This window comes from Acartia tonsa, chromosome 8 (assembly GCF_053477335.1).
Source record: "Acartia tonsa isolate MP-2025a chromosome 8, ASM5347733v1, whole genome shotgun sequence".
NCBI classification, from domain to species: Eukaryota; Metazoa; Arthropoda; class Copepoda; order Calanoida; family Acartiidae; genus Acartia; species Acartia tonsa.
In genome coordinates this window covers 12,365,181-12,488,016 of record NC_137267.1, presented here as the reverse complement: position 1 = coordinate 12,488,016, position 122,836 = coordinate 12,365,181, and the positions used below count along the sequence as shown (strand labels likewise).

Sequence of the window (122,836 nt, the reverse complement as noted above, 5' to 3'; positions counted from 1 at the left end):
CGACATCCATAAAAAATTTGATAATTACATTACCTTTTATTGTAGGGTGAGAAAGTCACTTAAAAATCAACCATAAAAATGAGAGAGATGAATAGAGAAGTTTGTAAGAAAACCCTTAAAAAAGATGGATAATCCCTCATCTTTATGACATCATGTGGCTGATTTTTGAGTGACTTTCTCCCCCTATCTTTTATTTGCATTTTCGACTCGATCCAAAAAATGTCCTTTAGTTACTTTCAATATTTATCATAAAATATTGACAAAATTCGTTCGAGTACGGTGGGTTAAAAATTTCTTTAAAATTTGGTTTAATAAACATTTTTATGCAATATAAACATGATTTTAAAAAAAATTAATGTTGTATACCATCAAAAGCCTTTTTCAAATCAAAAAAACATGCCAAGACTTATTTCAGTTTTATTACCTTTAGCTTACAGATTAACCTTTCTGAGTTTACTTGTTAACCATAAGTGCATTGCTGACAAACCAACAGACAGAAAAACTCATGATATTCATAAAGTATCTACTCTATAAACGCCATCCTTACGGATGCAGACTGGATAACTTCCTTTTGCCTGTGAATCAATGTCCAGTCCAGTCTAGTTATTATTCTATACATTAGACAATGTAGCTTTAGACTAATCTTAACAAGGATTTTATTGACCATAGGACAGTAAATTGTAATACTTACCGATACTTTTTTGTTACATTTAGGGTCCGTTATTATTTGCTTTTCTTAATAATTTAAGCATTTTAGAATTGTCCTATTGATTTCAAACTTTGCATGGTTGCTTTCATAGACACAATTAGGAAATCACAACAACTCTATAATTATTACTTAACCCTTACAGCTCGGGCCCCAATTCCCACCTTAATAGATCGGGGGGGGGGGGGGCTCCAAGAGCCCCCCCCTCTATCTCGGCTCCTGTTACAGATAAAGACGTAAAATTTTTTTCTGGTGGTTCATGTGTATTTTTAGAGAAAATTACTTTTACTAGTCATAGCGGCCAGGCCGCTCCTTAGCCGCTTTTTAGCGGCCAGCCGCTAAATTTTAAAACAGCTGTAGAGCGGCCAATTTTGCAGCTAGGTTGACCAAATTTTAGGACGAACTATTATTTTTCATAACAAAAAAATTACTTTTTCTGATCATCGCCGAAAAACGGCAAATAACGGAAACCGCCATTTTCGGCGGTTACGGCGGTAAAACGGCGGTTGGCGGCGCCAATTAATATTTTTATCAGTTTGATGTTGCTCAAGGATTTACCAAAAAAAATTATAGGTCTCTAGCTGTAATAGAAGCCACGATATTCATGATATATGTCTGTAGTAAAAGCCGGACAAAAATCGGTCATAAAGTCGGTCAGGGAGCGGTCAAACGGCCATAACACAACTTTTCTCAGAAGGTCATTGATATCTAAGTATTCACCAAAAAATTTTTAGGTTTCTCCTTATACACAAAAGTCATAATGTAGAAATTAAGATTTATTTAGAATTTTTTTTCTAATTTTGGTGCTACCCAACCGACTTTGACCGGACACCACGACCGACACAGACCAGATATCCTAATAAAATCAACTTTTGCCGACGTATAATTACTAAACTTAAAAAGTCATGAAGTCACAGCACTCCATCTTACCTACAAAAAAAATGAGATTAAAAAAACTAGAGGGGGGGGGGGGCTCTTGGAGCCCCCCCCCCCGATCTGTAAGGGTTAACAGGTCGTAAGTCAATCTAATTCCCTAATTTTTGGAATATTGCTTCCTGGGACCATAGGGCACATTATGAGCAAAGCATCTCTATAATTAAGTCATGTTCATTTGTTTAACCTTCTATTATATTGAGCTTTCTAAATTAACTCTTTGAATTCTTTGCGATGATTTTGTTTTTACTCTATTTTCTATATTTTATTGGACTATAGACAGAGATCTTCAGGGATAAGACAATGGACGATAAATTGATATACTTACCCAATTATGATAAAAATAACCTCTTCCTTTGATTTGTTTGACATTTCTACAATAAAAGTACCCAAGGTTTTTGAGCCAATGAATAAGATAACTTTTGGTACTGGTATAATTTACTGTCCAATGTCCCCTTCCCTCCTGTTTAATAGATTTTAATCTCAGGAATGAAGGTTAGGGGGAGGGGGGTATTCTTAATTTTTTTTGAGGGGTTGGAGGTGTCCCAATAGATGAAAATTAAATCCTTATATAAAAGTACCAGGATCTGTGTCTGTCTCTATGTATTGTAGGATCTCACTAACCGCTGAACCTATATAGGTCTCCTTTACAATGTAGCTTCTCATAGGCCCTGGTAAGATTTGTAACTATTTTTGGGGAGGGCATCACCACCCTCCCAAGAGAAATCGCAAAAAAATACAAAAAAATATTTACAAAAACATTGACAAATTATTTCTCAACTTAGTTATTTAAACATTTTTTAATGAATAATAGTCAAATCTTTTTATATTTGGAAGCTTTTTGTTGTTGTGCTACAAATGGACATTATTATCCATTTTTTTCTTATGACCCATCCTTGCATCCCTGGCTATATCGTCTGCCGGCGACTTGCTAGCACCAGTGAGTGACATAAGCTTTGCATTACCAGTCAACAATATTATATACTCTGGTGGAAATAAAACAAATTTTAAGCATTATTTATTCTAGATTTTCCCTTAAAACATCAAGTTTGTTCTATTTTATTGTTTCATTGGATTGTTTAATATGTGTTTTTATGTAATGTTAATCTTAGCTACTTAGCGTTCAGAGGATTTTGCTATTTGGTAGGGGGTGGTGATGCGAATATATACAGTATGTCCATACGAGAGCGTAAATTTTGTCAATTAAATCAAATCATTCCACTACAGACAAACAAGATCTGTCTAAAATTTTCAATTAATGATTTAATTCTACAGTAATTATTAATTAATTATCAGTGTTACACATCAATTTATCGTCCATTGATCTATCTCTTATGATCCTCCATAATTATGTATTTCTTAAATGATCTAATTTGAGATATTTACAAGTCAAAATTTATTTCAAAAATGTGTTTCAATCAATTTTTTAGGACCTTGGGATTGTTCTTGATGCATTTTTATTAGTTATAACTGCACAGATGGTTAATTTTTTTCAACAGATTATTTCAGAGTAATCAAAACTGTTTTTTTTCTATTTGCATAGATACTCTTCGAGCCACCTTTAAGTCGGTTTGTCTGTCTAAAAGGGATTTTGGCGCATTATTAATATAGCCACCTACCCTTTTCCCCTCTTCCCTCTGACTTACTTATTTAAAATTGCCTTTTTTATCGGACATAATTGTCCATGTTTTAATTCAAAATTTATTATATTCTTTTCATTATAACATTCAACATGTATGTTCGATGTCCATAGGTAGCGCAAACTGACAAAAAATTAAAAGAATCTTTTTTAATCACAGCTATTTCAAATAGTTATCAAGAGTATGCTCTTCTTACAATCGATGTTTTTAAATTGATTGTAATTAGACATTAATTTTTGAAAGGTATCGCAATTTAATTTTTTGGTTAATCGATGTTTTAAAATTGCTTAGAAAGATTTAATGCAACATTTGAAATTGGAGAACTAACAACGCATAGAGATTGAGTGAACCTATTTATAGATAAGTTACGCTTCCTAAAAGTGTCACCGTTTTGTGGGTAAATTACAACCACGGTACATTGGCGTTCCTAAACTTCCACAAAAAGCATTCTAAATTAAAAAAAGCAAAAATATTTCAATAAGTGTTTAATGAAGAAATTAAAGCAAAATGGAATAGTAATGCTCTTGTAATAATTTGCGGGGCTAATAACTTTCGCCAATATAATAAAACAAGACCTAATACGGAAGTTATGACACATCTGCATATTGCATTTATATAATGCATTTTCCAAAAGGTAACTGAGAATCTAATTATTTCTTTTCTTCAAAATTTGTCCTAGAGATCTAAATTTTTAACATTAAATCTCTTTAAAAAATAATTATAAAAATAAAATTTGGACGGTTTTTATCAGAAAAGTGTAAAACTAAAAAAGGTGTCTGTGTTTTTTTTGAGATTATATTGGAAAAACAGACATAACCACGTTATGTTTATAAAAAAATAAAACTACAGTAACATCAGCGAATAAAAGTATCAAACTGTATGTGCATTTTGACTTTATTTTCTATTTTATACAAGTGAAAAACTTTGATTTCACTATTTTTAAATTTTGACCGAAATAGTTGATACAAATTAATATTTTGGATGGATAGAAACCTGGATGAGAAAGTGGCTGCCAGGACTATCAGGGGTTCCGGGATCCGTCAATGGGTGTAATTATGATTTTAAGTTTCTTTATGGTCTCAATAAGTGATTGATACTGAAAGATCAAAAAATTCAATTGACACTTTCCTTACAGTAAATGGTTATCAATTGCGTAAAAAATGAACAAACTAAACTTTTTTAAATTTTTCAAGATTATCGCAACTTATAAGCCTTCAATTAAGAGAATAAGAATCATAAAAAGGTTATTTATTATTTGTAAGGATGATTTTTTTGGTTAGAATTTTCTTTTTCCTCATACTGCTCCCTAAATCCCTGGGTTGATAGTGCAACAGAAAATAAAGTGTAGTCATCAAAACTAAGCTCATGAGAATAGTGATGTTCTCTGTTACATTTTCTAATCTCACAACAGCGTTTGACACTGTACAATATTTAGTTTTCAAAACAATTGTGATTTTCTTTGTTCGTTTTTAGTGATTTTTTGGATTAAATTAAAATGTAAATGTCTAACTGTATGATATATTTATTATTATTTTACATTTATTATTATTTCTGGTAGGTAATTAGTTGCTTAATTTAAATCTTTTATATTTTTTTCTCTTTAAACTAAACTGAACATTTTCTCTATGATTCCCTTTGACTGTTTGTCCATAGATGATTTTTTTGTGCTTCGCTACTTATGGATATTGTTATCCTTGTTTTGTATCTTAATAACTTATCATCTGGTTTTCAATTCTTTTTTAAAATATTGGCTTATCAAAAGATATAATATAGATGAATATACAGATAACTAACTTCCTTCCTTTTTCAAGGAACTTATTCGTCTGCTACCAAATCATTTCCTTCTACTTGTCTGTGTTAATACGCACCACACCATTGGTTGATTTTCAATGACCCAATTGAAAGACGGCACAAGGACAGTGCGATGGGGGCATACAGTTATTTAACCCATTCCCTCTCTAGTGTTTTACTCTAATCTTAAGTCACTTCAAAAGGCGCAAGTTTTAATAAAAACTAATCTTGTTAAATCATACTTTATAAGAAAATGATTTTAGTTTTTAAAATTTTTAATTCTAATACAAATTTGGATCCGGTGCAATTCTCGGTAAAATGTTTTTGGGATCGATTAACTCCATAAACCTATGAACTTTAATGGCTCCTATCTGCCAAATGGCTAAACGATCATGTTATGCCTGGATATCTTAATGAGTGACATATAAAGGCCTGTAAATAATCTCGAATGGACAAGATCCAATGATGCACAGGGAAAGCTTGACTAAAGAAAACACGCATGAAATAAGTCTTCTTTTTCGCGCATTTGTGTGCACAGCGAGAAAACTGTTAATTATTGAGTTATTTTAGATAATTTGAATGTGAGAAAATAATAAAATAATTTTTTTTTTTTTGAACAATCGATTCCAGCAAGATTTTACTGTTGACGACACCGATCCAAAAATTAAAAAAAAACTTTGTTTCAGGTTGAAAATGAAGGTAATGAAAGGGAAAGGCTCTGGCAAGGTATTGCACATTAATTAGTTAAAAAAGTACATGCTAAGGACACATTTCTAGTCTTCTACAGGGTGATAAAATATTAGAAGTCAATACTTTCCTTTTGTGACTTTACACCTACAAATTAGAGAATCCAAAATATGAATTTAATTTACAAAGAAGTTTTATTGTCATATTACGCATTATTGTAATAAGATTTTAAACCAGCAGAAATAAAATTTCAAAATAGATTTTTGTGAAATATAAATTTCGGGAATTTTAATCTTAATTAGAGCTTTAATTCAAAACAAAATTTGTATTCTAAACGTTATATGCATAAATTTGAAGTTGGATTTTTATTTTTTTTTAAAATAGACTTTACAATTTTTCTGTCTAAAATAGAACACTAAAAGAAATTTTAAAAATTAAGTCAATTGACTAGTAACTTTTTAGCACCCTGTATTTTTATTAAAGATTTTCATATTGTATCCTTAGCATGTACCAAAAATCCAAAATACACATAAAAATCTCTATTTTTAGCTCTCTACATGAAAAAAATTGTATTTTGACTTAATATAGTTTTCAGACTGGTGCTAGCTGGCTTTCACAGCAAGGTTGCGGATTTCTGTCCATTCGTGTGTTTGTCCCATGTTTTGTGTTAAAAACTGCTTTTACCATTCAATTGTTTGTTCTTGTGCTAGTTTGTAGTAAAAGTTTGCTTAAAATGAAATATAATAAATTTGAAATAGTATTTTTACAGTATGACTTCGAAACCGATTAATATCCGCTTAGCCACACTGAAAAATCATGTATTGCCTCGTATTACTGACAATTTCTCCTTAATATTAAAATAAAAAAACGTAAAATTATTACTAGTTTTTTTTTAACCTAGGGGCTATAAAACTGGTTTAACTGCATAACGATTTTAAAACAATTTTAAGCAAACTTTTAATAGACTTAAAATGTAACTTATATGACAGGACATATAATAACTATATATCTACTATTAAAGGATGTCATTGCTGCATAAGGGACAGAATAAAATAAATGGTGCTTTCTCTGTTGGGCACTAAACCTTCCGCCTTTCTTTTGTACTAAATTAAAAAAAAGGGAGTGAGCTATTGTTTTCACTATGACTAACTTTTTCGGGGGGGGGGGGGGCTTACCTTTCGAAAACCTAACCACATAGGGCTACACATAACCCAATAGAACCTAACCTTTGTTTCAATATATTTTAAAATAGGGGTGGAGGAGTAAGGTTTGTTGCTCAACTGGGCACTTTTAGTGAAACCGCCAAATAAAATTAGGACATGAAATGTAAAATAAATAATTAATATAAAGAATGACGTCTTTGTAAAAAAAACAATGTTACAACAGTAAAACTGCGAATCTAAAATTACCAAGTAAAATTCTAAGAAAAAGGGGAATATTGTAAAAAAAAAGTGTTTTGACCAAATTAATTGTAGACTGATCTAAATGAGATTTAAATTTTAAAAATTTAATTTAAATAAAAAGCTTATTTTAGCAAAATAATCGACATTTCTTATTTAGTTGATGTTACATAACCAATAAGGAGGGATTAGACTATTTTCAATTTATTTTCAAACAAGGGAAGGCGGGGCCGTTGTTCTGTCCTAGTCACTTTAAAGAAAACCGTTAGTTTGACTGTGTATTTCTTACAGATTTAGAGCTGATAATTGCTAATACAAATGGTATTAATATATACTTTAATCATTGATATAAAGGTTTCTTAAAATCTCTAACCTTACTCAATTGTTAAAAAAGTAGAATGATATTTTGATCATGCAATGTCCAGTTCATTTCAGGGAAGGAAAGGACAATAGCATTTAAATTAATCTACACCCATTTCTTCCCCCAATATTTGTCAACCATTCAAGGCAGAATTTTACACCAAATAAAGACATTTAATCATCCATTGTCTTATCCATGCACCTAGAGTAAGTTTACTTACCTTTTACATTCATTACAATTATTTATAGACTGATCAAACCTTGACTAAAAGCAGAATTAAATAAATGATGTTACTTAAAGGTTTGGGGCAATGGACGGTAATTTATTCTTACATCCAAAGTATATTATTGAAGTATTACCTTGGTGGCTGGTAAACTTTGCAGGGAAAGAAGGTTATTGGATATTCTAATTGCCCTTCACTTTCCTGGGTTGCAAGAAGATTCAAATTATTAACACTCTAAAATTCTCTATTGCCTAGAAGTCTGTTCTATGATCAATTCAATTCCCCCCCTCCCCCTCTATCCTAGGGCAAAGGAAAAAAAATTCTAGAAATAAATAGTAAAACAGGACCTACAAAGATTTCTTACCAAATTTTTATAATTTTAAATGATAGTTTTAACATAAAGATTTTAACTTAAGTAAGAATCTTTTAATATTTTTATTCTAATTTTCCCCTAAAGACTATGATAACACTTTCTTGTCCACTTATTCCTTTAAAATTATATATAGCTCATTATTTAATTTTCATAATATGCACACCTCTCTTAACCTTCTAGAATTTTTGCAGGTAGCAGTGCAGGCAAAATAAACTTTAAATCTTTTTTATAATGCAGTTTTTATGCATTTTTAATTAAACTTATTTGAAGAAAATCTAATATGTTCAATCTAAATTGGTGTAATTTTTTGCCCTTTAATTGTTGTAAAGATACATCCCTTTTTAATTAATGGAAAATGAAAGTATTAGGGTTGAATCACAATTTTATTTTACATATATATTTTAATGGCAATTGTAAAATCAGTAAAATCTTCCATCGAAACCCGCCAAACCCTCGAATTCGGCGTAAACATAGTTGTCAATATCATGTCAAATACTTATGTTTAAACAATAACAAAAGTTTTACAGGGTATCTCCTATTTTGTAAAGTAAACCCTCCAACCACCACCCCCCCCCCCCCACTTACTTACCCAATGTAGAAACAATGCTTTTAAATAAATAATTTAAACAAAAACGAATATCCAGACTATGCCATGTTTTGATAAAGTTATCTTTGAACGGTTTGTTATTCCAAAATTAGGAACAAGTTTTTTTTTCTGCAGTATTTAGTCACAACTCAGAATTAGCATTGGAAAAATTATGCAGATATTTTCATTTTTATTATTATAAAAAAAGTGATTAATTGAATTTTTTCTTTTTATTTCATTTTTAAAAAAGTGCATTTGCCCAATACTTTAAGGACTGTCCGTGCTTCCAATGATCATTTATTTAATTGAAAATTAGTTGAATTTCGTGTATATTTAAGCTTACCGTTCGATAAGTTAAAGTAGTTTCAAAGTGACGTATAAACCTTACAGTGTCCTGGTGCCTTTTAATAAAGTTTAAACATGATAGATCAATTTTATCATCATTATCATTCACAAAATACTTTGATCTTGCGCCGTTATTAATTTTTAAAATTCTCTATTTTCAACAGAGAAAGTTACAAGTTCGAACCTTAAAAAATGTTGAAGCAGCGGATAATGCGCAACCTGTCTAACGGCAATGTACATGGCCTAATATCCAAGCGATCTAACAATGTGTATGGACGTAGAAGATCGTTCCGTGTACATATCTTTATTTGCTTTCATATAATATCAACTTATTTTTACAGTGGTTTGGTTGCGAATAACAACTTGTCCATGAAAGCAGGATAAATTCAAACTCACTTTGTTAGTACATGTTTGCAGTCAAATTACTATGAAATGAGAGGATAACTGATTTTACAATGAGACAAAGATTAGTTTTGCAAAAAAGTTTAACTGTAAATTTGGAAAAAAGTTACAAGACATATAAAACTATTAGATGCCATAAACTAATAATTCTAATGAGTTTATCATGCAATATTTAATTCCATTTTTTAATTTATTAGCTTATCAATAAATGTAATTGTATAGATGTATTATTCAGACGATAGCAAACAGTAAAATAAATCCCCCAAATAAGCATCTCATAATAATGAATTTAATTGAACTTTGATTTCTCAGTTAAGGCGTTAGAAACTTTTGTATGTAATTTTCATTATTTTGGTTAGTTTTTCACTAATGAGTTTAAGTGGAGGCAAATTATCTCTGTCCTATTGGGTTATTTTCAGTTTTATAAGATTAATGAGAATTTTTCAAACATTCTTAGTTCTCGTCTTGTCTTTTCTTTTTTTAATGGACCTGACAATATTATGATTACAGAAACTTAAAATTTTGCTTTATTTAAAGACCTAATACAAAATTGGAACAATTGCCTAGTAGGGAAAGTTACACTAAGCTCTTGCCCCTGTATCAGTTTACATTAATAGCTGAACAACTGTTCAAAATATGACTTTTGACAAAAAAAAACAGGAATAAAAAAACTCAATTTATCAAAATATGTTTACAAGTTGTATAAAATTTCTCATTTATTAATCTATATTGTATATGTAGTTGGTCAGAATCTACTGATAGAGAAAAAGTAGATTTTATATCACAATTCAAGTAAAAAACACCAACAAAAACAATTAAATTTTACTTAATTTCCTAGCTTTTAAAACAGCTACACTATCAAGAAAAATTTTACGTTACAAAAATGATGCTTAATTTAAAAAAAGTTAAATAATTAATTATCAAATTTAGATTTTTCTCTTAATCATTTCTTGCTAAATAAAAAGATATTTTTTTATTATCTATGAATTAGGTTAATGCTCTTATAAAAAATATATTTTTGAACCACCAAGAAATTGACATATTGCTACTGTTATACATTATGAGACTTAGATATCTAACAGTTTTGTAACTTAATTAGATATATGGAATACAAATAAGTTTTTTCAGTGAAATATTGTAGAAAATTTCAATTACTTAACTTTTTATTTTTATTTTTTACACAACTTTCCTAGGTTCAACACAAAATTTTGACAAAAAAATAATTTGTAATCCTCATGCTTTAGAATTGTCTGTGTTAGATAGTTTAGAGTTTAGTCCTACATTTGTTTTGTGCTTAGATAGATTAAATTATTTACTTTATTATTTTCTCAATCATCAAGACAATTATCAAATTAAAAAAAAATAGTTTATAGTCTTATAGCAGAAAAATATTCTTATAAACATTGATTTTGTTCTAACAACATTAAATTTCACTAAATATTAATTCAAATTATAGATTTCAATTAAATTATTTGATTTTTTTCAGCACATAAAATCAATTGTGTAATGAGGCTAATAATATTTTTTTTATTTAGGATCTCGTGCGCAGGAAGAGCATTCAGCAAAAGTAATGAATATTATTTGATATATAAAATATAATATTAGTATACATTTATCATAAACTGTGAAGTTGGTATGTGCTAACTCTGTTGTTTTATTTAATACTAGTGGCTGTGCCCCTAACATCTAGAGGCTTTTTTATTTGAAGGACAATGGAAGGGCAGAAAAATAGCCAAAATACATACCCAGACCTATTTGTAAAAATAAAATTGCCTAAAGCCATCTCAGGACCTAAAAGAAACTTCACTGTAAAGTTGAACAACATCGGTTCAGCAATTAGCAAGATCCTTCGCCACAGACAAAAAAAGCTTATTACTTTATATAATAAGAAGAAGATATATTAAAATCTTGGCCTCAGTTAAAAGATTTGGAACTGAAATCATTAACAAAATTAAAATAAACACCCAACAACTTTAGAACTTTAGAACAAACCAATTTTACATTACCCATATTCATAATTTGCATATAATATTTTATAAAAAAAGGCCATTGGAAAAAATTGACCGATAGATATTTTTAAGGATTAGGCTAATTATGAAATTTTAGTGATCAAATTTAGAGAATCAGAATTTTAAGTATTTAACAAAAATGATTACTAAGTAAAATATAATCATGTCTAAGACTAAAAATATTCTTTATTTAGAAAACAATGATGACTACATTTATAAGCAGCGAAGTACAAACAATCATAAATGGGAATTTGGACAAGGAGACTTAAAGAGCATTTGTTCAAATTAAAAATTATTTTTACTATTTATATTTTGTACCATGATTGACAGACCAACGAACAACGTAAATTATATACTGGATGCTCTTTTGTATAAGGAATTTTAACAAAAAAATCAGTCGTCTATCTTGAATAATAGCTGAAAAAATCACATTTCCTCCATAGCACTACCAACTGACTGACGGAAAGACAAATTGAATTATAGAGTAGCTTCGCTACTAAAAAATCCAAAGTCATGTCACAAATATGATGCTTTTGCTTAATGTGTCTTTTATTCTGCATCCTATATCCTGCTGTCTCTCATCATCTAGTATTTATGAATATTTGTTTGTTACATATTGTCTCTACATATGAATTAAATATTAATATAAAAGTGTATCAGCAACAATAACAAAAAGGTTTCTTTGTATGTCAAGATAAAGATTTTAAAGTAGGAGAAAATATTAATGGATAAAGAAAAAAAAGAATGTTATTATCGCAGCGTATTATAAACAGCTTTCCATGGATAGTTAAATAAAAAAATAATTATATTTTTTTGGGTTCTGAGGGTCCATTGGCCGGGGCCAATAAATCTGGTAAAATCTTATAATTTTATTTTATTTAGAAAAAATCAATTAGAAAAGGCAGTTTCAAAGGAAAAAAATAAAGATTGACAGACAAAGACAAAGAAAAATAAAAGACAAAAAGAAGTAAAAAAGTTTAAAACAACAAAAAAGTGGCACATTTGAATTTAAAAATAATTTTAAAAAGTAAATCTACAAAAGTTTGTACCGTATCGTCCTGGGAATTATGGTTCCAAAAAACACATGAATTACAATAGAATATTTATATCATACAAAAACTAAAAAAAAAGATTTAAATTCAGCATCTTCAAATGGGCGTGTAGACTGTCTGGTCACAATTATAGAGTTGCTACGTTTTCTAAGTAGTACCTAACTGTAATTGAACATCAATCAAAGTTTGAAATCTTAAGGACAATTTTAACATGCCTACAACAAGGATAAATCTATCAGTTACATACAGGTGGATGTACGGACAGACCCAAATTATAGAAAAGCTTTGCTTTTAAAAATAAACCAATAAGATATATTAAAACATTTACTGATGTTACTAAACTATATATTTGTTATATGAAAGGAAGAAGATATTGAAACTATAGATGAACAGAATGAAGAGTAAGAATAACTATGCACTTTTATTGTTCTTGTTTTTAGGTTCAAGTTTGATAAGACGTTTCTTTCAAATAATTCATAGCAAAGCTACTAAACAAGTGTACCCTGCTGGGCTTGTCATTGATTCATTGTGGTGGGCAATGTTGTCACCACCTAACAAAGAATGTTTATACAATACAAACCCCTCAAAATATAATTTATTTTGTGGATACTTCCCCTTCAGATAATTTTCAACTACAAAACATTTATAATGCAACAACAGAAAAAATTGAGGGTTTACAGGTTTCCCCCAATCCCTTTTTGATTAGAGTTTGATCTTGATATGTTTTGCATGGAGTTAAGGGGTTGTTTTTGCATTTTTAAATTGTTATTTAGCACTTTATTATTGTTATTGTCTGTTATAGTTTATTATCAAAAAGTTATTGTTAAATTTTATAATTCAAGTTATTTAACACACATTTAAATTATACTTGATATTTTAAGATAGATTGGTCAGACCTTTCAAACATTTCAAAATAAATTTCTTAAAGACACATTTGAAAATAAATAACATTAATGCTAAAGGTATAAATAACGGATAAAAAGGATTATATATATTTCCTCTTCTATTATACAAATTAGTAAGGATTTTTGTCTGAAAATAAAGATCTCAATAATTACTCAACCGATTGTTTTTTTTTCATTTAGTTAAACTTTACATTGGTCCTGTGATGTTTTAGGCTATTACATTTTTTAGATTTAAGTCTTTAGAAGGTTTTAAGCTATTTAACTATCCTCTCTCTGCCACATCGAATGATACTAGGCAAAAAGCCGCTAGTTATCCATAAAAAGAGTAACAATAACCAATTATCAACTCATGATTTCATGGACGTAAGGAATAAAAAAAGAAAATTTGAAGTATATCATTATATATTACTTTTAAACTATTTATATATAACTTCTCCATTGAATTCTTCTACGTGTTACGTATCCTCATGACGTCACTGCAATGAGCAATTGTAGAATAGCTATGTTCTAAAAATAATATTAAAGAAAAATCAAATGTATCATCTGAAGTTATAATTCATTTTAATACTAACTTTTATAAAATTTAATTTATTATAAAAACAGGTATTTCATTAGACTAAAAACAACTAAAACTTCTAGATATATGAAAATGGTAAATCATTTTTTAATACATATATGACATTTGTCCAAACTATGCATGGCTTAGTTAAAATATATTTAAGACATACATATAAAAACACACATTAAAATTTTAAAAAGACAATCAAAAAAGTTAGCCATAGTTACAAAAATGGTAGGAATAACTTTGTGAGACATTTCTAAGTGATTCTTCTTACGTGACTCCACTAATATTTCTTTTGATATCTTTGTTACTGTTAAATTTTAACAACATAATTTAAGACAAATATGAATACTTTTAAGACATATACATTCTGAAAACTACATGTCAATCTAGACAGACACACATACAAGAGACACTATTTTGACTCTGTCCTTTAGTTTTTAATTTTCATATTACAATCTAATGTTTTGCTAAGGTTAAACTTACAAACTTACACTTTTGTACATTATACATACAATCTATTCACTTCAAACTTAAAAGAAGTTTTTAGAATTATTTCTCTGAAGGTTTAAAAATATAATCTTTAGGAAATTTGAGGTATATATCATTACTTTTTATATTTTCTTACATTTTTGTGTATTTCCCATCAAAGTGCCTAGCGACCAGAGAACCCTCCCCCCACCCCCCTTATATTCAAATAAACCCTTTTAATAACAGGATGTTTGTTAGTCTGTCTGTGTGTCTGTTTGTTTGTACCGAAGGATCTCGCTAACCAATGAACCGATCGGGTTCTCCATAACAGGGTAGCTTTTCATAGGTCCCGGGAAGGTCTATAACTATTTTGAGGGAGGGTACCACAACCCTCCTCAAAGAAATCGAAAAAAATAAAAAAAAATAAAAAAAATGCCGCTCTGCGGACATTTTTGGAATTAGCTAAAAACAAAACTAACACCATCTACCGGTAAATTGGTAAATAGCTGATTTTAAAATAGATTAAAAGAAAAAAATCTACTTGTCCCTAGAGGCTTATGGGGCGTAGCCGCTAGTTCGAAATAAATGAGATTGAGGAGGGGATGTGGGGTAATTTATTGTTTGTTATTGTATTATATTATGTTAGATTATATTTCGTACAGGGTAGCCTTGCAATGATTGGACGCTACAGGTATAGCCCCCCCCCCCCCTCTTGTTAATATTTTCCCATCCAAATAAAAGGGGGTTTCTTTAGTCGCAAGGCCAATTGAGGGAAAGCACCATTTATTCTTCAAGAAGATATTAGAAAAGAATTAAATTATTTGTATATATAATCATTATTTTGTTGTAAATTTAAGATACATGAATATGAAACATACTTACATATATACTATACATGTACATAAAACATTTATAACTAGTTTATGTTATCAATTCTTTTTGAACATATAAAAACACTCATTATAGACATAAAAGGCTATTTTTTTGAACAGCCTTAAACACAAAGTTCTTTGTTGTAAACTGATACCCCTCCTCCAGCTTATTTTAAAATTAAATAGAAAATAAGTGGTTTTATGGATTATCAAGCTACAGGTATAGGCTACGCAGGGGTTGCACATAGGAGAAAAGTTTGCCTTTTTTATTAAAAATATAAAGGGGCATATCTGTGCTCAACAGACACTTTGTGTGAAAGTTTGAATGTCAAATAAAACCAAATTTTGACCATTTTTTTCAATATCGTATTTTTACTAGAATTTTATAGTTGTTTATATTAGACTAGAATTATTTTCCAATGAAACACTGTTGAATTTAATAAATAGCATAAAAATGCAAGAATATATAAAATATATGAAGGGTCAGTCACGATATTATTCTTTGGCTGTCTTTTTCTGTACTTTATACTTTATGTTACTTGAACACAGTTTTGGACAAGGAAGGCAAAACCTGAATTTAATCAGAAAAAAGTTGAAAATTGCCAATTTTTAGACATTTTGATATTCGAAATAGTGGCTTGCAAAGGTTTTTCTAGGGGTGAAAAAGGAAAGGCATGCCTTATTAATTTTAATTACAAGGGGTGTGTTGATGGACACACCCCTTCAAACCCTTTCTGATTAAAAATATCATGTTTTACCTTCTAAAACCCTAAACCTTATTAAAGTTATATTTTATACAGAATATAATATTTTACAAGACATAAAGTACTTATACATATCTATTCATATTTGCTTGAATGGAAACTTGACCGCTCGTTGCTTCTAGCCGGAAGAGCCAGGGTGGCGCAGAGGAGGGTCATGGCATCCTGGAGGGTATCTCCTCTCTGCACAGCTGGATCAAGTCCCAGACAATGATCAGACCCAACAAGATTGTTAAGAAGAAGCCAGAGGATAATTATGATGATGTAAGTAATACTCTGCAAAAATCTTTTCATAAATGGCGATGTTCCGTTCTTGGAGAGGTTTTGGGTTCGAGTACCAAACTGCATCATACAAAAAATGTTAAAAAATATGATTTCTGCAGCTATTGCATATTAATGTGATTGTAATTGTCTTGACATTCATAGTTTAAGCCAAATGTCATACAATCGAAGAACAAAAAAATTAAAAATACTTAATTTCTAGGATTTAGCCAACCGCCGAACCGATATGGTTGCATCTCATAGGTTCAGTGAAGGTTCATATAATATTGGGGGAGGGTACCACCACACTCCCCATATAAATCGCCATGGAAAATATACCTATCCCAAAATTTTTGTTTTCACTTTTTAAAAAAACTATAGTGTAAAGTGAAGAGCTTGCTATTCTCCCCCCTTCCCTTACGGACCCCAGGGGCCTCTAGGGGCATCGCTGCTAGTGTAGAATACACTATAACAGAAAATATTATTTTAGGAAGATGATGATGATGTTGTCATCTCTCTGACCGCCAAGGATCCCCAGGTAAAATAATCTGGTGTTGTCATCTCTCTGACCGCCAAGGATCCACAGGTAAAATAATCTGATGATGTCATCTCTCTGACCGCCAAGGATCGACAGGTAAAATAATCTGATGTTGTCATCTCTCTGACCGCCAAGGATCCACAGGTAAAATAATCTGATGTTGTCATCTCTCTGACCGCCAAGGATCCACAGGTAAAATAATCTGATGTTGTCATCTCTCTGACCGCCAAGGATCCAAAGGTAAAATAATCTGATGTTGTCATCTCTCTGACCGCCAAGGATCCACAGGTAAAATAATCTGATGTTGTCATCTCTCTGACCGCCAAGGATCAACAGGTAAAATAATCTGATGTTGTCATCTCTCTGACCGCCAAGGATCCACAGGTAAAATGATCTGATGTTGTCATCTCTCTGACCGCAAAGGATCCACAGGTAAAATAATCTGATGTTGTCATCTCTCTGACCGCCAAGGATCCACAGGTAAAATGATCTGATGTTGTCATCTCTCTGACCGCAAAGGATCCACAGGTAAAATAATCTGATGTTGACATCTCTTTGACCGCCAAGGATCAACAGGTAAAATAATTTCATACTTTTTTAATTCTTAATTTCTCGAACTACAGATTTGGACAGCTAAATTTATCTTACCCTTGTGTGTGTGTGTGTGTGAGTGTTTATGTTTGGGGGGGGGGGGGGGAGGTGAGTATCCGATATTAAAATCTTTGATTAAAAGACAATTCCATTTTGTTCGGTAAGGATCTCATACTCTTGATATTTGGTCCAAATTGAAAGAAAATGCTGGCTTTGTAATTCACAAGAGTAAAGGGATAGGACAATAGAAAATTAATTAATAACAACCGCCCTCAACATCAAACAAATATACTATTTTGGAAGAGTTAGATAAGTGTTTTACCCGCGACCGTGGCTCAACACGTAGCGCATCCGCTCGTCGTCGGGAAGGTGATATGTTCGAATCTCGGGCCGACACCGCGTCATAACTAAAGACGTTTAAAATGGTTCCTACTGCTGTTATGTCAGATGCGCGACATAAATAGTTAGAGTAGGGGGAATGCCTTGGCCCAAAACAGGCGCAACTCGTTACCATGCACAGTTGGGACTTCTCAGACAAAGGTCGTGCATCACAGAGAGTTGGTTGTCTGATGGATGTTACTTAACCTAATATCCTTGGGTGTTTGGACAGAGAAGGGTGCGTAACAGTCATCCTTAGTTCTCCTGGATTGCTGGACCAGGACCTGGACAGTACATCAAGTCGATAAGGTCCTGGACTGCAATCCCACCCGTACGAGGTAATCTAGGTAATCTAGATAAGTGTTTTCCCCAAATGTTAAACCAACTAATAGCAGAATAGAATTATGAATTTTGAGAGGTAGTATATTTTGTCTATTTTTTTCTTTTAATAATAGATAATTTCATTTTAACAACAAGTAATATCTGTCTATCAACTATATAATCATATATCTATCTACTTAATTATCTAACTATCTAACTAACTACTAATCTATCTATTTATCTATCTAGGCAAGCAAGGGGATAGTAAGATTTGACTTCACCCACGGAGAATATCTTCCTATAAAACTCTCGTAAGTCATTTAGATTAAACTCAAAATGTTTGAAGCAAAGCTACTCTACAGTTTTGTGTATTTACAGCCTTTATGCCAGTCGTCTAGCTTTAAAAGTTGGAGTATAATCATTGGCCCAGAATCAGGATAATTTAAGACTTTCAGACAATGGAAATTTTATTAAAAGGTCGGTTTTGCAAATATGGAATGGGTACATGAATAAAACTCAGTTCACACGCCTAGCTGAACATCACCCTTGTCTAAATTTTATTTTATTTTTATCTTTATTATGACGTTTTCCCTTAAACTGCCTTGTTAAGCACAGAAACCCTTACCCCTCCTTTATTTTAATATAAATTAAAGAAAAGCGAGGTAGTTTTGCATTTGATTATTTATTACTTAAAGTTAGGTTATGCTAGGTTTATTGGGTTCTTGGTACCCCAAAAGGTTAGGCACCACAGGGCTAGGGGTTCCATAGGAAAATACTACCCATTCCTAATTTTCAATTTAAAAAGGGGGGGTTTCTGTTCTCGAAAAGCTTTTAGAGGGAAAGCAACTTTTTTTGCTTAAAATTCAATTTCAGGGCGAAGGTTTATTGCTACAAAATGATATTCTATTAAGATAAGGGATTTTTTTAGAATTATTTTATGTTTGCAAAAATATTTAAGATGTAAAGCGTCTCTATAAGTGTCTTCTGGATTTATCTTTGATTATTTATGCTCAGATTGAAATCTAATTTTGCATCATATTTTGAAAGGTTTAAATATTGTAATACTAGAGTTGGCTCGATATAATTATCTCCCTATTGGCTAGTTTTCTATATGCATATCTATTTCTCAATAAATCTATTTTCCTCTCCCGGCATTACTATCTAAAAGAAAGTAAATATTTAATAATTTAAATGATTTTAAAAAGATTTTTTAAATTATATTTTTTTCTTTACATTACCATCACTAAAGGGTTAATGATGCTGATTACAATTTTAGTTTAATATTTGACCACACAAAATGTCGCCACAATCGAATTCTTTTAAAACAGAGTTTTCTTAAATTTATTATATTATAAATTTAAATTTTCCCTTTTATGATTAGAAATTAAATACATCAATATAAGGTAAATAGCTACATGAAATAAAAAAAAGGAATTTATTTTTAATTAAGTAAAATAATGAGTCTTATCGTTCTGGGCAATGAGAGTTTATTATGGATTATTGGAGCACTATGAGTTTTAGTCATATATTCCTTGGAAAACTTGAGCTCGTTTATAGACATTTATTACCTATATAGATCTGACATGGATCTTGAAGCAAGTAAGCAGGCCGTTTTGTACATGTTAAAAATTGGAAGATTTCATTAAATAAAAGTTATCGCAAATATACTTACTAAATAATCCAGAGAGAGAGAGAGAGAGATGGGGACAATTGGCTGTTTATTACACTAGTCCCCAAAGTTTTATTATAACGTTTTCTTATTTGTTAACTTAACAACTTTGGGGACTTTAATTAATTTAAATTGGATGATTCATTAAGTTGAGCATTTATTCATTTCAACCACTAATTTTAATCCACAGATGGGGTAATTTTGTGTATCATCATTGGTGATGTACATCAATTTATCGGCCATTGTCTTATTTTGAAGTAATTGTCCTTTATATGAATTGATTAAAAACTGTTTTTTTTAAGGGAATGGATGATAGACCATATGGAAATTGAAAGCAGAATAATACACAGGTAAGAATAGTTATTTCTAATATCGTATTATAAACAGCTTTCCGCGGATATAAAATGTACAATGCCTTCGGCATATTGGGGCTAAAAAAACTGGTTGTAATCTTATAATTGTACATTTCATATCCGCGGAAAGCTGTTTATAATACGATGCGAGAAATAACTAATATTTAGTGGATGAACTGTACCAATAGAAAAACTTTTTAAACTTCATCTAGCACTAACAAAAACTAGCAGATAAATTCAATGTAATTATATTTCTTTTTGACTTCTTTTTGCCAGTAAATCACCGAATATGACTTTTTCGATTAAAAATATTTAGTAGTTTTTTTTATTTCAAATTTGTAAAATCAAATATCCTAAATTTAGGAATGTTAGAATTGTCCTATCGATTATAAGCTTGTATTAACAGTTAATTACAATTAAGACAGCGTAACAACTTTATTATCATTACCAGAAAGTCTGTATGTCAATTTCAAATATAACGATTTTTGGCTTTTGTAAATGCAATATTTTTATCATTTTATTCATTTGATGTTTGGAATATGGATTCTTGAGACTATATGGTATAATGATTAATGCAAAGCAAAGTCTTAAAATGTAAGTGTGTTTGTGTTATAGTTCTTGTGTCTTGCCCGATTGGTTAAACTTTCATATTATTGATGTTGTCATCTTATTTTTTTTTTAAACCAGAGAAAGTGAGGAAGGAAAAGAACAACTACAGAAAGGTCATGAAGTTAAAGGTAGCAAAAATTATAAAAAAAAAATATTCAAAATAGTTTATAATTGCTTTTGTCATTTCTTTTATATTCAAGACAAATTTTATTAAAGTGAACATAAAATACAAAATTTTAAAAATATTAACGGAATTTTCAAAGTTATTCATTTATGAATTTCTTATTAATTTTTGAAGAACTTGATATCGAAAATGGTAAGTAAAGATATTTTAAATTATTAATTAAGAAATGTATTAAGTCGGGTTATACACCAAAGTAGGTTTTTTTTTGACAACTTTGAAGGCTGCTTTGGACCAAACGGCTTAATGTACAGTTTACGTTCTAACATGCTTAAAACCAGTGGCGGGTAAAGGTGTTTGTCTAAATTTTGGCATTACCCTTTAGAAAATCAAGGGGGGTATTTTTTATTGTCAGAGGTATGAATATACTCCCCCACCCCTATGTGTCCAACCCCTACATAATCAAAAAGTTTAGAGTAAATGCGTGAAAAAAAGCAGGTTGACCGTAAGCAGCCTTTAAAGTAATCAAGAAAACCTCCCTTCGAATGCCTGAACTAAATCTCTATGGTATTAAATATACATAAAATATTATATTTAAACATATTTTTATATTAAATATATATTATTAAACATTATTGAGTACATTAGTGTACATAAAATATTAGTAGCGAAACTATTCTATAAATTTCAGACGTTAGTTGGTCTATTTATTGGTTAAAAAACAATAATAAAATAATCATGAAATAATGGTGTTTTAGAAAAATAAATAATGAATTGATAGACCACCAATTAAACCCTTCTATAGATCAAAATTTTTGGTGAAGAGGGTTTGGATACTGGCCAGTTTGTACTATTTTTTAAAGATTTTATGTAAGTCCCCAAAGTTTTGAACCCAACGAATGATTGCACTTTTGGGGCCAGTATAATATATAGTCTATAATATTTCCTCCATTGGATTCTTACATACCAGTTATAATACAAGTATTTTTAAAAGCAAAGCTTTTCAATAATTAGGGTAGGTCCGTCCGTAACGTTTAGATCATGGACCATGGTTAGCTCTTTTCATTAATTTAGATCTCAAAAAACGCGCGGCTAGAGCTAACTACACAGTAAGAACACACTTCTTTGTAGAAAATATATTTCGCTTTATTCAAGCCTTCTCAATTCTAATTGTTTGAGAGTTTATGTACATATTAATTTAGATATTTTAGAATTGTCCATTCGATTTCAAACTTTGCAGGATGATTCCCACTACAGTGAAGTATGATTTATAAATCGTAGCAACTCTATGATCGTTACTAGAATGTCCGTACGTCTATTTAGTATTATTGATTTTTTACTATTTTTGACATGATTTTTTTATGTGATATAATTATCCTTTATATCTGATTTTTGGAATACTAATTTTTAGGACAACAAATAGCAATATTATAAGTGAAGCATATCTATGATCAAATCAAAAAATGTAAGTATGTCCTTTAAACAGTATCTTGTGTTTAACAGTTTTGCAACAAATTTACGTGCAGTTTTGTCAAAACCGATACACAAGTTAATGTTCGTTTGTCCTACCGTTTCAGAGCTTCGCTTTTATGGATGTTGTCATCCTTGTTATTTTAAATATTCAGCCATTTTAAGTTAAAGCTTTGCTACAGTTGAACATAAGGTTCCAGGACAAACGCAGGAGTCCCAAACGTCGGAGTGGACAAACGCAGGAGTGTTAAAACATTAATTTTATTAAGTAATTCTATACAGATTAGGTTAGGTTAAGATATGAATGAACAAATAAGCCTCCGCAGGGGTTACGCATTTAAAAAACGTATAAGATGGTCTAAAATAGGTTTGGTTAGGTTAAGTGTCCACTCCGACGTTTATCCACTCCGACGTTTGGGACTCCTGCGTTTGTCGTAGGACCGAACATAATTGTATTAGATTAAAAATATAAGGTACTTAAAAATATTTATGTACCGTTTAAAAAAAATTAAATGTACTTAATTTGAAATATGTTAAAGTACAAATTAATGATGATATACCAAGTGAGTGAGGGGACAATGGATGGTAAATCTTTATTTTCAAAACAAATTATACTGGTTAGCATAAAATAAATCATGGACAAGTCAACAATCACCAAAATTTTCCTCCAATAATCTAATCTACTGAAAAAATAGTTAATTTTGTTTGTGATATCTTGAAAGAAATTGGTTTATTGTCCATTTTCTTATCCCTGAATACCTGGGTATCACTATCTATATAGATGAATGCCTACCTACCACAAAGATCTATCTGTAAGATAGGAATACCTCAGAGAGGGAGGAACATTGGACTGTAAATTACACTGGTACCCAAAGTTTTATAACTACTTTGAATTATTCGTTGGCTAAAAATTTTGGTTATGTTTATTAACCACTAACTGGTTGGTTCAACAGTAGTAGTTCCAATGCTTTTTAACTAATAATTTAACCTTGAGGTGATTTTGATTATTGTCATAGGGGAAATATATCAATCTATCGTCCATTGTCTTATCCCTTAATAATCCTGGGTATTCCTAGATTTATTGTTTTCAACAATTAAATACATATTATTTATGCCTAATTGAACATTTTTGTGATGTCTAAATTTTAGTTGATATTCCGAAGCCGCCCAAATCCGCCAAAAAAGGATCTGCCAATAAGAAAGGCAAAGGTAAGTAATGGTAAAGCGTAGCTATTCTATAACTAGGGTCTGTGCGTTTATGCGTTTGTTTGGTCACAACGTCATTTCAAGTCAGAAAAAGTTTTTTACATTTTTTCAAAACAATTAATAAAAAACTGTCATTGAAGTTAAAACTTTAAAAGTTCTTTGAACTGAGGGCAAGGCAGGATTTAAAACCTACAAATAAGATTTCATTGATTTGGGATACCAAACACCCAACAAATCACCTTTCCTTCTACTAATTATTATGATTTTTATTGATGATTCCTGCCAATATGATAGACTTTATACTGTTCGTTTTGTCTTTTTTGTAGTTTGTTAGTCTGTGTTGTGTATTTTTATACATTATTGTCCTTGTTTTTGTCTTTAGTAATTCTTTTTATAAAAATCAAAATAAGACAAATTATTAAAAAAATATTGTTTACTTCGATGCTGAATATAAACATAAAATTTCTTATATTTTTTTTATTAGTGATGTCGATTACATAATATTTCATAAAAGAAAGATTTTTGGTACATTATATATTTCATTGTCAGTACTTATTTGCACGTTTAAAATACATTTAATTTATACCTAGTAATGTCTTGTATAAAATTGCTCAAAACTTAACATGGCCTAAAATTACTTTGTTACTTTATATTACGCGTAGCCCTAGTCTCAAGGGGCTTTTTTAAGAAAAAAATATAGTCTAAAACCAAATAAAAACTTCCCAGTAAAGTGTAATCTTTTTAAACCAACCATTTTGAAAATTTTGCTTTGCAAAATAAAACCTCATTTAAATATAGATTTTTAAACCATTTTTCTAAATGGAGGAATGAAGCAACTTGCCTCCAAATTTCTTTAAGTAAATTCTGTAAATTTATTTTCATTATGTTTTGAAATTTATTAATATCCGATGGATTATAATTGGTTCTGAGTCATACTGAAAAATAATTTTTTGTGCCCTATTATAGACAATTTTCCAGGAATAATAAAATAAAGATCCTTGATTGTTATTACTTGTTAGTTGGCCTGGTGTGGGCCCTCAGGGCCAACTAAACTTTAATCTCATAACTTTTAATTTTTCTATCAGGTAATATGTCTTTAATATAATATTACCTTATATAGTTTATTCCATATGTATCCATTATAAGGTCTTTGAAATGGTGTAAAGATGTATTGTATGTCAGCTACTCTATAGCTAATTTTGTAATGTTAAGGACGTGGCAAAAATGATGACACTGAGGGAGAGGAGGAAGAGGAAGAGAGTGAGGACTCCAAAAAGAAGGTAAATACAGACAAACAGACAGATAGATAGACATACGGACAGACAGAAAGACAGATATACAGACTAACAAAGTATGGAAAATGATAATACTGAGAGAAGTCAGTGAGGTAAATACAGACAAACAGACTACTTGACTTACAGACAGACAGACATAAAAACAGACATACATACTGACAGAGAGACAGACAGCCGTATAGACAGACTTCAAAAGCATGAAAAATGATATCACAGAGGTGTAGAATGTAAATAGCATTGTAGACGGCCATACAGACAGACTACTAGACTTGCAGACAGACAGACTGACAAAAAAGACAAACAAAGAAATAGACAGACAGACAAAAAGACAGTAAAAAAACATACAATTTCTTCAAGAGACGATAGGAATATTTAAATATCATAACCGATAGACAAACAAACAAAATAGCTTTACTATATTTAAAAACTAGCGGCGGTTTCGCCCCTAGCCTCTTGAGGCTTTGCCCCTTGAGTTGATCAAAATATTTTGGCGAAATTCATAAAAGGACTAAGGAAATCTTCAGCAAAAAAAAATGGGGGGGATTTTTTTGTTTTTCGGGGGGGGGGGGTGTCCCACCCCCCAAGAAAATAGCCTAAAACCACCACAGGACCAGTAGGCACATTCCCTAAAGAGTAGAATCCGATCGGTTCAGTGGTTACCAAGATCTTAAGGGACGGACAGACAGACGGATAGACTTTGTATTATAGATAAGGGAAGGGATATGTTAAGAGCAAATCAAATTTTTAGCCTTGTATAAAGCTTGTATCAGGGTGCCAAGCTGCAGTACTCTACAGATAATAGATTTAAAACCCTAGATAGGCATGACACTAAATAATTCGTCAAATCTAAACAAAATGTTTTCTAGCAGACAAACATTTTTTATTACATTTAGTGAAAAAGGATTTATTCTATGAAATTCATCTTTTTATCTGACTTTTGTTTTGTAACATATTCTTCAATCACATAATACGAGGAAAGAAATTTTTATACGATAAAATTTATCCAACCAAAGCTTTAATTCCAAGAAATTCATCTGTCTATAGCTAAATCTAAATCTGTACACTTTTAAACTAATGAAATAGCCGATTTGTTCCTCCACTGTTTCCTATTGGCCCTTTCTACTTAGTATATATCTATATTTTCTATATTTATTCTGTAGAGGTATGAACAAGAATGTCCTGTGGCCAAAATTCAAATTTCCAGTCATAAATCATTTCCCTTATACCAGTGGGCATTCACGCCCACATATTATAACATATACATTGCGCTAATGGATTTATAATATACGTGGATATATTGTCCTTGTCGTTATTTCTAACATGGACCTCATTTATTGGTCAGTATGTTCATACAGTAGGAGGGGAGTTGATGGGGTAATGGGTGTATCGTTAATTTGGCCATCTGCAAGAATCACTTTATTAGAGTACATGAACATCTAGGTACAACATCCAAATAATGATAAATAGATTACTACGCTCAAGACGCATCAATGAACAAGGATGACCACATTCATAAGTAGCGAAGTACAATAATTGTAAATGGACCAACTCATAAAGTAAGTTATAAAGCAGTTATTCATGGTGTCAAAAAAAATGTATACCAAGATAGTAAAAAATAACAAAAGGTTTTTAAAAGTAAGTATTAGTCTTTCGTAGCATGACCAACATACCAATTTTATACTGAATTCTAATCAGTATAAGATATCTTCACAAAAATTCAGACGAACATCTTGAATAGCAGCCTAGAAGTAACGTTTCTTCTATAAGGTTTCTCACAGACAGTCGAGTGGACTTTTCGAATTTAGAGTACTAGAGCCTGCCAATTAGCCACTAAAAAGAGTGGTTATTAAATTATAAGAGCTACGAAAAGGGGAAGGGATAGTTTGCGCCATTTTTATAATTTGTGATTCTGTTATTTTGATAATATGATACATGGGTGAAATTTAACGCACACCTTCTCTACCAAACTAGACAAATTGTCTTCATATCCAGGGCGGAAGGGAACATTTGGAAATTACACTGGTACCCAACCCAGCGAAACTTTTAAAAAATGGCAGCATGCTACGTTGTTCGATATCTCAAATGATAGCTTATGAATTACCACCTAATTTTTTGGCGATAAACGTTGGAGGAAAATCGTCCTTTCAAGCAAAAGGTAGCATGCGAGTTCGCCATAGATATCTTAGTAAGTAGCACAATAGTAGCATAAATTAAAATAGCAAAAGAGAGAGAGAGAGAGAGAGAGCGAAATATCTTGCTGGGGAAGTTTTAAAGACACCGTCAGCTTATTTGTTGGCTTTAAAACTTTGAATCACGATTTGCTTTTCAAACTTTTCAACCATTCGTTTTGGTGTACAGAAGGAGTAATTTTGTTGGAATGAACATTAGGAATATCAAAGGTAGAATTTGACGGACAAAATTATTATTTGTTGTATCATCCCTGTGTCCCTGAAGCTGGATATACGCAGGATGATGGGTATTCATTTACACATATTATCACATAGGTATTGTGTTCAGTGGCGTGCATAGTTTTGACACCCCCCTTGGACTAAAATCAAAGGGGATGTAATACAGACAACAAGAGTAGCGTAATTTTATTATCAGGGGTTTAAATACACTCTCCTAGGTGGTCACTTCTATAAATTATTAACTTAAGCAAAGTAAAAAAAGCATCAATTTGAATGGTAAATGTCGCTCAAAGCGCGCAGTTTTTTTTACAGCCTCTAAATTTTAGAGAGGGTTGACTTTTTAACATGACTTGATTTTATTTTCGCCCAAAAGTGGCAGCAAATGATGAAAGGGAAGGGTTACTTTGAGCCGTTGTAATAATTTGCAGTTTTGATGATTTGACAATGCGGAAGTAAAGATACACCATACAGGATATTTCAGGATATCTCCACCTTTTTAAACTCTTATCTAACAAAAATAACAAACCAAGGAGGGAGGGGACATTGAACTAAAATTGTTGTGGTACCTAAAGTTTTATAAACACGCTCTCACATTCGTTAGCTTAAAATTTAGGATACTTATATTAGAACTTGATTGATTGGTTCAAACCAGCAGTGCACAATCTTTCCAACCAATAAATTTGGTTTATTATCATTATCTAACCATAAGATCATCTGACAAACATTCAGAAATCTTCATGGACGTTTTAAGGAAGCTACGACCCCAGAGGCCCCATAGGAGCACATGAGGTAGGGGGTTGACCCCGAACCCCTCAATTTTTGTTTTAGTTACAAAACAAAAAAGTAAAAAATATTTTTTAGGTTTATTTTTTTGGAGAGTTATTATTTAAATAGTTATAAACCCTTTCTGGACCTATGAGAAGCTTCTTGTAAAGGAGTAAAGGATTCTTCAGTTCCTACGAGATCCTACGGTACACATAGACAGGCAAACTCAATATCATCATGTTACCCTTATATAAGGACTATACTTTATTGTTCTTTTTTCATCCAAACTTGTCATTGCTCCGCTACAACAAATGGACAAAATTGTTCATGTTCATTAAAAAAGGAAAATGTGGAAGTACGTTTGGCATGCCAATAAAAAAAAAGTTTTTAATGTCTGATCATAAATCATATCATGAGTTGCATGTTTGATGTCCATCTATCCTTTTGTAAAAATAACAGGATGTATGTCTATCTGTGTGTACTGAAGGATCTTGATAACCACTGAACCGATATTGTCCAGAGAAAGTTTTTATTTGAGGGAGAGTACCGACACCCTCCCAAGAGAAATCGCCCCTAGAAAAAAATTACACCAACTAAAAGTTTTTAACACTTTTTCTTTTAAAAAAATAGAGTTAAGGATTGCCATCCCCCCTCTCCTTTAAGTTAGATGGCTCTAGACGCGTAGCCGCTAGTCTATCTTTCTAATTTTTTCTCTATAAAACTAATATTACCTGGAGATAGATAGAAAGACAGACAGGCAGCTATTTATGGGTCTGTCTATCTATTTTCATTCCTACCTATTTATCTATCTATCTATCTATCTATCTATCTATCTATATGTATCCAATGTATATTGCATGGCAATGATCTATTAATCATATTTTGTGTCCAAACATTTAACACTAAAGATTCCAATAAAAAGATGGGATTTCAAAACAGCAAAACTTAAATTAATTTAGTAGCTAATCTAGGAGAACCATATCAATTCAGCGGTTAACGAGATACTTCGAGACACACAGACAGCCAGACATACACACAGACAGATAGACATCATGTTAGTTTTATGTAAGAATAATGATAAACTAGTAATTGCTGTATTGTATGAAAATTCTATAAAAAGGGATTTTCTGGCTAAGATTAATATCTTTCCGATTATTTTTTCTCCTCACACCCAACAATAAAGAAGATTTTGTAGATGAATTTAAAAAAAAGAATGATTTTTATAGCCAAATTAAGCGCTTTAACACAAATGTCCTAGCTGAGCACTGGTAACCCGAAACCCTTATAAATTGAAAATTAGAGAGGGGGGCGGATGTTGTTTTCTTTTGTTTCTTTATCAATTACCCCAGGGGTTAGGCAAAGGATAAAACTAACCCCACTACCTTGTTTTCAATTATTTCCAAAATTGGGAGGGGGGGGGGGGGGGTTCAGTTCTCAACAGATATTATCGAATGTAAACTGACATATAAAAAAAATATTTGATTATTTAATTCTTGTTATTAAAATGTGTGTGCGAATGGGGCGTTTGTCCATATTTAGGTATGGAGACCGCTCTTCTATGAGTACTACTAAAACCTAATTTTAATGCAATACACATAGACATTCTCATCGTCGGTTCGCTTGTTTAGAATGCTTAACCCTCTATTCCCACAAGTATAATACGAATTTGGTTGAGCTGGTGGAAGCTCAACAAAAGACCCACGCGAAGTATTATGTTGCTTTAACCTAAGAATAAATGGTTGGTTTTGATATTCGATCAGAATCATATAAGTATATTAAGTACTAAGGAAGGAAAATGTTTTTATAAAGTGTATTTATATCACAAGTGCATAAGTTAAGTATGGAAATATTTACAGGATAAGTGTTAAAATTATAAGTAGAGTAGGACAGAAATGTGCCCTAAGTCCCAAGCAGTGAATTGTGCTAAGTGTTAGATTTCTAACATAAGGCCTGAGCTCAATTCATGCTAAGTACTAAGGGGCCTAAATTTAAACTACAATGCATGCCAAACAACTAAGTCATTACCTTTTAAAGCCAGAAAGAGAAGTTGATGGTAGGAGAGTTAGTAAATAACTGAATAAATTCAAGAGGTACATGCTATAACATTAGCTCTGGACCAGGATTTTAGTGTTTGTCTGTGCAATTAAATATCTGTGTGTTAATATGTGACGTAAATCAGGCATGGTTGTAGGCATACATATATGTACTAGTTGTTTATACGATTACATTAACTATAAACATAATATCTTTAATAAACATATACTATTAGCAAATCACATACAGATTACCATGAATAGGCTGTCGTTACCCGTATTTGGTGTCATATAGGTAGAGACAGGCCTATGAATGCATAAATTGATACAAATAATGCCTTGGGCCTAGCTAAAGTAATTGTGTCTTGCCCCTGAGTGCTACTAGTTAATTGCAGGGCACGTGTCAATCAAAGGTTCATAATATGATCTATAAAGTGTTGATTCTATATCAAGCATAGATAGATAGTTGTGGATGCGAAGCATTTCTGTAAAAGTCTCATATGTACGTTCAAAGAATTTGAAAATTGAGGATCGCATCTCCAATGGGGGTAAGTTGTTAAAAAAGAAAAAAGAGAAAAAGAAAAAGTTTAGTAGTCCCAGTATATAGGCATATATAATAAACTATAAATGTATTCCAAGCTAAGTTAAATACGCTTTTCATTAAGAAAGTATGATTTGCGTATTTTCATAGCTGGGTATACAAGATGATAAACCTCCCAAATAGAATACATTCTTTTCTTGAGGGGTTTAGTTTTATCTAACATTGTCACATCAATAAATGTTTTTGCGTTGGTTGTTCTGGATAGTTCAGCTTCTTCTGATGATGAACTAGGTGGTGAAGTGCTCTCGTTCGAAGTGTAGGTTGAGGTTGGGGGTGAGGTAGATATGTAGCCAAGGGCGTCCACTTGTGCTACCTCGTTTCCATTCTCGTCCAAGGTGATTGAGTGATTTTCCAGGTCATAGTAGAGTTGGTTGAGGTCATCGGTAGAGAGGGACAGTGTGCTGCTGGAGCTGGTGTCACTATCGGTCTCCACTCTACTATCTTCTCTGGTAGTCAGGGCTGTATTTAACAAGAAATTCCTGATGGTGATGGATAGGTTCTCTGAGAATCCATCGTACTCTGGTGTGGTGATGATGTTGTTGTTCTCGTCTATAGTGTCAAGGTGTTGACAGGAACACAACCGCAATCCGTCCAAGGTAGGGTGGTGGTAGGGCTCCAATACTCCATGATCATCTAGGTTATCTCCAGGCTGGTCCATGGTAGATCCTAAAAAGAGTTAGTGCGCGTGCTCCAACCGGTTCCTTGGGGTATCCTGGCTATGGTAATCTAAACAAAAGAAGTTTTAATAATCTTTTATTAATCCTTGTATCCCTGGGATATTCTAGAAATTCTTTCATTACAGATAGACCTATAATGGATTGGTTAGTTATCTCTATTTCTGTTAAATATAACTGTTTCCTGAATATAAACAATATTTTATATAAAAATGTATAAGTACAATTAGTATTTACATATCGTATTATTTTCTTTGGTTACATTACTCGTATGTATGTAAAAATATAAGATTTTACTAACAATAGTTGGTAACCCTTTGTTTGTATATTTTGTATATGTACATATGGTTTATACCATCGTTGGTATTAGCTGTATTTATGTTATTTTTAACATGAATAAATTTTAATCATTTTAAAGACTAATATCTTACATTACGTCGCTATCAAGTGTACCTTTTAAACTTAATATCTATAAAATATATCGTTCGACGTCCGTAATTAAATTTTACGTAACAGTAAGTTGTCAACCCTTTGTTTATGTTTGGGCGGTCAAAAGTGATAGGGGTTGGATTTGAGCGAGGTTATAAAAAGCTGGCGGCCCAGTAATTATGCTCATTTATATAATAATTGTCTTTGCGAGCGGAGCTTGCGTTCGAGTGTTTAATTTTACCGCTAAATTCCAAGAGAATTTATATAAAAGTGATAAAATATAGTAACCCGTTTGTTTTATATGAATGTTTTTATGTTATAGATTGTTGATATGCCCATTATTGCATTCGTTAGCCGCTATTTAAGACTCAAGAATCTTTTTTTTTTTGTCGATAAGGCCTTTATCACTGTGTTTTTAAACGAAAGTGGGTTAGAATCAATATGGGTACATCTTCAATATATGACAATTTTATTCTATATAATATTTGTAGTTTTGATAGGACATATCTGAGTCAGCAGGTAAATTGACGTACCTTGTTTTGTTTACGTTTTCCGTCTGCAAAAGTTAAATTCGTTCATCGTAAACAAAACTTATATTGACACAGATATGTTCCATCATTCTATTCGTTTTAACTTTTGATTACAGCGTTCCCTTTTTATAATCAAAACTTATTTGAGTCCTGATTCAAATCTTCTAAAACAATTTTACTATAGGTTTTAAAATAAGATTTTTCTTTTTACTTAATTCAATTATAATGACGCTAATTGATAGATTATTTACGTTACGAGTAACTCAACCATATTATAAAAAAAATATGGTCGCTTATAGAAATTATATTTAGCTAGCTTTATCGAAAGTGTTTTTAAAACATCAGTGAAGATACTCAGATTTAGCTAGTATATAAGTTTTTAATTGCTTAATACATCATAATGAATATGTCGTTGATAGCTCAGCGATAGCTATTTTTAAGCGTTGAATCGTGTAAAATTAATTACATATTCTTTAACTTAATTGAATCTAATAAAACAAAGTTTTAATGTTTGAATAGCTTAACGATAGCTATTTTCAAGCGTGGAATCATGTAAAATTAATTACATATTCTTTAATTTAAAGAATTTTACTTTTAGATGATAAATCAAAGTTTAATGGTTAGGAGGTTCAACCATAGTTGCTTAAAATACAAAAAAAAACATTCGTGTGTACAGTCTTTTTCATAAAATCAACTTTACTATATTGCCTTTCAGAATCACTAGTCCTCTATTTTAAATTTACATTCGCTCATAATGTATGTGCCTGACAGCCTGGACGCGCATCAGAATATTAAGGAAAGATTCGAGGAATCAATGAGGGCGGCTGCGGCCACTCTTGCCAATTCCTCGTTTCTTGAAAACTCCTTAGACGACTCGAGTTCAGTGTACAGCGACCAGTCTGGGATGCCAAGCCTTGCTGATGTCGATGACTATGGGGGTACAAGTACTGTAGAGTCCGAAAGGGATCAAGGGGAGATGTTTGGCAACGAGCATCTCTCACTGATGCTTAGTAGAACGATACAAATCATCTGGTCTCTCCTCAATTCGGTGATGCAGAACTCCTGCGGTGACATTGGTGACGATGTTGCCGGAGGTGATTCTGGGTCTGCCGAGTTGGGGAGAGACCAGAAGACGAGTCTGGACACCTTCAACATGGATGGCTTAATTAACATGTTGTTGGGTTTTGGCTTGTTTTCATGTGCTCTTATAGTGGTCTTCTTCGGCGCTGTAGGGCTTGAGACTCTTACACGTATTGACAACACCTCAGACAGGTCGCTGGCTCGCTGGATAAGAGATGTATGTACGCGCCTCCGAAACATAGGCGTCAGGACCATTGAGCTTCTCCACTGTAGTAACAGGACCAACAGGACTAGAGCTGGGGCTATGTCGCCAACTGCGGAGCCGTCGGACACCATGTATGAAGCCGCGTCCTCTGAGATTGATGATATTCTGTCGGATACACAGGTGAGTTTTCTTCTGTTGTATATTTCTTTTTTTTTGTTTTGTATAAATTTTTTCTAGCCACCCGATTTGTCTAATAAAGCATCATGTTGGGGCAGGGTTGTTCTGTCCTATTCTCACTTCCTCAACGTTGACTTTCGGCTCTTCCATATATATCGCTCACCGTTTGTCGTCGTTATATGTCGCCAGAGAAATCCGCTCGGTTACCGCAATTAAGTTGAGATACCAGTTAACATTTACTAAAATCTTAAGTAGCAACCTAATATTATTTCCCTCTGGGAAAGTTAAGAGTTTGCTCGTGCCGTACGTTTCTCATTGGGGTTTAAATGTTAGATCAAGACTTCAATGTTTTCCTTTTGTTTTAGGCTCCCTCTGCTAGTCCATCGACTCCAGCAGAAGTAAGGTCCAGAATTGGCCTGTTTGCCGTACACTGTTTGTCTGCCACTGAGGATCGGATTACTGGAAGAAATGTGCCTGTGGGCTTGGAAACCTCGACGGGAAGTCCTGGCTTCCGTCCGTTGATTGTTGATCAAACAGAGCGTTTACATGTAAGTATCCATGCTTTCGTTTTCTATTAATTTTCAGAAAGAGGCTGTATATGTGTACACGTATCTAGAGGTATTTGCAACTAAAATTCTTTTATTGGTAGAATATTAATCTTAAAATGTATGGTTGCATAAGCATTTTTGAACCGATCTAAGATTTTAATTCTAGTATAAAGTGGGTTGAATTGCTACCTAATCATATAGCTTTACAGGATTTTAGGCATCCTAGACTCGTTGTTGGCGCTGCGATTAAACTAATAAGATCTATTATATTTTAGGCGACCAACTCCATCCCCCTGGCACAGTTTTACACCAATATGGGGAGGTGTAATCGAGTCAGCTCTGAGAGGACAGCTGAGGGATCCAGCGACAGCTCTTCCTTGAGCTCTATTATGTGCTTAAGTCGCATTGAGTCTCCTTCTGCAGCTGATTTGTCTGTGGTAAGTTTGATAAGCTCTTATAATATTTCTTCGTTGCAAAAATTACGTAACTTAGACTAGGCTGTTTAGCTCAGATAGCTATGCTTTTAGACAATAACTTTACTTTAACTATGGTGTAATTTCTTCCTAATAGTTAATAGCAAGATTCTAGATAAAGTATTAGTAAAAATTGACTCATAAACATATATGGATTAACGTTGATAAATTTTCTTGTGAACATTTATTAACATGGTTGTCTAATAATGTCCCTTTTCTTAATTTTAGGATGCGGCCAGTTTAGTCCCACTGGTTGACGATATCGAGGACCCCGATCTCCCGCCAATTAGATTTAATGCGGTGACTGATGAGATCGAGTACCCCACTCCACTGCGGGTCCTCAGTTTAGAACGTTTGCGCCGCTCCATGCGTACTCCGACGCCTGCTATCTTGGAAGAGATAACATCAGCGGAGAGTAGCTTCAATTCAGCTACGCATTCCTCAGATAACAACAGGACAGAGGATTCCGGCGTCGAGGGAGTCCCTCGACGTCGGGGTCCCATGTTCCCTAAACGCACGCCGTGAAGTGGCGCTGTTAGCTTGGTTGAAACTATGACATACAAATTTTAAGACAATGACCAGTTTTAGACAACATGTGACTAAATTTACAGATTTTCTATTCTTATGTAACTAGTCAAAATAGTAATCACTATGAAGTAAAGACTTTTGTTATTAGACATTATGACTTTTTTATACTGTACAAAGCCAAACATTAATTTACACTTCTGCCATTATATTATGTATATATATGTTTAGTCTGTAAGGATATTTAGTATGTAAGGAAATGATTATAAGGTTGTATTTTCTTTATGCCCATAATTTAAAACTTCATTCAATTCTTAATTACTTTCTTCGTAAGCGAACTAATCCTTTTTCTTTCTCAATAGTATATTAACAACTGTAATTACAGCCTTATGTCACAGTTTATTCATTCTTGTTAGCTTGTAAGGGTCATGTATATATATAGATATTTAATCGAACTCGCAACTCAGTACCTTTTCTCTAAATTTCATTTATATCCATCCCTGTGCATTAATCGTGAATTTTAATTGTGCTGTGATATAGAGAGGACTTGTAAATAGCATATATATTTTTTTTTGTAACCAATATCTAAGTAGACCGAAAGACTGACGTTTAGACAAAATCATTTACATACACTTATTCAAGTATTTTTAAGAAAACTCATGTAAAGACTGTTTGTAACTCAAGTAATTAAAGTAATATCATTGATTGGATGATCTCATTAAGGAAGTTTTATTTAATTAGTAAGGCTTAGAATAAAAGGCGTTTCCCTTTTAAATTTCAATACAATAGTCATAAAGTTTAAAGTCTCAAGGTAAAATGTTCTTATGTCCCTTTAGATTTAAAACTAAGTCTTAATTCCAACAAGTAGAGCTAAATTTTTGGCTCACGTTGGCTTGTTGTTAGGCTATGTGCTTTTTTTATATGCGCAAATTCAACATTTAACGTTTGATTAATCGTATTAGCAATCTCGAAGTTTTATTATGTGCCAATATACAGCTTATGACCAAATTATATTAACTAAGATGTTAAATTGTCAGAAAACTTCTTACTATCATAATGTTTTTCCAATACTGTAAAAATAAAAATTTATGTTCTGTTTTCAAAATTGATTTAAATTTAAGTTTTCACCAAAGAAAAATATTTGTCAAAATTTTTTTTTATACCTTTCTAAAGATTATTTACTTTTGTTTAAATAAATATAGCAATTTTAAGTAGCGTATACACTGTTATTTACTGATTTAGTATTTGTTGGGTACAACTCCCGTTTACGTAGCTACTCTATAAGTATTATTGTCTGTTCCTTAATTTAGTTAGATACATAATTAAAGTTTATTTTTGCAAGGTGCTTAGTTTAGCTTACATTCACTTGGTTTATGATAACTTGTATAAATAACAAACTTTCTTGTTATGTTCTTTTTGATATCTCTACTATGATTTATGCGATTAATTTCCTATCGTTTTCAATAATTACATAGAGATATATGAGAATATAAGTATTTTACATCAATACACATATGTACAAGAGGTTTTATCATATGCAAAACTTTTATATCGTTAGGATACGTCCGTACGTCTTTGTTTAGAAATCAGATTATAAGAATCAGTTGTAATCTAGTTTACTCTTCGTGGATAGTGGGGAGAGTACAATGTCCAGAAATAAGAAGGACTGTGTCTCTCAGATTCTCTATTTGGCGTGCTACTGCCCGTAATTCGTCTGTTATAGTCTGTCGGTTTCTATACTCTTGCTGTCTATACCGTATAACCAAACGGTTGTATGCGTCTCTATAAGTGTTTCTAAGTATACGACAGTGCAAGTATCGTACAATACGACTAGGTTGGCTGATTCCACAACTAATTTTAAACGCTAACATTTCTTTAATCATCGTAAGCAAGTTATAACAATATTCTACTAGGTTTGCGAAGGTCTCATGTAGAACCCGTTGTGATCTAGGCATAGGCTTTCGGAATCTAGTTTGCATTTTATAACTTTTGTAAAATATTCTGTTAAGACTTACGTGTTATGTGATAACTGTAGTACTTCACAAGGTTGGTGATTTCCTCACTTGTGGATATGTTATAGTAAACTGACTCAATTTCAGGGTAAAATTTAAGTTATCGTTATTGTTTACTACTACTAAAATTCTGAGTGGGCGTTTCCTGTCCGAAGTTATAATTAAAGTTTTTGACATATTTTTTTTGTATGTAGAGTGGTTATAGTTTCTAATAACTAATCAACTCATCATAATTCAAGGCGTATATATATAGGTTGCCTATTAGTACTGCTATGTTTGTATACTTTGTACAATTTGTATTAAATGTTTTAAATAGTTTTTGTGTATATTTTAGGGTGCGTATTTAACATTTGTAACATTCGTATTTTTGTACAACCTGTATCAATCGTTTGACTCTGTTTGCCTATACAGAATCAAAACTTCTTATATGCAATTTTTTTTATGTAAGTGTTTTTGAAGGGATCGACTCCTTAGTCGACGTATATTGCATATAGTTGGTCTCCCCTGCTGAAGTGAAAAGATGTATATTTTACCACTGGATATATAACCTTGAGTGGGAAAATTTACATGAATATGATAACTTAGTTATCAGATTAGAATAACATATTATCATATTGTTCACAAGTTTACAGGGTAAATGGAAATGTAAATTATGGTTGTGAACTTGTGCCATTCCGAAATCTGACATGTCTATCATTTATTTTCCTAAGTCGTCGACCTCCGGTAATAAATACGGAATCGAGTGTCATGTCCTCGTCGGCACTTGAGTCCTCTATGTCCGAATCAGAATCTAATGGTTTCTTATTTTGTGACGCTTCTTTTCGTGTTTCTAAGGGTGAGTGTGCGCGTATTCCTGGTTGTGGATCTTTTGAATTAACCGGAAATATAAGCGGAAGTGTGTCATTTTTAACTAATGTGGCTATCTCTTGATTTGTGAGTTTATTATAAGGCTTTGTGATAATATCCCTTATTTCCTCTGGGAGGGTGTCAAAATGTTCGTCAATTGGCTTGAACTTTTTGATTTCGTTGAAAGAGTATTTAAATATTTCAGTCTTTTTGTCAGAAATTCTTTCAAGCGTGCAACTGTTAGGGCTTACATCTAAAACTCTATAGGGTGAAATATGATAGATAGGTCTAAGATTGGGGTTAACACCAGGTGTAATAGTGTTATTTCTAACCAAGACAAGATCTCCTATATCAAATTGTTTGTGTATGCGGGTTTTGTTAATATACTTTAGTCTTGCCTCCCTTCCCTTTTCAATAGCTTTTGCTGAAATGTCCAAGTTTTCTTGTATACCGTCTGAGAGGTCTTGCACATAAGCTTCTGTGCGTGCTATTTCAGGGTGATATTCATCCGGTTTTATTGCTCCAAAGAACAATTTAGACAGGGAGCTACGTGTCCCGAATAATAATTCCATGGGTGAAAATCCAGTTTTTGGTATTTTAGTGCAATTATATTGTCGGACTATTAGCGGTAGTAGATATACCCATGAGGTTTTTGAGTCTTGCGCCAAAATTTTAATGATTGGCCATTTTATTACTTTGTTGCTAGCTTCCACCAATCCTTTAGAGGGTGAAAAGTACGCAGTAGAATACAAAACTCGGATGCCAATAGAAGCAAAGAATATTAAATTTTGCTTTTCTAAAAATGATTTTGCATTGTCGCACAATATTTGTCTGGGGGAGAAATTAGGATAGAAATAAAACATGAATTTGTTTATAAATTCACGGGATGTGAGTGATTTCATGGGATATGCAAGAATCATTCCTGTTAGTTGGCAGACTATAGTGAGGATATGATTATAACTACGATATGGGGGCAAGGATTGTATATAGTCAATACTTACACATTCAAAAGGTCTTGAAATTGTACTATAAGTTCCTACTTGTTCTAGTTTTGTAGATGAATTTTGAAGTTGACAATTTAAACAAGATCTAGTGTAATTTCTAACATATTTCTTAAGGTTAGGGTGGAAGAAATTTTGCATATTCAAAAGCATTTTAATTTCTCCACTATGTACTAACAAAAGATGAGTATAGCATACTAATACTGGTAATAGTTTGGTTGGGAGATAAACCTTTAAATCTCCTTTTATTTTTGTAAACAGAATTGTGTCTTTAAGTTCGTAATTCTGTCTTTTATAAGTGTAGGTGTTTGATTTAGAGGTTAGACAACGTGTGTAGATATCAGAGTATTCCTCTTTTTGGTTTGCAATTATATTTTCTATGCTAATCCTTTCTTTTAGGATTTCCAAAGGTCTTAGTACTTTGCCTATAACTCTATGTTCTGCGGCAAGTGAATTTATGGTGATTTTGGGTTTTTGTTGCTTTGGCTGTGGGGGTTGTTCATCATAACCCAAATAGTCGGGGTTATCCATAATGAACTGTGTCCATTCTTCAATAGTCCAAACTTTATATTGGGGTAAGTTATCTTCAAACCCAGATTTAACAAATTTAGGTAGGGCTACTTTTTTAATGCTTGGAAGAGTAGCCTTATATGCCCTAGTTAAGAAATCTGCCAAATTGTCTTCTCCTCTTAAGAAGGACATTGTTAGCTTCGGTATTAGAGTTAACAGAGTGGTATTCCACCTTTTCAACTTATTAACGGCTGTTAATGCTTTAGGATTGAAGAGATAGTAAGCACACTTTGCGTCTGTTAACAAAGTACATTCACAGCTTGGACCTATTAGAGTTCTAAACGAGTTTGCTGCATAAATAATTCCTAGGATTTCAATGTCTATGATATGTAATCTTGACTCAGCAACGGTAATTTTCTTTGAGGTATATGCGATAATTTCAAACATAGAGGCTAAAGATTTTAAATTAAAGCTATTGGTTGATGAGACCATTGCGGGTCTTACTATGTGTTGCTCTTTGTGTCCATATAGTAAAAATACAAAAGGGGGTTTTGTTTTGTCTGAACATTGTTGAGTGACAGGTTTGGCACCCTCTATATTTGTGATAACTATCACAGGACGGTACATAGCTACACTAAGAGCTTCAAATATGAGTTGTTGCGGATCTAGATATACATATCCATGCTCTAGTTTGCGAATAAATTCTAAGAATTTATCCCTATCATTATTAAATACAAATTGAATATACTTTTGTCTCAACATCGTAGAACGTATAATTTTTGATGCTCTTTGCAGGATAGTGGTCAAAGGTGTTTGAACTTTATTTAGTTCTAGAAGCAATTGTAAAGATATCCCGAGACTATTGTGTACAGTGTCTTCAGGATAGCCCAAAGTTTTACTAGCCAAATATTCGAACTCAGGTGGTCCATCTTCAGACATACGCTTCGCATAATCCTTAATGTTTTCACCTTCATTCTGCAAAGGTAGGGGTAAAATTGGTAACCTATTATCATAAATAACATGGTGTACAGGGTCATCGAAGTTTAGCCCAGGGGGTAGGGTTTTAGCCTGTAATTCTGGTGTCACTATTTGCGCTAAGACTGCCGAATATGAGCCAGTTGAGGTGCCGGCTGCGTCTGATAAGATAATCTTAGGTGCCGATAAGTTAACTAATTTGCTAAAAATTGGTCCTGAAGCTAAAGCTTTCTTAATGTCTTCGAATGCTTGTCTTTGTTCTGGAGTTGGGACAAAAGTTTTACCTATTCTAGTAGAAGTAAGTGAAGTTAGAATATGTGTAGGAGCCATAATATCGAATCTTAAATGTTTATGCATACTTTGTAGTACTCCCATAAAAGATCTCATTATAGTAATATCAGTAGGCATGGGAATATTTAGAAGTTTTTGTACTCGCCTTTGATCTACACAGCAATAATTATGTGAAATGAAGAACCCAAAGAAATTTACCCTACTTTTAAAAAGTTGTGATTTCTTTAAACTAATCTTTCCTTTATGCGTGTGTATCCTCCCCATAACTTTCTTCAAAATCTTAAAATGTATATTCAAGGATTCTGATCTAGTTTTAGCTAGTTCAGTTGAGACAATGAAATCATCGTAAATGTGTTGGACTTCTGGGATAGGTGAGTATACCATCTTGGCTAAATCACCGTCCATTACAACATTACCATTATCATCATAAACCAATTCCCAGTGTAATATCTTTTCCATAAAGCGTGATAGACTTTCAGGTGAAGTCTTAATGCCAGTTGGTAAGGATGCGTGTCTAAAAGCTCCTAATGGGGTTGCAAACAATGTTAGGTCTCTGCAAGAAGGTTCTAGCGTTATACTATGAAAGGCGTTAGCCATGTCACTACTACTATGCACAAATTTATCTCTTAGTGACTGAATCAAATTTTCTGCTGTGGGTAGCAGTGCAGGTTCAGACTGCAGACAAGGATTCAATTGTTGAAAATTTACAATTAAACGAGGACAGCTCCCCTGATCCGACTTTGGAATCAGATATGCTGGGCTTGCATAGTTGTTATAGGAATCCCCATCCAAATTAGCTCTTTCAATGGTGCCGTTCTTTAACAAAAACTCTAAGATAGATTGCATTTGCATTTTCTCTACGGGTGATAAATAATATAATTTCTTATGCTGGGGTAAAGTTTGACCAGGTTTTAGTCTAATTGTATAATTGCCTAGATATTTACTCATGTTACCTCTATCAGTAGAATGTGTAGATATGATATCAGGGTAAGATTTTAGGAATATGTCTTCTATATAATGTCTTACCTCTGGTGGATAGTCTGACAGCACCACAAGATCCTCTGGTTTAACAAACTGATCCTTAGGCACACTGTAGCCAGTAGGTTCTGTTACGTAGTCCATGAGGTTATCAGATTCAGCTATATGTTTTAAGCCAAGTTCAATAACGTCATCACTATTTTCAAAAAGCTTATTCTTTTCAGGATCTGGTGTAGTTAGAATTTCATCAATATTAGATCGGTAATCAGATAAGGCTACTCCTGGTACTGGAGTGTCATTGTTTATAGCTGTAGGATTCGGTATATATCCATCAGCTAAAGGGAAAGATCGTTCTACCAGATTGATGGCGCTGTATTTTGGTAGCTATAAGAGTTGGACTGAATTGTTTCTGGTGTCTAGTGAGATCTGATTGATGGCTGGAGCCGTAGCTTTCTCTGCGTGTTGTTCCAGGGCTTGTACAATCTCATCTAGCTCAGTTGTCACAGATACATTGTGTAGGAATGATTGTGTGAAATCAAAGTCTGTAGTGATTTCCTTGACTACAAATTGGTTGCTGGGTTCCAAGTATCCGGTGATAACAGTGTTAGTGATTGCATGTTCAGTGACATTTGTTATCATTGCTCTTCCACTAAGTTGTCCTCGGTTGTTGACAGTCAGTTGCGTTTGTCCAGGCTGAATTTTGATTCCTCCATTTCTATCATTAGCAATGTGGTCATCGCTGAGAATGACTTTTGTTCCAGGAGCTAAGTTGAAGAAATGGTTGATGTTCATTTCTATAGTCTGAGTTTCATTAGGTTCAATTTTGTCTATTGTTCCTGTGCAGAGTTGTAACTCATAATCAGAACAGAACAGGCTATCTAGTACTCTCCCAGGATGGAACATAGAGTATAGATATGGTGCTGGCGGGTGATTATCCGCAACGAAAGTCAACCCTAATTGGAGATCTCTAATGCCGTTCATTCCAATGATCATAGGTGTGACATTCTTGTGTTCCTCAGGTACAATCATAAATGGTACTGGTCTATAGATGCCTGAGAATTGTGTGAGACGAATCATGAGAGTTATCTCTCCAGCTACTGGGATTTTGTGTCCAGAATAGCTGACAAGAACCATGTCACTCTTTTCTAGATGGTTCTTAACCTCATTTATGTTGTACTCCAAATAACATACCAAAATAGCTGGTTGACATGATATTTCTGTCTGCTGCTGAGTCAAACAAAGCTGTCATGTATACATCGTAGTTTCCATTTGACATACAGCCGGAACAGTTCAGGTACATTTTCCTATTTTCATCCATGATAGCTGCAGAACTATCTACCGCTAAAATCTTGGGGTCATTAGGATCCATTCGAACGGTGATAGCATTAACCCTACTTGTTCTGCCACGCTCTTTGGATTGTCCATTGACTTTGGCGTCAACCCATTCTTCATATGCCTGTTTAAACACACCACCAGGTCTTACTTTACCACTATGGTACAGTTCCATCATTGCTGGTCGTCCAGGGCATAGGTGTTGCGCGTGGTATAGGTCTTTGCCATACTTCTTGTGACAGCTTGGGCAGTATCCGGATGTTAGTGCTGTTTGATATTGTCGTCCTTGGTCATCGCACAGTAGTCTGCATCCATCTGATATTTTGTGGGAATTTTGACCACATGCACCGCAGTAGCGCTTATTGGATGTACCATAGGAGATATGATAATCTTGTTTGGTGTTCTTTTGTGGTTGTCTATCTCTATTATCCCTGTTTTCTCTGTTGTAGGTTTTAGGATAGGCTGGTTTAGCAGTAACTTCTCTAACTGTTGGCCTTTTATAATAGCTTGACGTAGCGGCAATTTTAGCAGGCTGTTTGTCTCTGTTCATTCTTGTATCCCTGTCATGTGAGTAGTTGGTGTTGTTTGTCTTTTTATGAAGCGATAAGTCTCCATTGTAACTGGCCGATACACCATTCTGCTGTAGGTCCAGATCTAGATCTTCAGTTCTAGGATACATGGAAGCGGTCAACTCATGATATGTAGGGGATCTTCCAAGATCATGTGTGAGATTGTGATGGTTTTCAGATGCTATATTGCGGCTATTTGTTGGTAAGCTACGTTTGAGTGCCTCCACTGCAGTTATGTTGAATACATTCTGTCTTTCCTTCTTGTCTGTATAATGAACAGCGGCTCTGCTGGCAAGATTCTGAATTGTACTGACAAGCTTAGGGAATGACATGGCTTTGGTTCCCTTAAAGGCTATCAGCTTAGCTTGAGCTTCCTGTGGGCTGATGAGTATATCATACTGTAGCAGTAAGCTATTGTAGACACTTTCAATAGATAGTCCAAGATTGAAACTCTGCTGGATAGTAGTATATGCTTCGCCAGTTGTGGTTCTAAGCATAAAGGTTTCAAATTCTGATCTTGAGAGGTTACATAACTCCTGAGCAGTGTTCATCTCTGATAGGTAATCAGTAATGTAGGGTGGTTTACCATCTCCTTTGAAGCAATGCTTGAGAGGGAAGGTTCCATTGGCTAACTTAAGCTTTTGATCGTTGCTTAGGGTGCTCTTACTTGCATAGCTGCTTGGTGGTTTAATTCCAGTTTGGTTGGTGAAGTTACTGAAGTGTCGTTGAGTGCGTTTGTCATTCTCCACTTGTACAATACGCTGGGCTTCTAACTCAACTTCACGTCTTTGTTCCTCTTTGTATTCCCTCATACTCTGTGTGTAGTTGGTACAGAAGTTCCTCATCATTTCTGAGTCCACACGTAGGTTGGGGTTACAAAGTCTTATTGTATCCAGGAATTGTGGGAACAGGAAATTTCCCAGAGGATCTGCTAGTGTTGCTCTAACATATCGATCTCTGATCAGTGCGTCTGGTGAGTCCTCTCGCATGGGTATGGATCTTACAGATTCCCTGTCTGGTTCTGGCGTCTTGGTTCTCTCACCATTCTGTTCTGGTTCCTCCTGGTTGGGCATTGGTTCCTCTCTTCGTGTATCATCTCCTGCAGAAGCTGCATCAGCTGACGGAGTTCTTCTTCCAGGCGTCGTCGAGCGTCCTCGACGTGGCGTGTTCGCCTTTTCAGCGTTGTCATCTTTCTTACTTTTATTAAATAATGGCATTACAGCTAGCTTAAAGCTTTTAAACTTTCTATGAGTTCTTTAAAGAAGCTTATGAGATGTTGTACTATTTTAGGATTTAAATAGCAGAGGTACAAGAAGAAACCGACTAATGCGCTTAACGTTAAAACAATCAGGAATTGTTTACAATAACAAATTTTTCTTTTAAAATTGTTAAATATAGATGAGTATGTATTGTCTACTTCACCTACAGTTGTTTCTACGTCGTGAATGCTTGCGTGTGAGCTTGGAATCTTATTCTGGAGTGTGCGCTAATGCACTCTTATCCTTAATTAAGCTCAACTGTAGAAACACTTTTACTTAGATTTATTCTATATTTGCTTACAAAGCTAATGTGGGTTAGTTAGCTATACAAATTAGCTATAAGGTTAGATAGAATGTTAAAGTTTGCAGCGAAGTTAATTTGGGTATGCTAATATACTATCACAAATTAACTGTTATTTGCTTAGGCGTCGACTTTTCCTAGCAAATGTTATTGTTGAGAAAAACAGCAATTTATAATCCTTGTTGAATTCTTACTTCACTCTAAGGATATGTGGCTTACAATCTGCTTATTCCTGTAAGGCTTTATGAATATAACTTACTAAGGTTCACTCCCAAAGGATCGTCTATATTCTAATAGTATTGCAACTGTTTTGCCTGAATATCAAAGATCTCGCACCCAATACTTATAGTTGTATTAGGGTATGCCTACCAATCCTATTAAGTATTATTCGCGAATTATTACGGGGCTTCACTTGTGATTTCAATCCTTATAACTATATTATTGAGACTCAATTTAGATTATCCTATATATATGAATATAATCAGTTTGTTTTCAAGGTTATTATAGACCGGATGTGCTCTACTTAATTAGTGAGAACACAATATTCTATGTGTCTTACTGAAGTGTGATATCCTACGCAAGGTGATCAATCTATACGCTGGAAGTTGTCAATCAAACTCTTTAAAGTAGACTACAAGGTTGGTGTTATTGCTTGGTCAAATATTATTGAAAATCAAATTAGCTGAATTAGTGCACTTTTTTTTCTAAAAAGGTAACAATTTTAGATTATAACGATTATGAACTATATGTACACACTTTATTTTACTTGGTTATAGATTTTATACTAATAATCCTAAGTAAAATTAAATTTTCTCAATGGTATAAAAGAAAATATTCTTTCTTTGTTTTAATCCGGATGTTTTATAAAGACAGTAGAGTACTTCCAATATTACTTGCTACTTCTTTTAGAGACGTCCCAAGACTCCCAAGATAGGCTGCTGCAACCTTTTGCTGCGTTTGGTTACTAGAACTTTGTCTCTTATAAGTGTGCTTTTTAAATTACATATAGGGCTTAGGTTGTTGACTATACTTTTAAATCACTAATATTCACTATCACTAATGATTGATGGTTTATAACTCTTCTCAAGTTGTCTGTTGAATTCTGGCGGCACATGAAATAGAAATTTTAGCATTAGCAAAGCAAGTAAAAATTTAGTTTTCATGTCCTACTTATTGTTGAGTGAACTGTTTATTGTATTTATGTTTATGTTTGTAAGGAACATACAAACAAAAGAAAATTTTCTAAGTTAAGATTGAATTAAAAACTTTCTAAGTCAAAATAAAATAGAATCACTCTAAGTCCAAAGTTGGAAAATTTTGACTAAGTCCAAAAAGTTTCTAATGAAATTATTCTAAGTACAAAATCAATAAATTTTGGCTTAGGAAAAAAAATCAAAAATTATCTTAAGTACAAAAAGTTAGCAAATTTTGACTAAGTCAAAAAAAATTTTCTTATTGAAATTATACTAAGTACAAAATTAGTGAATTTTGACTAAGTCCAAAATCTTTCAATGAAATCATGCTAAGTACAAAAATAGTGGAATTTTCTTGAGACAAAAGAAATAGAATTACTCTAAGTCCAGACGTGGAATATTTTGTCCGAGATGAAATTTCCTAACAGTTCATTCACAAAGCTACTTTAGATATTGCCTATAAGTCAAAAGAAATAGAATCACTCTAAGTCCACTATTGGAATATTTTGACTAAATGCAAATCTCGCTAAGTTAAGGATTTTAAAATTATAAAGTATTAGAGTGTTAGAATTATCCTTCACCAAAAGAAGTAGAATCTCTCTAAGTCCATAATTGGAATATTTTGGCTAAGACAAAAATACTCTAAGACAAAATTTTCTTTTAAGTGTGGAAAATGAAATTTGTTAATCTAGTTGGAAGAATCGTAATTATTACAAGTCCGAATTTTGGTAAATTTCCAACCAAGTTCCCAATTTCATAAAAATTACTATAAGTCCAGAAATTCGAGATTCTCTCTGTAACAAAAGAAATAGAAACGGTGCTAAGTCCAAAAGTGGAATATTTTGCTCAGAGTCTCAGGAAATCTCTGGAGTTATTTCTCTGATTGCATACAGCAATTTGTCTATACTTATATCATTCCAACCGATCGATGTTGAGAATATCTTTGAGACTTTGAAATATTTTGTTTAACTCAAAATTTTAGAGGCGATAGTTATTTTGATACATCCGCATATAAATCAGAATTACATTAAGAATATAAGTCCTAGACATGTATAAGTAAGTGCAAATCTCAGAAAATCGGTTCTAACGGCACCAAAGTATTAGTACAGTTTAACTTGAGTAAAAATGCTACAAGTTTGTAATAATCTTTTGGCCCTTTACTACGACTCAAGAGTACTAACTGCTTTCGGCATATTGTTTCAGAAACATGGTTCCAAAGACAATATGTATCCCAACTAACAGCGTTTCCCGTGTTCTATAGGATTTGCTCCTAAGTTTTCATTTAATAAGGCAGTTCAAAATGGTCCTTTACAAATAGTATTTTGATAGCTTATAAATGAAAAGTTACTCCATGCTTGATTCTTAATAAGTTCTGGTTTAAATATCAAAGATTCAAGTATTTCAACACTTAGAGACTTTTCGAATAAGTAAAAATCATACTAAGTCCGAAGATTTATATATATACTCCGCCACCTAGCACAACTCCTAAATTTCAAAATTCTGACTAAGTCCAGAAATCAAAATTTTGCGCATAGCTCAATCATAGATTATTCCAAATCAAGTGTTTTACTAAAGAGAGGCGGACATGGAGGTGCCGGTGTGCTGGTATTCTCTAGGGCCTCTAGAGTGTCAACCAGTGCGAGTGTCCTTATAGGGCGGCGACCAATGGCCACAAATATGCTAGCATTCTCTAGGGCCTCTAGAGTGTCAGCTAGTGCAACTGCTCGTACACGAGGCTCTCAATTGCATTTGTGTCGTGCCTTTCAGTCCCTATCTCTTCAAACGCCTCATAGTCCTAACCTTGCTCTCAAATAGTATCACAGGTTTTGGTAAATCCGATTTTGCCATAGCTACAATTATTCGATTTTGGTAAAAATACCTGCCTTAGGCGGTTCGGGTACGGTAAGGAAAAAAAAAGAAAAAAATTTATGAAGTAAAATTTTTCCAAGATACAACCGGTAAGTTGCACCATTGTGTGTGCGAATGGGGCGTTTGTCCATATTTAGGTATGGAGACCGCTCTTCTATGAGTACTACTAAAACCTAATTTTAATGCAATACACATAGACATTCTCATCGTCGGTTCGCTTGTTTAGAATGCTTAACCCTCTATTCCCACAAGTATAATACGAATTTGGTTGAGCTGGTGGAAGCTCAACAAAAGACCCACGCGAAGTATTATGTTGCTTTAACCTAAGAATAAATGGTTGGTTTTGATATTCGATCAGAATCATATAAGTATATTAAGTACTAAGGAAGGAAAATGTTTTTATAAAGTGTATTTATATCACAAGTGCATAAGTTAAGTATGGAAATATTTACAGGATAAGTGTTAAAATTATAAGTAGAGTAGGACAGAAATGTGCCCTAAGTCCCAAGCAGTGAATTGTGCTAAGTGTTAGATTTCTAACATAAGGCCTGAGCTCAATTCATGCTAAGTACTAAGGGGCCTAAATTTAAACTACAATGCATGCCAAACAACTAAGTCATTACCTTTTAAAGCCAGAAAGAGAAGTTGATGGTAGGAGAGTTAGTAAATAACTGAATAAATTCAAGAGGTACATGCTATAACATTAGCTCTGGACCAGGATTTTAGTGTTTGTCTGTGCAATTAAATATCTGTGTGTTAATATGTGACGTAAATCAGGCATGGTTGTAGGCATACATATATGTACTAGTTGTTTATACGATTACATTAACTATAAACATAATATCTTTAATAAACATATACTATTAGCAAATCACATACAGATTACCATGAATAGGCTGTCGTTACCCGTATTTGGTGTCATATAGGTAGAGACAGGCCTATGAATGCATAAATTGATACAAATAATGCCTTGGGCCTAGCTAAAGTAATTGTGTCTTGCCCCTGAGTGCTACTAGTTAATTGCAGGGCACGTGTCAATCAAAGGTTCATAATATGATCTATAAAGTGTTGATTCTATATCAAGCATAGATAGATAGTTGTGGATGCGAAGCATTTCTGTAAAAGTCTCATATGTACGTTCAAAGAATTTGAAAATTGAGGATCGCATCTCCAAAAATGCATCAAAAATGATTAAATATTTTTATTTTAGAAAAAGAAAGCACAGAAGAGAAAGGATTCAGTTGGATCAGAGGTTAAATTTTAAGAAGTGCAGCTAATCTAAAATTAGGTTATGTCCGTCTGTCTGTACGTATGAGTAAGTTTCAATGTGGTAATTGTAATGATAAATCATACTGGTACATTAGGGTTTATAAACATGGTCTCTCATTTGTTAGCTTAAAAACTATGTGTACTTTTGTTAAATCTTTTAGTTTGAATAACAGTGTTGTTCAAAATTTTCCACCAATAATTATAATCTACAGAGGGGGTAATTTTGTTTATCATTATTGGGTATATACATCATTTTGTCGTCGATTGTTTCAGTCCTTGAAAATGTCTGATTATAAAAAAAATTTAGTTTATGATCAAATGTTTTGTTTTAGTCAAAGCAACATAAAATAGCAAACTCAGTTGGCGCCATCTTTTAAACCAAAGCTTTTTTTAAAAATTAGTGTAGGTCCGTAGTGTGGGTCCGTACGGGTCTGATTTTTTTTTACTTTTTTGACATCAATCTTTGTAAAATATGACTATACTATTCACCTGATTTCTGGAATAATGATTCCTAGAACAGAAACATTATAGGTAAAGCATCTCTGTAATTTAGTCCTTAATATGTAAGCATCTCCTTAAACAATATTCTGTAGCGGCAACAAATTGATATACACCTTTGTTTAGACTTTTAAATTAATATCATGCTTATAAAGTTTTGACACCATACAAGTGTTGATATTCGATTATCCTACCATCTGATTTTCGAGCGTTGCTTTTGTCACCATTGCTATGGCAATAAACGTATTAAGTATTATCCACCTGGATCCAGTGTTGGGGACCTTTTTTGTCTGCTAATAAAAGTAATAAATAAACTCTTATTGGTTCCCGCAATTTACACGTTGGTGATACAAATATTTTTTTTCTCCTAGGGTTCTGATGGCGGGGATACAAAATTGACAAACCAGTTTTCTTTTGTTGAAAGAGCCACACAAACCATGAATAATGCTTTAAAGGTAAATCTTTTAATGCTAGTTCAGCTACTCTGTATGTATATCTGATTACGTTTTATTGTTTATTGATGGATTTAAGTTTTAAGTTTTGAAATTAAACTTAAAATGCTAAAAAAACAGTGGAGACTTTTCATAGACATCTGATAATATTTAAATACCGATTGATTGACATTACATTTTTCAACGTTTAAAAAATAACAGAATATTATCAGTACATTTTGGACAATTGTAGCCTACCTATAAATATATAAGATAAATATAAGGTTAGATATATCTAGATATTAATTAAACTGACCAACTGTTATATTGACTTGTAGAGAATCTTTGCAACTAAAAATATTCTAAACCTTTTTTTGTAATGTTTTATTTTTGTATTGGCTAGCGTGTAAAGTATTTGCCAATGTTTTGGTACTGACCAAAGTATTGGGCACAGTGGAATATTAAAGAAAAAGCTGAAAAATTGGGCAAAATAAAGAAATTATCACAGTTAATATTTTTGTAAATGGAACAGTAGACTATTTAACTTATTGCTAGAGAATTCACCACAGTGAAATGTTTCTGTACTTGTTAAAGAATTTTACACAGAGGAAATTGGACTTACTAAAAATTTGCCTACAGTGAAATGCCTCGGTTTTTACTAAATTATTAGTTTTAGTGGAAATAATTTAACACAGTGGAATGATTCAGTACTTGGTTTTGGTAATATTCCAACCAATATTCAACTGTGAAGTCTTGATTTTGATAAAATTGATATGATTTGGCAATATTCAAACTATTATTCCACCGTAAAGCTTTGATCTTGATAAGATTGATATGTTTTGGCAATATTCAAACCAATATTCTACTGTGAATTCTTGATCTTGATAAAATTGTTATGTTTTTGGCAATATTCCAACCAAAATTCCACTGTGTTCTTGGTAAATTTTTTATATTTTGGCAATATTCCTCTTTGGATTATTGATCTTGATAAAATTGATTGGCCTTGGCAATATTTAAACCAATATTTCACTTTGATTTTAATAAAATTTATATATTTAGCCAATATTCCACTGTGAATTCTTGATCTTGATTAATTGATATGTTTAGGCAAAATTTCAACCAATATTCCACTGTGATATTTATACTTTATATACTTATACTTATATTTTGGTAATATTTCTCTGTGGATTCTTGATCTTGATAAAGTTGATAGGCCTTGGCAATATTCCAACCAATATTCCACTGTGAAATCTTGATCTTGATAAAATTGATATGTTTTGGCAATATTCCAACCAAACAATACAAATACGCTCACATCAAATACTTTACTATTATCAAATATATATATCAATAAAGCAAGTACATTTTATACTTTCTTACCTTATATTTAATTTACCTTTTGTAGCAAAGGAGTTACTATAAAACAAGGACAATTTCTAGAAGTAGCACAGCATTTCAAGTTAACAAAGACTAAAAAAAACAGTAAAATTAAGGGAGGGAGGAGACATTGAAAAATACTGATGTCCAAAGTTTTTAAACCCGTTATCTTATTCTTTGGCTTATAAACTTTGGATACTTTTAATGAATTATCATTTTTATTCCCAATATAGTAGTGTCCAAACTTGTTGACTAATATTTCTAATCTAAACAGATTGTATTTATTGCAGTATAAAAACTTTACACTTAATTGATAAATTATCGTTTAAAATAAATGTAAATGATCTATCCAGCATACAGAGATGCAGACGGCACCACCCCCCAGGGCCAACTTCTCGGAGACTGTGAACCAGTGGATCATCTATGACTCCTATGTATCCTATGAGGCCGCCAAGGAGGCCGCGGAAGAGAAGGAACAAAAGAAAGAGATGAAGGAGGTTAAGGTAAGGTTTACCTTAATGACGTTTAAAAAATAGACACTTTTGATAATACCATTACTACTTTTAATACTACAGGATAAAACCTCGATGCATATGGAGGTTCTGCTGGTATATCATATTAATGGCATCAAAAGTAAGGAAATTGGAATTGCTTTATTACAGAAGCAAAATTCATTATCATTCACAGACAATTAATGGAGACAAATTTTCTGCAAAATTAAGGGTCAATGAAGAAAATCATTAGAGAGGTTGTTGTCTGGTGTATACATCAATACTTATAAACTAGCGGATACGCCACTAGAGTCCTCTACGTGCACTTTGCATTAGAGGTAGAAGGGGGAGAGGTTGGATTTGATCCCTTCCATTAAAAAAATGTTCTGCAGTTTTATTTATTTAGGGTCTATTTCTCTTGGAAGGGTTGTGGTAACCTCTTCAAAATATTTTAAAAACCTTCCCAGGACCTATGAAAAGCTACATAGTAAAGGACCGAAACCCTTTGGTACACAGACGCACAGGCATCCTGTTACTTATGTGTAAGTATATATATTATTCAGCCTATAAGAAGAAGATTGCTGGAGACTACGAAGGAGAACGGGAACAATGAGATTAATAAGAAGATGGTGAGGGCAGCTAAAATATTGGAGAGAATGGTCAACCAGAATACTTTTGATGATATTGCACAAGGTACATTTTCTATTTTCATATTTTTTCCAGTATGGCCGATTATTATCCGCTGGAATAGAGCCGGTTGCAAGCATTACTGAAAAATCTTGTATAGCATCGTTTTACAGACAATTTTCACGAATTTCAAATTAGAAATTATAAATCTTCTTGTAGATTTAACAAGAACCTTCAAATTCTTTTATTATATGAATTTTGGCAATTAGGTCCAGTTGTGAAGATAACTTCGTCCATTCATGCTGTTTTATTGTTATTTATGGATTTTATGGATTTTATCATCCTTGTTTATTTCGTAAACAATGACATTAGTAATATATATGCAGAGACATCTAAGCTTTTTATTTAAAAAAGAATGAGGATTTTCAAATTTTTGAGGGGGGGGGGATGAGAGTTAAACTGATGCATTTAAATTTTTTGGAGTGGGGTAAAATGAGTAGTTCAAAAGTTTGAGGGGGGTAAATATCCCACTCCTATGACGATTATGCATACATGGTAAACATTTCAATGCTATGTTTGAAAATGAAAAATGCGAGACTTTATAAAGGTCCTAGGACAAACGCAGGAGTCCCAAACGTCGGAGTGGAATCTTGACCTAACCTAACCTATTTAAAACCATATTTTATGTATCTTAAATGCCTAATCCCTGCGGGGGGCTTATTTGTATATTCATATCTTAACCTAACCTAACCTGTATAGAAGTACTTGAATTAATATTTTAATGTGGTATTCGGCAACCGTGAGCCATGTCTATGGCACCCCTGATCTGGGGTTCGGTGTAGGGTCAATGGCCCTCCCCCGAGTCCCGGGGAAGGGGTCTAGTGACCCCCTCCCTACGCTTAGAATTAATGATTTGAATCTGTCATGTTTATTATGGTTAACTGTATTCTTAATTCTCCCCCACCCTTTCCAGGGATGGGGGAATCATTATTGCCCAAACTGACCATTGTATATGTATTATTTATGCTTTTATGTTATGATTATTTATTCCTATCCATGTAATTATTGTTTGTTGTATATAACTGCAGTATCTCTTAACCCTTCAATAAAGTGACAACTGAAAATAGATGTTGATCATTATCTAGTGAAAGCTAGAGAAGCGTAGCTTCTCTATAGTAAGGTGTCCACGTCTGTCACACTGCCGTAATCTAATTGAACTCCGGTGTCTGCCATTTATCCTCGGCGGATACCACAACTTTGGTGACAGCTGTGTGAGATTACGGCGAACCACAAGTGTAGAGCAGACGCGCATCTGAGGCTAAGGTACTCCCAGCAGTGAATCTGGCAAAACTGACGCAAGCAACCTGAATTACCCACCCTGGACAGCAAAGTTTAACTCTGCATCCGGCAGTTGTGGAAGCGAAACAGCGAAATCTGACGAATAACCGCGAGCAGCGCTGATATCTAACGGAGAATTGAGCGCCAAAAGGGCTGAAACAGGCCTGCGGACCGGCTGAAACAAGCCAAATACGTGTAGACGGCTGAAAATAGGCCAACTTTACTGCAAGAAATAGCAGGATCCGAACCAGTGGCGCTAGCAGGACGGGACATTCCCTGCCGCCGATAGGCTGAAACATGCCACATAGCTGCAAGCTGCGAGCTAACATACGGGTGTAGTGCACCAGAACAGAGAAAAACTACGTCAACCCCGAGTATCCTGAGAAGCTACAACGCAGCCACCCATCTAGAAGACAGATATTATATCACATTTGCAGGGATTACCACCCTAGTGTGATGGCCAAACAATAGATTTATGAGCAAAGCTTGGCAAACAAATTGTTGTGTTGTGATAAATCTAAGAATAGAACAGGCTTGGATTACTGTGTATTGTGATAACAGCTAAAAATAGAACAGAGTTGGTCAACAAATCTGTTATGCAATTGTGATAAGGACAAAAATAAAAGCTAGATGTAATATAATCAAAACAATCTCAAGCCCACAGCACAAAAACAATACACCCCTTATTCCAAGGGAAGGGGAGGGGCCCCTCTCCATTGAAGGCAAATACAATCAGGGTGATATAACAGATAAGCCTAAGATTAAGAAGCAAAGGCCTCATTACACCAGCACACAGTTACCCCCCTCCCTCACAGTGGGAACGGACGGAGTTACCCCCGTCCCCTCACGCGCTTCCCCCCTTCCTACCCACACTAGACTAAGTCCGTCTGTAGTGTGGAGCTAGCGATCGGATACACAGAGCGCCATTCACGGGTAGCGCAACAGAGTGCGGAAAATATCATAAATCCAACGGACGAAGCGGACCAATGAGAGAGCGAGCTGAGGGGTGAGAGCGCGTTTTCCCCGTGTGCGCGGATTTGACGGCGCGAACGCGCGTTACAAGGACAGAAGATTTCACGCACACACACACACACACTTTCATACCAGAGCGGAGCTACTCCATAGCATTTAACAGGGGTATTTTTAGCAAATAAAGAATTGCAAGTTTCTTTCCTCCTAGCTCTAGTGTGATAAGGGAAAACCCAATCAGTTCCTGACAGCAGTTCAGACCCTCAACATCTATCTACCTCAACACCTAACTATTGATAAGTACAGCTAAGTTATATCTTTGCAACTAAAACCCCCAACCTAGTGATACAAACAGTGTTGGCTGTTAGGCTAGGAAGCCTCAAGTGACAACCCATTCATTATAGTACTGTATAACTTTGTGCCCGCCGTTTCACCGTTGACCCAATGGACCAGCATCAAGTCCCAGGAGGTGACCAAGCCCCAGGATGGCTCCAGGATGACCCTCAGCCGGCCCCAGCCGAGTACCGCAAGCTGATGCTGAGCAATCTGCCGGAGTTTAGAGGGCCGCCCAAGCAGTCCTGGTCGGCACATATCCGCCGACTGGAGATGTCATGGGCGGCTTACCGCGTGCCACCTCATGATTCCCTCAACCGCCGCAACGCCCTACTACTGTCATTGGTAGGGCAAGCGGCGGAAATGGCGTCCCATCTGTTTGGCGAGGCAGGCCAAGCCTTGACCTACGAACAGGTCAAGACCGAGTGTGAATTGCTATTTCGCCCTGCTTTTGAATCCCAAACGCTTAAACAAGCGTTTAGGGATTACAAGCAACACTCGACAGAACCTATACAGGCGTACATATCAACAAAGTGCGCCTTGTATAGGGACGCCTACAACCATGAGGATCTTGAGTTGTTGGTGGACGAATTAAATCGTGGAATTCGTAACGCCAATGTAAAACGCCTCATGATGAACCATGAAATTGCGAGTGTACCTGAGTACACTCGCAAGGCCATGTTCACCGTGACCATGGTTACTAAGCAGCTGAAGGAAGGTGTGTGCTTAGTGGACTCGACCGACGGGCTGACTGGATCTGCCTGCATCCAGTTGCCCCAATATGACGAGTCGGAGCCAATGGAGATTGGCTCCTTGGCTCCGGGTCTCCACCAGATGGGGAAGGTCGCTCCAGATGACAAGGTTCCAGGCCGCTGCTACCGCTGCCAGGGGAGAGGCCACCGAGCTCGAGACTGTCCAACGCCTGTGGAAGTTAGCCTAGAGGAGAGGCGCACCCAGCCACGCCGTGACCGTTCTGCCAAGTGTGAGCGTTGCCACTATGACGGTCACACGGCGGCCGATTGTAGAGCTGACTGGGCCCAGGTAGCCAGCCGCAGGCGCACCGCCGACAAGGGTGCCCCTCCAGGGAAGCCCAGCAGAGTGGCCCATATGGAAGGGAGCGCGCCCCCAGCACCACCACCGCAAGCAGCCGCCCCCAGAGCTGCGGACCGAGCCGATGGGATGCCGCAGTTCGGGACTGTCCCAGCTAGGATCAACGTACTGGGCGGCGCGGCTGAACCCAACTGGGTTGGCCTAGGCTTCAGTCTTAACCATCTGGGGCCAGAGCTGGTACAGCCCAACAACATAGCCGAGCCAGAGGTGCTGAGGCCCCAGCCTTTCAGCCTCAACATGATGGAACCTGCCCGACTGAGCCTACCCAGCAAGAGTGGAGGGGCGCTGCCCAGCGTCCCTGAGACGGTGTATGGGGAGGCCCTGGCAGCCGCTGAACGAGAGAGGCAGGAGGTGCTAGCCAGCACCTCTGCATCGATGTATGGGACGCCACCCGGCGTCGCCACCTGGGATGATGGGGGGGTGCTATCCAGCGCCTCCCACCTTGTGCCTGGGGCGACAACCGTCGCCGCCACCGAGATACCTGGATCCTGGAACGAGCCAGCCTCCAACCTGATGTCTGGGGCGACAACCGTCGCCGCCACCGAGAGACCTGAGTCCTGGAACGAGCCAGCGGTCCCAGAGGAAGGGGTGACACCCGTCACCCCCAGCCAGCCAGCGCCACCAGTCTGCAGGGAGAGCCCAGCTACATGCCAGCCAGCGCCACCAGCCTGCAGGGAGAGTCCAGCTACATGCCATCCAGAGCCCTCTACCAGCCAAGGGAACCCAGCGGCTCACCATCAGGATAAGTTGAATTTGTTAAATGTGTTGTATCCAAAACATTGTAAACACCCAGCCTTGCCTGTGCCCCCTGCACCCGAGGCTGGGGAGATTGAAATTTGGGAAAATAAGGACTTGCCTGTGCCACATGCACCTGAGTTCCTAGGGCAGGGGAGGGCATTGAGTAAGGGCGAGCCTGTGCCACATGCACTTCAGCCCCATGCCACTGGGCATGCCTTGGACCAGGGAAGGGAGCACTTAGGGCTAGGGGAGCCGACACCCAGGCAAGTGCCAGTCGCTTGCCAGTCTGTCATTGGGGAGGGTATCGGGGTGCCTCGGCCGCATACAGATAACGCTCAATGGAAATTTGTATCTAGCCAGGAGCAGCCCAGCCGTGTCCAGCCCCAAGAAGCAGCCGTGACCAGAGCCGGAGATCCCCAGCCGCGTGTACGAGGAAGATGGTTACCTGGAAGCCTCTCCCATTGGTGGATGGTCCTGTGGGGCCTCCTGCTGGCAGCCGTGTGGCCTACAACCAGCTACGTCCTGGTGGGGTGGGACTGTGCCAACCCCACCCATGTCACGTCTTACAATAAAGAAAAGATGTGTGACACGGAGCCCCTACACCAGGAGGTGCCCCTGGGCCATGACGTCCACGTCCTGCAGCAAGTCAAGGTGAGGGAAACCACTGGGTTCAGCTGTCAGCTCACCGTGTCCCAGTGGACATTCAGGTGTGGGGTATGGGGTCACCTCAAGGTGACCTCGGTCCCCACCCTCATGAGGCCAACCAAGATAGACCCAGAAGCGTGCCGAGACCTGGCCAGGAACCGAGTATACACGTTGCCAGGCAAGACCCAGCCACTGACGTTCCAGCTGAACCACCCCCTGTTCTTCACCATTGATATGGTGGGCGCCCTCGTCAACAGCCCCGAGGGGGTGGGTTGCGAGGGGGAGGACGTCCACTTTGAGGGCCAGCTCTACCGCAATGAATTAGTGCTCCAGGAGCGGCGGCTGCTGGTCAAGGAGGAGACCTATGTGGTGGAGGATGGACGGGTGGAGTCCCAGTCTGACCACCTGACCCTCGAGTGTCCCCATTCTGAGCTGTCCTGTATCACTGGGGAAGCAACCTACGTGTGGGACCACCTGGGAAGAGATTGCCCCTTGAGGCTGATCCGCAGCCTCCAGCCCAGCCTGGTGAGGGATGCATATCTGGTTGACCATCAGGCCCAGTTTTTCATCAACATGACCAACCCCACCTCAATTGTGAACTGCGACTTCGAGGCCCATGCCACCAACCATCCAGCGTTGTTCGTGGCAGCTGACCCAGCCGCGGCTGCGCTGCCCAGAGTGTCGGCCAGGGATGTTGACGTTCCCCTTCAAGCACAGATCCATGCAGGTTATATTGGATTTACCCTGGAAACGCGCATGAGAAGCACTGCAGCAGAAGAAGTAGCGGCCAACTGCTGGAAGCTCCAGCAACTAGATCCGGCCCACCCGGTGCGTGTCCAGGGGAGCACGTTCTCGGTACTGAGGGGAGACATCCTGCTGCAGCTGACCTGCCAAAGGCACAAGTATGTTGTCCGCGAACACAAGGAGTGTTGGGACAAAGTGCCAGTGGAGCCCACAGGGTTTGTAGACGCTGTGACACGGGTATACAGTGAGCACGCCACCAAGATTCCCTGTTCCTCCACCTACCCCCTGACTGTGCACGCGGAGGAAGGCTGGATAGAGTTAACCCCTGCTCCCAAGAAGAGGCCACCCCCGCTGGATACGCCTAAGCAGTTGTTGACAGAACCCTTAGATGACTTCAGCTCAGGTGGTTTGTATTCGCAGGCTGAGTTGAATGACTGGCAACAACTGCTGGCGTTCCCAGCATACAAGAGTGCCATGCTGACCGGCCTATCCTATGGCTCCTGCGTTCAGCAAGGCAGCTGTTCGGCCACAGGAGACCATGGGATAGTGTCCTACAACATTGACCGACTGGCGGAGGAAGGAGAGACAGCCCTGGATGTCTGGGCAGGATTTAGACAAGCCATCCACGAGTGGGGAGATGGCGCCGCCATCCTGTGCTTGCTGTTGCTGATCCTCAAACTGCTGGGGGACCTAACCATCATTTCTCTGGCAGCAGCACAAGGAGGAGTCCGGGCAGCCCTGAATGCGATATCACAAGTGTTCCTGTACCATCCAGCTTTGTATAGGAAGGCGTTGGCTAGAGCCAGGCTCAACCATGCCAAGTCCCGGGACTTTTCAGTGGACTGGGATGCCATTCCCATCGGCAGGGAAGCAGCCGAGGAAATGGTGTCTATGAAATCAACTGACAGCGGGCATGACCGCCCAGGTAGGCCAGGACCGCCCTCTGGCAGACCCCGCGGCCCCTCAGGAGGACAGGCCGCTGCTCAGACAATCAACCTGGCAGCCAGTGCCCCAGCCGCTGCCAACAACAACCCGCAGGCCCCACTGCTGACCGTTCCAGCAACAACTGTGCCACCAGCAAACCTGATACCTGCCGGCGCTGACCAACGTATCCAACCCAAGTCAGCCTCTGCCTTTTATCCCACATTGGGAGCCCATCAACCCTAAGAAGATACTCACCACTAGGATTCCATTGAATCATTATCGTTTGTATATATATTTTAGCCTTAAGGAGCGGGCCGAAGGCCTCAACCACTGTCGGAAGTCTGGTAGGGAAACCACCTCCCAGCCTTCCGAGGGGAGAGTTGTGGTATTCGGCAACCGTGAGCCATGTCTATGGCACCCCTGATCTGGGGTTCGGTGTAGGGTCAATGGCCCTCCCCCGAGTCCCGGGGAAGGGGTCTAGTGACCCCCTCCCTACGCTTAGAATTAATGATTTGAATCTGTCATGTTTATTATGGTTAACTGTATTCTTAATTCTCCCCCACCCTTTCCAGGGATGGGGGAATCATTATTGCCCAAACTGACCATTGTATATGTATTATTTATGCTTTTATGTTATGATTATTTATTCCTATCCATGTAATTATTGTTTGTTGTATATAACTGCAGTATCTCTTAACCCTTCAATAAAGTGACAACTGAAAATAGATGTTGATCATTATCTAGTGAAAGCTAGAGAAGCGTAGCTTCTCTATAGTAAGGTGTCCACGTCTGTCACACTGCCGTAATCTAATTGAACTCCGGTGTCTGCCATTTATCCTCGGCGGATACCACATTAACACTACTGCGTTTGTCCACTCCGACGTTTGGGACTCCTGCGTTTGTCCTGGAACTCTTTATAAATAAAGTGACTCTCAAAGTGGTATATGTATATATATATTGAAGAAAATGTAATTTGGTGATTGAAACTATTGAATGATAAATAGTGGATACAAGAAAATACAACATTTGGAAAATATAAACAACTCCACGCCAAAAACTTTAACTTTTTGTGTATAAATCACGGATTATAAGGAAGCATAAATCTAAAAAAATATATAACTAGTAAATTTAGAGTAATTGACAACTGAAACGTGAATATAAAGCTAACAAAAGGAGAAATTAACTTAGAATTATTATACTTTTCACTAAGAGCTTAGTCTTGGTTATGTGAATGGTTTTATAATTGTTTTAAAGTAAATGATGACAACCTCCATAAAACATCTTGGTTACAAAAAATTCATTCACCAAATTTGAACGGAGCCTAGAAATTTTACGAATCTTCTTTTTACTTTTTCTAGCAGACAAACAGACTGACGGACATTTCAAAAAAAGGAAAAATAGAAAAAGAAAATAAGAAAAGTCAAAATATATACCTACCTATAAAAGTTGAATTCGATTTTTTTTAAAATGAAAGGTCAAGACTGCATAAAATTGCAAAATTTGGTAACATGATTATTTTTACTAATATCAAAAAGGAAAATATAGACCTTAAAAAATTTTCAGTATTTATTGGCGAAGTAATATTCTACTAGTGAAGAATTTAGTTTAGTATATTTGAAAATACTAAAATCGCATTGAATGATCTATTTGCCCTGACAAAATGTGGCAAGAAGAAATAAGCACTCAGACATTGTTCTATTCTTAGATAGTTATAGATCAAATGGCAGGTATCTTATTCTACAATGTTTATAGTTAATCAATATTGATTAGAAATAAAACATGAATGACAACATCCATAAGTAGCGAAGCACATAAAAATCATGGAATGGACAAACGGACAAAGTGACTTTTAGAGCAGATGTTCAGTAGAGATATCAAAGAAAGGAAAGAGATAAAAAACATTAAACTTTCGAAACCTTTAAATGATAAGGGTTATGTATATGTATATACTAGACACACAAAGGAATCTTCAGACGAAGCCCAATCTGTCCCACTTTTGAACAAGACAATTTCTATATGACGTCATATAAAGGGAAAAGAAAAAGGGAAGGGGGGGGGGGAAGAAAATCTCTTCAAAAGAGATGGGAGAAAAGAGAATCGTCTTGCTCAAAAGTGGGACAGATTGGGCTTCGTCGAATCTTCATTGAAAATTTCAGATGTCAATCTTCTATAGCAGCCGAGAAATACAATTTTCGATCTAGCACTACGGACTGACTGACAGACTGACAAAGTGAATCATAGAGTTGCTTCACTATTAAAGATATAACTTTTCTAGTATTTAAAAAACTATGATGTTGATGTTATGCTAGGTAACTCACATATACACTTAAAAAAAAAAATAAAATGGGAAGAGGGTTTGTGTGCGGTGTGCCTAAAGTAATCCGTCAAAATTATCAATTGTAATTTAAAGCATTACTTTTTATAATAAGATAAATTTCTCAACTATTAATATTATTCTCTGTTTCTGCTCTCAATACTCTGTCAAAATTTATTATTGTTTTTTTCCTTATTGATATATTATTATTATATTTATACTCTAACACTTTATATTTAGAATTTCATTCATTCTTTTTCTTCTAAAGAATGACCGTTTTGCCCTCCGCTGTCCGAAAATCTTAATTTATATTCAGGTACACGTGATCCTAAATCTACTATGAAAAACCTGGATACCTTCAACTTATAGAAATCCTTTATACCTCTAACCTATTAGAATCCTGGATATCTCCATCTTATAAAAATCTGGATACCTTCAATTTAAAATAAAACCTGGATACTTCCAACTTATAAAACCCTGGATACCTCCAACCTATAAAAATTCTGGATACGTCCAACTAATAACAATTCTGGATACCTCCAGTTTGTCAAAATTATTTATGTATTCGCTGATACCTCCAATTTAACAAAATCCTGGATATCTCCAACTTATAACAATACTGGATTCCTCCAACTTATAAGAATTCTGGATACCTCCAACTTATAAAAATTCTGGATATCTCCAACTTATGATAATCCTGGATACCTCCAACTAATAACAATTCTGGATACGTCCAACTTATAAAAATTCTGGATATCTCCAACTTATGATAATCCTGGATACCTCCAACTAATAACAATTCTGGATACCTCCAACTTATAAAAATTTTAAATATCTCCAACTTATGATAATCCTGGATACCTCCAACTAATAACAATTCTGGATACCTCCAGTTTGTTAAAATTATTTATGTATTCCCTGATACCTCCAATTTATCAAAATCCTAGATATCTCCAAATTATAACTGGAAACCTTCATTTTGTTAAAATCATTTGTGTCTCAAACTCCTTGATACCTCCAAATTGTAAAAATCCTGGATCCCTCCAATTTATAAAAAATCATGGATACCTCCAACTTATAAAAATCATGGATACCTTTAATTCATAAAAATTCTAGATACCTCCAACTTATAAAAATCGTGGATACCTCCAACTTATAAGAACTATTGATACCTCCAACTTAAAAAATTCTGGATATCTTCATTTTGTTAAAATCCTGGATACTTTCAACTTATAAAAATCCTGTTTTCCTCCAAGTTATAAAGTATCCTCGATCATGCCTTTAAATTACCCTCGTATCCAGCTACTTTTTTTCAATCTTATTTTTTCATGTTTAGATTTCAAATTCTACGAGGACAATGCAGATGAATTTAAAGACAATGAAGGAACACTTCTACCCCTTTGGAAGTTTGAATATGAGAAAGCTAAGGTATGTTCTTTGATCCATCTATAATACAAAGTAGAACGATGGCCGAAGTTTTTCTTTTAAGTCTAAAATACGAAAAATTAGGTTGATCAAACCTCTTGGGGCACAGCCCCTAAGGGCTAGGGGCGAAGCCGCTAGTCTTTTGATAAAGTAGTAAGACAATCAACAAAATTAAATATACCTTCCAATTTGATAACCAAATATCTAGCATAAAAATAAGAAGGAAAAATTGTTAGGATCTTAATTAGTGTTTTTCTGTTCTTTTTTAACCACACCCCTTTTGTTAAATGTTAAAAAAACACATTTAATTAAAAAGATAAAAAATTGGAAAATTAATAAAGAAATCTATTTCAGAATTTGGAGATAACATCATTGTGTTGGAACCCGACTTATAATGATCTTTTTGTGGCGGCCTATGGTTCATGTAAGTGTGTTCTTTAAATGGATAAATAGCATAAAACCTGCCCTTCATCTTAAAAAGCTAAACGATAATTGTAGAATTATTGATCCAGTCGTTCAGGTCTAATTTAAGTTCTAGAGTCTCTCTCTATCATTTTAAGAATTAAAAAAAAAATAAATACTATATCACATTTATTTGTTAACGTTTTATATTAACACTAGCGGCTTCGCCCCTAGCCTTTAGGGGCTTTTCCCCAAGTGGTTTGATCAAACAAATTTTTCGTAATTTAGATTTTAAAAAATAAACCTAAAAAAAAAATTTCTTGGGGGGGGGGGGGGGTAGTTGACCCCACAATTTTTTTTTGGGGGGGGGAGGGGTATTTTTAATTTTTTTGGAGGGGTTGGGGGTGTCCCACCCCCCAAGAAAATAGTTATAAACCTTCCCGGGACCTATGAGAAGCTACCCTGTAAAGGAGAACCTGATCGGTTCAGTGGTTAGCGAGATCCTTCGCTACAAACAAACAAACAGACAAACAAACAGACAAACACACAGACAAACAAACACACAGACATCGTTCTACTTTGTATTATAGATTGTTACCTTATTGATGCTTCGATACATATTAGCATAATTGATAATATTTAATTAATCTATTATCTTTTTAGATAATTTTTATTCACAAGCAGAGCCTGGGGTTGTTTGTGTTTTCTCCCTGAAGAATCCCTCCTTCCCTGAATACTTATGCCATGCGCCGTGTGGGGTCATGTCTATAGATGTCCATCCCGCGGTGAGTAAAGTTAGTTATTATGAGATCCATTCTTCCCTGGATATCTTTGCCATGCTCCGTGTGGAGTCATGTCCATTGATGTCCATCCTGCGGTGAGTAAAGTTAGTTATTATGAGATCCCTCCTTCCCTGGATATCTTTTGCTATGCTCCATGAAGGGTTATGTCCATCGATGTCCATCCCGCGGTGAGTAAAGTTAGTTATTATGAGATCCCTCCTTCCCTGGATATCTTTGCTATGCTCCATGAAGGGTTATGTCCATCAATGTCCATCCAGCGGTGAGTAAAGTTTGTTAGTAGCAAAGCTACTCTATTATTCACTTTGTATGTTCGTCCGTCCGTTCGTCAGTAAGTAACACTGTGGGGAAATTTGAATTGGACGGCTGCTTTTCAAGATAAGCAGCTTTTTTTTTGTAAACATCATGTACTATTGAGCGTCCAGTCTAGCCCGCCTGTCTTTCCAAGAATAATTTGTTGTGAGTCATTCATTTTTCATGCCTATGGATGCCCAACAGTAAGAAAAGTTGTAATTCTAAAATTTCATACTTTAGATCCAATCTTTTCCAAAGATTTGTTTTGTCACCAGCCGATTTGACGGAAACGGCCCTAACTTATTTATTTTTTTCAGCATCCCCATATGATAGTGGCTGGTTTATATGATGGAAACATTGCTGTTTATAATCTTCAGAAAAATAAAGGTAAAATATTTTCTCGTATTCATTTGAATCCGGTGGATAGGAACCGGTTCTCATGAATACGAAAAAACTATGTCTAGCATCGTATTATATCCAGTTTTCTACGAATATAGAAATGTACAATCATAAGATTAAAACTAGTTTTTTTAGCCGGTGCCTTCGGCACCACGGGGCTAAAAAAACTAGCTTTAATCTTATAATTGTACATTCTATATCCGCGGAAAGCCGTTTATAATACGATACGAGAAATAACTATTCTAGTATTCATAAATAGGAACCGGTTCTCACCCATACGGAACCTTGGGGTTAAAAAAAACTGGTTTTAATCTTATAATTGTACATTTTATATCCGCGGAAAGCTGTTTATAATACAATGCGAGAAATAACTATTCTGGTATGGCTTCGGAACCGATTAATATCTGCTGTATTAGAACCGGTTCTCAGTCGTACTGAATAATTGTGTATAGCATCGTAAAGTCAAATATTAAGATAAAAATGAATAATTAATACCACTTTGTTAGCCATGGCTTTTGGTCCCTTGGGGCTAACAAAACTGTTTTTCATCTAATAAATTTAAATTTTGATATCCGCGGAAAGTTGTTTATAATACTATAAATAACTGTTCTTTGAAATATAGGATATTACCAAACATAAATAGCGAAGGCTTTTTATTTTTGTTTACATTTACAATATCATTGCTTAGCAATTAGAGTAAAACAGTTGAGTGTATCTCCCCATCGCAACCGCCTTGTGCAACCTTTCTATTGGGTCATTAAAAATCAACCAATGATGTCGCTTTTATTAACACAGCCAAGTAGCAGAAAATAATTTAGAAGCAGATGAAAGAGGTCATAGAAAAAGGAAGGGATATAGTTGTCTGTATATACATCCATACTATAGATCTGTTGTTTAGCAAACCTTCTCTGATCAATTATAGGAAAAAATGGAAAAATTAAATAATACACTGAATTTACCAATTAAAAAATGTTCTAAAATGTTCAGGTACCCCTTGCTACATGTCAGAGGCACAGAATGGTAAACACAAAGACGTCGTTTGGCAGGTAGATTAAAGTAAAAAAACTTAAAACTTTCCAGGACAACTATTAATATGTTTTTTGTTTTGTTTTTGGATACCATACTGTGTATCAGTTGGGGGCCAATCAAAATAAATCACTTATAAATAAACGGTGACTCTGCTGGGGAATGACGACTAACTAGCTTCGAGTTCGGATTGTATTATATTTTTGCTAGACGGCTGCAGCTTGACTGAATAGAGGTTAAAACAATTAGCTTAGGAACAATTAAAATTTTTATTTTAGGTTAAATGGGCAAATGATAATCTTGATGGCTATCTAAACTTTTATTCAAGTAAGTCAATTCAATTCAATCCAAATCAAATACAAATAGTACCATATATACATGTACGTCCAAGGGAGCGGGGGAAATGGAGTATATACCCAGTTCTCTGATGGTAAGAGGTCCTTCAAACAACCAACCCTTTGATTGCTCGATTTTTATCTGGAAATCCTAACTGTGCATGGTAGTGAATTGCGCCTGTTTTGCGCTAAGGCATTTCCTATACTCTAAAAATTATAAGATTAAAACCTTAGGCAACTCTAGGCTAACAAATTGATCTATCATTTTTATTTTGATATTCGTGGAAAATTGGCTGTCACTCAGCATGGCTGAGAACCGGTTCTAATCCAGCGGATATTAATCGGTTTCAAAACCATACTAAAAATCTATTTTCCTATTCAGTATCTGGAGATGGACGAGTAACCAACTGGACCCTGGTTAAGACTGCGCTTTGGTTCAATGACATCCTTGTTATTAATTTCTCTAAAACTTTACAAAATCTGGGGGAAGAATCTGTACCAGGGATCTTAAGAGGCAAGTTAATTTAGAATTTTGATTTGTCAAAAATTTATATTTTACAGATTTGAAGAAAATTTTGTTGAAACAGAAATATAAACATATACACATTTTACACAATTCAGATGGGGCAGTAAGAATTAAAAGTTCATATTCTACTAAAAACACTTTGTATCTAATTTTAACCCTTACAGATTGGGGATTGGGGGGGGGGGGGGGGGTCATATTGACCCCCCCTTGGGTTTTTCAATGTTATTTTTTTTGTAGGTAAGATAGAGAGTTGTGACTTCATGACTTTTTAAGTTTAGTAATTATACGTCGGCAAGAGTTGATCTTTATAAGGATATCTGGTCTGTGTCGGTCATGGCGTCTGGTCAAAGTCGGTTAGGTGGCACCAAATTTTAAAAAATTCTAAATAAATCTAATTTCTTCAATAAGAATTTTGTGTATAAGATAGAGACCTAATTTTTTTTGTGAATACTGGGATATCAATGAACATCTGAGAATAGTGGTGTTATGACCCTTTGACCGTTTGACCGCTTCCTGACCAATTTTATGACCGATTTTATGTCCTACTTTTAATATGGACTTAGCTAGAGACCTAAAAAATTTGTGGTACATCCTTGAGTAATAATAAACTTCCGTGAGTTGGAAGGTCATGCCAGTTTGACCACTCCTTGACCGATTTTCTATTTCCTACCTGTAGTTTTGCCGTTAGTAAGCTGCCAGCCGCTGAATTTCAAAACAGCTATAGACCAACCATTTTTTTTATGTAGTCTTTTATTGTGATCAGAAACAGATAATAATATTAATTGGCGCCGCCAACCGCCGTTTTACTGCCATAACCGCCGAAAATGGTGGTTTCTGTTATTTGCCATTTTTCGGCGATGGCCAGAAAAAGTAATTTTTTTGTTATAAAAAATAAAAGTTCCACTTAAAATTTGGTAATCCTAGCTTTAAAATTGGCCGCTCTACAGCTGTTTTAATATTTAGCAGCTGGCCGCTAAAAAACGACTATGGAGCGGTCTGACCGCTATGACTATAACAAGTAATTTTCTCTAAATATGCACATGAACCACCAGAAATTTTTTTTATGTTTCTAACTGTAACAGAAACGAGATAGAGGGGGTGGGGGACAAATAAGCCCCCCCCCCCCCTAATCTATTAAGGTGGGAATTGGGGTCCGATCTGTAAGGGTTAAAAGAGGATGTAGAACTAAAGTGAAAAGTAATATTATATTTACAATGAAAAATATTATTTTACATTTAAAAACAAATTTAGAAATGACATTATATAGATATCTATAATACAAAGTAGAATGATGTCTGTCCGTCTGTCCCTTAAGATCTTGGTTACTACTGAACCAATCGGATTATAATCTTCAGGGTATATACCTATTGGTTCTGTGGTGGTTTTAAGCTATTTTCTTGGGGGGTGGGACACCCCCAACCCCCTCAAAAACGAACCCCCCCCCCCAATTTTTTTAAAAGGAATTTTTGCGAATTCGTTATTTATTATCAAAAATTTGCGACCCATTCATATTTTTTTTCAGCTGGGATTGACGATTTATTCGTAATTTTTTCGGTTGGGTAGGTAATAGAAGATGTAATGATCAGGGAGTAAGGGAGGGGACAATGGGCAGTTAATTTCAATTTTATAGTTGTGACCCTTTAAGGTTGAAAACCCAGATATTTCCAGATAAAACAAGTATTTGCAATAAAGCAACCTTTAGTGGAAATTTTTGACTTTTTGAATTGTTTTTAATTCGAAATGCACCATCCTTAAACTGATGCTTTACTACAAGCCTTTGATTCTAGAGATCAAAACCTTTGTTTACAATTCATTTCCATAATTGTTATTATTTATACTTCAGAAAATTAAGGAAACATACCATTTTACTTTTACAACATCTTTTACCCAAATTTTTTTATTGTATTTATTAAAAAGCTTAGTCATGAAAAAGCCTTTAAATAATTATATTACAAAACTTACTAAAACAATTACCTTCCTACAGAACTTTTAACTCAAGTTATTTTATTTAACGAAATAAAAATGAGATACCTTGCGTCAAAATTTCATACTACATAAATAAAATAGTTGAGAACATAAGTACATCTTAATTTTAAAGATCTTAAGGTATAAGTAACATATCTTAGGATAACTGGTAGCTGCGCTCCTAGCATCCAGGACAGAAAAATAAAACAACACCATCTTGAGATTTTAATGATAAACAAACCTTGAACAACTCAGGACTTCATGAATTTTCCCTAAAATTTTGAAATTAATCGGATCATTAATTACAGAAATATTAAGCTAAAGACAAAAAACTTTTGCCTTTACATTAAATCAATAAGAAACATCTAACATGTCTAAAGTAACGAAAAGAGCTAACCGTTACAGACGTACAAATGTGCGGGACCTAATTATAGGAAGGCTTTGCTCATAATAACTAATAATCTTAATATAACCCAGGTTCTACGAACTACCTGAAAATTTCACCCTTCTTACTGGAAAAGTGGTAATGCTGGTCAAATGGTAAGATCTAACCGGTTTCGTCGTAAAATTTTACCAGCAAAAATTTTAGCCAAGAAATTAGTAAAATCTTACCATTTTTTTTGTAAAATTTGACGAAACAAAAAACCCCGTTTTTTGTGTTTTAAATTAATGTAAGCTCTTCAAAATCAATTGTAGTACTTTAAAATAATGATTTCTATACAATGAAGTCTAAATTTCAAATTTTTTTTTTTTTAAATTTTACCACATTTGGAAGTTTTACCAAAAATGTGGTCAATTTTACAACTTTATTTTTCAGGTTAAGTCTGAATTTTCGGACTTAGACAAAAAAATGCAATTTGGTCAATTTTTACCAAAAAGTTGGTCAAATTTTACAAGGTAATTTTTGAGGCTAAGTCCAGATTTTTGGACTTTGACAAAAAAAATCAACTTGGTAAAATTTGACCAACTTTTTGGTAAAAATTGACAAGGTAAATTTTTAGGCTAAGTCCAGATTTTTGGACTTTGACAAAAAAATCAACTTGGTAAAATTTGACCAACTTCTTGGTAAAAATTGACAAGGTAAATTTTTAGGCTAAGTACAGATTTTTGGACTTTGACAAAAAAAATCAACTTGGTAAAATTTGACCAACTTTTTGGTAAAAATTGACAAGGTAAATTTTTTAGGCTAAGTACAGATTTTCGGACTTTGGCAAAAAAACCCAACTTGGTTAATTTTTACCAAAAATCGGGTCAATTTTTACTTTTTATTGAATTTTTTCGCATAAAAGAAGCTAATTTTTTTTTTAAAACCTTGAAAATTATTTCATCATTTCTTTTAAAACATCCTCCCGCATAGTCAAAAATATATCAAATTTAATATTTACTTATTAGAGCTAGCTTCATGACAAATTAAAATTAAAAGAAAAAAAATCCAGGTGTGTGCAGATGTGCCGTGTGCATTTGAATTTATCGATTTTTCATCTTTAATATAAATATAAGCTTTCGTATATTCCCCTGAATGTTTCTAAAAGAAAGACAGAGATTTCGAATTATAGAGTAATTTCGCTACAAAACTTATATTTTTAAGTTTTGAAATTTATGGCACCTCTGTGCGCATGCGCACTATTGATAAGCTTATGATTATTTGAATATAGAGTGCCAAAAATAATTATTAGTTTTGATTCAATTTAATCAAATATTTTGAATCAAGAAGTAAATTACTACTCAATTTTCTCTAAACATTTAAATTTATAGAATTTACAATTTGTTTGGAAGATTTTTTTAAGCAAGATGTTTAAAAATGTGGCAAAATTGTGGAACAAACAATATGTTTCATGATTTCTATATTTATGTTGTCTCTGCCAACCGGAAATACCACCGAGATGGGTTTTTAAAAGATGAATGCCACATTTTTTCGGCGTTTTTTAGACATTGATTGATTGAACGTTGACGATAGAATTTCAAACAGAGTATATAACTTAAAAATACTGAATTTTAAATTATTATTTTAGCAATTTTTCTAATGTCTAACACAGCTCTAAAAAGATGCAATAATTAATATGCAGCAAAAATGGATTGAAGATAATTTTTTTTTCTTCTATGAAGGCCGTACCATCAAAAGTGAAATAATTAAATAAATCATTGTATTCTCTTTTAGATTTTGCGAATGTCGCGCTTGTTATTCATAGCCTAAAAAATGTCGAAAAAACGCGGCATTATCTTTTACGAACCCATCTCCGGAAATACATGCATGCGCAAAGGTTAACAACTATATATATTTAAATATTTTTTTTAATATTGAATGCACTATATTTTTTTTATATTCTATCAAATATATATTTTATATGTCATTACAAAACTATATTACATTCAATATTAACATTAAAAAAAAATAACATTAATTTAAACTTTCGTAACCCTGTAATATTCTAGAGCTGCTGAGTGACTCAGTTCTGTTTAAACCACGCTTGAGCAATGAGTGGGAATATTTCTATCACCGGGCATTCTTGGGGGCGACGGATCGTATTGACGTATTGATTTTATTACAGCATGCCCAAAAGGTAAAAGTTGCTAAATGTAATAAAGAGTATGCACAAAAATTTTTATTAAGATAGGTCAATTTTTTCTACAAAAAAAAATAATTTTTCAAAAGTACGCAAAATTTGACTTTTTTTTCGAAAATTTGTTTGATAAAAAACATAAAAATACTACTAGAAAAAATAACTTTTTATGACTTTTAAGGCCTGATCCTTAAAATTCAGGCAATTTTGAATAGATTTGGCCAAAAAAAAATAGTCTTAGGATGGTTTTAGGCTATTTTATTTGTTTTATTCTCCCTATTTTAATACGGAATCTGTGAATTTTTATTTTAATAACATTGATATCAATTTCATTATAGTCCAAGTAAGGGGATACGATTTTTGATTCTAAAATCATGATTAGAAACGGACAGACAAAGTTTTAAAATCAAAATTAATTGAAGCATTAGTAAGGAAGAAAATTGCATCATATTATAGACTTCTTTCCACGGATATAAAAATGTACATTTGGAAGATTAAGGTTTTAATATTATGATTGTACATTTTTATATTCGTAGAAAACTGGACATAATACGATACATGATTTTTCAGTATGGCTTAGAACCGGTTCTAATCCAGCGGATATTAATCTGTATCGAAGCCATACTGGAAAAAAAGATATAAATAAAACTTTGTCAAAATCATAGGAAATATTTTTTTTTTAAATTCAGCCTATATCTGTTCAGGTGAAAACAAAGCCAGTAGATTCAGTGAACAAGAGTTCCATGTTTAATGGTCTAGATGATGATTTACCTGGTGAAGCTGACCTATTCGTTCCCAGGTCAAGTGTCAAGAAACTTGTCTTGAGAAATAAGGTAAGAAATTTATGAAGTCAAGTCCGTAACGCTCTGGGGAAAATGCGATTTTCTCGGCTGTTATAAAAGATAAATTTTTGTCAAAATATCACTTTCCTATATCAAGTAGGTCTATATCTTACTTTGTATGTCCGTACGTCAGTCATGCAACAAAAGATACATTAATATTTATTTCTCGTATTCATTTGAATCCGGTAGATAGGAACCGGTTCTCATCAATACGAAAAAACTATGTCTAGCATCGAATTATATCCAGCTTTCTACGAATATAAAAAAGTACAAAGATTAAAAAGTACATAAGATTAAAACTAGTTTAAATTGTTTTAACCTTATAATTGTACATTCTATATCCGCGGAAAGTTGTTTATAATACGATGCAAGAAATAACTATTAAAGTATTCTTTTTTTCTTATGTTCTTTTTCTTTCTTTTGAAAATTTATCTAGCATTATGATTCACTTTTCCGTTTGTTAAACCATGATTTTTTTTGTGGCAGTTATGAGTATTACTTATTAAAAAGTCATGTACACTGATTTATTGACAATTCTTGCGAAATTCAAATGTGTCTGTCCTTTACTTGCAGACATAATGGCCACCTAGTGTAAACTTTAATACTGATAATCTAATTTTAGAAGAATGCTGATATGAGTGCTGGGTCAGTTCTTGCCAACACTATTGGAGATAATCCAGCTGAGGAAACTAGTCTTACTGTTCCATTAGGTATAGTTTTATTGGGCGATTTTCCTGTAAGTGCGTTGTAAACTGAACCCCCTTATTTTGAAACAGTTTTTTTTATTTTAGTTTCAAAAAGATAGATTAAAAAAATATTCTCTGGGCGATTTTTATTGGAAGGGTGGAGGTACCCTCAACCAAAATGTTTATAAACATTCCTTGTATTAGAGAACCTTTTAGATCCAGCGGTTAGCGAAGTCATAAGCTTTACATAGAGGGTCTGGCACAGACGACCTGTTACTTTTATTAAATAATTCAGATATTCAACATTACAATACATCATTGCATAGTGTGTAAAACTTTAAAACAATATTATTTTTGCTAGATGAATCCCGGTTGATAGTAAAGAAGGCGGCTGTACCCCCAGCTATAAACAATGAGAGAAGATTAGACCATGATGCTGAAGAGAGGTAATTTTTATTTAACACATTTTTTTCAGTCCCCAAAGTTTTATAAGAACTCAAAAAACGCGGCGGCATAAAACTATACTCACTAAAATCTTCAACAGAAAATATATTTCGCTTTATTCAAGCCTTCTCAATTCTAATCGTTTGAGAGTTTCTGTAAAGTTTTGTTTAATAACGTTTTCTTATTCGTTGGAGTAACACCTTTGGGGGAATTTAATTTAGATTGGTCGGTGCATTAAGTTGAGTGTCCAAATGTTTCAACGTCTAATTATAATCTAAAGAAGTTGTAATTTATGAATCATCATTGGGGATGTACATCAATTTGTTTGCCATTTAGATGCCTTCATTTTTTTAATTTGTTCCACAAAAGATCAGAAGTTGTCTTCTAGTAAGGACTTTCTAATTCTTACAAATTCGTCCTAATTAGTTTAATTTAAATTGCGGCAGCATTATAATTTTATCGCAATAAATTGATTTGTTTGAATGTCTCAAGATTTGTGACAGCTTGTCAATTTTTCATATTTTTTTCTCTCAAAATCATGTGCTTTGCTTTTATGGATGCTGTTAACCTTGTTTTATTACATGAAAAGTTAGATGAAATTTTGTATGTTAAAAAAAAGCGAAGAGTTATTGTTGGTTTGTCCTTCCTTCTTATTTTTGTGTCTCGCTTTTATGGATGTTGTCATCCTTGTTTTTGTTTAGTTTCACCTCCCTGAACACCCGCAAAAAGAACGTGTCCTGCGATTATACCAAGGACGCGGGAGACACCAGCTAAGAACTCAGGGACGTGGATGAAACCAGAGAGGACCATGAACACAAGGTAAACTGATTATTGTAGTGTAGCTACTCTTATAATTTATTGTTTGTAAATTCCACGCTCAAGACTCTTTTCTTGGTATCTCAATGTTTTTTGTTCTCCTAATTTCACTAATATTTCTTTTTAATTTCAATTATTCGTTTGTAGTATTAATGATTCTCTCTTGGTCAGTCTGTGATTGGTAATTGTGATATTTTTGACTGTTGTTTAAGATAGACTGTTGGGTTTTTAAAATAAACCCTAATACCAATGAGATTGAGCATCCAGTATAAAAGCTAGGTCCGTTCGTCTATCAGTCACTGAAACCTAGTATCCCTATAATAAACTAACAGGATGTGTGTTTGTCTGTCTGTTTGTCCGTACCGATATATCTTACTAACTGCTAAGCTGATCGGGTTCTCCTTAACAGGGTAGCTTCTCATAGGTCCCGTGAATGTTTATAACTATTTTGGAGAGGGTATTACCACTCTCCCAAGAAAAATCACAAAAAGATATAATTTTTATTTTACGTAGAGACTCGAACGCAACGTAGAAATGTTATGTAGAGACTTGAAAGCAACATAAAAATGTTACGTATTACTTTAAAAAAAAACATTTAAAGTGCCACTAGAGGCCTCTAGGGGGCGTAGCCGCTAGTATTCAATATAGTAGGTACTCGTACATAGTCTCCTTTCCCTCTTGAAATTAATGTTTATTATTTAGGATGATGGAAGCAAACATCCTGGTGGCGTCGTCTTGAACAGAGCTGGCTACTATACCATTCCACCTTTACATGTAAGTGTGTTTTTAAAGGCTCGGCAGCCGCATGTAAGCCTAAGGGAGATCAACAGTGGACTATTTTTTAAATGAGCCAGAGTATAAGGTATTAAAGATTACCCAAAAAAGGCTATCCTTCTTTTAAAAATTTTTCAAAGAACCCTAATGGGTGTAATTACGAGGCTTGTTTGCAGCTGATGTGCGGCTGCTGAGCCCTGGTTTTAAGATTCCTTACTTTTAAAGACTAAAATAAAGGAAGTAAGGTTTCTTTGTTAAAACAAAAGATCTCCAAATTGGCTAGACCAATGAGTGTATGGTAGCTTTGTCTTTATTTAAGTTTTATTTTAGGCTATTTTAAGGAAAGGTTGTTTATTTTTTATTTGCTTGAGGTTTATTAATTAAGTTTAAAGAAATATGCAGATCACTTTTAAAAATATTTATTTTTGTTGCAATAATACCTACCTAAAAAAAGAACGACAGATTGTGATAACCTTAAATTTTCTCTCCCTCCTTTGTAAAAAATAATAAATATATCAGTTTTTATGTGGATATGAGGATTTTTAAAAAATTTCACTAAGTTTTTGAACCAATGTTACAATAAATGTATAAGTATAGATTTTTAACCTAGACAACTATCTGACCCAAGTGGTGGAGACCTTTTTCGTCTGCTAGCATATTGCTCTCTGATTTTTTAGAGGGTCTTGGCTGTGTTTTTATTTCCGATGCTATTGGCTGATATTCAAAGACCCAATTTGAAGTCGGCATAGGGTCCTCACCCCGTGGGTAGAGTTACATATAGCTCGTGCCTCCTTTATCCTTTTACTTTAATAATGTTGTTTTATTTTTGCAGGAAATCGAACCTGATGAGAATGGAAAGTGTATTGTGGAAGGATTTACTATTGGCAGAGAGGGATATGGAAATGTTCATTATCCTGGCTTCACTGATATTACAGGTATATTGTGCACCAATTAAGAGTTATTTTTCAGCTAGGAGCACTGCTGTTTTGGGATCTTATTGTAGCGAAGCTGCACTCGGATTAAAAATATCCAAACGTCAGCCAGTAGGATATATACCTAGTTCAAGTAAAATGTGTTGATCATGGAAAAAAAGAACTAGCGGGCTTCATCGTATTTTCACAGTAGCTTTTGATAGGTTAGGTAAATGTTAATGATTGCCACGTAGGTTTAGAGACCACCGCAGGGGCTAGAAATAAAAGAAAAGCTACTGTGAAGATATAATGAAACCCACTACTTCGTTTTCTTTCCATGGTCCAAATGTGTTTTCCTTGGCTGATGATGATAAATAGCTTTGCAGTAACTTAAAATACTTATATCTGACTACTAAGCTTATTCATCGTTCACCTAAATTTTCGGCTAGTTCAATAATGAAAATTCTATAAACGGCTGTACTTTCAAATCATCATAGCATTAAGAAATATCAATCTGAAAACCTGTTTAAGATGTTTATTTTAGGTTAGTTTAAAAATGTCCTAGGGTTACCCCTACAGGAAAACTAAACAGATATCTTAAGAGGGGGGGGGGGGGGTTCTTTCAACAAGAAATTTTTTTTCTTCTCATCCCTTGAATAATAACATATCTGATAGTCTATAGCCAACACAACTAATGTTATTAACTTACTGTAGGTTTGAATCTTGATGAAATAGTATTCTTCCGTCACAAAGAGGTGATAGTTTACCCTGAGGAGGAGGGAGAAAATAAACCTGAGTTGGATGAAGGTCTCAACAAGAAGGCTCAGATCACTCTAGACAAGGTTGGTAATAGTTATTTATCGTTTCGTATCATAAAGAGCTATTCGCGAATATAAAAATGCACAATTACAAGATTAAAACTATTTTTTTTTTAGCACCGAGATCTCAAAGACACGGGCTAAAAAAACTTGTTTTAATATTATGAATGTGATTGTTCATTTTTATATTCGTAGAAAACTGGATACAATACGACACCATACATTATTTTTTAGTATGGCTTAGAAACGGTTGTAATCCAGCGGATATTAAATGGTTTCGAAGCAATACTGGAAAAATAAGTTTAAAATTAATTAAAACTTTGTATATCCTGTTCTACTACTTGTAAATAAGAATGCAAGCTCTGTCCCTGAAAAGAAGAACAAATCAGCTTTTTGAAAGTTGAAATATAAGGGATAAGATAATGGTGGATAAATTGATGATACACAAAATACCCCTTTTGTAAATTAAAATTAGTTGTTAGTTTGTCTGGGCACAATACCTGTGTACCAATAATGTATTTTTACCATTGGTCCAATAGTTATTTCTTTCATCGTATTATAAACGGCTTTCCGCGGATATAGAATGTACAATTATAAGATTAAAACCAGTTTTTTAACCCCGAGGTTCATGCGTTTATCATCTTGCTAAAGTTTTCTTTAAAATAACTTCTATTTTAGAGAGTTGGCCCAGCAAATCCAGGAGGTTGCCCAACAGTTCGGCCAGAGCAGTAGAATCAAGAACACTTGTGTGTTTGGCGGCGCACCCAAGGGTCCTCAGCTGCGCGACATTGAGAACGGCTGCGATTTGGCGATTGCCACACCCTGCAGACCTTAGAAGGTAAATCTTATTGTTTTTTTTCTACTTCATTTCGAGGTTAATAGAATAGTTATTTCTCGCATCGTATTATAAACGGCTTTCCGCGGATATAGAATGTACAATTATAAGATTAAAACCAGTTTTTTTAACCCCGAGGTTCATGCATTTATCACCTTGCTAAAGTTTTCTTTAAAATAACTTCTATTTTAGAGAGTTGGCCCAGCAAATCCAGGAGGTTGCGCAACAGTTCGGCCAGAGCAGCAGAATCAAGAACACTTGTGTGTTTGGCAGCGCACCCAAGGGTCCTACCCTTTGGCGGCAGGGAATACTTGTCCTGCAAGCGCCGTGGGTTTGTGTCCTGGGGCTTGTCCCAGCTACACAGGTGATCTGGAAGCAGTGGCGGCAGTGAATACTCGTCCTGCAGGCGCCGTGGGTTCGTGTCCTGCTGTCCGTCGCAGGGGGTAGGCCTTACTTGTGTGCTGGAGCTTCCCAGCCACTCATTGCCTTCTCAGGGGGACCAGCTAATCAGCTGTCCGTCTCGGGGTCTGGGCTTAATAGAAGCCTAACTAATTATACCGAGTTTGCATATATGTAAATTATGTTAATTATTATTATATGTTCAAGTTAAATAAATATAAAAATACAACAAAAATTTTTATAATTTTTGCGATTTTGAAAAGCAAAGTTTCTCTATAATTAGGGTCGGTCGTTTTTTACCACTTTCTCACGATTTTTACCACCCGATTTTACCGCAATTTTCAGTAAAATTACCAGATTTCCGGTAAAATTTTACCAATTTAGGACGAAAATATTACCAGGTGTTGACCAGTTTTACCACTTTTTCGGTAAAATCTTACAGAAATTTGCGGTAAGATTTTACCCAAAAAGTGGTAAAATTGGTCGAAATCTGGTATAAATTTGCGTCCTAAAATGGTAATATTTTACTGGAAATCTGGTAAAATTTGACCGAAAATTGTGGTAAAATCGGGTGGTAAAAATCGTGAGAAAGTACCAGAAAAAATGTTTTTACCACTATTTGGTCAGATTTTACCAGGTTTTTACCACTTTTTATAACGTAAAGGCTGGTATAATTATACCGTAAAAGTGGTAAAACTAGGATTTTTTCTGGTATTATTTAGAACCTGGGAATTTCTTTCTACAACGCACTAATCGGAATGAATTAGCATTAAACAAGAATTAGATATAAAAAATGTAATGATTCAATTTACAAAATAATTTTCAAAATCAAAATATTCTGTCTGCTTGTTATTGTTTATCTTTTTGTTGACGCGCTAGTTTGCCGCGAGATTATGCATGATTTTGCGTGACGTCATTCATAATTGGTCCCCAAGATTGGTTAGAAAATGCTAAATTCTTGCATGTTCCCTTTAAGCCAGTCCCCAAAGTCTGAGACTCCTAAAAATTGAATATTCGATCCATTGTCCCCTCCCTTACTCCCTGTGTAATGATTCCCATACTCACATCATTTTTCTAAAATTTCCTCTTGGGCCAAAGCCCCCAGAGGCTAGGGGCGAAGCTCTAGTATATGATAACTTATCAAAGAAAACAAAACCATGTTATTAATTTTTATGATTATTTTTATTTAACATTAAAAAAAATTAAAGCAAAAAAATGTAGATTAAATTATACCCTTAATATTCCATTTAATTTTTGCGTGCACATTAGAGTTTGAAAGTTTTTAGCACTACAGTTAATATATATTTGAAATGTTCTTTTTTTACCCAACTACACTAATTTTTTGGTGGCTATCAAAATTTAAGAGACAATAACCTGTATATGGGACACCGTACTGTATACAAGAGGGTTTCCAATATCCGGAATCTTTTTTTTTTATTAGTGCTCTACAAACAAATATGTGATCATTTATGTATTTTTAAACCTGTATTTTTTTATCTTGTCACATTTATTATTAGAACACTACTTAATACATAATAGATCCAATGATATCAGATTTTTTTATATGGTTAACAAAATCATAAAAAATTTCTGAAAAATCATTTCAAGAGACAAAAAATTCAAATATTCAAATTATTTTAACATTTCATAAGGATTAAAAAAAAGTACATACAATTTTTTTATAATTATGCTGTAATATTGGAAGGAAAGTCGCACTTGGTTAATAAAACAGCCCATGACCTTGGAACCCTCTATAGCACATACATCATATCGGATACTATTTCTATGTATTGATAGCTTATCTCTTACTGCTAGGAATGTATCTATTTAGTAGAAAACCCACGGAATTTGTAATAGAATTGAAATACAATACTTAGATTAAAGTAAAAAAGATTCTACTCATAATTAGATATTTTGCCTCTTTAAAAATAGGTATTACACTTTGGATTATGGAATTTTAAAAGCTTTAAAAAGCAACTCTATAAAGTCCAAGAAAATAATCACTTTTTGGTTTAAAATAAGAACAAAATAAAGACACTGTACTTAATAATAATCATTAATAAATTATGAATGAATATATTTTTTTGCAGTGCAATAGCCAAGAGGTATGCCCTCACCCTTACCTAACCTAATCTAAACTGAGCAAAAAATTAAGTTGCTTCATTGCGCTCCACTTTCAGTTGAAGTAAAATTACCACTTTATATAATCCAAACTGGCAAATTGTGTGGGTGCTGATATATTTGTATACCTGGATATATATTATCTGTATATCTGTAAATCCTCTGCTATTCAATACTTAATCCTTCAATACTATTAACACTAGCACAAACAAACACAGCTAACAACATGTCCAGTTAGACAGGGAGGCTTCATGTTGACATTCACTGTTGAAGGTTTCAGTAGATACTCGATTGTTAAAATTCAATTTTATTGGTTTATGTCGACCAAATATGCCATGAAAAAAGTTGTAATGGTTTAGATGTATCGAAATGCCTTGGTTTCAAATAACAACAGTGGATATAGAATACGTGGATATTTTGACAGGTTAATTTTTGTCGTCAATTTAGGTTTCTGATATAATATTTATATATCATATATTTATTATCCTTATACTAAAGTAACAGGATGTTTGTCTGTTTGTCTGCACCGAAGAATCTCGCTAACCGCTGAACCGATCGGGTTCTCCTTAATAGGGTGGCTTCTCATAGGTCCCGGGAAGGTTTATAACTATTTTGGGGCAGGGTACCACCCTCCCAAGAGAAATCACAATAAAATCGAAAAAAATTTAAATATCTCCGCCGCATTGTTTCGCTAGCGTAGTCGCGCTGTTTAGAGACATGAATTTAACAGCTGATAACATAGACAAATTATTTCTCAAATTAGATATTTAAAATAAAAATTAACATTTAAATGTCACTAGAGGCCTCTAGGGGCGTAGCCGCTAGTTATACATATAGTCCTCAAATAGTGATCAATACGTTCCTCAATGGTTAGGAGAGGGAATGGTCACAAGGGAGGGGGGGGGGGGGAGTTTATCTTTATATTAGCCAGCTGGGTGAAACATTTTATCAGGGTATGCGATTATAACTTTCAATATTTACGTATTCTATATACATAAAAAAAAACATTATTGGCGTTGGTTTAATTGTACTAAAATGGTTGTTGCACGACCTTTGTCTGAGAAGTCCAAACTGTGCATGGTAATGAGTTGCGCCAGTTAGGGTCCAAGAAATTCCACCTACTCTAGCTATTTATGTCGCTCATCTGACATAGGAGCAGTAGGAACCATTTATAACGTCTTACGTTATGACTCGGTGTCGGACAAAGATTCGAACCTATCACCTTTCCGACGACGAGCGGATGCTTTATTACTACATACTCATGTTAATATGATACATACACGAAATTTTGTAACAATATATAATATTACTGATATGTTCCTCGATATCAATGTCTCATAAACATTTATAAACATCTTATTTAGGTTTAATTATATGTATCCAAACATGTGCAAATGTTATAACGTTATGACGATATAATAAGAGCCCCAAAGATCAACATGATACAACATAAAACAATTTACATCTAAAATACCTGCAATACATATAAAAATAACATTCATTTACATTTTTAGGTAGTAGGACAAAGTGTCTCAAAAATCAGCCATGTGACGTCCTAAAAAATGAGAGATTTTCCATCTCTTTTTAGGGGTTTTCTTACCCACTTCTCGTCTCATCTCTCTCGTTTTTATGACGTCACATAGCTAATTTTTGACACGCTTTGGTCTTTTTAAAAAATGAGAGATTATCCATCTCCTTTTTAGGGGTTTTCTTACCCACTTCTCGTCTCATCTCCCTCATTTTTATGACGTCACATAGCTGATTTTTGAGACACTTTATCCCACTGCCATTTTCTGTTTTTAGAAACCATAAGAAATGAAATTTTAGATTTTCAGTCAGTGTTTACAATGGCAATATCGAAGCTATTCTATAGAAGAATTATATGTTGTTTTTGGTCTGTCTAATAGTAAGAGATGGTTCTAACTTTTATTGCTTAGATGTGTTTATAAAACCACCAAATGTTAGAAATTAACCTTCTAGTCAGAAAAATTATATTCAGAGAAAGAGAGAAATTAAACATAAAAAAAAACAGCGAAAAGACGTAAAGCCAACGGCATTTGGCTGGTCTATACATTCGATTCAATATACTTTTGTCGTCACCCTAGCATCACAGACAGAAGGACTCAGGCTGTTATAGAATAGCTAAATATTTTAAGGAGCTTCGCGTTAAGATAAATTTTTATGGTTGATTTTAACTGATCCAAATTATAATATGAGATGAACATTTTCTAGCTCAAAATAAGATGTCGTCTAAAGAATATACACAGCATACAACGTATAGTTTGAGAGGTAATTATAGAGTATACTATTCATATGATTTAAGAGGTAATTATACGTCATATATATCACGGCTTGTTTACAAGGACATGTTAAATGTGTTTGGTGGATATATAATGTGATATTCAAAATGAATTCTTATGCTCCTTTTTGTATGATTTTTAACAAAAATTTTCATATAATATTTTTTAAATAATCAATTTTACAAGTTTCATGTTGTTCTTACAACTTTGCTTTTACACAAAAATGACATAAAAAAATTACTCAATTCTCTTAAATTTATTAATAGTGTCTGTGGTGGGACCTATGCTACCCCCCTGCAAGACTCTCAAAATCTTTTTAAAACCTAACCTAACCTAAAGTAAAATAAACATGAAAAATACGTCTTTTTTCATCAAAGACTTTTACTGTGGTACAGGTGCAATATGATGGAAATTGTTCATAATTTTCTGTACATAAAAATCAGTAGATGCATATTATAAGTGAAAGTTTAATTTAAAAGATTTTTGGACATTCCGCCATAAAAGCAAAGTTGTTAAAAACAATTTTAAAAAAATATGAGAAAAAAATGAAATTTCTTGCAAGAAGAAGCAGATAATAAATAAATCTTACTGGAATATGTTCCTAACACATAGACACTCCAAAAATAATTTTTGTTTAAAAGGAATGGGGGGAACTATTTAGAGATCTCGTAAAGCAAGATGTTTAGTACATTTAGGAACATCCTAAAAAGCTTTTTTTTATTTTTTAAATCGTTTGATAATAAATAATGGATAAAATCAAAATAATTAACGACAAATTGCAATATTTTAACGAGCAAAAATAAGATTTTGATATTAACTGTATATTGGTTGGAAGTTTTCTATGGATTTTTAATTTTTAGGATGTTTCTAAATGTACTCTAATTACAACCCCCCCCCCCCCTCCATTTGCTGTGGTACATAATTTGAGAGGTAATAATAATTAAGCAAAGCTACTCTTAAACTAGAATATGTCTGCACGTCACTCCATTATCAAATATTGGAAATATTTTTCTAGTATAGCTTCGAAACTGATTAATATCCGGAAATTGGTTCTCAGCAAGACCCAAAAAATCATGTATATCCACGAATATTGAAATATAATCAAAACACTAATGCCAGTTTTAAAGCCCGGGCATTCGGGGTGAACAAAACTGTTTTTCAATCTTATTCATTTCAATAACTAACTAAGGAAAGCTCTCTAAAATACGATGCGTTAAATAACTCTTGAATACAACTGAATAATCATTACTTTTTTTTCTAATGTAGTCTTAATAAATAAAAAGCTTTTAGCTATATTTCGGTGCGCGCTACTTATGGACATTTTTTTTCTTGTTTCAAGTATAACCTGCACTTGTTCTTTATGCACTAATAATAATAATATTAAAAAAAATAAAATATAAGTTTATCAAAAAGTTTGCTTTTACTTGCCATGGACAATGTAAGAGCTAAAAAACAGACTTAAACTGAAATAATTGATGTTGAAAGTTACTAGCGGCAATGCCTCCATAGGACCCTACGGCACTCAAGGGTAGGAGGGAGAGTAGTGTATCCAAGAATTTCAATTTTAATTTTTCTTTGGTTTGAAGCTCCCACCTTCAAAACCTTCCCTGGACCTATGAGAATCTCCATTGCTAAGGAGAACAGTATCAGTTTAGTAGTTAGCAAAAAACATCTCAAAGACAGATATTAAAAAAGTTTGGCGGCTGATTGTTCATTCTTTATGGGTGGCTTTGGATAACAGCTGCTGTTGGTTATAAAAAAAGACGGCTATATGATATATATGGTACATTAGAAATAGAAATAAATATGTACCTTGTTGGATAGGGGCTTAGAAATATGGACATTATGGACATGATCCATGACAAATTCGACAATGTACGTACCTACATGGACATGGGCCATGAGAAATAGCACTTACATTATTGCAACAGAGTGGTCCAATATTCACGGATTATAGGGATGTCTAAGATTCCAAATTTTTCCAATTGTTTGTGTTCTATCTATTTATTTTCAGCATTTTTATTGAGTAACAATTTTTCAATTGCCTTTTAATTTGTTATCCTCATTCCCGACAAAGACCAAATTATGTCAAAAATGATCCATGTGAGGTCATAAAAGAGGGATTATCCATCATTTTAGGGGTTTTCTTTCCCACTTCTCCTCTCATCTCCTTCATTTTTATGACGTCACATGGAATATTTTTGAAACAATTTGGTCTTAGTCCCACTCTCACCCCAACTTATTGTAATTAAAACCTAATTACGTCTCAGTTTTGCATAAATTTTCATCAATTTTAAAAAAATGTACCTGGATTTAAAATTGTTCCTGTAGCTGCCAGGATGGATGGATACATTTTTTTTCTCACCAAAAGTTGCATATTTGTGCTATTTAAAAATTCAAGGCTCTATACTTCACAAAGCTATTATAAAATACAAAAACTCTTGAGAGGACCTACACCCTCCCCAGGATAGTGTCAAATATTATCTTATTAAAATGATTTTGACACATCCCTTTATCCCAGCTCAATATTCCATATTTGGAAGGCCTCAAACTTACCAACATTTTAAGTATTCCTTTGCAAACTTGAACATTTAAAGGAAAAGTTTAGTTGGTATTGTTGAGAGCTAAGGCTTATAGATAGTGCTAGATGTGCTATGGGAGAAAAGTAGAAACGTTAAAGAATATACATACACACACAGTTGCAGATATATTGCAGTGTTTAATCGTTTACGCAAAAATCTGTTATGTGTTGATTAAATGAAGAATTAAAGTAAACTAGTGGGGTCTAAAAGCTATAGCCCAGTTCACAAAAGACAAAGGTCGACCTCTGGAAGTTTTAGATCGACCTAACTTTCACTAAAAGAAAAGAACCTATCCCGATTTTGTAAGTAAAGGACTGGACTTACAATGCTCCAGTGTGGAGGTTTTTTTTCTTTTGGTTAATTTTTGGGACAATTTTTCGTAGATTAGGGCTTGTATGAACAAAAAGAAAAAAATGTTACATTTACAAAGCGTTACGAAAGCAAAACAGCAAATGATATTGAAAATTAATTCTAGATTAGTATCTTTCTGAAGATTGCAAAAGCATGAAACTTTAAGTTAAAGATAGATAAAATTGAAGTAAAAACGTTGTTTTACTATAAAAAGAAAATTAATTCTACATATTTCAATAACGGAAGAGATAAAACATCCATAGAAATAGGTGTGAGATTTTAGGCAGGCGGAAGGGATATTTTACTGAAATATAATTCCCGATTAAAAAATGCATAAATGAAACAGGGAAAAGGGAAGAAAAGAAAAATGATCTATCGTTCAGTAAAAAAATCTTTTAGTAAAGGAAAATTTTGTAAATTGTTTATAACCTTTGTTTAAGTTATGTTTGGAAAGATATATCAAATAAAGGAACATCATGAGTTGGTTGAAAAAGTTGATTGACGTCATATTAGAAGGAAATATGACGTCAATATGCTTTTGTCCACTTTTTTGGAGACACTATCAGCTGATTCTATATAATTTGTGGTAAAAATGGTAATTTTACAATATTGTATTTCTGTATTTTGAAATCTATAATTGACATGGACTAATAAATCATTATTTTCAATGAAAAAGTACCTAAAAACGTAAGTCGACAAGAATAATAACTTAATTAGTAGCGAAAAAGTAATATCAAAAAAACCATGCTAACTTATTCTTATTTTATTTTGGTTATTTTTGTTTGAAAGGGGCGGGGGAGTGGGTAAAATTTTTCGAGAACTCCCATATTAGGGGTAAATTTGTGGAGTGTGGGGGAGAATTCGAATATTTTGAAAATTGACACCACAAAAAGTTTTCTGGGGTTATTTTGTGGTAATACGACACCCATACGGACAGGCCGAATACAGAGTTGCTTCGCTGTGACTTATGATAACAAACCCCCCGCACTAATCCTATTATATCACTATCCATCTCATGACCGCTGTTAACCCCGCACCCGGCGGTCAAACTAAGCCTGCCTAAATGTGGGGAGGGGACTTGAACATGCAACTATCACGAGTCCATCATGCACTTATATAATCGGGAGGCACTGCCTCCCCTTTTACCACCGCTGCCCCCACAGCCTGTCTACCGTCGGGCGCTAAGCCCTAGCGCCCCACACCCCCTTCAAACCTAACTATTGTCATATTTTTGTTGTATATATATAGTAAACATAACTTGTAAATATTATTCAGTTTAAATATATAATTCTGTATGATTGAATCCTGCTTGTTTGTTTGGTAGAATACTTAAAGGCTAGGGCCCGTTGAATCCGAACTCGTTACCCCGTGGGCCGAGTACGCTCGGCTTACCAGAACTTGGTGTCAGCGTGTTTCAATCGAGCCTTACAGAAACTAGCCTATTCTACCTCTGATTGGACCCTTTGGCAAGTAAGGGGACAATCAGCCGCCAACTGACCCGTGAGACGGCCTTTTTAGGTCGAATTTCCATCATTTTGAACGCAATATGTGGGCCTCTGGCCTACGGCAAGCAGATTTAGCCTGCTAAAAGCGCCAGTTAAGACGCTTTTTCCGTGTCGTGTAGGAGTAGCGCTAGGTGCGCAGCCACGGCAACCGGATAATTTAGCTCAGACGGCTACAAAACTGAGTCTAAATTGGCAAGTGTAGCTGGGACAAGCCCCAGGACACCCAGGCCAAACCTACGAGACAGACAGCTGTGTGCTAGTCTCCCTAAGAAGGCAATGTGTGGCTGCGAAGCTTCAGCACACAAGTAAGCCCTACCACTGCGACGGATAGCAGATTTTGAGCCACAGGCACGGTAGGACGGGACATTCCCTGCCGCTGCCTCCCAGGATTCGAACCCGAGGCGCTGCAGGACGGGCCATTCCCTGCCGCCATTTGTCGGGATTCGAACCAGCGGCGCTGTAGGACGGGTCATTCCCTACCGCCGTCACCCCTCTGAACCTTGCAGGACGGACATTCCCTGCTGCCAGTGCTTCCAGAATCACACCTAGAGCTCCTAGTGATAACAACACATCATTGTGTATAAAATGTCAACCAAGTGATAAAAATAAATATAAAATTGTTGACCAAGTGATAATTAATAAGCTCTAGTGATTCGAAGCTACAGTCTAAGCCACCATGGTAAGCGATACCACCATAGCTGCGGTGCGGCCACCACCAAAGTTTCTGCCAACCCCAGCCGAACGAGAGGCCCCCTTGTCTCAAGGGCAGGACCTCCACTTCCCCTGCCATATCAGGGTGAGGTTTCCTACTCCTGACCCTGCCCAGCATGTACAGGTTGATGCCATGGTTGATTCTGGCAACCGTGTACCAGGGTCTGCTGTAATTTCTGAGCACCTCATGCACGCGATGGGCGTGCAACGCATGTTGATTCCGGACAACACCCAGATCCTGACTGCTAATGAGGAAGGCCAGCCCCTCCAGGTAATTGGAAAATTAAAAGAGTTATATATGGCAGTTTCACACACTCTTATACTCCATCTATACCACGTGACTGTGGTCCGAAATCTCTCCCACCCTCTGAACTTAGGAGGGTATTTTCTCAAGGAGTTCGGAACTAGGCTCTGTTTCGACATGCAACCACCTTGCTTGTGGGCGCGTGGGGAGTTTATCCCACTCCGTGGCGTCCCCATTGACCGGGAGACAGCCGAGAGAGAGCTAAGCTATGAGGGGCCTCTGCCAGGCCCCCTGCCTGAGCAGCCGCGTGTGGTTGAGAAAGGCACACACTGGGTGGACGCTGAGCTCAACGCACACAAGGGAGCTAACCTGCTAGCCATGGGGTTGCCCCCAGTGCCCAAGGTGCCAAGGGAGAGCCTGCCAACAACGTTTCCTGAGATTGCCAGCCCTCCAGAACCAATCTTCTCCTCCGACATTTTTATCAACGGCCAGCCGTGTCCACCTGGCCCCCTCTACCTGGGACCTCCAGCCAGTCCACCAGCCAAGCCCGAGTCCAGACCCGTCAAGTCGCGGTCTGATGTACCCGGAGCCACACTCAACTCTCAGGCCCCAGCCTCTCCCGGCGCCGTGCCCGTCAAGTCGCGGCCGGACGCCCACGGAGCCAAAGCTGGACCCAGCATTTTGGCCTCTCCCAGCGCCGAGCCCGTCAAATCGTGGCCGGACGCCCCCGGAGCCAAGCCTGGCTCCGACACGTCAGCCTCTCCAGAAGCCGAGCCCGTCAAGCCGCGGCCGGTGGGTCCCGGAGCCAAGGCTGACCCCTCACCAGCCACGTATAGGCTGAGCGCTGTCACTCCAACTGACGGTCAACCACCCCAGCTCCGCACAGCCAAGCGAGTGGTCCTGCCTGGCCGCGGGGTTATGGCAGTCCCTGTTGAGCTAGTAGGCCATCGTACCAAGGATGCCATTCAACTAGCTGCCCCAGAACAGAGGTTTGGGGAGGACCTTGTTATTCCAGAGGGCCTGTATGCCCACAGGCCTGGCTCTGCCACTGTGTTTAGAGTACTGGTGGTCAATGAGGGGGAGGTGCCCCTCTTGCTGGATGCTGGCCTCCCAGTGGCAGGGGAGCTGGTCAAACCTGACATTCTGGAGGTCTCTGATACGCCTCCCCCGCGTCTCCACTCGGTCCAAGAACCTGCTGAGCCTATAGACATGCAAGAGTTGTGGGAGGCCTTGGAGATGGAAGACAATGAGTTCCTACGCAAGGACCCCTTGCTCAAGAAGGAGGTCTGGACTACGTTGTCAGAGTACAGGGACGTCTTCTCCAATTCTACCCCCGGCTGCACAGATGTGGTTGAATTGCAGCTGCGCCTCAAGCCAGGGACCCAGCCGATCCGCCAGAGATTTAGGGATCTGAACCCGCGGCAAGAGGCTGAACTGGAGAAACAACTGGACACTTGGCTGCAGGAAGGAGTCATAGAGCCGTCGGACTCCGCCTGGAGCAGCCCCCTGGTGCCCATCAAGAAGAAGGACGGGAGCACCCGCTGGGCCGTCGACTACAGGGCCCTCAACAAGTGTCTGGAGCTGGACAGCTACCCCCTGCCTAGGATCCAGCAATTGGTGGAACGAGCTGGCGGGCACCGTGTCTACAGTGCTCTAGACGCGGTGGCCGCATACTACACCATTCGTGTGTCTGAGGATAGCCGGCCCTGCACCGCCTTCACCACCCCCAGGGGCTTGTATCAATGGAAAAGGATGCCCTTTGGCCTGGCTACGGCACCGTCTGTCTATTCCAGGTTTATTGCAGGGGTCCTAAACCCACTAGGCACAGCCAACCTCCAGTCATACCTTGACGACGTCCTGACCTTCCACCAGGATACCTGGGCCCACCTGGCCAGGCTCCGAGAGGTCTTGGAAGCCCACCGCAGGGGAGGGATCCGCCTCAAGCCAGCCAAGACCAAGTTGTTCCGGTCCAAGGTGGATTATCTGGGTCACACCCTCAGCCGAGAGGGGATAGCCATGCAAGAGGACTATATTGACCGCATCTTGGACTGGCCAGCCCCTAGCACCCCCAAGGATTTGCTGGCGTTGCTGGGCTTCTTTGGATACTACCGCCTGTTCATCCCAGAGTATGCAGACCTCACCTACGAGATGAATCGGCAGAAGACGGCCAAGGCCCTAACCTGGACGCCTGAGATGGAAGCCCAGCTGCTGCAACTCAAGGACAAGTTCCGACAGGCCCCCATCCGAGCGCCGCCCAGGTTTGATTTACCAGCAGTGTTCCAGCTCACCACAGATTTCAGCAGCCGCGCCATCTCTGCCATACTGAGTCAATGCCAGGAGGGCAAGGAGAGGCTGATTGCCGCCGTGGGGCGCAAGACAACCGACCCTGAGACGCGCTACCCGTCCTGGAAGGGAGAGATGGCCGCCATTATCTATGGGATCCGAAAATTCCACGGCATCTTGTCCTACCGCAGCTTCCAGATAAACACTGATTCCTCTGCCCTGCTACAGATGAAATCACTGAACACATCCACAGGGATGGTGGCCCGCTGGCAGGAGGAGCTAGCGGCCTTAGACTTTACCGTCTGCCACAGGCCTGGCACCCAGAATACCAACGCCGACGCCCTCAGCCGCCAGGAAGATGCCAACATGCCAACGGCTAGCGCCGAAGAATTAGCAGAGCAGGCTGAGTATATCCACAACCTGGCCCAGCTAGGGGAGCCCGCAGCTAGCCGGCCTCCTGCCGCCCGACTGGATTCAGCTAGAGTATTGGAAGCCCAGACACAGGACCCCCTCCTGCTCCGTGTCCGCCAATGGGTGGCTGATGGCAAGGCCCCAACCAAGGCTGAGCTGCGTGGCAAGGAACGAGACGAGCAGCAGTACGCCAGCCGCTTCTCAGCCCTGGGGCTTGACGAGCATGGCTGCCTCACCACCACTGACCAGACTCTGACAGGAGAGAGGACAAGATACCTGCTGCCTTCGGCCCTCCAGCAGGATGCGTTCTTTCTAGCCCATGGAACCCCCATGGCTGGGCACTTTGGGATGGACGCAACTATCGCCCGCGTTGCCATGCATTTCTGGTGGCCCAACCTGGCCCGTGACGTCCGCCTGATGGTACAAACCTGCCCTGAGTGTGTCCAGAAAGTCACCAAGGAGAGGCTGAAGCAGGGGATCCACGTGCCCTCCCGCCAGGGGTATCCACAGCAAGTCCTATTCATCGACCTGGTGGGGCCACTGCCAGAGACCCCAGCTGGGAACCGCTACATCCTCACCTGCCAAGATGGATTTAGCCGGTTTGTCAGCCTCTACGCCATCCCCAACAAGCGCACCCTCACGGTGGCTGAAGCCCTGTTGCACCGCCACCTGGCCACGTTCGGATGCCCCCTGAAGATCCATTCCGACAATGGAATGGAATTTACCGGCCAGGTATTCCAGGAACTGGCCTCCCGGCTCGAGATTGGCCTGACACATCCACCACCCTACAATCCGCAGTCCAACCGAGTGGAGAGGTTTCATAGGACGCTCAACACAGGCATGCGCCTGTTCCTAGACAGAGACGATAACAACTGGGAGCCCCACCTGCCTGCCATCGCCTTTGCCTACAACACCAAGGCCTGTAGATCCACTGGTGTGACCCCGTTCCTGGCCTTCTTTGGGAGAGAGGCCAAACTTCCGGTGGACATGGTGCTACGGCTGCCAGAGACCGAATATGCTTCAGTTCCAGCCAACGTCCAAGCTCTGTTGCAGCGCTACTATGCAGTTTATGATGCCATCCAGCAGAAGGAGGAGGGAGCCATCAGGAGGAGCGCGGCAGCTTACGAAGGCACGGCCAAGTATGAGGTTGGAGACTTGGTCTGGTACCTGGCCCCTCGCCTGGTGCCAGGAAAGGCAGCCAAGATTACCAAGAGATGGACTGGCCCCTGGAAAGTAGTGAGGAAAGCTACAGAAGTCCATTATGTCATCAAACCTGCCTCTCCAGTAGCCAGGATCTCAGAAGTTACCGCGCATGTAGGCCGACTGCGCAAATACACTGGAGATGTGACTGCCCACCAGATCCCAGAAGACATCCAAGTTGACGTGGACGGCGACGAGGATGCCACCGAGCTGCCAGTTGGAGCGGCGGCGCCCGCAGCTAGCAACCCAGGAGAGTTCCCAGTGCACCAGCCAGCCGCAGCCGCCCCACAGCCTAGCGGCCAAGATCGTGACCCAGTGGAGGAAAACCTGCAGGAGCAACCCAACGAACCACCGCCGCCGCCGCCCGCTCCAGAGCCACTCAGAGATGCCATCTGGAACCCTGACGCAGACATGGAGAACCTGCCAGCCAGCAGCGGACCTGTAGGAGAAGAGCCAGCCACTGCGATGGAAGAAGCCGCCCCAGAAGAAGAAGAAGAAGCCATGTGCCCCCTGCTGATGACCGCCATCCCCATCCGTGTAGGAGCTAGGAGGCCAAGCAACCTGAATCAAGCAGGCGCCCCCATGGAATTCTATGCGCCCTTTGCCATCACCATTCCACCCTTAGGAACCACCAGAATCTGCCTAGGCCTCCGTGTCCAGTTACCAGCCGAGACAGAACTGATCCTGCAGACGAGGCAAAATTTCCAGCGGCGAGGCCTGGCCGTGGCCAACCCACGCCTAGAAGCCAACCAGGAGCTGACAATGCTGATCACCAACCACAGTCAGACCGAGCAACGAGTGTCCCGAGGAGCCTGTGTAGCCCGAGCTGTCCTCCATCGAGCTGTGCCCCAGGAACTGCCTGTCCGGCGCATGAGCCGGCTGTCGTATCCCCAGGTTCAAGGCCTGGTGGCTCAGGAGCCACGCAACCCTTGAAGGGGAGGTTGTGGTAATACGACACCCATACGGACAGGCCGAATACAGAGTTGCTTCGCTGTGACTTATGATAACAAACCCCCCGCACTAATCCTATTATATCACTATCCATCTCATGACCGCTGTTAACCCCGCACCCGGCGGTCAAACTAAGCCTGCCTAAATGTGGGGAGGGGACTTGAACATGCAACTATCACGAGTCCATCATGCACTTATATAATCGGGAGGCACTGCCTCCCCTTTTACCACCGCTGCCCCCACAGCCTGTCTACCGTCGGGCGCTAAGCCCTAGCGCCCCACACCCCCTTCAAACCTAACTATTGTCATATTTTTGTTGTATATATATAGTAAACATAACTTGTAAATATTATTCAGTTTAAATATATAATTCTGTATGATTGAATCCTGCTTGTTTGTTTGGTAGAATACTTAAAGGCTAGGGCCCGTTGAATCCGAACTCGTTACCCCGTGGGCCGAGTACGCTCGGCTTACCAGAATTTCCTTCTGGATAGTCTCAAAAAAAGATTTGTCTACTTTACTTGGCCGATGACAGACAGTCAACTAGTACATAAGCAAATTATAGAGAAGCTGCGCTACTAAGAGGTAACCCAAGGCTTTACTAGCAATTGACCTGCTGCAAGCTGTTACCAGCTGACATGCTGCTGCCAACTAACCTACTCAATCAGCTGACTTGCTGACAGCTGACCTGCTGCTGCACGCGTGTTTTATGGCTCGCACAAATACAGGGTGCAAAATTTGAGAATCCCCATCTTTGTTTAAAATAAACTTTAAATCAACAAAGCATGTCTTCAAGTCTTATCATGATGTTAGGTTTGTCAGGGATGATTTACATACTCAATACAAAATCGACAAAGAAACAAGAGGATTATAAACCAAAAATGCTTCCTATAGATTTTATTCGAACAAACCGGTTGGATTAATTCACCCCTACTCCCAAAAATTTACCAGCTACTAAATGCAGAATTCAATCTGTGAAGTTTGGGGAAAGATTTATTTACCATCCATTGTCTTAGCCATTGAAATTCCTATATAAAGGACTATTATTTGAATTAAAAGGGAAAAATAAATGGGATTCAAAACAAAAAGAAAACCCCCCCCCCCCTAAAAGAAATGCCTTTAAAACAGCTACTATTGGACGTATTAGTCCCTATTAGGAAATTTAAAAATTGCTTCATATTTTAGATAGCGGCAGAACCATAGCTTTTAAGCCAGATGACGAGAGTACATTTTTGGTGGGAACTGATGAGGGCTTGGTCTACTTGTGTACTACACAGTACAGCTCAAGGTACAGTTTCTATCTATATATTTATTCCCCTATCTATTTCTCTATATTTCTATCTTACTATCCTATTAAATAAGGTAATAAGGTTTTTTTGTCTGTAAATTAAGATTTCGATAACCACTGAACCGATTGAGTTCTCCAGCTCTCCCTAAGGTCCAGGGAGGGTTCAGACTATTTATTGCCTTTTATTTAATACTAATAATCATCAAATTACAGTAAACTGAAAAAGTCTATTTGTACTTCTTCTTTTTCTGTGCTACTTATGGATAATATTTTCCGTGTTTTTGTTTGTTTTCGTGTAAAAATGTAAAAGCCAAAAACAACCACTTTTTATTTAATGAAAAACAAGACGGAAAAACAATTGTATGTCATCTTGTCAAGTAGTTTGTATTTTATTATTCTTTATATCAAACATCAAATGCAGTAGACAAACAAACAACAAACAAGGATGACAATATCCATAAGTATTGACGCACAGCAAAAAACACGAAATTTTTGTGAACAGCAAAGTGCAATATCAACCTTCTTAGTTTAAATAGCCGTGAAAATCTAGCTAATACACAAAATGTTTTTAGATAGATATTTGAAATTATAGAGTATCTACTTAAAAAAATTCATCCAAATATATTAGAATGAAATAGTAGTATAAGTTTAAGCTTGAAGAAAGACACTAAATCTAAAAAGATAATCGTATTATTTGGCTTTAATTTTGAAATGTTTTGTACCCCCATCCTCCCCGCCACCCGACAAAACTATATCTCTGACCTAGAACGATTTTTAGGTTAGGAAGGCTAGGAGGCCGAGCGCCGCGGTCACAGATATAGTTTTGAATAAAAAAATCCTGAGAGGATAATACATATTTCTTATGTGGCATATTGTATGATACATTAGGAGACCTAGACGATTACAGTAGCTGTGCTTTTATGATTACTTGTCAAATAAACTTATTTATATCTAACATTATATCAGCATGCTTTTCTAATTTTTAAAAACTGTATTAGAATTTACTGTTTCCTTACCCATTCAAAATTACATTTAAACAGAAACATTTTAGCTTAATATTAAGGTTAAACAAAAGTAAAATATAATGAATTATTTTATGTTTGGCAACTATAAGGAAAAATGGATAAAATAAGTTTAGGTTTTATGATTCATAATATAGGCAATTGACATGGCTCAGCCAACTAATTTTTTTGGAAAAAAATTATAAGCTGACTTTTTTTATTAGAGAATATTTGTAACAGTTAAAATGACTATATCTATCTAATTTTTAAAAAAAAACTTTGACTAAGTAGTGAAATACATATTGGCATTTATTGATCAATCAAGGAAATATAGTGAAGACGTTATTGAAACAGAATAAAAATCACATATTTTTTTGAAATAAAGCTACAACACAGGTCTTTATAAAATAGTTGTATTACTTTGTTTCAATTTGAATTTGAATTAACCCTTAAAAGTCGGGCCCCTTTGCACACCCCAATCTGGAGGGGGTTGAACATTCAACTATTTTCTCAGCTCAACTTATTGTAACAGAATTAAAGTCGCATATTTACTTGAATAAAAGCTACAATACAGGTCTTTTTTGAATAGTTGTATTACTTTGATTTCTTTGGAATTTGAATTTAATTAATATATTATATTTAGTTTAGGGAAATGGTTGAAAAGTAAACCCTGCAAAAAAGATTTAATGGGCTCCCACAAGACAAATTTGTTAGAGTTAGCTGATATGAACATTGGAAAAAATTGTTTATTTGGCTTACAAATAGAAATATTATCTGGGTATAAAAAGTATTTATTGGACGAGTAGGCTGGGCTGGTGGGCGGCTGGATACAGGAAGGAGAAAGTAAAAACTTATCTTTTCTTAGAGACATCATCTTTGCAGGAACTTGATTCTGGAAGGAATTAATGCAATTCTTGACTAAACTATAACTAATCACATTTATTTTACTTATAATTCAAAGTATGTGTAATTAATTACTAATGAACATTTACACCACAAATAACTTTTTTTTGTCTGTAACTTAAGATTTCAAGAACTTCATTGTATAAAAGCATCAAATTAAGTCTATTTTAGATTTATATCTTGGGATGGTTTTTTGCTATTTTCTGTTCAATAAACCATTGAATACAGAGCTCCAAAATCAAAGTGGGGCAGTCACAGTAAATCTATACAGAAACTTAATTTTTTTATAGTCTGTAATTTTGTAAGTTGTTATCCTTGTGTTAATACGACACCTTTACATCTAATAAATCATTATTTGTACTTTATGAACTTTTAATTTTACCAGAATCACTCTCCTGAAGTTACCTTGAAGTTAACATCAAAGTATGTAGACATAAAATTTAACCAGACATTTACAAATTACCCGCAAAATATTATATCATTTTGTCTCTTTACAACGTACTTTTGTTTTCCCTACTTTATTAGTAGCGAAGCTACTCTATAATTCACAATGTCCGTCCGTCCGTCCGTCTGTCTGTCCGTCCGTCTGTCCGTCCGTAATTAATGAATTGGGGGAAACGTGATTTTCTCGGCTCCTATAAAAGATAGAGAGCTGAAATTTTTTGACAACATTCCCATCATTAAGGACCACAATTAACTATAAAACATCAATGGCGGTCGGACTGCTTTTTAGCAGGTTTTAGGCTATTTTTTATATTTTCCAAATTTTCCCCATATCTTTGGTTTTTATGGTCTGATTTTCAAAATTTTTTCAGTTAAAGATATCAAAATTAAATTTCCCGTCATTTGAAGAAAACAACAATGACGGTCAGACTGCCTTTTTGCAGGTTTTTGGCTATTTTTATATTTTTCACATTTTTCCCCATATCTTTGGTGTTTATGGTCCGATTTTCGAATTTTTTTCAGTTAAAGATATCAAAATTAAATTTCCTGTCGTTTGAAGAAAACAACAATGACTGTCAGACTGCCTTTTTGCAGGTTTTTGGCTATTTTTGTATATATCACATTTTTTACCCATATCTTTGGTGTTTATAGTCCAATTTTCAAAAAATTTTCAGTTAAAGATATTAACATTAAATTTTTGGTGTTTTAAGAAAAGAAACATTGGCGGCCAAACTGCCTTTTAGCAGGTTTTTGACTATTTTTATATGTTTTGACTATTTTTCCCCCATTGTTATGTGCATCTAGTATGTAATTTACTTTAACCGTCTTCATCATACAAAATAAAACAAGGTTTTATGTTTATTTTCTCAAATAAATCTATTCTTGATTTTAATAAATACACTTTAAATCTACTTCTACGTATTCCCATCCACAATTTTTTGTGCTTCGCTACTTATGGATGTTGTCATCCTTGTTTTTCCTTCAATGTTTAACACAATCTTAGGAATGCATCTTTATATAGCAGTTTTTTAGTTGTTTAAAAAGGTTGTAGGTTAAATGTATTGATATAGAGAGTAACCCGCGATTGTGGCTCCACAAGTAGCGCATCTGCTCGTTGCCAGGGAGGTGATAGGTTTGAATCTCGGACCGAGACTGCGTCACAACTAAAGATGTAAAAAATGGTGCCTACTGCTGCTATGGCAACATTAATAGTAAGAGAAGGGGTAATGCATTGGCCCATAAACAGGCGCTACTCATTACCATGCACAGTTAGGACTTCACAGACAAAGGACATGCAATCAAAGGGTTGGTTGTCTGATGGATGTTACTTAATTTATTTAAGTATAATACACCTCTTAATGATTTAAAATTTATTTCAAGTCTTAAAACCATTTTTGACCACACATACAATTGTATATCTATTTGTGAATGAGAGTTAAAAATTTATTGAATTAGAACTATGGCTTCATGTTGCTCCCTGAGTCTATTTTAAGTCTATGATTGTCTATATACAATCTTATTCTAATAACTATCCATATGTCAATACCTTGTCTATGACTGACTTTATATTCTTGCATCTAGTATATCTAGTATATTAGTGTGCACTCACTTTTGTATTTTTTTAGATCTACTTATTGTTTCATATTCGCAAAAGAAACAATAGCCAACAAATAACAGGATATTTATAGAAGAAATTATTGGAAATGAACAAGTTTTTGGTGATTTGATAATGATATACATATTTGCGGGAACGAAAGCACACCCCCAAATAATTGTTCTTTTTGTTCAGATATTTGAATACATTTGCAGCGCATAATACCCCGGTGTACAATATAAAGTGGAACACATTTATTCCGAATATATTTATAACCTGCGCCGCAGAGTGGATAGTCAAGATTTGGCATAAAGGATCAACGTAAGTAATTTCTAGTAGCGAAGCTACTCTAGAGCTAGAGACTGACTTTTAGGAAATTTAACCCCTATTGCTACCCTAGCATAAAAAACAAACAAACAAATATTAAATTGTTTTGGGGGGAATAATTTCACCATTATTTAACATGAATAAATCTAAATAAAAGAGCTTCTAGAAAAATAAACTTTCATAAAAAAATATTAAAAAGTTTCTTTTTTTCTAATATGAATAGTTTTTATTGATTTCAAAATTCAATATATTTTTATTCTGTGTTTTTATAAAGATAAAGCTTTTCTACATTTAGAGTTGGCTCGTCCTTCTGTACATCCAAACGTTCATCTATTACTGATTGATCTATGGGTCAAATATGAAACAAATTTTGGATCATATGAAGGAAATGAAGTCATTCCTAAAAAGGACAGAAATTCCCTTTTAAAAAGGACAGAAATCATCTTCCTTTTTCTCAGATATCTAAAATATGGACAAAAATCACTCTCCTTTTTCTCACATATCTGAAAAAGAGGATAAAAATCACCTTCCTAAATCTCACTTTATCTTCCTAATTCTAAGAAAATTAACCCAATACCTCTAAGTTCTTCCTTATTCTCAGATAGCCTACCTTATTCTAAGAAATACTTCCTAATTCTATGACAATCTACCTTATTCTAAGACATTCTTCCTTATTCTAAGAAATTCTTCCTAATTCTATGAAAATCTACCTTATTATAAGACATTCTTCCTTATTCTAAGAAAATCTACCTTATTCTAAGACATTCTTCCTTATTCTAAGAAATTCTTAGTTATTCTAATAAGATCTACCTTATTCTAAGAAATACTTCCTAATTCTATGACAATCTACCTTATTCTAAGACATTCTTCCTTATTCTAAGAAATTCTTCCTAATTCTATGAAAATCTACCTTATTCTAAGACATTCTTCCTTATTCTAAGAAAATCTACCTTATTCTAAGACATTCTTCCTTATTCTAAGAAATTCTTAGTTATTCTAATAAGATCTACCTTATTCTAAGAAATACTTCCTAATTCTAAGAAAATCTCTTCCTAAATCTCACTTAATCTTCCTAATTATAAGAAAATTAACCCAATACCTCCTAGTTCTTCCTTATTCTCAGATAGCCTACCTTATTCTAAGAAATTCTTCCTTATTCTAATAAGATCTACCTTATTCTAAGAAATACTTCCTAATTCTATGAAAATCTACCTTATTATAAGACATTCTTCCTTATTCTAAAAAAATCTACCTTATTCTAAGACATTCTTCCTAATTCTATGAAAATCTATCTTATTCTAAGACATTCTTCCTTATTCTAAGAAAATCTACCTTATTCTAAGACATTCTTCCTTATTCTAAGAAAAAATACCTTATTCCCTCAAATTCTTCCTTATTCTAAGAAAATCTACCTTATTCTAAGACATTCTTCCTTATTCTAAGAAAATCTCTTCCTAAATCTCACTTAATCTTCCTAATTATAAGAAAATTAACCCAATACCTCCTAGTTCTTCCTTATTCTCAGATAGCCTACCTTATTCTAAGAAATTCTTCCTTATTCTAATAAGATCTACCTTATTCTAAGAAATACTTCCTAATTCTATGAAAATCTACCTTATTATAAGACATTCTTCCTTATTCTAAGAAAATCTACCTTATTCCTTCAAAGTCTTCCTTCTCATCACATATCCTTCCTTTGTCTAAGATAATTTAGCTAATTCTTGCTAATTAGACCAACCATTCCTGGGATCTTAAGCTTCAGACAGAAAAACCTTACTATTTTCTTCATATTCTACCAGGAGATGAGAACAGTCTGTGTTGCAATAATTTTATGTAGATCAGATTTTTTCATCCAAATAAAAAAGCTAGCTTTTTTTAAGAGTGAAAAATAAGAATGTTTTTAATTTAATGACAAACTAGCCCCTAGAGACCTCTTTAATTTTAGTGGGTTTCTAATTTTTTTTTTTTGGGGGGGGGGGAGATTTTTCCTAGGGGAGATATCTCTTTAGAATGTGTTAGTACTCTCCCCCAAAATAGCTATAAACCTTCCTTTGTCTTATAAGAAGCTAAACAGTAATGAAGGACCATACTGCTTCTATATATAATATTAAAAAAATATTCTTATAAAAAAGGTAGCTTTTAGAAATTAGAAAAAAAAACGTCTATCAGCTTGGCTAGCCTGGACAAGAATTTGACTCGGCACGGCCGCCTACATGGCAAGGGAGGGCGTGTATTTTTCATGAACGAACACAAACCCACAGACAAACATTTAAAATAAGACCATAGACTATGTATATTTAGAATTTTAAGAATTTTAATGGATAATTAATTATATTGTTAGTGTTTTATTTCAAACTAGCGGCTACGCTCCTAGAGACACTTTTAGGGGCACTTTAGGTAATGGGAATTGAATTTAATATCTCCATTTTCTATAGTAGTTTAAAATGAAAAAGTGAAAAAAATGAAGGGAAGGGGGTTAATTTTTTTTGTTTTGGTGGGGGGGGGATCATACTCATCCCCACATTTTTCATTTCTGTTTTTTTTTATTTTAAATTAAAATTTTTGTAAAGGAGGAATATTTTTCAAGGTTGGTGGTGGTACCCTTCTCAAAATAGCTATAAACCTTCTCAGGATCTATGAGAAGCTACAGTGTAAAAGTGAACCATATCGGTTCAGCGGTATCTAATTATTTTAAAAAAACTTTTATATTACATATTCTATATTTATAAATTGTCTTTGATATGTTGTCCTTGTCCCATGCTGAAACAGAGAAATCAACCTATAATCAGGAATTAAGAGGGATAGGACAATGGATGATAAATCAATTTACTTAATTAATTAAATAAAAAGTCTCTAAAGTTGTTGAGCCCATAAATAAGAAATTATTAAAATAAAACTTAATGTTCTGTGTAATAATCCAGGGAGGGAGTGAATATTGAGCTGTTTATTACACTGCACTGGTCCCCAAAGTTTTATAATAACGTTTTCTTATTCAGTGACTTAAAACTTTTATTGAATTTTATTGGTTTGTACATTAAAATGAGTGTCCTGTCCATTAACGATTCAATTAAACCACTAATTATAACTTACAAAAGGGATAATTTTATGTTTAATCAGTGAGGATTTACATCAACTTATCGGAAATTGTCTTATTCCTTGGATCCCTGTTAATAGTAAACGATTTAACCACCAATTATAACTTACAGAAGGGATAATTTTATGTTTAATCATTGAGGATTTACATCAACTTATCGGCAATTGTCTTATCCCTTTAGATCCCTGTTAATAGTATATTTGCGGAATGAATAATAGAACATATGGGTTAGTGAGGGGATGAGTGATGACCAACATCAGAGCTAAAGAATTGTTGATTTTCGGATATTTTTATAATTATAAATATATGTTCAAAAGATATAAAGGATTATGAATTTTCTTAATATTCATATTACTTAATACCAAAAAATAAAATATTTCTTAATGTCAAAACTTTTTGTATTTAGATTTTAGTATTGGTCTTTAAAAGCAACAAATTGGGTCGAGTTGGGTCAATATTTATAAGGATGGTTCGATTTTTAAAGCTATAAGTACCCTATCTTATTGACATAGAGTTACATAGAAAAGTTGTCGCCAAATTAAGTTGCTAACCTGTTTATTGGTCAGTTTATTCACCATAAAGAAGGAAAAAAGATAGGGTAAAGGGGAGAGGGGATAGATAATGTTTTAACCATCTACAACAATGATATTTTAAGAGGATACAAAATTATGGTTCAACTTCCAATTAATTCTATATTTATTCACGTGGATATTATCACAGGAGAAAATTTTTAGTTAGTTTAGGTTGCAATTTCCCTTCGATTTTATTTGGTGTACCATTTTTCCATTAGGAGGGGAGGGAATAGGGTAAAGAATTGGGTGGGGAAGATCGTTATTTTAGCCCGCAAGAGAGTTCACTCTATTAAAGAACATGAAATGTTTCGTGTAAGATCTAAGTAATAATAAATCCATTGTGGTGAATTCAAAATTTAAAAAAAAATTGAAAATTGACCCACTCTAATTGCCCTTGAATTGATTTCATAATTATCAGCTGTTTGAATTTACCGACGAAAAGAATAAGTTGCCAACTTTCTATAGAGTTTGTACCACATAAATAGGAATGTGAAGAAAAAAAACATTACATTGGTTGAGACTAGCAGCTACGCCACTAGAGGCTTCTATGTACACTTTGGGTAATTAATCAAATAAAAATGTCTGACTCTAAGCCTGGGATTTTATTTTTGAAAAGGAAAAGATTTTTTTCTGATGGTTAGGGGGGAAATTTTTTTCTTTAGGCAATTTTTCTTGGGAGCTCAGACAAACATCCTGTTACTTTTATAAAAGGATTGATAATTACATATAGTTATTGAAGAAAATTATCAGTAAAATATACAAAATATTTTAATTTGTTTTGAAATTATTATTTTTTTGGTCTTGGTCTAATATTTTATGTGTTGGCTAGAGAAAGATTGTAAAGACTACTAGTCTTTTTCTGTTATCCTGTTATTATTAGGTTTATTTCTCTGCAAAATTATGTTAATATTATTAATAATTTTATGAATAAAAACATAAACACTAAATGTCAAAAGATACAACCAAAAAAAATACTGAATTTTCTATTATTTCTTAAGATAATTTCATACTTCTGACTGGGGTTCCTATTAAAATGTACTTTATGAGCATTCCACCTCTAAAGTACAAACAAACATTTCAGGTCAAAAGATACAACTCAAACTTATCCTACACATGTTGTTCTGATATCCCAATAAACATAAGGAAATATATGTGAGAAAAACCAAGATTTTGAGAGAATAAGGAAGGGGAAAAGGCAGAATTTATATATTCTCTATACCTCTATTTCAGTTATGATATCCCAATATAAATTAGGAAAATTATCTGAGAAAAAGGAAGAATTAGGGGAATTAAGGAAGAACTTCTTAGAAAAAGCTAGGTTATCTGAAAATAAGAGAGAATTAGTAAGGAAAAGGAAGAAGTTCTTAGAATAAGCTAGATTTTCTTAGAATAAGGAAGAATGTCTTAGAATAAGGTAGATTTTCATAGAATTAGAAAGTATTTCTTAGAATAAGGTAGATCTTATTAGAATAAGAAAGAATTTCTTAGAATAAGGAAGAATGTCTTAGAATAAGGTAGAATTTCTTAGAATAAGGAAGAATGTCTTAGAATAAGGTAGATTTTCTTAGAATAAGGAAGAATGTCTTAGAATAAAGTAGATTTTCATAGAATTAGGAAGTATTTCTTAGAATAAGGTAGATCTTATTAGAATAAGGAAGAATTTCTTAGAATAAGGAAGAATGTCTTAGAATAAGGTAGATTTTCTTAGAATAAGGAAGAATGTCTTAGAATAAGGTAGATTCTCATAGAATTAGGAAGTATTTCTTAGAATAAGGAAGAATTTGAAGGAATAAGGTAGATTTTCTTAGAATAAGGAAGAATTTCCTAGAATAAGGTAGGTCTTCTTAGAATAAGGGAGAATTTGTTAGAATAAGGTAGATTATCATAGAATTAGGAAGTATTTCTTAGAATAAGGTAGATCTTATTAGAATAAGGAAGATTTTCTTAGAATAAGGAAGAATGTCTTAGAATAAGGTAGATTTTCATAGAATTAGGAAGTATTTCTTAGAATAAGGAAGAATTTGAGGGAGTAAGGTAGATTTTCTTAGAATAAGGAAGAATTTCCTTGAATAAGGTAGGTTTTCTTAGAATAAGGAAGAATTTGTCTAATTAAGGTAGAATTTGTGAGAATAAGTAAGAATTTGGGTAAATAAGGTAGATTTATTAAGCATAGTTGTAATAGTGAGGAAAAGGAAGAATTTCTAAGAATTAGGAAGAATTTGTAAGATGGTGGACAGAGGTCACCTTCCTTTAGTGAGAATTTGTAAGATAGTGGACAGAAATCACCTTCCTTACAGAGAATTTGTAAGAAAAAGGAAAGTAAATAGCCTTCCTATACCCAAGGAAGGGAATTTCTGTCCTTTTTAGGAATGACTTCATTTTCTTCATATGATCCCAAATTTTTGCTTCATTAAAATACCCTATCAAATTTAAATTGGTATGGTAATACACAGGACGATAAGGCCCAAACTTATGAGTATTCTCTATGGACGTAGTATTGCAACTAGATTTACAGGAAGAATGTTTTTCAATATTCAATGAACCATCACTTTGTACTTGTCAATGTTTCGTCTGCCTGTCTAGATTAACGAGCTTTGCTGTAAGGATAATGTCATCCTTGTTAATCTATAAATATATATATTTCAGGAAACCGCTTTTCATGTTTGATTTAAAATCACAGGTTAAATCTTATTCTGAACAATTAAGTGAGTGGATTTGTATCTGTCTGTGTGTCCAGTTAGATCTTAGAAACGGCTTGACCGATACATTTATATGTTAAATGGGTCCTACGACAAACGCAGGAGTCCCAAACGTCGGAGTGGACACTTAACCTAACCTAACCTATTTTAGACCATTTTATAGGTTTTTTAACCTAACCTAATTTGTATAGAAATACTTAATAATATTAATATTTTAACACTCCTGCGTTTGTCCACTTCGACGTTTGGGAAACCTGCGTTTGTCCTGGAACCGTTAAATGTTGTTAATTTTTTATTATATTTGCATTGAACAGCAGAAATATAATTTTCTCAGGTGCTATTAGAATTATAAGTAATATAAAATTTTGGCATCTACTGAACAATTTTTTTACATGCCGTTCTTAAGGTTACTTTTTTGTATTTCACCTAGGTATGTAATATATTAAATTTTTGATATTTAGTTCTTTGACGTGGTTGTAAGAGAAGAATATATATTTAGCCCAAAACTTATTATCATTTTACTCTCTATTAATACTCGCTACTTTTGGAATTAATTGTTGATACTTTAACTTTTTTTTGTACTAGGTTGGTGATATAGCTTGGGCTCCCTATTCTAGCACTGTATTTGCAGCAGTAACCCTTGACGGCAGGTAAAATTTCTTTCACAGCTAAATACTTCCTAAATTAGTGTTTAAAAATTTTCATTTCTCGGAGATTCTTACTTTTGGAAAGTTTTTGAATTTTTTGTGGATGTTTTAAATTTTAAATAGGGAGGAAAATAGTCACTGCAGGAAAGAAATGAATAATAAACCTAAGCAAAGAATTTGTAAGTTGTAGAGTAGTTACGCTAATAATGTTCTAAAAATCCTTTTATGTTTAGAGTCCATATATATGATCTGTATATCAACAAATACAATCCTATCTGTGTTCAGGCTGTTGTTCCAAAGAAAAGGGTAAGATATTTTTTTAGTATGGCTTCGAATCCTTTTAATTTCCGGTGGATTAAAACGAGTTTTCAGCCTCACGGAATTATCATGTATAGCATCGAAATATACAGCCAATTTTTCACGAATATTAAAATCTTACAATAAATATTAGCTTCTAGCCCTTGGCTAAAAAAACTGGTTTTAATCAAATATTTTTTTATTTTATACCTGCGAAAAGCTGTCTATAATACGATGCGATAAATAACTTTTAGAATCAGAATCAAATTAATTTTCGGTGGATTTAAACCGGTACTAAGTCATACTGTAAAATCATGAATCTTATCGTATTATAGAGAATTTTTCCAAGTATAATAAAATAAAAGATTACACACTTTTTGTCAATAAGAGCCTTCAGCCCTTCGTGGCCAACAAAACTAGAATTAATCTTACAATTTTCATTTTATTGTACGTGGAAACTGTCTATAATTTGATGCAATAAATATGAGCTCATGGCTTTTAAAATCTGTTTCTGTTTTTACAATTTACCATCTAAATCTAATCATTTGTCAGCAAATTGACCTCATTTTTTTTACAAATTATAACAGCATAATATAGGTTTGATTCAACTTTATTACTTTTAAAATCTAAATTTTCTTCTTAAGTTTAATTAATGCATACCTCAAAATAAGAACTACATGGTAAAATTTTTTGATTCTTTTTAAAAACTGTTTGCATTGATAGAAAAAAAAACATTTGTTAATTATATGTGTACTGCAATAAAAGAAATTCTCTAAAAACTTTTAATTTGTTCCCAAAAACAATTATCTAATGAACTTGCCATTATTTTCTTCAATTTATGATTTAATGAGTTTAACACAATTAATTATTTTTTAATGTAAATAATATTGTAATAAAAATTCAATGAATCAGAAAATAATTTTTATAGTTTTTTTTTTGATTATTTAGGCAAGATTGAACCATATTTCATTTAATCAAAGTCATCCCATCATAATTGTTGGAGATAGTCGTGGCTTTGTTCAGGTAACCTCATAACTGCATTTTTAAAGCATCATGGAAAGAAAACGTAGTAGCAGGCTTTGTCGTATTTTTACGGTAGCTTTTCTCCTATTTATAGCCCCTGGAGGGACTCTAACCCGGCAGGGCCAATTTCCTAACCCTGCGGGGAAATCATTAACATATACCTAATCTAACCTAAAATAACCTAAAATCAAAAGCTACTTAGAAAATACGAAATCAACTATTTCGTTTTCTTTCCATGATCCCTTTTTTATTACCCGTCTACCTGGATAACTGCGAGTTCTTTTTCGAGAAACAATGTTTGTAAGTATATTCTAAACTTTCTTTGATATAGAAAAGATTGAAAGAAACTACAAAAAACATCAATATTGCTAAATATATTGGTGGGCTGAATCTCTAAGCTAAAAGGGCTTAGTTAAAAGTTCGAATGAATTATACAGTTTTTTTATTAGTGTGTTTAATAACCTTTAATCTTACCATTTTTGAACCGTCATTTATCTTATTTGAATGTTGATTTTAAACATCAAATCATATCATTTAATGCAGACCTGATTTCTAATTAATCAATTGCGTCAGAATCTTTTAAAGTAGAGATTAATTTTTTTATAATCAAATGCTTTGTTGAAGTCTATGTGCCATAAATTAAACATTTTTATATTATTTATATTTTTGTGTATAGTCCCTTTCGTGACAACGCCTCTTAAGGGGCGTTTCATCGTATTTTCACAATAGCTTTTAATAGGTTATTTTAAGGTTAGGTTAAGTTAAGTTAGGTGACTGTCCCGTAGGGTTAGACAATATCCCCACAGGGTTAGAGCCGCCACAGGGGCTAAAAGTAGAAGAAAAGCTACTGTGAAAACACGACGAAACGCCCCTTAAGAGGCGTTGTCACGAAAGGGACTATACCCATATTTTTTTAATCTGATATTTTCTAATTAAAATTTTGTAATATTTTACCTAAAATACTAATAATATAAATAAATGTAATACTAAAAGTACATAGAAAGTACAAGCAATGAAAATAAGTTTTTATGTACATTTATTTCTTTTTATTTGTGAAAAAGTTTTGCCATAAATCATGTCAATATAAGGTGTTATCGATGTTAAATTAAATATATTATATATCTAGCGGCTAGAGGCCTCCAGGGGAAATTATGGTAGGGGTGGGGGAAAGTTAACCTCCCTCCTCCAAATTCAATTTTAGTTTTGAAAAGAAAAAGGGAGGTAGTACCCTCCCCTAAAATTGTTATAAACCTTTCCCAGCCCTATAAGAGGCTGATTCTATATTATAAAGAAGAAACATATCGGTTCAGTGGTTAGCAAGCTCCTTCGGTACAAGTAGACATCTTGTTGATTTTTATTTTCGTTTCCGCGGTCAACTTTTTATAAAATATATAAATAAATTTCTATTCCAGAATACCATTTCTTGTCGCTTTATATTCTAGGAAGTTAATCTATAAATCATTTCTAAATTTTCCAATATTTTGATACCTTGCCGTGTATTGGGTTTTATACTACCCTGTCAAATATTTATTTTATTTCAACATTAGTATTTCTTATTGTCTTAGTAATATCAGCCACGAGCATTTTTATTCACTGTCATTGACAATGTCAGTGTTGTTATGTTAAGTAAAGCGACTCAATTATTTGTCAGTTATGACAGAAGCAAATTAGCTCAACTAAGATCAGGGTACAGCCCATTTAGCTAGAATTGACCCAAGAGTCGACCCCAAATGTACAGATTGGAACCTCGAGGACCACACCACTGAACATGTTTTTAATTGCCCGACGAAACCTACAAGGGTAACCCCCACAAATCTATGGACGAAGCCTAAAAAATGTGCAGAATTTCTTGGTATATTGAGTGACGATTCTAGCTCCTAATGGCTACAACAACAACAGTTATGACCTCTTTTATCTATAAAGTCAACAAGAGCGGCAATATCCCTAGAGGCCTCTAGGGGTACTTGAGGTGGTGGTGGGTTAAGTTTTACCCCCTCCTCACCATTTTGTATATCTTGATACCCCCCCCCCCCAAAAAAAAAAAAAAAAAAAATTAAACCTTGCCAGGACCTAACCTACATTGTAAAGAAGAACCATATTGGTTCAGCTTTATCCTTCGGTACATACAGTCAGATATTCTGTTAATTTTTTATAAGGACATTTATTTGTTTTGACAGGTTAGGAGTGTGCTCAGAAATTTTAAAAGGAGGATTAAGTGATATCTTTATTAGTGCAATCCCTAATTTATAAATCGTTCTTGCTCTCATATACTCTTGTAAAAAATGTTTTATCAATCCATTTTATTATTTACGTCAAATAAGGCCTACTGCTTTTAAGAAAAGGGGATTCAAGGTACAACTTATCACAACGAATCTTAGATAAAGCCTTTGCAAGCAAAAGGATAATTCATCACTTTGACATTGACTAAGACTTCCAAATTATTTTCATCTATAGTATTTTCACCTAACCTAACCAAAAAGTACTGAAAAAGTATGTACTTTTAGTTACAGTAAATTAAAGATTGAGATAAAACAATAAAAAAATTACTGTAATCTATTGAACAAGTATATTTACGTGTATTATTGTATTAATTAGTTTTTAATACAAATAGAGTACAAAATATTTTATTCACAACATGAAAAAAACAAAAAAACATATCTTATGATATACTTACGATGGGATAACAAATAACCAAAACTTTCCATTGTTCAAGCATCCAAATTTTAAATTTTAAGTTGCTAAGTTTTTCTATATGTCTTAATTTGTTGGTTTGGGATTCAGTAAATAATACTCTTTTTCGAGCATAGGTCCGAAACTGGTTCATTTTTTTCTGGGATGAAACTGGTTCTGAGTAAAAATAGATTAAACTTGAATAGCATTATTGAAACCGATCTCGAAAAAAAAACAAAAAAACAACATAGGATTAAAGATTATTGATTTAGGTCAGACCCTTTGGACCTACAAAACAGGAATTAAACTTACAATTTTGTATGTTATTTGTATTAAATGCTCAAACACTAGTTGAGAGATTTGCCAAGTGACAAAATATTGATGTACACACAAAATTTCTCTTCTGTACACTAAAATAATTTGTGGAAAAGTTTAATTACTAAAGGTTTAGGTTTGTATGACCCAATTCAGATTTAATAGTTCGATGCCATTAAATGTGATCATCAGGGATAAGGGATAGGAAACCTGGCCATAAATTAGGTCTCGGCCTGGTTTTGAAAGGGATCATGCAACTTTTACCATTTGCCTAATTTAATGACCTTACTGGCGGACGGCTCATATTGGCTACCGCTCTAAACCAATAGTGTTATGTGATTTGGGCTTGTTTTGTATCAACCAATCACCAATTGGCCTCCGCCAATTGGTGATTGGTTGATACAAAACAAGCCCAAATCACAGATGGCGGAAATTTTACAAGCAGACAATTCTAGAAAAAATAATGATTTCGTCTGCTAGGAAAAAATAAATATAAATGGTGTTAGCTCACATTAGTTTAATTATTAAATCTGCTTAGAGTTAAACATTAAAAAAGGGCCACATAGAAAAAACAAAAATAACGGGATTATTTTTTTGGAAAGAAGGTAGCTACGAATTTTCATTTGGTAGTTTATAAATTAGATGTATTTTGAATTTTAAAAATTTAGTACGGAGTTGATACAACACCTTCACCCTAATTTTTGTACAATACAACACAGTACAGATATATCATTACATTATATCCAGTATAGTATCCAAAGAACTTGATAGAATGTTACCCAAGTGCATATTTATTTTTTATTTTGAATTTTAATTAGCAATGAAATTTTCAAATAAAATTTTTACTCATTAATAAAAATGCAAATAATACAAACTAAAATCTGTCTGAGGGAAACCCAACGATAGCTTTCTGACAGTTCAAATTACCAAAGTAAAAGATAAAAAATTTTGGGAGAGAAAAAACTTCATTTTAACAAAAGCCATTAATATATAGGTTTATAAAAAGTTATGTTTTTTACTATAAACTAGCTACCTGAATTTGATTCTATACTTTATCTACACACACACACAGCTTTTTCATTAGCATTTTATACGAACCACTGCGCTATCCCAAAACTGGTTTATTAGGCTAGAAATAGGCCTAGGCTTGAAATAGGCCTGAAATAATATTTTCCTACGTTTCCCATCCCTTATCCCTGGTGATCATCCTTGTTTTCATTATAAAATTTTAAACTAAAATATCCTTATTTTTTAGAGTTTGAAGCTATCGCCAAATTTGAGAAAACAGAGTGAAGAGGTATTTTTAAGCACAATTTAAGTTTTTAGAAATATTTATCGGATTTTAAAGATTTTAAGATATGTAAAAATTTAATCGAATGTTATGATGGTTAGAAAAGTACAAAAATTTTACAAGCAACACTTTGCTACATTAAGGGTAGGTCTGTCTGTTCGTAATTTATTTGCATGAGGATTCCTGAAACAGTTAGATTTGATTTGAAAAGCGTAGCAATTCTACAATCCTTTCTATATAATCCACATGTCTTTTTAAACATATTCGTTTTATGTTTTTAATGCAAATTTGGTTCAAGCCTTTTCATTCTTCTGGGGGCTTTAAATGATTTATATTTAAGGGAGGGGGGGGGGGCAAAATAAATTAATTTATTTGTTAGGTAAAAAAGTTTAGGAGGAGAGAGAGGGGGGGGGTGCATTAAGTGCACTTCCCTCTTGAATATTGTTAACTTATAGTTTTGGGTTTTGACACTATAAAACGAACACAGTAATAGTGTCTGACTGATTATGACGTAACAAAAAAAATTAGCCAATGAGAGGCCGTTATTGAACAATGGTAAAATTTATAGTGGCCTCTCATTGGCTGATTTTTTTTGTTACGTCATAATCAGTCAGACACTATTGCTGTGTTCCTATAAAACGTGTTGCCACTAGTTAAGAGCTTTTTGGACTATTTTGAAACAATATTTTGATATAAATACTGTATGAAGGAAGAAAATGTACATACAAATTATTTTGAAGATTTCACGTTTTCTCTCAAAGTTCCTTGTTAAGCATAGAACCAGGCTAAAAGCCTTATTTAAAAAATAAATCAAAGCAAGGGAAGAGATTGGGTAGTTTTTCTTTTGTTTGTTTATTACTTTAGGTCATGCTAGGTTACATTATTTGGCGTTGCTACAAAAGACCAACTCTACAAAAGACCAACGCCTACAAAAGACCAACTCGTCGGTTCTACAAAAGACCAACGCCTACAAAAGATCAACTCTACAAAAGACCAACGCCTACAAAAGACCAACGACTACAAAAAATCGTAGAGCTTGAAGGTCTATAGCTGCAACTGGTGTAGCATCATATTTGTATTTATCAAATTAATAAATATAATGAATATGCTTTAAATAGATTTTAAGCGACACAATTACAAGAAAAAAATTGTAATTATTTTTTTGTATCAATGTAATCAAATAATGGCTTGAAAATCTTCTAAATTTTAAAGAAAAAATCTTCCAATTTTAATGATATCCAATATGGCGATTAAAACACAAGGACAAAATTCAAAACCGAAATTTCTTTCTTGAATAACTTTGTCCACAGGCTGAATTTTAAAATTCCGTCCGACAGTTTGTCCAAAGTCTGTGTTTGCTACGTAACGGAATAGTTTCGAACCCGATACAACCTTGCTTTTAAAAAATTGACCCTTTTGTAGTTGTTGGTCTTATGTTGGTGTTGGTCTTTTGTAGGCGTTGGTCTTTTGTAGGCGTTGGTCTTTTGTAGGCGTTGGTCTTTTGTAGGGTTGGTCTTTTGTAGGCGTTGGTCTTTTGTAGAGTTGGTCTTTTGTAGGCGTTGGTCTTTTGTAGAGTTGGTCTTTTGTAGCAACGCCCATTATTTAGGGATTTGGGAAGCCCCGCGGGGAAACGTTCTGACTTTAAAAAAATATAAATTAGGTTAAATCAGCATTGAGACATAAGGATCTAAAGAAGGCTGGAGAGATGGAAATCAAGAAACTGGAACAACTTCTATCCCAGGTCAAAACTTATCAATAATCTTTTATCCTTCTAGTTATATAAAAGTTACAAGATATCTGTTTGTATAGAAAGATCTCGCTAACCGCTAAAACGACATAGTTATTTACAATGTAGCTTCACAAAGGTCCTGGAGAGGTTTATAACTATTTTGAGGGAGGGTACCACCACCCTCCGAAGATAAATCGCTCCCACCGAGAGTGCCCTAAGAGGCCTCTAGGGGCGTAACTGCAATGATTATACTAATGTGGCTATGTATCCAGTATTGAACTAAGGCAAGTTTGTGGCTATTTTGCGGATTTATAGATCAATAAATCAACATTACAATGCTTTTCTATTTAAAAAAATGAAATCTTTTCAAGGGAGAATTTTGGTTTAAAATGCACGAAACAAGAATAAAGAGATAAGGGCTTGGAAACAAATTAAACCTTTTTTTTTGCTAATCTCCATTAAAATCATTTTATTCTTACAAATATAATAGAAATATTTACTTCAAATAAATAAAAATCTAAAAAATATTTTTTTTGGGGTTTGGCTTTTGCAGATAAATTAATTGTATCTGGAGAAATAATCTTTCTTAACTTTTTAGGTCTGAAATACTTTTTTATAAATATTAATATTAAAAAAATCTTTTATTAAAAAATAATAGGAAATAGAAGCATTTTTCATAAGTTTATTCTTAGGTTCTAATCTGAAATGTGAGACAGTGAAACGACAATAGTAAGTCGTAGAATTTAGACTTTTAAATTAAAATACAAAATAAAATGATAACTTTTTATAAATGTAGAAATATTGTAAAATTTTATACTTGTAATTATCAAAAAAAAATCTATTAAAACTGATCATATAAAACTGCTTCGAAATGCAGATTTTTTTTTTTTCAAAAATATTAATGCGTAGTTTTTTTACAATAAAAACATAGCAATAAAAAAAGTTAAAATTATAATCCTAAAAGACGGGAAAGCAAACCATTTAAAAATTTTCACAAAAATTTTTTTTTTCAATTTTAATCACAAAAGTTCAAAAGTTAACATCAGTCTCATTAAATTAATTGTGAGTTATTGATATATGGATATAGAATACGTGGATATTATGACAGGGGAAATTTTGTCTTCAAATTAGGTCGTTACAATGGTCCTCATTTATTAGTTAGCTCCAGTTGGAGGAAAGGGGATGGAATAAAGGGGAATGTCGTTATATTAGCTAGCTGGAATAAGTATTTTTTCAGTGTATATGAGAATCTGTCACACTATATCCACGTATTCTATATCCATTGTTATTGACTTATTGATCCTTTATGTTTGTAGGTTCGAGTCCCTGAAAGAGACAGTGATATCGAAGAAGAGTAAAATATTAAAAGTTAAAAATTTAAAATTATTATATCAATACAAAATGTGGTAAATTAAAATATTAATGTTTCTTTTAAGATATCTTTTAAAAACTTATCCCAAATATGCATATTATTAACTGTAAAATGTAACTATATAAGCCAAATTGTACATATGTTATTATACAATTATTTAATAAAGAAACTATTTATGGAATTGTCTTGCTAATTTTCTTGACAGTTTTGTTGGCCCCAAGTAGCCGTATGCCCGACCCAGAAAACAGTAAAAGTGTCTAACTATGACGTCAGAAAAAATTAACAATTAACCAATAAGAAGCCAGTATTCACTGTGGTAAAATATATAGCGGCCTATCATTGGTTAATTGTTAATTTTTTCTGACGTCATAGTTCGACACTTTTACTGTTTTCCCCGACCCATCAAAACTGGTATTATATTCATGATTATTATTTTATTATAATTTATACGTAAAAAGGGATGAGTAAGTTGCGCTAAAAATCCGTATTGGTGTGAGTATTAAGGCTAAAAATAGTAGTAGAACGATAATATTCACTAAATATGTGTATGTTGAAAACTATTTATAGACAATTTTTTTTTTAAGTTAAAATAAATTTTTATCGTTCTACTACTTTTTTAAACTTAAAACTCACAACCTTTACGGATTTTTCGCGCAACCTACTCCTCACTTTGTCTATACAACAATACGACACAGGATTTTTCAGTAAGGATCAAAACCGGTTCTAATTTAGTGGAAACTGATTGCAATGAAGTTATACTGAAATAGTTATAATCGCATCGTATTATAGACAGCTTTCTGTGGATAAAAACAATGAAAAATTATTATTAAAACCCGTTTTGTGAACCCTGAGGGGCCGAAGTTAAAAACCTTTCTGGGACATATAAGAAGCTGAACTGTTAAGGAGAGTTATAACAATCCAGCGGTTAGTGGTGAGATCTTTCGGTACAAACACAAAGTTAAACAGACGACCAGACAATCATCATGTTATTTTTCAACGCAAGTACGATTCTATCGTGAATGAAGTAATTGAGTAGCAAGGCTACAAAATAATAAGGAAACATTGCTCAAGTTACCCTCCCAATTAGTCTCGTGTTAATATTCAATTAATCTCATTATGGAGTAACATTCAATTTTTGTATACTATGACATTGTGGCTCTCCTCCCCCCTCCCCCTTTTCATTTCATAGCCGATGAAAGTTATAAATTAGCAGGTTGTAAAATAACAGAAAGAGGGAAAAAAAGAGAAAGAATCGGAATAGTTATTTCTCGCATCGTATTATAAACAGCTTTCCGCGAATATAGAATGTACAATTATGAGATTAAAACTAGTTTTTTTAGCCCCGAGTTTCCGAAGGCACCGGCTAAAAAAACTGGGTTTAATCTTATGATTGTACATTTTTATATTTGTAGAAAGCTGGATATAATACGATGCTAGACATAGTTTTTTCGTATGGATGAGAACCGGTTCCTATCCACCGGATTCGAATGAATATGAGAAATTAAATTAATAATGTTTCTTTAAAGATATCTTTTAACTGTAAAATGTGACTATATAAGCCAAATTGTACATATGTTATTATATTTAATAAAAAAACTATTTATGGAATTGTCTTGCTAATTTTCTTAATAGTTTTGTTGGCCCCAAGTAGCCGAAAAACTGGTAATATATTTATGATTGTTATTTTATTATACGTAAAAAGGGAGGAGTAGGTTGCGCTAAAAATCCGTAAAGGTGAGAGTATTAAGGCTTAAAATAGTAGTAGAACGATAATATTCACTAAATATGTGTATGTTGAAAAGAACTATAGACATTTTTTTTAAGTTAAAATAAATTTTTATCGTTCTACTACTTTTTTAAACTTAAAACTCACAACCTTTACGGATTTTTAGCGCAACCCCCCTTTGTCTATACAACAATACGATACAGGATTTTTCAGTATGGATCAAAACCGGTTCTAAATTAGTGGAAATTGATTGCAATGAAGTTATACTGAAATAGTTATAATCGCATCGTATTATAGGCAGCTTTTCGTGGATAATACAATGAAAAATTATAAGATTATTAAAACCCGTTTTGTTAACCCCGAGGGGCCGAAGTTAAAAACCTATCAGGGACATATAAGAAGCTGAACTGTTAAGGAGAGTTATAACAATCCAGCGGTTAGTGGTGAGATCTTTCGGTACAAACACAAAGAAAGTTAAACAGACGGCCAAACAATCATCATGTTATTTTTCAACGCAAGTACGATTCTATCGTAAATGAAGTAATTTAGAGTAGCAACGCTACAAAATAATAAGAAAACATTGCTCAAGTTACCCTCCCAATTAGTCTCGTGTTAATATTCAATTAATCTCATTATGGAGTAACATCCAATTTTTGTATACTTTGACATTGTGGCACTCCTCCCCCCTCCCCCTTTTCATTTTATAGCCGATGAAAGTTATAAATTAGCAGGTTATACAATAACAGAAAGAGGGAAAAAAAGAGAAAGAATCGGAATAGTTATTTCTCGCATCATATTATAAATGGCTTTCCGCGGATATAGAATGTACAATTATGAGATTAAAACTAGTTTTTTAGCCCCGAGGTGCCGAAGACACCGGCTAAAAAAACTGGTTTTAATCTTATGATTGTACATTTTTATATTCGTAGAAAGCTGGATATAATACGATGCTAGACATAGTTTTTTCGTATGGATGAAAACCGGTTCCTATCCACCGGATTCGAATGAATACGAGAAAAATAGAGATAGAAACATAAAAATTAGATAGAAAAGGAGAGAAAGAGGGAAGGATAGAAAGAGAGAGATGGTAAGAAAGAAAAGAAGAGAGAGAGAAAGAGAGAGAGAGAGAGAGAGAGAGAGAGAGAGAGAGAGAGAGAGAGAGAGAGAGAGAGAGAGAGAGAGAGAGAGAGAGAGAGAGAGAGAAGCAGAAAGAAAGAAAAAGAAAAAAGAAAATAGATAGATAGAGAGGATGAAAAGGTTAGAGAACAAAGGCGTGACAATAAAAATAATGTAATAGAGACGAAATAAAAGTTTTGGTTGTTAATTTATTTCTTTAAGGTATAGGTAGGAGATTAAACAATCTAGTTACAGAAAATGAGAAGTTTCAAATTAACCGTAGCATCCTAATCAAAGGTTATTGGAGACTTGAGATAAATTAATGTCAATATTATTAACAAAGCGACTCTAGAATTCATTTATGTCAGTCCGTCTGTAACGCTCTTTTAAATTACCCAGCTAATCCTGGATTTTGCTGCCCTTTTTTTAAAAAAATGTCAGTAAATAAGACCGATCAGAAAAATTTAACCGGAATCCGTTGTTCAAAAATGAAAATGATTAAAGTCCCTCCATCTACAGATTATGACGTAATATGATAGAATAACCAATGAGAGGCCAGCATAAATTTTATCATTGGTCAATTACAGTTTATACTGGCCTCTCATTGACTATTCTATCGTATGACGTCATAATCTGTGGAGGGACTTTAATCATCTTCCTCAAAAAATCTTTCCAATTGAAATGGCTGAAAATTTGTATAATCATGTGGCGTAATGTTGGAGTAAAGCTTGTTTTGTGCTGTAACTACAGGAAAGAGGCTAATAAAGGGGGGGGGGGGAGAGGAAGAGGGTTGTGGTGAAATTTTCAACTAGAATTGCTTGTCAGAATCCCGTCTCTTGTTTCTGAGTTTTCTTTTATTTTTATTCCTCCAAGATATTGTTAACTTTCACTGCGGCGCTATTTATGGACATTATTTTGTTATTGTTGATATTAGCTGAAAAAGCAAAGACATATGTCTTTAGAAATAACCTAGAAATAATATTTGAGTGTACAAAATCTAATCTGTATCAAAAACATTCTGGAGCGACGGACAATAAAAGCTGTAATTAATGAACAGTTCATCAAATCTTAACACAAATTTTGTCCGTCTATCTAATAAGTCTACTATAGAGTATACACTTATAATTCAAATGACAGAGACCCTTTTCGTACTTAGCTGTGTTTATATTTCCAAAGCTATCAGCTGATTTCAAAGACAAAATCAGTACAGGGTCCCTGACCTAAGGGAATAGTTACATATTATTGTTCATGCCCCTTCTTTTCTTTTACTTTAACGTGTATCCTAACTAGCAGCCGAGAAATAACAACTGGAATTTAGAGTAGGTAAATGTTAATCCTTATAATAAAGTAACAGGATGTCTATAAGTCTATCTGCTCTGAATCGACATGGTCCTCTTGGGTCCTGGGAAGGTTTATTACTATTTTTAAAATATATTTATTATTTATATATATATATTATTATTTTTAAAAAAATATTCCACACCCCAACCACAAACTTTTTTTGTACGTGTTTCTTAAAACTAAAATAGAAAATGGAGGGGTTCGACTTCCTGTCCCCCTTACCTTAAGTGCCTCTAGAGGCCTCTAGGGGCGTAGTAAAATACAATAAGGAAAAATATTGTTGAAATCTTTGTTGACAAAACAAGCACAATAACATACATAAACTTAGTGCACTATCCCTACCGTATATTATCAAATTCGCAAACTTTTTCAAATGAGCGAAACAGACCAGAGATAAAAAAGTATGTATTTTATTGATATGAGTGTATTTATATAAAATATATATAAAAAATAATAGAATTTGTAACTATCTGTATGTCAGTGTGTAAGCTTCTGTCTGTGAGTTTGTTGTAGCTCAAGATATTGTTTAGAGCCGAACTGATAAGGTTCTCTTTTACATCGTAGATTTTCATTATCATTATTATTATTTGAAGGCTTATGATTAAAATATTCTTGGAATGGTTTGGATTACAGGGCCGCAGTAATAATTTGAGGTTATGATGATTTGATCATGTGATATTTCGCGGAATTTTAGGCACACCTATAAACATACACATAAGAAACATACATTTCTTTATATATGTTAGGAAAAATAAACTAATAAAGTATTAAAATTTCATCTCTGGAAAAATTTGTGATATATCTATAACAACTAATTAGTAATTTGTATCAATAATATCAATAAATAATATCAGCATTTAAACTTTTCCACTAATAAGTTTATTGGAGTCATATATCAATTTATCGTCTATTGTCTTATCCCTTAAATCCATACTATTTATCCATTACTTTTTGATCAACACACACACACACACACAAATAAAAATACTCTAAAAGACATACCTAGAAGAAAACAATAGTAATACACTTAAACATTAAATCTTTCAGACACATTTACCCTTTTTACTACTTACAAAATAAAGGAGTACTGGTATTAGAGTAAGATTAGAGTAAGTATAACCTTCAATTTTATTTAGATTATTTTAGTTTTTTATACGAAAATGGAAATCTTAGAATGATTTCAATTCAATCTTGATTGGTAGGTTCAAACTATTATTGTTCATACCATTAAACCAATAATTTTAATCAACAGATTTTTTTTTATTTTAAGTGGGAATATCCATCAATTTATTTGTATTGTCTTACCCCTAAAGATCCTTTCTGAATAAAATATTTTGAGTAATCTACCTAAAATTTGTCTATTGTTACAGGATATGGATAGAAAGACGGAAGAATTTAAGAAAGAATGAGTCCTTTTACCCGGGGATTGAGGGGACATAGGGCTGTTTATCACACTAGTACCCAAAGTTTTATAATAAACTTTTCTTCTTCGTTGGTTTTACAACCTTGGGGACTTTTATTGAATTTTGATTGGTTTGTTTATTTAATTAGGTGTCCAAACGTTTCAAACACTAATTGTAATATACAGAATTGAAAATTTTGTGTAAAATTAATAGGGATGTACATATATTTATTGTCCATTGTCTTATCCCTTTAGATCCCTGTAATTTAATAATAATAATAATAATAATAATAATAATAATATATATTTCCTACAAGCCGCGGCTTCCTCTGGCCTGACGACATGCACCTCCAAGCAGTGAAGGGGCTGGCTGATTAAATATTACAATTAATATATATATTTTTTTAGGGGGTAATCGCCCATCAGCAAGGGAGCTACCATCTTTACAGATTAATTAATCACATTTTTGTGTATGATAAAATAAAGCATTAAAATGTTAATATTAATTACTATCGATGTGTCCTGTTGCTATCTTATTTTTTTTTTTTGCAACTTAATTATTTTTTTTGGGACATTAGCCATATTTTGTCCAGTTACAATTCTTTTTTGTTTTATTTTTTGTTGTAACTTTATTTTTTGTGGACATTTATTTAACAACCGAGGCACATGCCACCCCTCCTGTCGTTAATCCGCCGTCACCTCATCTCGAGGCGGTATAGGCCGCCGGTGGTCTGGCGGTTTTTGGCGGGACGTTAGGGAGGGGGTCAGTGGAAATATATTACAATATAATACATTATAAAAACGAAGGCATTCAAACTAAGGATAGGGCTGCAGCCGTTCAAGGATACACACCAAAACCAAGAGACGACGCCTGCAGGATCCCGCCACGCACACACTCCACACTCCTACTGGATACTAGTTTTGTCAAAGGCTCAGCTGGTCCTGAGAGTCCCGCGGGGCTTCCCGAGAGCAGCCTAAACAAAGATTTTAAAACAAGGTTAACTCGACAACGCCGAGCAGCGACAAAACATCTACCTATGCTCTTAAAAAAAGTTTTTTTTTTAAAGTTGAAATAAATAATTAAATACACCAAGCAGCTGTCAATCCTGTTTGTTTTTCAGTAAAAAGATTAAGAAAATTCAGAAAAATTTAAAAGTCTTAATATATTGTATGCAATAAGATTGCAAGGTAGAGCAGCTACACCACCGCACATCTAAAAAAAAAGTTATCTAGAAAAAGTTATTATAATAAAAGGATAGGTATGAATTATAATAATACAAAAATAAAAGTTAACCGATAAAATTTTATTATTTTTAAAAGATAATCGAGTTTAAGAGGTGATCAAACACCTTTTGTGAAAATTCATTTTCATTTTCTATACATTTTAAATGGAGAGGAAGTTGGTTGAATTTTCTGGGTAAGTAGTAAAGGGGGGCGTTGAATATAAAGTTTCGATTATGAGTAATGTGCTCAAAGTCATTTCGGTTCCTTGTATTATATGTATGGTTATTTGCTTGTAAAGTCCACTTATCTCTGAATATTTCTGGACATTTATTGTGCTTGTACCTATGCATAAAAATTAGACAATTATAATCGAGTAATTTTTGATAAGGCAATATTTTGTGTTTTTTAAATAAAGGGGCAGTATGTGCACGAAAGTCCTTGTTTTTGTCTATAATTCTAATACATAATTTTTGTAATTTAATAATAGGGTTTATAATATTTAATGGACAAGCAGTAAAAAGGATGATTCCATATTCTAGATGGGATTTTATATAAGAATGATATAATAATTTTAAATGGCGACAGTCAAGTATATTTTTCATCTGCTTTAATGTGAAAATGGATTTCTGAAGGGTATTGTATAATTTGTTAAAATGGTATTGAAAGGAAAATTTTTCATCAATAATCAAACCAAGATGCTTAATAAAATTTTCATTGGCATTGGGTACCAGACAAATTTTTGAGATTTTATTAGGGTCAGACTCATTTTGATTATTAAGATCAATAAAGAGAGGCAGGTCATTTCTAATTAATTGTTCCTCTAGGGAATATCTTTGTAGAGGTGTACTGTAAATTAAAATTTTTGTTTTGTTTGGATGAATTAATAGACGATTTGAGCTATACCAAGAGACAATTTTTGGTAAACAATTTCTAGTTATTTCAACAAGTTGCTCCAGATTGTCCGCTGCTAAAAAAAGTTGAGAGTCGTCAGCAAATAGATCAACAATGGCAGGGGGGATAGCAAGAACAAGGTCATTGATCATTACCAAGAACGAAATTATACCAAGAATCGACCCTTGTAAAATACCAATAATTATATCTTTAATATTAGTGCTGAACTCCCCCCCAAAAAATTTAGCATGGATTATTGTGATGAACAATGGACGAGAAATAAATCTTAATTCCAATCGAATCATGATAAATCAGTCCTCTTAATAAGTCCTCTTTAGAACTTTGGAATTATAAGGTGAAAAGGAAAATATAATTCTATTATAGCTACCAAAAGCTGCTATTAGGAAAAAAAGGTGGAAAAGTTGAAAAATGAAAAAATTATCTATACTATTACTTTCATTAACAGCAGTTTGACCTTAACAACGTATTTGATAATACTTTTTGTCTAGCTGAAGCTTTAGAACCACTGAACTGATTGATCTTTGCTTTCCAAAGAATATTGCTTTGTCATGTCATGGACAGACGTTTAGTTTTTAATTCTGTTTGGATGATGTCAGTCTTGTTATATTTAAAGTTGTCATTAAATTTTTATTTATATACTTCTGGTTTT

At 34.8% G+C, this 122,836-nt stretch overlaps 2 protein-coding genes across 5 annotated transcripts; both read left to right on the top strand.

The window, feature by feature from the left end:
* Positions 1–5,760: 5,760 nt before the first annotated feature.
* Positions 5,761–114,650, top strand: LOC145325997 (dynein intermediate chain 2, ciliary-like). 4 transcript variants are annotated; one of them, XM_080169058.1, is made up of 32 exons: positions 5,761–5,796; positions 6,353–6,380; positions 10,983–11,014; positions 12,872–12,909; positions 16,205–16,343; positions 16,831–16,878; positions 18,418–18,479; positions 20,140–20,187; positions 20,878–20,927; positions 21,098–21,115; positions 23,540–23,599; positions 24,809–24,876; positions 49,686–49,727; positions 50,614–50,697; positions 52,404–52,553; positions 53,105–53,234; positions 63,620–63,711; positions 64,063–64,132; positions 64,774–64,895; positions 65,522–65,591; positions 66,591–66,649; positions 66,908–66,956; positions 67,347–67,478; positions 94,386–94,488; positions 98,626–98,751; positions 105,070–105,103; positions 105,708–105,772; positions 106,003–106,075; positions 107,015–107,089; positions 111,330–111,371; positions 113,026–113,106; positions 114,411–114,650. In XM_080169058.1, exons 1-32 carry the CDS (start codon positions 5,764–5,766, stop codon positions 114,450–114,452), a joined length of 2,265 nt encoding a protein of 754 aa, XP_080025184.1. In that variant the 5' UTR covers positions 5,761–5,763; the 3' UTR covers positions 114,453–114,650. The 4 variants fall into 4 exon arrangements, with proteins under 4 accessions (XP_080025184.1, XP_080025187.1, XP_080025186.1 ...); XM_080169061.1 differs by lacking the exons at positions 6,353–6,380; positions 12,872–12,909 and having other exon boundaries at positions 10,983–10,996; XM_080169060.1 differs by lacking the exons at positions 6,353–6,380; positions 12,872–12,909.
* Positions 71,653–76,478, top strand: LOC145325505 (uncharacterized). The gene is made up of 8 exons (XM_080168486.1): positions 71,653–71,716; positions 71,889–72,016; positions 72,721–72,849; positions 73,481–73,568; positions 73,906–73,990; positions 74,690–74,807; positions 75,507–75,578; positions 76,411–76,478. Exons 1-6 carry the CDS (start codon positions 71,653–71,655, stop codon positions 74,760–74,762), a joined length of 567 nt encoding a protein of 188 aa, XP_080024612.1. The 3' UTR covers positions 74,763–74,807; positions 75,507–75,578; positions 76,411–76,478.
* Positions 114,651–122,836: the final 8,186 nt, after the last annotated feature.

Bases quoted from the DNA above. Each gene is read 5' to 3' on its own strand.
- LOC145325505 (XM_080168486.1), top strand. From the start codon at position 71,653: ATGTCGAAAAAACGCGGCATTATCTTTTACGAACCCATCTCCGGAAAT. The intron at 72,017-72,720 runs GTAAAAGTTGCT...ATATCTGTTCAG, and splicing joins TATTACAGCATGCCCAAAAG to GTGAAAACAAAGCCAGTAGA. The intron at 72,850-73,480 runs GTAAGAAATTTA...ATCTAATTTTAG, and splicing joins AACTTGTCTTGAGAAATAAG to AAGAATGCTGATATGAGTGC.
- LOC145325997 (XM_080169058.1), top strand. From the start codon at position 5,764: ATGAAGGTAATGAAAGGGAAAGGCTCTGGCAAG. The intron at 12,910-16,204 runs GTAAGAATAACT...CGTTGCTTCTAG, and splicing joins ATAGATGAACAGAATGAAGA to CCGGAAGAGCCAGGGTGGCG. The intron at 98,752-105,069 runs GTAAGTAATTTC...TATATATTTCAG, and splicing joins ATTTGGCATAAAGGATCAAC to GAAACCGCTTTTCATGTTTG.